The 144,179-nt window shown below is 44.9% G+C and overlaps 3 protein-coding genes across 4 annotated transcripts in view; 1 reads left to right on the top strand and 2 right to left on the bottom strand.

Annotated features, from left to right (window-relative positions):
• The first annotated feature begins 10,835 nt into the window (after nucleotides 1-10,835).
• LOC147884479 (heterogeneous nuclear ribonucleoprotein 1-like) lies at nucleotides 10,836-16,216 on the top strand. Of its 2 annotated transcripts, none has more exons than XM_087398373.1 (13): nucleotides 10,836-10,986; nucleotides 11,539-11,720; nucleotides 11,819-11,908; nucleotides 12,378-12,443; nucleotides 12,570-12,635; nucleotides 12,815-12,900; nucleotides 13,366-13,411; nucleotides 14,005-14,059; nucleotides 14,174-14,250; nucleotides 14,336-14,770; nucleotides 14,873-14,977; nucleotides 15,065-15,217; nucleotides 15,893-16,216. In XM_087398373.1, the coding sequence occupies exons 2-13, from the start codon at nucleotides 11,679-11,681 to the stop codon at nucleotides 15,992-15,994; spliced, it is 1,323 nt and encodes a 440-aa protein (XP_087254499.1). In that variant the 5' UTR covers nucleotides 10,836-10,986; nucleotides 11,539-11,678; the 3' UTR covers nucleotides 15,995-16,216. The 2 variants fall into 2 exon arrangements, with proteins under 2 accessions (XP_087254499.1, XP_087254500.1); XM_087398374.1 differs by lacking the exon at nucleotides 10,836-10,986 and adding an exon at nucleotides 10,998-11,232.
• Nucleotides 16,217-35,809: 19,593 nt separating this feature from the next.
• On the bottom strand, nucleotides 35,810-121,289 carry EMB2754 (Vacuolar sorting protein 39). The gene is made up of 12 exons (XM_087398378.1): nucleotides 120,745-121,289; nucleotides 120,445-120,656; nucleotides 120,230-120,361; nucleotides 108,667-108,828; nucleotides 108,383-108,495; nucleotides 80,976-81,402; nucleotides 80,456-80,794; nucleotides 80,042-80,269; nucleotides 37,899-38,141; nucleotides 37,160-37,657; nucleotides 36,962-37,060; nucleotides 35,810-36,841 (listed from the first exon to the last, which is right to left on the bottom strand). Exons 1-12 carry the CDS (start codon nucleotides 121,175-121,177, stop codon nucleotides 36,647-36,649), a joined length of 3,081 nt encoding a protein of 1,026 aa, XP_087254504.1. The 5' UTR covers nucleotides 121,178-121,289; the 3' UTR covers nucleotides 35,810-36,646.
• Nucleotides 121,290-141,913: 20,624 nt separating this feature from the next.
• Nucleotides 141,914-144,179, bottom strand: part of LOC147884477 (glycolipid transfer protein 1-like) — a 2,278-nt gene continuing 12 nt past the window's right edge. The window contains exons 1-6 of the mRNA XM_087399074.1: nucleotides 144,082-144,179; nucleotides 143,778-143,833; nucleotides 143,342-143,472; nucleotides 142,574-142,709; nucleotides 142,304-142,432; nucleotides 141,914-142,203 (exon numbers count right to left, since the gene is read on the bottom strand). The exon at nucleotides 144,082-144,179 is cut by the window's right edge and continues 12 nt beyond it. Coding sequence (XP_087255200.1) covers nucleotides 142,156-142,203; nucleotides 142,304-142,432; nucleotides 142,574-142,709; nucleotides 143,342-143,472; nucleotides 143,778-143,833; nucleotides 144,082-144,133 — 552 coding nt within the window. The 5' untranslated portion in view covers nucleotides 144,134-144,179 and the 3' untranslated portion in view covers nucleotides 141,914-142,155. The remainder of the gene's footprint in view (nucleotides 142,204-142,303; nucleotides 142,433-142,573; nucleotides 142,710-143,341; nucleotides 143,473-143,777; nucleotides 143,834-144,081) is intronic.

The following is a 144,179-nucleotide window of genomic DNA, read 5'->3' as shown; positions in this document are numbered from 1 at the left end:
CATTTACTCCAGTCCATAAGACTTGAAGCTCATCAATGAGAACATCGAACATAAAACCTGAAATATTATTTTTCATGCAATTTCACAACTAAAGCAAAATACTACATACATCTACACCACTTGTGAAATTTTTTGATGCTGACATGCATAAAGATCGCATTACGTGCAAGTACACATCATTTTTTTTTAAAGGAACTTGTTTTGGACCTGGTATTAAAAGTGAGAGCTTCAAAAAGAACTTCTTTGTTGCCAACCATGGTGGTAGATTGTAGTTCACAATCAACACAGGCCATGTGCTCCACACACTACGTAGATCTGAAAAATGGATTCACACCATCAATTGCAAGAGCTAATCGTACATTTCTTCTCTCTTGCAAATTCTAGCCATGTACTATCCACATGCTTCCACGTAATGAACCCACTGGATGCCTACATAAACCATCTTGGCTTCTTCCACCAACATGCCATTTTATGTTTTTGGCAATAAGAGACATCTATTAAAAAAATTCGATATTAGAGCATAGAAATGCATGTCAACATCTAATATCATAAGGTCAAATATAAGATCCACAATTTACATACCTGTATTGTCCAAGAACTCATGGAATCAAAGGAAAGTGCCGTAATATTTTTTAAGGAACCTTTGACTTGCCACTTAACTTCCATCGACTTTCATTGCACTTGGGACACACTTCCAAACTTGCATACTCCCCACGATATAAAATGCAATCGTTGACACAAGCATGGATATTATCATACTGTAAGCCCAACTCATGAATTTTACTTTTGGCCTCATATGATGATGAAGGAAGATAATTATTCCGTGGAAAAATATTATGTTCTAGAAGATAAAGGAGCTCACTAAAGCTAGTTTGTGACCATCCATGCACCACCTTTAAATTGTAGAGTAAAAGAGTAGTTGACAATGAGCTCACTTCGCATCCATCAAAAAGTGGATGCGAAGTGAGCTCATTGTCAACTACTCTTTTACTCTACAATAGCATGTATCCATCCTTTCTGAGTGCATGGATGCCTCCTCACAAACATCAAATGTATCTTGAAGCATGTCCTCGATTGCTATATCCTTATCTAGTCTATTTTTAACATTTGCATGCTGCATATATGTAAAACAAGTCCTTAGCCTTCAAAATGTAAAGAAAAAACTAATTGGAATAGACAGACGTGTATAAGCCAAAGAAACCTAGCATACCTTCTCATTTCCATCAACTAAATTATTTTTCCATGCCCCTCTCTTTAGTGAATGCTCTTCAATTCTTGCATAACTTAAAGTTGAGCATCCATGGCATGCCTTGCAAGGACAAGGATATACTGTAACACCTGTTTGGTGCATGTATTCTCTACATTCTGCTAAAAGCATTTCGATTACATCTGCTTTATCTTCCAATTCTTTTGTGAAAGCATTGTCCAACTCTTGTCTGAGATGTGCATAATGTAATCAAGACCAATATGATAATGTAACCTGAGAAGATCAAATAAAACATTGAAATACGTAGTATAATACATTCAGATGAGGTAAGAGTTATTCTCTAACACAAAAGGTAAAGTGGTTAATACACTTCAAATTCCAAATCAAAGTATATAGTCTTAAAATTAAATAAATTCATAAAATGTGAAAATTTATACTCCAGGCATAATGTCTTCATGAGCAACTATCTCAATAAAACATACACGTCCATCTTCTCTCCAAGACTACACACCCAGACTACATTCATTTGGCTATCATCATAGAGAGAGCTATTAATATACCCTGCTACATTTCCATCAAGAACATCACCCACAATGTAAGTGTTTTCTTCCTCCTCTATTGCATAAGTATGCATTCGAGGATAATATAAACATAATTGTTTCCATACTTCATGGTCATATCTTGCTCCTATGTAAGGAAACAAAGAAGTTCCCTATGAAATCTAAGAGAGGCTGAAAAGACCCAAGCCTACATCACTTAAAGATGATTGTGAGACCTTATACATTCTTCCATAATATTGAATAGGCCTGGTTATTGGAATTGGGAGTTTACCCTGCCAACCACCATTCTTTGAAGGATCAAAATCTCTAATTCTTTGAGCCTCTAAACTTGGTGGATAGTTCAAATTAAATGAAATTCTTTCCATTGTGTTCATTTCATGCTCTATATTTTTATAGAGCATGTAATAATTTCCCCAAGCCCACTGTAACAACAAGAAATAAAGTAGTTTAGATATTTTTAAGACTCCAATTTCTTTAGTATGCATAAATCAACTAATATAATATGAAAAGGCTTACTTTTTGGGTCTTACGGACTTCTTTCCAATCTTCAACGGGACCATATTTAATAAGATGTCTATTGATTTGATTATTGCACTTATTGCAAGGACATGCATACCAATAAAACTTAGTGTGCTCCATTTCTTTGTTGCACTTTCGTTTGATAAAATTCAACCAAATTTCTTGGCCGGGCATCTCCTAAGATGTAAAATCATTTTGTGAACGATATCTCATGGCTATTTTTTAAAAATCATGACTTTAATTTGAAACGATAAATAATGAATACATAATAAGTATAAAGAGATTAAGATTTCACTCACAGGATCCAACTCAAACAAATGATGACAGACCCATTGCCATTGTATTATGAGATGAATCTAGAACAAAATATAGATATCAAAGGAAATGAAAGAAATGAAAAACACTATATATAGTACAAGTCCATTCATTTTAAACAAAAAAATATGCAATTTAATAACCTGGATTAGCAACTAATTGGTTTTCGAGTGGAGCTTTAGTGAAAGTAGCTCCATGAGATGATCCCACAAAAATAAAAAATACATCAAAGGCCAAATAGACAATAAAGATCAAAGTCCATGCTTGGACTTGGACTACATGATCCTATAATACATAAATTAGTTATAGAAATTATATTTAAGAACTTACAGTATTTTTGAGATTGAAAGCATTAATAAAATGAAACAATTTCACTTATATTATGGACATATGGCTACTCTTCTTACCATTCAAAGAAGTTCGATGAGTTTGCGCTAGCGTAGGGGGAGAACTGGCAGTAGCTAATGCTCCTACACCAACAGGAGCCACAGGAGATGCTTTCTCTTGAGAGCACACCCCATAATTTCTTTTTATTCCTTTTGAACTATCCATTTTCTAAATCCATAAAGCTAATAGACACAACATATGCATGAATTAGCGCATATGAAGAATTTACATTAACAAACGTAAGAATTTACACCAACAAATGCATACTATGAATGCTAATCTGGACCATTGAATCCCACAATCATTCAATCAAGTGCATGCTCAAATAATTTCAAATGAGAAAAATTATAAATGGTATGATCATCTTTTCATCCATATTTATCAATGCAATTTAAAGCATAAGTGACATATTTATTTGCCAATTGAAGTGTGTCCATATTACAATAATGAAGTTTGAAATTATAAAAGACCACAAGGGACAACAATAAAAACAAGAGCTACCTAGAATCAATATGAGCCAAAATAGGGCACAACAAGGCCAGATACAAAACATGCGTACAATCTAGTGCCATGGTTGATAGACAGAAAACCAAAAAACACAGTTAGCATTAGGTTGGCTAGGATATACATCACATATAATCAAGGCTAATGAAGTAAATGGGCATTGGGTCGAACATATAATCAAGAAGGCTAATGAAGAAAAATGGAAAATGCATTTCTACATGCACAATAAATGAGAGAGCAATTACTCTTTTCATTACTTTACCTTTACTAGTACATAGAAGAGAAAAAGAACAAGGGAATTCTAGTTTTTAAGCACAAACAAACAAGAAAATAGAGCATTCAATATTAACATTGATTATGATAACTATGTGCTGAATCAATAAATGTAACATGTGATACTATTATAGACAAATATGTAAGAAGACAAAACATGGATAATATTTATGTTGCTACATTTGCATCAAAATATAACTACAACAAAGCCAAGAATCATTCTTAACATCGATTATGATAACTATATGTTGAATCAATAAATGTAACATGTGATACTATTATAGACAAATATGTAAGAAGATACGACATGGATAATATTTCTCTTGCTACATTTGCATCAAAATATGACTACACTCGAGGAAGAATTAAAAAAAGACCAAAGCCTAGAATCACAATATTCATAAAATTCAATCTAGGAAGGATCCCAAGGAGTTATTATTGTGAACAACTACTATTGGTGCTCTCCCTTCAAAAATGACAAAAACCAAGAACTTTAAATACATGGAACTTGGCAAGAAGCTTATGATTCCCAAAAGGAAAGTATTCTAAGAAATAGAAGTTTATACACATCCGGTTATAATGATGACTTCTTAGGGGAAGACAATAACATCGAAGAAATGAACATGAATGAGCACATAAATTGAGAGTAATCAACATATAGAAGAAAACTATTTCCCCAATTATAATATAAGTGAGAAGCATCTTCCGAATCAGTATTGGGTAGAAGCAATAGCCACTGCAAACTATTTCCTTAATTGGCTTCCTACAGAACCGATTCAGGGTATGACATCTTATCAAGCATTCATTGGACACAAGCCACACATTGGGCATCTTCGCATATTTGGTTGCACACCATATGCCCACATACATGATGATCATCGCAAGAAATTGGATGTGAAGTCACGCACTCATAGTTTCTCATGCCATCTCATGGTGGTCAAGGATAAATCTATGGCTAGGATCTCATGCTAGCAAGGGTTCCCAAGGGTGTGAGGTTCACAAAAATGGGATAGACAAAACACATATCACATGGCCTATATCATATGGTGACCAGAGGTGATTTACAAAGGTGATTTACAAAAGACAAAACATATGACATTCTTTTTGGAGTACTACTCCAAGCAGAGAACCTCAAAATTTGACCAAGTGATGATAAACAAAAATTCAAAAGCCAAAGTGCTCAAAAAGCATAGTCTTTATCTTGTACCACCAAGTTTGATTCTTCAGTTGGTGATGGAGTTCTTCCTTCAGCCAGATTTGCTTTGTTGTTAAAGTAGCCCTTCTTCACAAGAAATGCTTCATTCTCTTTAGAGTTGTTGTTCTTCATGGAATAACACATTCCCTTTTCCAATTGTAGCCAAAGGAACTTAATAAGCAAGATATATTTGAAGCATTTCCCTTGTGCACCAAATACTATGTGAAGATGAGATCCCAAGCTTCATGTGAAGTTTCAAAGCCATCAATGTGGTGAATGTATGAGTCACTTAATCCCAAAGCAATGATAGCAAGAGCCTTCTTGTCTTTGATCAACCAATTAGCTTTATCTTTTGTAGGCTTCTTTTCCTTTCCATTCACAACATTCCATATCCCCTTTTTTTAAAGCACAAACTTAGCTTTTGTTTGCCAAGTATGGAAACTAGTTCCATCAAACTTCTCTACTTGCTCAGGCTTAGTCATGTTTACAATTCAAGTACTCATCAATCATGGTCAAAGAGAATCACATAGTCATCATTCTAAATGCAAAGTATAAGGACACTCATGAGCTCCATGACTGGGTTCTACTACTCAAGTACAAGCAAAACAATGAAAATTTGCAGTAAATAATAGAAGCCCCAAACTTATGGTGATTGCTCAACACCCTTTGACCAAAATATGAAGAATTCTGCTAGCAGAGACCAAGGTAGATTGGAGGCCACAATTCGCATAGCTCGTAGCTCTATTCAAGGGGATTTTTATGCAGAAATAAAGGCCTTATACCAAAGAAGGTCCTCAACCAAGGAAGCATGCAATATTATGCCAAATCACCATAGCCAAGCTTAGTAAGTTTGACTGGTTTTTCATCTGTTTCTCCTCCAATACTTGACCAAACAGGCTCAAAATACACTAGCAGCTTTCTTGTAGCGTCACCCAACTCGTGCTCAGAAGAATTTGGAAATGAGTGACCATAGAGATGACATTACGCAATAAATCGGCGGACTATTTTCTTGTTGGCACAGGCGACGGAGGCACAATTTCGTGACAAGCTTCGAGCTGAAGGTGTGCCCTACAGAGATTGTTCTACAGCACAAAGGGCTTGGAGAATGGTGAAACGACAAGGGAGAACAAGCTCTCACAAATTTGGGGAAGAAATGGTAAAGATAGTAGAAGCTTGAAAAAGTCTAAGAATTCCTACTAGGGAGCATCTAATGCTAGGCTAAGCTAGATCTAGAACCTAAAGCTCTAATACCAAATGTAGAAACACGTGGGATAGAATAGATGCATCTTGGAAGAGGAGTGAGAGCACAAGATGTAACCAAAAATGTTGTTCACTATAGATTGTGAGAGAGGTGACTCTCTCTTATAGAAATGGGGAGAAGGTGGCCTAGATCAAAGGCACCTTCCCTACATCAGTGGCAATCAGCCCCTACATCAATGGGACTGGCCTAAATCAAAGGAACCTCCCATGTGGGGGCCTTTGGCTTACATCATCACTTAGGTCACACACTAGACACATCATAGCACTAGATGTGCCTCTACAACACACACACACACATATGTGACTCCCCTAGATGCACATGCACCATAGAGCAAGCCCTTGATCACACTTATCCCAACAACAGCACCTTCATGAGTCAGCTCAAGTATGTTGATAGTCTCCTGAAGAAGTTTCATATGGCAGATTGCAAGATTGCAGCCACTCCCATGGAACAGAGTTTGAAACTTACTAAAGATTCAGAAAAGCCTACAGTCAATGATAGGTACTACAGATAGCTCATCGGATCTCTTATATATCTGACTATCACACTGGCATATATTTGTTATGCAGTAAGCTCACTTGCACAGTTCATGGCAACAAATCCAAAACAGTCCCACTAGAATGCAGCCAAAAGAGTCTTGAGATACATCAGAGGTACAAGATAGTTTGGGATAGAATACAGAGGAAGTCATCCACAGTTGCATGGATACTATGACAGTGACTATGCCGGAGATCATGAGGCCAGGAGAGCGACACAGAGATATGCATTTTTCCTTGGTCAAGGTGCTATATCATGGTTGTGAAACAAACAACCAACTGTTTTTGAAGCAGAATATAGAGCACTCACTACACGTGTATGTGAGGCTATATGGCTCAGAAGACTATTGTCAGAAACATATTACTTTGATGAGTCAAAGACAACAACAATATTCTGTGATAATCAATCAGCTCAAGCATTGGCCAAGAATCTAGTATATCACTCTAGGACAAAGCACATTGATGTCAGAGAGCACTTCATTAGAGAAAGAGTATTACTTGGTGACATCACACTGCAGCATTATGATAGCAAAGAGAATGTTGCAGACATCTTTACCAAACCACTCGGTAAAGAGCTTTTTGAGAAACATTGATAAGCTCTTGGTTTGACGCAAAGGAAGGTCATTCCCATTAAAGGGGTGTGATGGAATTAATGTTCAGTCCTTCTTCGATTCCCCAGAATCATCATCTTGAGGGAAGGCCTACTTCATGATGTTGATCTTGAGGGAAGGTGTTGAGAGTTCATGCTCAACATCATGTGATAATATGTGCATAGCACCATCATGTGATCATATGTGCATAGCACTAACCCAATAGAGTGCTATAAAGGAAAGGGTTAGATGCCCTAATCCTAACCCTAGATGGGTTTGGATATATTTTATATTTTCAAGTAAATCTAGTGTACAGTTAGTCACATTTGTAGTGTGCTCTCTAGCTGTGCCCTTTCTCCTCATCTCTACTCTTCTCCTCTCCCCTCTTCATATTTTGTCAGAAGAAGCATCCAACGCACAAGACATCCTTGAATAATAGTCTTATTGATTAGATAAAGCACATAAAACACAAAAAGGTTGCCGAGTAAATAGTGCCTTAGTTTTTGCACATTGAATATCATTCCCAAAGTTTCTCACTCGGTGGTACTATAGTTGGACTCAGTAGGCATCAACAACCGACTAGCATAATATACTGGATAATCTAGCCGACCATCTAGCTGAGCCAAAATAAGGAGCATCTACATGCACATGGAAAATAGCATCCCACCTTGGTTGCCTTAAAATAGGAGTAACCATTGCTTCGATCTTAAGTTCATGGAAAACCACAGTCAACTCAATTGTTCATTTGAACTTGGCATCTTTCTTTGTCAATTCATACAATGGAGCTGCAATTTGCAAAATATGTGATAAAGCATCTATAGAAGCTGATAAACCCCATAAAAGAATGCAATTGAATCAAGCATTTGCTATATGGCTCAAATCTTACCTGGCTCAATTCACATACCATCTTGAGAAATGACATGATTGACCAATATTCCCACTTGGACACAAGAAAACACTTTTAGCCGTGTTCAGTGAAATACCCGCTTGTCTGCATCTCATGAAGACCTTTTCCAGATAACCGAGATCATCTTTGTCTAAAGAGTAATTACAAAAATCATCTAAGTAAATGGCAATGAACTCAGTGAGACAATCTCTGAAAGTTTCTACCATAAACTTTTGGAAGGTTGATGGGGCATTTCTTAATCCAAAGGGCATTACTCAGGTTGCATAAGCCCCCATTTGGTGATAAAGGATATTTTAGACAAATCTATTGGAGCCTTAGTGATTTGATTATAACCATTGTAACCATCCATAAATGAGTACATCTCATGTTCTGCAACTTAATCCAAGCTTCCAGTAGTGAAGGGTATTGGAAATGGACCAAGGATTGTCTGTGCATTTGACTTCCGATACATATACTTGGAGTTTACCATTTTTCTTAGGCACAAACACAATAGAAAATAGCCAATCATTGCGATTAATATAAAGATAAAACTAGCATGCAAAGTTGATCCAACTTGACTTTCACCTATTTAGCATGGTTGGGATTCATTCTATACCTCTATTTTGAAGTGGGTTGGCATCTGGCACCACCAAAGGTATCTTATGTTGACACTAATCAGGACGAACTCCTCGTAGATCAGTATAACTCTAGGCAAAACTATCCTTATACCTGACCAATAAATCTTCTCTAACCCTTAGTTACTCAAAAGAAAGATCGGCACTTACCTATCATCTGTTCTGAGATTCAGTTCTTGTGTTGGCTCTGGTACTAACTATTTAGTACCGAGTCTGGTAATAGTCACCAACATTTCAGCTAGCTCTTTTTCCCCTTCAATGTCTTTAATCAAGGTACTCACCAAGACACCTTTCTACTTAGTAATCTGCTCATCTTTCAGCTTTTGTTTGATGTCTGCAGCCACTTGGGAAATATCAATCTCACCCACAAGTAGGCTTTGTAGTTCCATCAATCGTGACTCAACATCCTAAGGAAATGGATATGTGACCTCCAAATTCTTTGGTCAAAAACTACTCGAAACCTTTCGTGGATTGGTAGGAATGCACACATCTTGACTATTTGTTTTAATTATCATCTCTTTTGAACCCCAATCATGGAGTACTTTTTCACTTTTAAGCTAAGGTTGTCCCAATAATATTGGATAGGCATGTTGCTCCATAGCAATCACAATAAATCTAACGGTATTATAGATTCCACCTATAGAAATAACATTCTGTAACATACCTTTTGGGTCAACCGGCCATTGCTCTGCCATATGTACTCGGAAAGATGATGGTTTTCAAGACTTAAACTTTAGTTTCTTAGCAATTTCTTTAGAAATGTTCACTCCAGGACCACCATCTACTATCACTCCCAGTATAGTTATTATCTCCTTACCATTTTTTCCTTGGTCCTCCTATTTGCGGCATGGTGGCTTACCATTTGGTGGCCAAGCATCAGTGATCATCATGTGGTTCGCTGACACTTGGCAATTTTTACCATTGAACCAAGATTCTGAGTCATCATGCCCAAACTTGGTACAAGTATTGCAATACTTAATTTTGCATTCCTCCTCTAAGTGTCCACCCCTAGAACACTTATTACCCAATTTCTCATTGCTGCTTGGTTTCCCTTGAATGCCCAATTCTTTTAAGGTGTTCTTCAGGTCAGTTTTGAGCTTACCTTTTTTTGTTAGCATCTCCTTAGTGTCATTGTCAGCATCTTTCTTCTTTGCCTTGTTCTTCAAGCCTTCACTCTTTTACAGTGACATCTCGGTCTAGCAATTCTTCATAAGTCCTAGTCGAATCGACTATCTCTAGCTTGCACAAATCTCCCCGAGTGCAGCCTATGAGAATAAACTAGGCTTGCATAGGCTTGTCATTTGGGACAGTGCTCAATTGATTGATAAGAGCTTGCATCCTAAGTACAAAGTCTTGGATGGGCTCTCCTTTGTTTTGCTTCAGCTCACTGAGCATCATTCAAACATCTTCCTCGTTGATTTCTTGCCTAAACCTTCACAACAATGCTTGAACCATATCTAAGCATTTTTTATTAAGGTACATAGGAAATAGTCCATGTGTTCCTTGTCTGTTGTGGCACCATCAATGTGGCAAACTCACAAGAAACTGTGCAGGTGACTATATGGATCTTCATCATAGTTGAGGGAATGTCAAAAGCCTTAGTAGAAGCCTACAATCAGAATGACTCAAACCTAAAGTTCCATTGTGATATTAGCTCCTAATATTGTTCATTAGCATAATGTTTAGATTGTTAATGTTTATTGCCTTGATTTTGATGTTGATTGCCAACTCTATTGTATCACATTGTTTCTTCTTGCATTCAAGTTACCAATTGCCTAGAATTCTATACTTATGACAATTTCCTATCTTTATAGGAGTATTGTATTGATTATGTGCTCTTGATGTTGATAATGACTTGATTAAGATTGTGAAGATTGACCATTATTGGTGAACTTTACTTAAGGTGTGGGTAGCCAGAAAATTCAGGCACACCCAAAATGCAACAAAAATTGAGACCCTAATGTGAAGAGGGAGCTAAAAGGGAAAGTAAGAGCAAGAAAACACTAAACCGTTTTGTGTGCCCTAGCTTTGTGTGTTGTCAAGAGACAAAGACAAAGAGGTAGACGGCCATCCATCCATCCATCCATCGTCCTTGAAGCCCTTCTCTCCTTCACTCAAGTAAGCACTTTGCTCGTTGCACAATCCCCTCTCCTCTTCCCTTCTTTCCTCGGTCGCTTTGGACACTCGAGGAAGTCGAAGCTGCTTTTGGGCGCTTTGCCCATCTCCAGAAGAGCCTTTTTTCTTGATCCGCTCTAGCTAGTTGCTCAACTTTGAGCTTCGTGATGAGTACCATTGGGAGGCTGTCTTGAGTTTCGACCAGCCGATTCTTTGTCGCCTTCTGCTAAGATGAGGCCGTGATTGAGGGTTTGTGAGTCGATTTAGTCCTTTGAGTCGAAAGTTGGTCCTAGATACCTTCCTGGATCGTCACTCGTTCTAGATTTAGATGCTAGTCTTATGGGAAGCCCTGCTGGGCTGTCATTCTGAGGCCGCCCGCAAATTTTTTGAGATGATAAAGCTACGAAACTATTTGTTTGCCAGAAGTAACTCTTTGCTCATGCACGCTTACCCCAATCATTTTGTTGGCGTGCCCAAGTTGTTTTTGCAAGGTGAGTTTCTGATGACAGAAGAGTCGAGAATTCAACCATATGAATGTAGAGCGTTTTTTTGCAGGGAGGAGAAGGAGGGCGTGAGGGTGAGGAATTGCAATCCAGAGTGTGTGAGAGTGAGGAAAGAGAGAGGAGTGGAAGCCCCGTGCTCTGAGGCACGCGTTGTCTTTCAAGCGCTCCCAATCGACTCCTTACCTAACTGCTATGGGTGATACTCGACTCGAGCTAGGGAACCGGAAGCTTGTGGTACGTCTTCTGATTTCTTGAATTCGATTGAATGCAGAGCTTTGCAAACGTCTATCACCTAAATTATGTCTGTTGACATCATATGCTTAAAAATTTAGGTACTCGGCATTCCGTGGGACATAAATACTGATGGGCTCAGGCAGTACATGAGCAAGTACGGCAGTCTTGATGATGTCGTGGTTATGAAGGTTAGTTTTTGCTTTTGTCCTTGGTTGTTCGCACCATTGTTTTCCCCGCACTAAGCGACATCTGGCAGCAGATCCTGCGTTGGATTCTGTGGCTGTATGAGTACTCTAATGTAGCTTGAATACTCAAATAAGAACTATGAGCAGGTTTATCTGCGTCACCAGAGTTTTTGCTGGCAGTGTATGGGAGTTTTTCTAATCTGAGCTAATTCGGAGTACTAACTGAGCGTTTAGTTGCTGCAAATGGGATTACTATTTTTGGAGAATCTGTAGATGATTTCTCTTGTTGCAAAGAAGAATTATTGTGTTGGGATATGAAAACTTCTTGGTAGTTTTATCAAGCTATTTCGTTCCCACTGTTTACTCAACAGTGGTGTGTCGTACATCAGCGCACATGTTTTGTTGCAATGTAGTTTAATGAAGATACAATGCTACTAGCAAGTCTAATATCTACTGTTTGGAGTCAATGCAGGAGCGGAAGAGCGGCCGCTCCCGTGGATTTGGATACGTGACGTTTTCTTCAACTGAAAGTTCAGAGGTTGCTTTTGAGTTCTGACGGCAATCCTCATTCTGGACCTTCCTTTTGTGCTAACTGATGTACACATTGTGATTCAGCTATTTCATCAGCTATTTTGTGCTAACTGATGTACACATTGTGATTCAGAAAGCCTTGGCTTCACAACATATTCTTAATGGACGGTTGCTAGAGGTCAAAGTTGCAACACCAAAGGTCTGATTTGACTTTTAGTTACACATGCTTCCTGAAGTTTGTCTAAGTGTACACAACTATCAACTCTTTATAGTTCTCATTAGTTTGGGGGCTTGTCTAAGTGCATACTTCGGTCACCTCCCAATGGTAGCCAGCTGGACTTGTATGCTGTTGTTCATTGATCATGGCCTCTTGTTCAGGAAGATATGAAAACCCCTTCAAAGAAGATTACACGGATTTTTGTTGCCAGGATTCCATCCAAAGTGTCCGAAGAGGCATTCAGAAGGTAATTCTAATTCATCTCTTTGTTATTATACTTATGTGCATGTAATTAGACAGCTTTGTGGTGTCATATGACCAGTGTGCTGGACATGTAATAATTGAGGTATTGGTTATTACATTCAATGTTGAATTGGCTTAGCTCGATGAAAGATCATTCTTAATGGCGTTTATATATTCTCTCTCTAGTTTATTGGACCTTCTAGCACTCTTTGTTTTTCAGGCCCTTCATGTCATTTTGCTTATGCTTGAGAATTTCATCTTGTCAAGAGCCCTTTGTCTGTGACTTTGCCTTACTTTCTCACTGTGGTTTTTCTCTGCGATGAGGGTGTTTTGGGCATGTCTTAAGATCCTCTCTTTTGGGTAAATGGTAGTGTTTGTGTGAAAACGGAGTTTTTTTTTCCAATCCTATTGTGCTTTTGGTGCTCGGTTTCTGAAATCTCACCTTCAACTCTGTCGTGGGGCCTTGCAGATATTTTGAGAAGTTTGGAATGATTACTGACATTTATATGCCGAAGGTGATTTTCCTCCCTCTTAATTTTAGTTTAGTGTATCATGCAATCGGGCTATAGTGCTTGTTTATATATTTGAAAGGGATGCATATCAGAGAAGGAAGGGTAGTAGATATTCTGATCAATTGGCTCTTTTAGCGTCCAAAGCCCAAAAACAGTGTCACAGTTTATAGGACTTCAAAAGCCACTGCAGAATACATTCAAAGAGTTGTTTGGCTGTAGAGGTCTACTTGGACCGCACTACAAAATTGTTCTCGTTAAGAGTAGATTGCTGTCAAATTGTATTTTTTTGGAATTGCATAGAAGATTTCCTTGTCCTTTACTGGCTTTTCCTTATGTTTGCAAGCATTATTTGAGCATGTGATTTATATATGGCAAGGGTTCTCAAGATTTGGTGTGCAAGCATCCAGAGACTAGTTTGCTAGCATTGATGCCTTTTTTGGATTTCTAGGCTTCGTAGTGGTTTATACGATGCATGTCACTTTGGTATGCATTCATCAGGTGCATGGTATATGAGAGGAAGAGTTTGGTCCGCCCCACCCCACCCTGCCCTTTTTTTTGGGGGGGGTTCTAAAGATCCTTATTTTTTTGGTGGTCAGGATCAAGGTGCAAAATCACATCGTGGCATAGGCTTCATTACTTATGAGAAGCCTGGTGAATATCTCCCATTAGTATTATTTTTCCAGATTTACACTAGAGTTTTGCTCAGAATTTTATCTTGACTGCTCATTTATAAAACTGAAGAAAGGTTTGCATTGTTTTCTTTAGAGTCAGTTGCCAAGGTCATGGCAGAAACTCATGAGATTGGAGGATCTACAGTTGCAGTTGATGAAGCTACTCCCAAAGTATGTTGATGATTGTTCGATGGAAGCCTCTGAACTGCTTCTTGGTGATAACTAGAGAAAGCCATAACGGAATGTGGTTTTGCAGGATGAAGGAGGCCAGTCCTCTAGCAAGGGTGATTACTCTGGAAAATATTTTGACAGTGAATACACAGGAGCTTATGGAGCATATAGCCCCTACATAGCTGCTACTGGTGGTGGTTCCCGCTTTGGACCATATGGCATGTCTTCTTTTGGAGCTTATGACTACACTGGATCTGGGCTTGCCAGCGAGTTTGGACCAACTGGGTTGGGCTCTGGATATGGAGGAAGCAGTTGGTCAGGTGCACTGCCTGGTGCTGGTCTGCCAGTTGGTGGCCCTGGTAATAGTCGGTCTGCTGGTTTTGGCCCAGGTGGTGCTCCTTCAGGTGCTGGTGTTGGAACTAAGGTTTTTGTGGGAAAGCTTCCATCAGAATGTACAAGTGATGATTTACGCCGATACTTTGGGAATTTTGGTCGCATTCTGGATGTCTACCTACCTAAGGTTAGCTGAATGCTGGATCCGACTTGTTGAAGATTGCAGGATCTGGTGTAGGAGTGTTTCAAGTTCATTAGAATACTAACTTTTGGGGGTGTACGATTGCAGGATTCAAAGAGAAAAGGCCACCGCGGTTTTGCTTTTGTAACTTTTGCTGATGAAGGTCCAGCCGACCGTGTATGTCGTAGACCACATGAACTTCTTGGACACCAGGTTGGTCTGCAAGGTCACGATATCACGATCTTAAGCTGCTATTGGCTTGCTTTGTTAAGTTAATTGGCTCCTCCATTTTTCGGACAGGTCGTTGTAGAGCGTGCGACACCTCCAGATGAGCCTGGGCAGGGGGATGGATACTCAGGGGGTGGATCAGGCATGTCTTTGTCTGGTGGAGGAGGTGCTGGTGCTGCATTTCCAGGAAGCAGCTATAGAAGTAGTCTTGACTACTATAGCACGGTATTCTCTTTGTTTTGGGTCCGTCTGGACCATTTAATCACTGCCTATTTGTCTGAAATTAAACTATGCTTAGAGAGGTTCGTACCATATATTGTATCCTTCATCCAAAGACATTACAAAAACCATTAAGTTCGGTAGTAGAATGGGTGGGGGGGGTGGTGGTGGTGGTGGTCTGAAGGTCTGTGAATGAGTCATGACTGACCTTAGCCCTTATGTTTGCAATGCAAGTTGGGAATGTGAGACTCTACAATGCTTTCTTAACTTGTCACCAGATCAGGTGGTGTATGTCCTTTAGTTTCTGTTTGAGCTTTTCTCCATGTTTAGAGCATGTGGGAGGCGTGTACTTGTGAGGTCGGGTGTATGCATGCATGGCAGGCAGGCAGGCATACCAGTAAGGTGGCTTTGTTGGCAGGTAGTCATAGGCGTGTGGGTGTATTTCTTGGGGTTGTATGCATCGTTCATAGAGAACCTTCAAGTTCTTGGTTCTATTTCAGACTGATCTGTGAAACTCTGGGAGTTTCCAGATTGGTGAGGATCAGATCTAGGTTGATTTTCCTTGGCTAAAATGACAATTGAGTACTTGAAAAAGCAAACTGTGCTTGTCAATTGATTCAACGTTTCATCTATCCTTGGTGAGCAGAGTAAATGGACTGAAGATTTGGTTGTTCTGTGCAGTGGGGGGGCCCTTACGGTGGAGGTGTTGGGCCAATGATGGCCAGTGATTCTCTTAGTGGTAGTAGGTCATCAAGGATGGACCTGCGGTACAGGCCTTACTGAATGCAAGATTGATGGAACAGCTGCATTCAAGTACTCTTTGAGACAAACACAAAGATTCATGTTTAGCAGTCAAGATGTTTAGATGTGGGAGGAGTGATTTTGAGAAAGGAATGTGAAAATTAGAGTTTGTCATGGATGAGCAAACTGAGGGTAGGTGGTGGTTATACATTTTGTGGACTTTAATTTGACCATCTAAAGTCTTGAAGAGTGTCTAATGGGTGATATCACAGCGTTTGATGGTTTGGTTGACATTTTTCCCTTGCATATCTGTTCATGTATCTTTGAGATCATCAAGAAAACGATGTGTTGATGTGTTTTTACAAGTTTCACAGGGGATTTAACGAGGTTTTGCATATTATATTATACTTTTGATGTTTGTTCTGGATTTTGGGTGGCGCTTGTAACAACTGACAGTTACATTTGTGCAAACATCATACAGTATTTTGTGGTTATCAGTCTGCTCCTTTCTTGCAAAGAAGCGTGTGAGGTGGATGTAGAGGTTTGTGTGCAGCACCTGTAAGTGCATCTGCATGCTTTTGTTCCACCCTCGTAATAACTTTCAGAAGCCAACCTAAACTCTCTCTCTCTCTCTTTCTCTCTCTCTCTCTCTCTCTCTCTCATGTGTATGTAAATGTGCATTTATATGTATGTCTACACAGTCTTGCTGCATGCGATGCACTGGATAGCTGTCTTCATTGTTTCACTCGACGAACAGGGAGGTTGAAAAGTCACACATAATTCTCAGTGAAAAGATCAGATTGGTCTTTTTTGAGAGCAACTTTATTCTACAAGAGAGCTTGATAATAATATTCTAATATGGTGGCAGGGCCATTAACTTTACAAGAGTTTTTTATTCCCTTGATCTGTGTTTGCAAGCCATGTGGCATATCCGTATAAGCATGAACTGAGACAGCAGTGATGTTGAATCCATGTCCATGTACTACCAGCTAAGCATGTAATTTTCATTCCTCACGAACAAGGAGACAATTTCCTCAAAATTTTCAAATTTATCTCACTTCCTGTTCTTGATACAGTTCATGACGAAATGTATAGGGTTTCTCATGCAAGCACAACTCTAACATATAATTATTCCTATAGAATGTGTAAACTTGGTGAATCACAATCAGCTACAAATTTGTCTCTCTCACACACCCACCGACTCAATTCATAGAGTAGAGAGGGTCTTTAATTGAATAGATTCTTCATGCTTGTGCGCCTTTACAGTTGGACCATTTATTGGCTATTTTCTGGCCTGACACTTGAACTTTAAAATGTGCAACAATGTTGCATCCTTTGGCCCTTAGTAGGGCTTGAGTGGTTACACCACCTTGTTATAATGTGTAAAGCTTTATCTCCATACCATTTTCACATGATAGAGATCAAAGATTGGTTGGCACATCTCATCATGATGTTTGTGGATGTGAGATTTGGAGGTGCATGAGTTGTAGCTCATTCTTGTTTGCCCTTGATTGTGCATATGGCCTAATGTCGACATGATTGTCAGATGTCTTAGACTTTCTACCAGATGATTTAGCAAGACAATGAGTCGAAACAAGGTTTTGGTGATCATTGAGAGTGGAATGTGTAGAGCATACCATTTATACAATTTCAATAAAAAGTTAATTGAGATTATCTTGCCACGCATGAAAATACAAGGGGAGCTATGTTAATGATAGATCAATGGAAAACCTAATGCTCTCATTGGTGCTAAGGGTTTTGTCACCGCGCTTGTGTAGAAGTCTACATTGGGGAACATGCAAGGTGCACTAGTTAGGTGAGTGGGCTATGGACCCCAAGTGGCCCATTCAAACACTAACCTTGTAAGGGAAAGTGTAATCTAAGTATTGTACAATTAGATGTCTTGTACATGCTCTTTTAACTCACCCCTCTCCTCTCCCCTCGATCATTGCCTCCATGGAACTTGAGCTCAAGGTGTGGAATTTTGTTTAATACTTGTTGGAAATCTTGCAAATGCCACAAGATGACATCCACATGCTAAGGCTTGATTACATTGTGTTAGTGGGTTACTCTCATTTGTGCCTCCAAAGCAAAGTTTGATGGACCCAATGATATCTTGTCACTCAATCTAGATTAGCATTAATAAAATCTTGGCATTGTCAAGGCAGTTGGCATTTATAAATTTTATCAAGTGCTTATACAAGTAATTCTCATGAAATCTACATCCATAGGGGGGATTAAGATGAAGCATATCTAAAATATGTCCTAAATTAGATGCTTTTTGACTATCCTAAAATAGAGGGTGTTATAAGTGAATGGTGATAAATTTTACAAAGGACTCCCTTCTCAAGTAGTGACGGAAATTTGTGGACAGCCATATTGCATGCTAAAAATCGTCCGATACATAAGGAATCATATTCTGACTTGAACTAAGAAGTTGTAGATCTATAGACAAGCTATAATTTTTCTTTTGGAAGCATATCGATTAGACATTTGTAGCCAAAGTTATACCTTCTATAAAACAGCTAAAAGTTGCTGTTTTGTTACAGCCAGTAAATTATTGCGTTCTCAAGTAGTGATGGAGTTTGTGGACAGCCATATTGCAAGTTGCATATCTTCCGATACATAATGAATCACATTCTACTTTGAACTGATAAGTTTCAGATCTTTGGACAAGCTATAATTTATATTTTGGAAGCGTATCAATCCGACATTTGTTATACTCTCTACAACATAGCTAAAAGTTGCTGTTGTTACAGGCAGTAAATTACAGCAATTAGCCAGTTTGCAGAAGTGAAGTGTAAACAATGAAACCTTCAAAGGATTTCTTATAAAGTGTTAGACATATTCCCAATGGGACATGAGTAGATTCCAATGGTAGGGGACCTTGAATGAGATCCCTCAAAGGCTCATAGAATGGCGTGAAGCAAAGAGGTAAGATGCATGAGCAGTTAAAGGTCAACGAGATCATAATTACATTTCATCATAAAGGAAATTTTCCTCATACTACAAAGAAATCACAAGGTCTTGATTCCTATGCTTAGGAATTTTTCTAAAGGAATCTTTCTAACAAAGGAAATTTTCCTAATTACTTTGTTCAATTAGTGCTTGCTACGTATAGGAAAATATAATCAACTTACAGGTCATAGCTCAATGCCAAGCAATTGCCTTACAATGTGGACTTCGAACAAGTGCCAGGTTTCAAGGCTAACCATTTCTGAATAGATGATCGTGGTCCCATATTGCAACTCTACAAGTTATCCATAGTCAATCCCCAGCAGTGGGAGACGCAACATAGTAAAGACGTAACCCTTGCTCACGGATTCATACTTGGAGGAAGCAAAGGCTCTACAAATGCTCTTTCCCACGAGGCTATACGAGTCCGTGTTCATAAAGAGGCTAACTGATAGAAATCTAGATGGCAAAGGTGTAATGCGAGCAAGTTTCTCAGAGCAAGCTAGCCGATCAAGGCTTTTCTCATGAACCCAAAGCTAAGCATACGTGCTAACCGAAATGGAAGTAATGATATCTTTCACTTCGACAAAGCCCTGAAAACTTTTGAATGCTTGGAATGTTAAAACGTCACACTAAAAGAGAGTTAAATGTTTGCTATACAGTACGTAGCTATTTACGTAGCTAACCGACGCCCTTACTGGCATATTGGACGATACTAGTAGGCTAGGCTCATCATGTAGATGAGATCACAGCTCATGTTGGAGTATTGCAACATATAATTTGGTCGGCCTCTATCTCAAAGGCTCCGCAGCCCATAGCACATGAATAGGCACCTGACAGTACGAGATAAAAGCTTTAGCACGAAGAAGCTTCCACAGCTCAATACAGTAAGCTAACGTGGTGACCATTTCCACTTGTCCCCTTCCTCACGATTCATGGGATCACATAAGAGAGATCTGACCAATTCAATTCCTTATATGAATAGAGATCCGACTTGCAGGCAACCCTAAGAGAGTTGAGGGAGTTCAGAGGGCACGTTATAGAGAATTCAGTGTATCTCCAGCTCAGTTGTAAGCCTGCAGGAAACACTTCCCAAAGGGCAGTCGTGCCATTGGAGTCGTTGACAGAGAAACACCTCCCAAAGACTCGTCACAATAATGCATGAGTTGCATAATGTACGGGCTGCATAAACACTATCCCTGCTGGTTGGCCATTATACCTAGATGAATCTAGGAACATTCCCAAACTCATCCTCTAAAAAGACAACATAGTGCAGTTTCAATCTTATGATAGTCACTCACAAGGTTGAAAACCATAAACTCCATCATGCATAGCAGGGACTAGCTACTATGACATCCCCACTGACGTCATCAGCTCCCAACAGTGGGTGTAGACCATAGTATAAAAATATGCTCTCACATATACAAATCCACACACCCACACATACTTGAGCATCCATTTATACAAAGTCTTCGTACTGAGTTTCTGTCGGCACTCCGGAGGTGAAGGGCAGACTCAGCCATGATGAAGGCTAGCACTAAAGGAGAAGGCTAATCAAAAGGTAGTCCAAAATCTCTTCATTCAAGCTACAACTGCTTGTGAAGTCTAAACATTTTCATTTTAGTCTCTCCCCAACGAGCATCTAAATCTAAATCTAGCTGATAGGGCAATGCACCATTTAAGATAGAAAGAATTATCACAATACCAGCAGGCCGCAACTTGGACGAAAACTTCACAAGGTGAAATTTGCATGGTTGGCCATTCCTCAAATTGTCTGCGCAACCTGTTCCATTCCTCAAATGGGGCACCATTACTACAAGAAGGTTCGTAAAGGACTAACATACATGTGTGTTCATTCAGGGTGCATGGCATTTCGGTGCAGCCTGGGAGCAAGAGTACCTAGAGCAAATCTCTCAAGCGCATAGATCTAGCGACCATGGTCTTTTTGCCAGAGGCATTTTTTGTCAGTGGGCATTATAGCCAGCAGAGGAATACAAGTACAAGGAAATGTAGACGCTCCAAATTGTATAAAAACAAAGAGATGTATCCCAGGTGCATCCTACAACTTTTGTCTCACCTTAGAAGAGCAGCAACGTTTTTCACCGATGCACGTCCTCGTGTTCCTTAGGTAGTATGTTGTGAAGGAGATCCTCACGACCCTTAGATGTTCAATAGCTGGAGGAGGCGCATGTCAAGAGTCAAGCTCAGCTAGAGCTAAAGAAGGCGTGGGCACCCAGCCTTGTGCACATTATCTGCACGCAGCTCCAAATAAGAAACCATAATACTGAAAAAGGAATAGCTTGTGGTAGAAGGAAGGAGAAGCCAGGAGTTTGGAGCGACAGCATGAAGAGTCAGCAAGCTGCAAGTCATTGCGAGGTATAGAGGATCCTTTCATGCAAAATGATGAACAGTGCAACCTTAGCCTAGAAAGAAACCTTGGAGAGACTCGGAATTCTCCTCTTCTGGGGCTGTCCCTCGAGTTGTGTGGAGCCTCTTGCTCTTCGTTCCTCCCTCGACCATCGTGTTGGAGCTCCCCAACTAGTTTGAGCTCCTCAAATTATTGTGTGAGGAGGAGTGGTGTATTCCCCAATGCAAATACAACGAGTTTCGTCCCCACTATTAATCATCGTCATGGTGGTCCAAAAGATACCTCTCTCTCATTCGTTAATAGTCCCCACTAAGGGATTTTACCCTTTAACATGGGACATGGTGGTCCAAGACATCAATAAGGCAAGGCACTACCCCTTATTACACTCCCAAGCAATGGTAGATAAGGGTAAAGTAAGAAATCCCATGTGTGTATTTTCTCATATAAAGTTCTAATATTTCCAATTGTAAGTCCATGTAGCTTATCACACTACAAAATCAAAGTGCTCTATTGGTGTAATATAACGGGTATTCCACTGTCACTTAGCTCACTCGGTACTTTAATTTTAAAAGAGCCCTTCTAGTATATATAACCCACTCCAAGAGCGTAAAGTGGCATCCATATCCCCTCAATGTCACTGTGGCCTATCAATTATAGACACACTCAAGGTTTACATAGGTACTCGGGGGGATGCGTTGTATGTTTGTGATTCCACAAAAAAAAAAAGTGTGGGTGGGGAAGAGGAGAGCTATGGTGACTTTGTAGCTGTAGGCATCTTGCTAGCTGGGGGGGGGACTTCCTTCCCTCCTTATAAATCAGGCTTGTTAACACCTCTCCTTCTTTTACTCAACATAATGGACAAATGCCCTCTGTAGTGCAAGTCACAACAAAGGGAAAAGCTTCCAATGAAAGTTGGCAAACCCCCAGCAAAATTGTCTCAGCTCAAAGGACTTTTTTGCCTTGTACATTGACGAGTGCATCTTTTAATGGGCGCACCCCTGCCAAGATTCTGGCATGGTTATTACTTGAGCTCAGTGACTGCTTTGTTCCCAAAAGATGAAGTTACTCTATTTAAGATCATGCTTTGGATCCTGAGGTTGACATGTAGTCCTGATTTACTTCTTGGTGTGAAGGAGTATGTACACATATGCAAATATGTCAATATGTTAGACATATTACAGATATGTACATATCTATAGTATGTACATATATGCAAATATGTAAATATGTTGGACAAAATCAAATGTTTGAATACACATACAGGGATTATGTGACCTGCACAAATGGAAGATTGTTTGGCATATCTCAAGAGATTGTAGCCTAATATACTGGCTCTCTAGGAGCATAATTAGTATGTTTTGAAGACCGAGCAGGCCATGATATTTTTTATGTGAACTCTTTTTTTGGGGTGAAACATGCCCTTTAGCCTGTTGTGGCTTTTAATGACCAAGAAGGCTACAGGAGTGCTGTGCAATGTCTTTTGAAGGAGAGACATTTGCATTTTCCTCAATCTATACTCCACAATCATCAAAGAGCTTTAGTTTGGAAGAATATGTTGCAATATCCTTGGAGGAAAATGCTAATCCACAGTAGCCAGGAGATACTACATCTGGTCATACACATATTCTTGCCTCTAAATGCGTGCAATGGACTCAACTACTCCTCCAATTTGGTCTTATTGACCCCTAGAAAGAGACAGGTGTCCATTCCTAGCTATACTTATAAGCATAATGTGCAATCTGCATATCAACCTAATTTAGATTGATGGTATATGCTTCATGCACATCAATATGATGCTTTCACTTGCAATATGTGGATTAATTATGCCTTTCTACATTCAAATCATGTCCTCTATCGTTGCCGCTATCTTTTGATGATTTACAGAATGATCGGTTGCTAGATAGAACATTACTTCTTATAAATAAAAGATATTTGTAGCATGAGGCATATACAGCTATGGTGCATCATGTTATTGCTCCTCTTTGGTCACAATGTCACATTGATGCTGATTATCAAGGATTTACTTTGCTACCCATATGCAACATGTGTAATTCGTGAGTATGGCAAGAATTACATGCGTAATCTTAGGGAGGCCAAGGCTAAAAGCACCTGTCAATAGTTGACAAAGATCAATCATTGCAGCAGGGATTTATCTCATGCTGAGGCTACTTGCTTACATCAAGAAAAACATTTCTACAATGTCATGACTATAAGGGACCTTGAGAAATGGGAATCCAAGGCCACGTAGAGAGTCTTCATTAATAAGGGATGCTCCTCTCAGGATGGCTTTAAAGGCTTGCATTATAAAATGCAAATTGCAAATCTTTGCAGGCTTAAAAATTTGAATTGTAAGTGGACCTTTTCGTGGGCACAAATTGCTAAGGCATGTGTTTGTCACTTTGCTAAGAAATTTGGGAAGGTTGATTCTCAATCCCATATTATGATGTCTGCACTATGCACCACAAGAGCTACTTCAAAATGTCACTCCAATTTTCAAGCTATGGAGGTTCCACTTCAGGATCACAAAGTGAAAAATGCTATTAGATATTGTGGGAAATGGAAAATCCTGGGTTGGGTTGTCTTACTGTGGGTTTTTTCTCCAATTTTGGGATGCCATTTCTATGGAAATTTTATTTATGTTTAATCATGCTTGGGAAACTCAAGAAATGCTAGCTCCTGGAATAAAGGGTTTGATCAAATTATTCTCCAAAAAACATATATGTGAGTGTTTTGTAGATTGGAGGCCCATTAAACTCATGCATGTCATCTATACGCTAGGGTAATTGTGACTTATAACAAGGGATTTTTACATGACAGTTTACACCCTACTCGATATGGTTTCATTCCTCATAGAGATATAGCAGATAATATTGCCAATGCGTATGTGGGGATTGAATATGCAAAATATATTGAGCAGGATATTATTTTATTGCAAATGGATATTGTAAAATCTTTTGATACTGTACAATGCGATTTCATCTCACAGACTATGAAATGCAGTAGGTCATTTATTGGTTGCATCAAGATACTAAAGGTGCAGGAATTCCGACAAGTGACAGTACGAATCAATGAAATTTTTCTTGTTCAGTATGGCAAAATTGCCCTCTTAATGCCTTGTTTTATGCCACAACTATTGATTCCATGCTTCAATACAATTTAGTAGCTATAGGTGCCTTACATGGCATGCAAGAAATCCACTGATTGTGCATGCATATGCTGATGATTCATTTTTATTGTCTCAGATCACTGAAAGGGATCTCTCATGCCTTATGAGTGCATTATCGTTATATGGTATGGCAGCTAATTTACAAATAAATTTTCAAAAGTCTAAGCTTCTTCCTCAGCATGAGAACTATTGGCATCATTTTTTATGACTGGGGGAGATAGCTTTACTCATAAAGCTTGTACATCATCTTGGTTACCTTGCAGGATGGATAGTGAATCATTGTAAGTAGATGGATTGGGTGCTTGAATAAGCTAATGAAGAAAGTGAAATATTGGCAATTGGTTACCGCCATTTTACATAGTTCAATGTAGTTGTATACATCCTATTTTATTTACCTTGGTGATGTTTGCTAAGTAGGTATCTCTTGTTTCATGTCTGATATCATGGAGCTTTTTTGGCAATCATCTTTTTAACGAAAAGCAATCAAGCTACTATTTGTGGATCACCTTTGCTCACATGGGGGCGTGAATATTCTCAATATTAATATCCATATTCTAGCTCACAAGGGAAAAATGATGCTTTACTTCATGCATGGTGATAAGCCTTGGGTCTAATGATGCGACATTTACTTTTGCGCTTGTCTATTGAAGCCTTTGATCACTAGCAACCTAGCCAATGGTATTTCCTTCTGGGTCACATTCATGGCAAGATCAAGGGATGCCCCTTTGTCCCTTGCTTACTTTTTGACTAGAGGCACATTCTCACTCACCTGAAATGTAAAAGAAAACACGATAACAACAATGATGCAGTGGAAGAAGGGGGAAGATTTAATCGCACAAATATACACACAAGAGAGAAGTTCTTCAAACACGAGTAGATATAGGCATGAACAGCTCTTCAAGCAATCTACAACTGCTTTGCAACGTCTCCTCTACACACCCACCAATGATGAATCATTAACTATATGGCTGGACAGCTATGCAACTATAATAGCTACACTATCATTATTAACAATACAATATTTGGTGTAGGACCACTGGCAATGACAATGCAACCATCACACCGATGTCAAGCCTAGGTGAGCTCACCATTTCAACACTGTGGTGGTCGATCATGTGGTGAGCTCACCATTTCAACACCTCCCCTCGAGCTCAACCCAAACTCCATCACACCTAGCATGCTCCGAGACTTTCGGTGCTTCTCTACACCTAATGACTTCATGATGTTACCCACCCACTCATCGAATGTGACATATGTCAAATCAATTTCTCTGGCAAGGACCTTCTTTCTCACATAATGATAATGCATTGTCCTTGCATGATATACTGGGTTATTAGCCAACTCAATGCTACTCATATTGTCACATACCACTAGTGTGATTGCCTTGGCAACATCTTCTCCCAAGTCATGTAGTAGCTTTATCAATGAAGCTACCTCACATGCACCCATTGCTACACCTCTGTACTCATCCTTAGTACTATACAATGCAAGTATCGGTTGCTTCTTACTGCTCCAAGTCACCATGCTACCAAAACCTGAATGCATAGCCACTGGTTGTCTTCTATCATATGGCCCAATCTGCATCGGTGTACCCAAATACCTCTATGGTTGTCTTCTATCATATGGCCCAATCTGCATCGGTGTACCCAAATACCTCTATGGTTGTACCACATGCATAAAACAGCCCATAATTTAGCATAGCCTTTGGATACAGCCTTTGGATACTATAGCATCCTCTATGCTTCATCCAAATGTGGCTTCCTCGATTGCTGCATAAACTGACTCAACAATCCTATACCATGACACATATCTGGCCTAGGCAAGGTAGCATATACATGGTTGGATTCTCCAACTCCTTTCCAACATCATGCCGTAACTTTAAATCCACTTCCATTGGTGTGGCAACACATCTGGCCTACATGCTATTGTCCCAAACTTCTTGACCATATCTAATATATATTGCCAATCTAGCATCCATATCCCACGAGGGATACAAATCACTTGAATTTCCAAGAAACACCTTAGCTCGCCAAGGTCCATATCAATTCCACATAGAGCATGTTCTTTGTGTGTGCTATCTCAATCGCATCACTTCCGGTAATAATCAGGTCATCCACATAGATGACTATCACCATCCTTCCTACATTTATCTTTTGTACATACAAGGAATGATTAGCTTCGGTAATGAAAAATCTTGCATCCGTCAAGAACTTCCTTGTCCTCTCTATCCAAGCTCTTGGTGCGTGTTTTAGCCCATACAAGCTCTCTTTAGCTTTGTGGTACATTTGGGTGCAGATATGCATTTGGCTGCTCCATAATGTGGTACATTTGGGTGCACATACCCTTCTAGCTGCTCCATATATATGTCCTCATGCAAGCCTCCATTCAAGAAAGCATTCTTGGCATCCCCATTTGTTGCAATTCCCATCCTTGTGATGCAGCCACAGTTATCACCTCTCACAGTAGTCATTGTCTGAATGTCTCCTTTTAATCAATGTCATATGTCTATGCATATCCTTTGGCAACAAGCCTTGCCTTATATCTGTTCATTGTACATCAACATGATGCTTCACCTTGTACACCCATTTACACCCAATGGGATTCTTCCCCTCTGGCAATGGCACTAGATCCCAAGTACCCTTCAGTCAAGTGCATCCATCTCTTCATCCATTACTAATTTCCATTCAACATGACCATGAGCCTCTCCATAATATGTAGGCTCATCCCTTTGCATTACTTTTGCCATGTATGCATAATGATGTGCTACATAATTTTCAAAGCCAAATCTCTGCATTGGATGCTTCACCGTGCTTGATCTACACCTACATCTCAGAGTCAATAATGCGAAGTCCCCCTTGTGCTTGGGGCAACATCACCATTTGCCAAGCAACCCCAATTCTAGTGTTCCTTGTACCATCTAAACCTACCCATAAGAAATTGCATTCAACGCACATGAGCTGACCCATGCAAGCTTTGTGAAAACACTAGTAGAAGGTGTCCTCGCCAAGAGGAATTGATTGACCACGAGGGCCCTACCTAGTATAGAAATTTTGTCCAAGCTCAAGTACGAAAGCTTGTGCCTCACACCCTCCAACTCTTGGGCAATTTGTTATTTTGTTGAAATATTAAAATGCTTACTTGAGAGCCTAAGTATCTGATTGTGTGCCCTCATGAAATCATTGGAGCTTGTGCCTCATAGTATCCAACACTTGGGCAAGCTATTGCTTTTCTGAAATATTAATGCTGACCTAACAACCTAAGTATCTCATTGTGTGCCCTCACGGAATCCATTGAAAGCCAAGTGCAACCCCCAATCTTGGATCTCTTGGACCTCGTCAATCGCTAGGACCCCAACTGATTTGGTCCAAGTGATCTTGGCCCTTGAAGCCAAATAGTAGGTCTCTAGGGCTCCTCATACCCCTCCAAGCTCTCCTCAGTTCCCTCCACATCGAGTGCAGTGCCATTTGCAAGCTCTAAGTCCAAAAGCGCCTCCACCTCCTAACAAATTGGGAGCCACATCCCAAAAGCGCCTCCGCCTCCTAGCAAATTGGAAGCCACATCCCAAAGAGGTCTACTGTTTAAGAGTGTAGAAAGTAGGCCAAAGCCTCTGTGACGAAGAGGACGAGGAAGAGAGTAAGGGGACAATCCTAACAAACTGAGCAAGAACGAGCAAAAGCCTCTCCAATATGACCACCTATGAGCATATGGTTGGCACTCCTTATTAAAGGTGAATCCTAAACTAAGGTTAGAGTGTAGTCTTATTGCACCATAGGGAACGTCAACCATTGGGAATGAAAGGGTTGTAGACCTTCTTGTTTCTCAACTCCCAAGTATATGTTTGGCCTTAAATCTTAAGTTATCATGGCCTTTAATCTTGTATCTTGGGAGGATAGAGACAACACACATAACACTTGGGCATTCTTGGAGCTAGTGTCTTCTTCTTGTTTGATCTTCTCCTGGATTGTGGTCTCCATGTAAAATGGCGCTAAGATTTCTTTTTTGCTTGACTTTAGGTATTCCTTGACCACCATCTCTCATGAGTCACAATTTGATTTTCTCACCATGTGCTCTTGCATGCACATCAAAATTGAATGCCTATAAAAATTTTGATTACGAACTTAGGGATTAAAAATACATAGTTCAAAAGTAAAAGTACCATACCCCAAAAAAAAAAAAAAGAGAATAAAGGTAAAAGTGCAATACCACATGAAAATGCTCTTGTATCCACATGAAGATTTTATACTTATGGAAATTTTAATTATGAACTTGGAGATAAAAAATAATACAAAACTAAAAGGTAAAAGTGAAATACCTAAAAAAGAAGAAGATGGTATTGAGCTTATTTTTCAAGAGCCATTTCTTCCATACTCAAGTGCAAAAAGGCACTAGCTCCAACATTAAGAAGAAATTCACGATTTCTTCATTTTTCTTTCCTCTAAAACAATAAAATATAGCATAACCCCATTGATGTATGGTGCCGCATTTGGTATTTCTAACATCACGGTGTAGAATATGTCTCATGTTTTGGCTCATGCATGCCAAAACCCCTGGAAAGTCTTTTGAAATGCCAAAACGAGCCCCCGAAGGCTCGAAAAAGGCCAAAAAGGCCCGCAGAAAAGCCACCCTTGATCCAACCAGTCAAGTCGCTTTCATTTGTACAGGTGGATCAACCTGTCAAATCACTTTCATTTGTACATCTGGCTTTTTTGCGAGCCTTTTTGGCCTTTTTCGAGCCTCCAAGAGCTAGGTCCAACCTGTAAATTTGCTTTCATTTGTACAGGTGGCTCTTTAGCGCGCGTCATTGGTCTTTTTTAAGCCTCCGGGGGCTCGTTTTCAACGTCACAAAAGTCTTTCCAAGGGTTTTGGCCCCCTCTAGACGCATCGGTGATGTAAAAAATACCAAATTTTGCACCGTATGTCAAATATAATAAAGTAGCTCAAGTGTCCTCATTGAATGCACTTTATTTCTCTATTTTTTCATCTTTTTTTGATTTATTCAATGTTACGTTGGCCCTTCTTTGAATAGTCGAGGGCTATTTTCCTTCTAGGCTAAAAGGCCCCCAAAATGAGCTCCCTTTTTTCCTAATGAAAGGACTTTCAACTCATTCATCTCATAAACCTCGCATGCTTTTCAAGGAGACAACTTCATTTCTTCAAGCAAAGATGTAGTGTACCCTTTTCTTTACCCCTTGATGAACCACCTCTTTCATTTTCCCTTTGGTTCTACTCACCTCCCAATTATATAGAATTACCGGTGTGAAATGCATGTTATCATAGCCTTTTTATGGGTCTTATGGCTTGCTTTGATCCCTTATCGTCACATTCAAGCAAGTCTCATGCCAAAGCTCAATCTTAAAAGCATGGACTTTGTAAAATCCGTTTTAAAGGTAAGTAGTTTTGCCTCTATTCATGAACACTCATACACTTAGCAACATATGTACAAGATTGATAAAAAGAGCCTATTTGATTAAATAACAACTGTATGCCAGCCTTGAAGCCTGCCTTCCACATAAAAAATGTATTGTTCTAACTTTCATTTTTGTTGTGATGGTGCCAGGTGAGTTGGCACACCTCTCCATCGGATTTGCAAGTGAGTCTTGGGCATGGTATTGTGAAAAAGGATATTGGCGACCTTGAAGGATACACTTGGGAGACTTATAATGAGAGATATATTACTCTTGACCTTATCATGCACACTTACATAAATGTATCTGTCGACAACTGGAAATTGAAATACCTTGTAATTTGTTGAATTTAGAAACTATGTTATGGTTTTTACCATGGGGAAATTTGATAAGGAGTTAATTCTCTGGGATTCTCAATTACAAATGCAGTTAGAATTTATTCTCTTGGTTTCTCGGTTAGAAATGCAGCTAGAGTAATCGGATGGATTTCTTTTTGCTCAGTGATTCTCTTTGCTGCACCCTTAGGCATTAACATAAATGTAAATATAGTCATGATGAAACAATGGTTGCCAGGGGCCTTTCAAATCTTTGACTAAGAATGTGGATTAGTGGAGATTTAGAGTCATTGACATAGTAGGTAACACACACACACACACACACACACACACACACAAACATGCAGGCGTGCACATACTTGCAATGCACACATGAAAAACACACACATGCATGCACGCACACGTGCGCACGCACACACACAGAGGAGGGGGGGGGGAGGGGGAGAGACACAAACTTATTCATAAATTGGCTTCCTTGGTTGCTTACAACTCAATGGGACATTCAACTATGTTCTGAACCAAGGAGCACTAACAATGCAAGCTTTTCCTTAGGCATAAGATTTATGATGTTGAAATTGGTTTTGTGCTTTCTCTTCACTCTAGTAGTCCTTTGGGAGACAATGTTGGGTACAAAGGATGTGGGATGGGAAAGAAGACACAACAGAAAAGGTTTGGTTGCATGATCATTCAATCCATTTTTAATGCCCTTCGTTGTTATACATAAGGCATTGGTAACCATAACTAAAAAACAATAGCTTCACAATGCTAAGAGTAGGTGACTATAATATCACTCTCAATTGTTACAGTGGCAGTTCAGAGTTTTGATCCACATTTTTGTTTCCACTTTTGAAGGTCAATATTTTCATAATAGTAAGGATTGCTGAGGGTTTGTGGAAGGTATTCTCTATGGTGGATGAGGGGTGAAAGGTGTCCCTTTATGTCATACTACAATCTTGTAGATCTCAAATTACGGAGTTGCCACACCCCACATCCCATGCTCCTCCATCCTCTAACACTTCAGTATGTCTTGTGCCAATGTAAACTACTAGCATGTCCATAATCCACAAAATCCTACATCGAATTGAAAAGATGCTCTTAGTTAGATTATTGCATTGAGTGGCCTATTTTAAGTCATAGAAGGCTTTCCTCAACTTGCATACTTTATTGTAACATAATAGAACCAATGGGTTGATTGAAATACACCTCTTCTAGTAAAATCCTTATTATGAAAGGACGTTTTGATATCCAACTAATGCACATGCCAACTAAAATGTGTATCTATAGCAGTAGCACACCAAATATTAATTCTTGAGGTGGGTCCAAAGGTCTCCTCATAATCTATGAGCATAGTCTTTTGCAACCAACCGTGCCTTGTATTAATCATCAATGGGCCTATTTTAAGTTATACAAGGCTTTCCTCAACTTGTATACTTTGTTGTGAACTAATGGGCTGATTGAAATACATCTCTTCTAGTATAAATCCTTATTAAGAAAGAATGTTTTGATATCCAACTAATGCACACGCTAACTAAAATGTGTATCTATAGCAATAACACCCCAAATATTCATTCTTAAGGTGGGTGCAAAGGTCTCCTCATAATCTATGAGCATAGCCTTTTGCAACCAACTATGCCTTGTATTGATCAATGGTACTATATGACTTCCCCCATTTCATTCAATTCCCTCTTACCAACAGGCAAATCCACTAACTCCCAAGTTTGAGTTTTTTTAATAGAGCCATACTCTGCTTGCATGGCTTGCATCCAATGCATATTCTCTTATGTATCCTCATAACTATCAGATTTATCCATACCAAGCATACTGCTCATCAGCTGTGTCAATGCATTGTGCTCCTTTTGCACCTCTTGAACTAGTCCTTATGCTACTAGAGATGAGAGTTGATAGCTTATTGTCCTATAGAGTTTGTATACGCCACCAAGGGACTCATTTGGTTTCTTGTACAATTGTTCTCTCTTCTTTGACAAGTTTTTCCATATCATCATGTGTTATATGTTACTCAAGTTGATGTAGACCTTGATCTAGAGCCCCCGACAACGCTTCAAATACTTATTATCCCTAACTAATCCATCCCTTGGAAAAGATTTCTTGTGCATCTTTTCCTAAATGCATTTTTCACATACATGTTTTGGAGGGGTCTCTAGTATAGGCATACGCAACACCATATCATGTGTTGTAAAAGATGCAAACTTCCATGGTTAATATGGCCAAATCTGAAATGCCATAGTTTTGCGTCTTTCATTGCAAATGTTATTGGTGCTACACAAGCGTTTCACTTGGTACTGAATTGGTCTAAACCATGATGTAAAGTGTCTGTAGTGACTATGTGGTAGTCTTTTTCTCTATTCTCTTACATCCAAAAAATGATTACAAACCATCTTTCATCAAAAGAGGAAATTGAAAGAATTTTTTTTTAAATCCTTAGAACAAAAAGAGCATCTAGAAGACATAAATGAGTCCCATCTACTGATGACAAAACAATCTTCCAACTCCCTTCATGGGATATGGACAATTGGTACACAAGACAATGTTGTGTCAGTAGGAGCACGTTGCAAATCAATAAACAAGTGCTTCTTAGAAGTAATGTGCTTGGCTGCATCACTATCAAAATACCAAACTAAATGTGAACTATCATTGACACTAGGTGAACTGGTCAGAAGCAGGTTAAGGTGGGCTCAAAAGCTGCATCTAAGACAATGGTTGCATAAAGGATATTATACACCTTTCCACCATCAAACATGTACAAGATGAAAATAACATAGCTATTAGAGATGTTAGTATCACTAAAGAGATGAGGTTTGACCTTGTTGCATGATATATTTTGATATTTTGAGATGAGGTTTCGAGTGGTGAGAAACTGGTAGTTACTAGTTAAAAGTGTACCACCTTAGCATGCTTATACCTAGAAATGACCATTCTTTAGTCATATACTTTGCCGAAGCATTATCCTTGTCAACATCTGAAGCATTAAAACTAAAATTGACATTTCGGCTTCCTTCTTCTTCTTTTTCCCAATTTTGTTCTACATTGATGCCCTGGCTTTTTACAATAATAGCTTATTTACTTAGTTAGCATCATTGTTTACCTTGTTACATGGTTGTTGTGAAGCAACCCTAGGCCACATACCACCTTTATGATTTCCATAATTCCTATTTTGGATAGCAAGTGTTTGATCAATGCTATGGAAAGAGAGAGATTTATTCTTCCTTGTCTGTTCCTTATGCAACAACAAACCCACAATCTCCTCAAACTAAAGATGTTAAACATTGTCCCTTAGAGACAAAGTGAGAGATATGTGGGAAGTGAGGTAGGACTCTAGTAATGACTGTGATTTCTATCGTTTTAGAGATAATCTCATCAATCTTCAAGAGTTACTAAGATCCTAGGTCAAGCCACATGCTCTAACATACTACGACCCTCATGCATATTCAATACTTCTTAAAGAAAGGAACCCTTGCCTCATTCTTTGCCTAATACATGGTTTGTAAGATATGTCATGGTCTGTAATAAATGCCATGGTCTTGCAAGACCGGATGTGTGAAATAATACACTCTTGATTGGCAAAGAAATCAAGTCAAGTGCATCAACATCATAGGCATCCCTTCTGCTTTGATTAGTTGTGATGGTTGTAACTAATGTATGTGTCGATCCAACCACTATTGCAGCCAATATTGCTAGCTAGGGCATTTAGACAACATTCGCAAGACGAGGCTCATCCCCTTTTACTAGTCCACATAAACCTTCAAGAACCAATACCATGAAACTCCATAAAGAGTGATGGTGCCATGAGGGTTTCCTTCTTGGGACAAAGCTCCACCCCAAACATATTGTTATTTTGAGCAATTGTCAAAGATATGCACAAATTGCCAATTCTTGGCTAAACACTGACTGTACCTGTTGCAAAGAACTATCCCCCTCCTAACAAGGGCAAACAAAGCAAGCAAAGGAGAGCAAAACCCCAAATTTCCCATTGCAAGTGCCAACTTTATACAACTCTTTCTAAGTGCTTTTACCTCCAAAGTGCTCAACAAGCCCCAAAATGAAATAAAACACTTTTAGAAAATTCAAAACAATGTTTGCCAATGGGAATCCATGAATTATAGAAAAATAGAATCTGAGAATCGAAGAAACACTACCAAATCTATGCCAATCCCTATCTAGGAGAATATGGAACAAAATTTGATTCACTCCAAGCCAATCCCATCCAATTTAGATCCAAGTCGATTTGGGTAATCGAGGGCAAACCGAGCAATCCAACCCAATTCGGGCAAATCCAAAACCCAAAATCTAAACAAATCTAGGCAAATCTAAAAGAAAACTTTGAGCAAATCCAAAAAGTAGAGTTCACGTAAAGTCAAATTCAAGGAGCAAAATACTAATACACACTAGGTTGAGTTGATAAAATTTGTCCCAAATGTGACCGAGTATGGCTAATTTTGAAACAAATGGACCTCCCTTATTGAGAATTAAATTTGCCAAGCTAGAACAGAGATAATGGCTACAACTATTGAAAACTAGGCACAAATTGAATCAACGAAGTTGGAATGCTAAAATCACATGTGTGTCGAGACAACATCTTGCATATTCTCAAAGAGTAGGGCAACCACCATACAATAGCGACGATTGCTCCAAAGTAGAGTACGGTGTCAAAACAATAGACACTGGTCGAAACAAAGTAGAATAACAACAAAAACCTTTGTTTCAAAGTCAAATTGATGAAACATAGCTCGGAATGAATTGAATTGGTCTTGGAAAAGCTCCCTAAATGCCCGAATAAAGGCGAGCCTACCAAAAACAAGTGCCAACCTCATGAAACAAGGCCACCTAGCTAGTTTTCTTGTTATAAAATCAATCAAGGGCAAGAATAGTGCACGCAAGTGTGGGAGGGCAAGGAGCAACTTAATGTGAACAAGATTGTGCACATTTGGCATAAAGAAGAGAGATAGATTAAATATAAGAGGATCTCCACATGACAAAACCTTGAAAAACCCAACTCTACCATAAAGTAGGTTTGAAAGGATAGACAACCTATTAAGTCAACCAATGCTCGCTTCAATATGCTTCGTCACAAACATTCATGGGAGACGTCAATCGTTTTCCTCAATGCCCTCTACTTCAATCACTATAAGGTACACTGGCACTCTGCTTTCCACATACAAATGTTATTCCACTTAGACCACTTCAATACACTTTACATTCATGTATGCATTCAATAATCGTAGTGTGTTTACAATGCTAGGTTACAAATGCTACCCTTGGAAGGAAATAAGTCCTTGAGTATCACACCTTGTAATCACATCGAACTACTCTTTGGCCTTGGCAACATCAAAGTTGCAAGCTTAAAATGAGCAAGAGGAAGTTGCAATGTGGCACATTGGTGCTTGTAAGTTGAAGGAGGGTCGTCCTTGATTGCAAGTTTGTCAATTAGATTCCAACAGCGTTGTTGGCATTGAAGAGACCAATTGTGCATCTATGCACTACCAATCTTGTCAAAAATATTGTGCACATGTTGGGGTTCCATCAACTCTTAGATGAAAGGAATAAAGACACCATAAATTTTATCGACTGCTGTTACAATCACTTCCATAGGTGGAAAATGCATTAAACACATATAGGCCACCTTCATTGCAAATTTAGCATAAAGCTCACATGCCTCGGTCCATCAGTTTTGGAATTTCAACATGACACACTTTATTCTTGCCTTAGTCGCTTCATTTGAAGCAATCCTTTGGTTGCAAGGTTTGGGAAAGGGACATGATTTTCCCTCCCCTTTCCCCTTCATAGAATGGTTTGCATGTTGCTAGTTGTTTTGTGAAGGGGAATGGTGTCTTGAATGTGTTTTGGCTTATTCATCATGGCCATTGGTCAATCTTGCTTCCATTTGTTCACAATATGTAATTTTGAGGTATTGAAAGCCATTGAATCTTTGTAATACTCCACGCTATCAATTGCTGCACAAAGCTACATCCAAGAATTTCTTCGCAAAAATAAAGTGCTTTCCACGAGGTTTCATTCTGTTCTGATATGGTACAAAAATTTGACTCAAAGTTGAAAGAGTACCGACTTTGAAAATCCAAAATACTTTTTCGAGTACATGGGTACTGATTGGCCAGACAAGTATGTCCCCATACTCTTGAAAAATCCTCAAGACAGGCAAATAATAAGATATTAACAGCCACACATAACTGACAAAAAGACCGGAGGACATCAAACCGCCTGACCACACTTTCAGTTGGGAGCATAGAAAAACTCCTGCTGTAACCTTCTGTACAACTTCGACATTACCAAGCTGCATGACTCTACAGTCAATAGATATTGATAACCGGTGGCACCTGGTCCTGTTCGCCTTTTCTTCCGTGTAACAGACAAAGTGCACGAGTGTTCCACTTGGATAGACAGCAAATACACTATTACCAGCAATTATCAAGCTGCATGACTCTCAATTGGTCAATAGATATTTATAGCTAGTGGTAATGTAGTCCTGTTAGCCTTTTGGTCCTTGTAACAGACAAAATGCACTAGTATTCCACTTGGATAGACAGCAAATACACTATTACCAATCCTCTTACGGCATATGGAGCATGTATGCTCACTTGTGACTTTTACAACACGGTTCCGGCGATGCTGAAGTTCATTCTGAATCTGTTTCAACCACACAACAATTCTAGCATCATAATCTAAATCTAAATATTTGCCTAAAGAAACTTTAATATATCACTCTTTACAAGAGACTGTACACAATTGGCCATGCGTATTAAAAACCTGTAAGTTTTCACTATGCCGAAGACTCCTTATGACAGATAAATTGCGCCTTGCCTCACTTGACTTGCGCAGCAATGGCTCCAGGAAGGGATATAATTGCTAGCAGATCAACCAAAACAACAGACCAGCGTGACTGTCAGACAAACATGCAAGCAAGTAGGCAGATGGATTGCACTGGTAAAGTGGAAAGGCATATACCTGTAGTTTGGTTTCTGATGGGAGCAGTCGGAGAGCATGAGCAGCATCTATGCGATCCCATCTACAGCTCAGTAAATTCAGTGCTTCATCAAGCATTACTTCTTCAATCATTGGAGTACTTCTTTCCATTATATCTTCCCCATCACTCTTACCACTTTCTGTAGTGCTCTCATTACTGCTCAAATTCTGCCTATTCTCATTCACTCCTTCAATCTGAGCTATTTTCCTTGCCACATGTCCTTTAGATCTATGCGCAGTGCCAACCTTCTGGCTGGGGATTTTTTTTGGAAAGTTTAAACCTGTAATAGAACTATCATATTCCCGAACAGCTGCCGAAGGGTTCAAATAGACTTGCAGCAGTGTCAAATAAATATTCAAAGCTGTTTTATCAAAGGGTTTCTTCGTGGCTATAGCAGAATCTTTTACATCTTGTAAGCTTTTTGTGGATGCAAGAAACACACGGTCACAATACTTGAGAGCCAAATCGGGTTCATGAAGCTGCATGCCAAGTCCAAAATCAGGGTTCTAGATTGTCAAATATTACCATGGCATGAAGAATGTATATTTAAAAAATCAAATTACCACAGAATAAATTTGAGTCTTCTAGGATACTTAGCAGTCTGAAAGGTAAATGCTAATTAGCACTATGTATTTTCTTGAAAAGCATATCCTTAAGGCAATCTTCTATTCAGCTGCATACAATGGGAGTACAAAAGGGAGCAATTTTTGTGATGGGCACCTTGTGCACATAGAGGGTAAGAGCAAGCTGATGCTGACCCATTCGCCCAAGGATAATTGCTCTCTCTTCATGTAAACCATAGGTAGGAAGGCGCTTCAGTATAGTTTCACAGCTATATGATGTAGAATTTTCCAAAGCCGACAAAAGCTTTGCTCGGACTTCTGTATGTTGACCTTCATCCCACATTTCCTGAGCTTGCAACTCAGTTCGTTCTTCAATTACTTTCTCAAGGTAGAGGTGCACCTAGTTGAAATGAAAACATATCTGAGAGCAGAATTGATGTGTTGACAAAGTAGAATTAGAAATATAGCATGGCTTTGATAGTAAAAATGACACGCATCATTGAGCACCAATTAAATTAGATCCAGAATGCAGTCCATCTCTAGGTTGGCAAGTCTTGTTACTTGATCATTGTGATCATTTCAGGCTTACCATCAGTCCAACTCACATCTTCTAGCCCACTTGTGTTATTGTAATATTTAAAAACCAGCCAGTTGTTGGGATACCTTAACTGTTCCAGACCAGAACTTACCTCCACATACCAGCCCCTCAATAAAACTGTACACAGCCTTAAAGTCATAGTACATACTCACAACCAGACTACATGCTGACTAGGACAACCAAACTTCCAAGCCTGACTAGACTACCAGAAAAGCTAGGGCTTGATGTCATCACATTAAACCTGCAGGGTAGAGAAAATCAAACCACCCCATTATGGCTCTGTAATTGGCTGCATGGCACCCACAAAACAGTATAATACAACAAACCACTATAAAAAAGAGAAGTGAGCTCAAGACAATGGTATTGTCCTTTTCCATCGGTTTGTTCTTCTTCCCTCAAAACCGTTAAAAGGTAGAGCAGCTTTACAAATTACCACTCAATAGCTTATTGCTCCACTTTATGATCAATTCTCTGAGACTGAGTGGGCACTTCCTAAACTAGACTCCCACTTGTACAAAATTATATTTATGATTGTGAGTAATTATCAACACACAGTAGCACTTCAGTGATCACCTATTTCTGGCGCACTTACCTCTCAAGCCACCTCTTGAGCTGTTTGTTTGCTCTCGCCTGCCCACATGCAAGAGATTACCTGTCTCTTCCCTTTAAGTTACTCGCAGCTGGGAGGCAAAATGCAGCTGGATTTCGAAAGATTCTAGAATCTCTTGGTTAATCCCAATGCTGACTACACTTGGAAATCTCAACCAAGACAACAAAAACTTCGATAGAAAAAAGGAAGAAACAAAGCAGGAAATAAGAAGTGTGAGAAAGAACGAAAGAAAGAAAGAAAGTTTATTAACATCTACGAAAGACCAAAGCGTTTATGAGACCAAAAAAAACCTAGATAAAATAAAAGCTAAGGGTGGGACCACAAAACGGGCACCCCAACCCGAGGGTGATGTCTGTGACGAGAAAAAGTAACACATCGCACTAGAGAGAAACCCAAAAGGTGGAGAAAATAACAAGTAGAATCCCTAGCCACCTATCAATCGGTCAAACGTCCATCCCAATGGCTAGACCTGTGTATTCTGTCTGTGGTACCAACTTTACTGAACGACTGAGAAAGAAAAGGAGCTCATCTGACAGTGGCTCGGGATTGGGTGAGGGCTGGCGTCTAGGACAAAAGTCAGTGATAAATCCCTACTGATGCTCGGCCTGTCCAGGTCCATCCCTTCTCCTCTGTAGTCTCTATGGCGTGGCACCCTCTCTGACAAGTGCTATCATATCTCCATCATATCTCCAACAGTCTATCTCCCCATATCAAACAAAGAGGATATGTCTACGATCCTCACGTGAGTGTCCACCAGGGGTCGGGTCCATCGTGTTGTGTCCACTAGCTCTGTGTTGCGTCTAGTCCCTTGTTGTCCTTGGCTTGGATCACCGAAGAAAAAAACATTGATCATGCTCTGACTGTACTCAAGTGGTCCCTCATGTGCTCTCCTCTGTGCTCGTATAAGCTAGTTTCTGTGTCTCTGGGCCTCAAGAAGAAAAATAGCCACACGCTACTGATCTAGATGTGTCAAGAACCCTTTGAGTGGGCCAAAACCGCTATTGCAAGGATAGTGGTGCCGTGCATGAATCCCATGGTATACAAGGCATCTAAATGCATAGTGATCCTCTGTCTTGGTCCCCTGCATATCATTAAAGTGTGGATCCGTCTCTTACATGGGATCCCTCTGCCTGCCCTCTCTAAACCCATAGCCTATGTGAAGCTACCTGAAACTGACTTGCCAAAGATGAATCTGGATGTAGCCCAATGGTTCTTCTCTGAGATCCGTAAGCAACGATCTCTATAAAAGCTGAGTTTCGCCAAAAGATCAATAGGTGCTAACTAGGTCCTATACATGTGGAGCTGCAAGAGATCCTCTTTGATGACTTGGTTCACCTCCTAACAGGTGAGGGGAATGGATGGAGCCTCAAGGATATACTGAAATGGTGGCAATTCTGTCCATTTGTAGTCTACAGTCTGCAAACCATCTGCGTGTCCAAGCATACCAGCTCCTCCAATCCCCCTTCGCCTCCAATGCCCTAGATGAAATCAAGTCTAGCCATGGCAGTCTGCTCATCCGGATGTCGTGGTACCAAAGTCCTTGACCCTATGAGGTAAGTGACCACCTAAAAGACTGCATCACGTTGTAGAGAGGTAGCCCCAAACTTTGCTTGTATGATTTGATGCAAGACCGATGGCTTGTTGCAAATCATTCCAATGAGAAGCCAAACCTTAAGTTTCTCTATGTGGGACTAAAACTGTCTCTGATAAGTTTGTTCCCCAGAAGGACTACCGTATATCCCCGCCGCTAGACGGACTAGTGAGTCAAAAGAGACTTGGTTCTACAATCCTAAAAATCCGAGTTGGTTCTACAATCCTAAAAATCTGACTTGGTTCTAGCTAGTGCATATCTAACGTGTGCTTTGGTCACTCAAGACTAGCTCAGGAAGCCTAGGGAGGCTTAGGGCTACGGCAAGTGATTCTCGGATTGAGTAGCAAGGGCACTAAAGAATTATGGTTTCCCACTAATTCACGCGTACTGAGATCAAGCCTACATAAGGAGCCTAGGGGTTCAACTGTCTAAAAGCAAGTGGGAGCGAGTCAAGTTCCTCCTTGATGGTCTGACTCTTGATCATGTACTAACGTACACCTACTATCTAGCGTATACCTAGATGAATCCAGGAACATTCCCAAACTCATCCTCTAAAAACACAACATAGTGCAGTTTCAATCTCATGATAGTCACTCACAAGGTTGAAAACCATAAACTCCATCATGCATAGCAGGGACTAGCTACTATGACATCCCCACTGACGTCATCAGCGCCCAACAGTGGGTGTAGACCATAGTATAAAAATATGCTCTCACACATACAAATCCACACACCCACACATACTTGAGCATACATTTATACACAGTCTTCGTACTGAGTTTCTGTCGGCACTCCGGAGGTGAAGGGCAGACTCAGCCATGATGAAGGCTAGCACTAAAGGAGAAGGCTAATCAAAAGGTAGTCCAAAACGTACACCTACTATCTAGCGTAACCCAGTTTCAAGGCCCTTTGGGTACCACTTGGTCATATGGGACGCTAGGCTAGTTAGGAACTAGTTGGATGATGTGCTAGCAACTCAGCTCTTGACTCGGAGGGAATGTCCCAAATCCAAGAGTCCTTCACTTGCGGACGTCACAGTTGGGTGGTGAGCAAGCCTATCCTTTCTAAGTGTTTCTATGATTGTTTCTTTGTGCATGTTTGTAGATCCATATTTTGAGGCCTTGTCATTTGATATCAAAGCCAGATCTTGAAAGACAAATGTCTCTAGGGGAAGTTGTTAGTCAGGGTTTTCTCCAAGTATGTACAAATTTGCAAATTGCAGATCTCCTACAAGCGCATGTGAATATGTCTATTAGATTTGGCAGGAAATTCGTTTTTGACAAAGGAAGGTAGATTTAGTTAAAGATTACCCTGATTGTGAGGAGAGGATGAACAAGAGACTGAAGTCTGCCAAGATTTGTGGGGAAGCGGTGCATCAGCTTGGAATTTTCAGGACATTTGATTTAGGACTGCACGAAAGAAGTCGACTTTTGCCTTAGGGAGTCACTTTTCAGATTTTGGAGGAAAACAGGTAGAGAGGGAAGATCTAGGGTTAGGTGCCTATTTTCAAGGCTAGCACCTCAGCTTGGAGATGCTCGTCTACCTCAGATTTTGTAGATCGCCAGGGCTAGGCTAAACTAGTAAAGCAACTCCAAGAAAGTGCCAAATTTGACAAAAGTCAGGCTAAGAAAAGCAAATATCGATTTGTTTGGGCCAAAGTCAGCCAGGAAAAAAGCAGCCAAACCCAAATTATGGTGCAGCTAGATTTTGGGCTTATAAACAAGCTGGGCACTTGTTCTAGAGCCAATTATATGCTCTAAAGTCAGCTGCCTAGCTGTTTTTCGGTCGCCTTTGCAGTTGTACAGCCTGGCCATGTCCTCAAACTTGTTGATTTTGCTCCTAGTACAGCCTGATTTGCTGTTCTAGCAGTCGCCCATTTGGTACCATGCTGGACTTTGCAGTTTTCCATCCCTTGCAAGCCCAAAAATCGGATTTGAGATTTCGCCTAATATGCACAAGAACTAGTCGCCTTGTATCCCAAGCAGATTTCCAGCTTTGAAACAGATTTTCACTGCTCCAAAATGGACCATTTCAGCCTTCCCTCTACCAAAACCCTTGGGTTAGACAATTTGCAGACACTAGCCACAGCTGATCAGAATCGACACGACCCCACAGGATCTAACCTTATCACTGACCTAGAATCTCGTCCTCAATACAACCAGAATCAAAGCTTCTTTGAATTTTCCTTCAATTGCTCCAAGGCTCTTTTCACAACAACACTTGCTCCATCATGCTCACCCTTTCCATGTCCAAAGCCAAAGAAATTCCATGTCATCTTCAGGTTAGTTAAGGAAGGATACCTTGCAACAAAGAAAGCAGGCCGTCTCACTTTAAACTGGAAAGCTGCACCATCTGACCAAACCCAATGCTGCTTTAGTACTAAATCTTTTCCTTCCAACCAATTGTGATGTAGCATAAAACAATGCTAAACAAACAGAGTATCATGTACCTTGTTAGTAGATATGTAGAAATGGATGGCTTTTTGAACCTCGCCTCTTATCCAAACATATGTTATTTGAACAAGAATAGTGATTTGGTCTGAATGCCAGTATCCTCCCGACCACCCCCAAGCACGTGGGCTACAACTCGACTCATCCATAGGCCCATATCTAACCCAGGCGTGCCATACCACCTGAGCCCGTCCAGGGGACCTTCGATACACCACCTATGATCCGCCATGTAGATGGCCAGAGTCCCGACCTGGGTCCAAGCCCCATCCATCAGTTGAGGAGCGCTCAACTGATCTACACAATAGCACTGGCCCTCCCTCTATATAGAAGGAAACCCCCTATAGATAGCACAATGCTATGAATAGCTCCCTCCATATAAAGCGAGCACTATATATGAATCAATCTCTATATATAGCAATCTCGACTAAAAATAGCCATCCAGCCCTATGCTATCCCATAACCCACGTTCACCTGCTATCCAACCCTAGGTACACCATGCACATGACATACTCCCCTTCCTCTAAGAACTCACTCCTGGGTTCACTAGAAAGCCCGAAACTCTCAGTGAAGATGAGTCAATGCCAATAACTATACTCTATCAGTTTGAGTGTGCTATACTTTCCATGAGATTCAAATCAAAGAGAATCTAAGGCCAAAGCCACAATCTTCGATAACCAAACCAAGGAAAGTAAAACTCTCAATCTAAACAAGGTTACGTATCATCGAGTAAAACTCTCAATCTAAACAAGGTTACGTATCAAGGAAAGTAAAACTCTCAATCTAAACAAGGTTACGTATCATTGATAACCAAACCAAGGAAATTAACGCCTGAATCCACAGAGTTAGTTCCGTTGACATATCTGTACACAAGCATGGTAAAATCCGTACCTCAAGGTAAATGATTCTATCAACCTTATCTATTGAGTTCTAACTAGGAATTCGCGAAAAAATATTCATCATGGTGAATATCCTTGAACTCAAAAATCTTAGGTTGAGATAGAGCAATCATTGTTCAAACAATCCCATCAATTGAGCCCCTCGAGATCAAATTTTGGGTTGCAATTTCTATCAACCCTAATGTCCTCAATTAACAGAATACCCTTGTAATTCAAATTCTTGGGTTGAAATACATGACAGACTTTCCATCGCAGAACAATTAGGTATCCATTCATAACTCATGATGGAAGAATCTTCATGGAAGTATCAATGGGCAAAATTCTGACCATAGATATGGTCCCCTGATCTATCCTCGGAATGCCCTTACATGAGGATAATTAGTAAAAATTCAGTTGGCTATATCCAGTCAATGGTACTGTTCTAGACATGTATATAGTCAACCATGATAGGAATAACATCCTATGTGATCCAAAGACTACGGAAATATACAATCCGAGATCTCTTAAAATAAGATCCACTATCGGATATCCTGTATAAACTTGTGCACGATAAACCGCTCCTATCATACGATCATCCAGTTCTTAGGATCTCTTATCAGGAACACCAGGTTCCAAACAAGGCATTGATAGACCATCATCAGAAGAGATGTGGTAACCCTCCCTGAGATTGAATCTAGACTATGGAGCTCCAGGGTTGAACCCAAAAAATACATGGCCTCTCTCAGGGTAAAGAATTTTAGTCAGCCCTCGTCAAAAATCTGATCAAGTTACCCCCAATTCAATTCAGCCTACTTGTACTTCACCCTAGAGGTCCTTGGGTATTGTTTCACGCTAGATTATACCACCACATCAAAGAATCTTAAGTGTAACATACCTTAGTGTCCCATACCACCAAAGTATACTGCAAATAAAAACTCAGTGGACAATATGAGTAAATCAGGTAGCCAATCCCTCTTCAACTCAGATGATCCCAGATTGAGTCAAGGTGGCAAATCCGTTCTCAATCCTTTTCTTAATGTAATTATATCACCCCCTTGTGTTACAATACCCCAACCAATAAGGTCAAAGAAGAAAACCCAGTAGGTAGTATCCCTAAAAACTCTTGAATCCTGACTATCCACCATGACCTCGGCTAAAAGAGTGAGAATCAAAATGACCCCGCCTTTGGACATGATTCAAAGAAGGTATCCAACAAGACTCATCCTGGTCTAATCAATAAGAACCTTCATACGTCCAAACAGTAACTCGAAGAAACTCACAATCACATTGAGATCAAAACTTCAAATAGAATCCAAACAGGAATCTATGCACCAGGATTCGAGAAAGGGAAATCCAATTGCTTTTGTTAAATCCGGTCTAATATGTAACAAATACTCGAGCACCATCAATGCACCATGTATCTAAAAAACTTCAAGATATATGCAAGAAAGGTATAATTTGAAAAAAACCATCAAATTATAGATGCCACTAGTTACAAATCAAACCCAAATTAACCAAAACTTGGTCAATTTAATAACAAGGCAGTTTACAATTCATACAAAATTGGGAAACATCTTGAACCAAACGTGGTTCAAAAGATCCAGTTAAGCCAAAAATAATTGAGTGTCAGTCAAAACTGAGGATTTCAACCTCTTCATCGCTTCTCAATAGCTCGAAAGCGGTATAAAGACTCTAAAACAAGCTGTCTACATTTAGAACAGCACGAGCCTTCTTCAATATGTTTCTGGTACTGAGGGGTTTTATAGTAGTGAAGAGCTGCCCAGAGTTCATCCATCAAGAAATCCATCTCTTGTGGCAGGTCATGAGGTCTACGAGGATTAATCTCCGATGTAGCCTCATCCTCCATCTCAATAAAACAGTAATCCAACGTAGGTGTCTCATTACTTTGATGTCCTTCCATGGCTGGAAAATATCTCGCACGGGAGAGGGACTAGAAGAAAAACAGCTGCGTCCAAACACGTGCTCTTCACACTAGCAAAAGAGAATCTGGTGCTGCGTTGAATCAAGGAAGAAGGTGGGTAGAGGACAGCAAGAAAGATGGCGGAATCTGATAGGCTGATCTCAGATGGAAAGAGGGTGGGAAATTCGCCTTCATGCGCTGAAGTGCTGAAGTGAGAGAGAGAGAGAGAGAGAGAGAGAGAGAGAGGAATCCCGGGTATATAAATAGCCAGGAAGGGCCATCAAAAGCTAGGCGAATTTAGGGTGGGTGCTTGATTTAGAGCAAGTGCTTTCCTTGCTAGAGAAAAACAAAAAAGCAACCTGCTTTTTAACCAAAAAACAGTCTCGCTTTTAATAGATCCTGTCCCGCTTTTCTCCAGCCAGCCAAAAATAGCCAAAACGCGCTAAAATCAGACCATACGCTCCTTCCCAAAGCCAAGCGCCTGCCCCAATCATATCGCCCCTATCTCTGATGCCCGAATCTCCTAGACAAGCTGCTCTCCGGCTTATGAACACCCTCTCTTTCCTCCTCCTTCTCAACTGCAGCAAATCTAGGTCTCTAGGGTAGGAATCTCATACTTGAGAACCTAGAGGGAATTCTTTCCCTAACCAGCCCACTCTTCCCCACACAGCCAATCACATCAACAACCCAAGCGTGGGAAGTTATAGGTCACAAACAACACATACTCATATCTCTTGCTGAAACATCAAGTCTTCTCATCGCCTACCCTTCTCAGGGAATCTCGATTTGACAAGGGGTGATGACCAAGGAATATGACTGTTTGTTCACCAAGGTCGCTTTCTAGGAACTTTTGAAGGATCAGGATGCAAGATTTGAAGGGGCTGCTTTGAATGATCACTCATTGGTTCAAAAGATCTAAGCACTTGAGGCTTCCATCATGATGATGACGAATTCCTTCCCCCCTATGCTCTCACTCGTGTTGATACTAAGGCTTCTGTGTTGGGCCCGAATATTACTATAGACCCTTATTCTAGAGACCAAAAAGGTAGGACCAAAAAGATTGTGGACATTTGGCTACATAAATGACAGGTGCACTTTTACTTCACCCCTACTTTATGACAAGAAAGTTCAGCTTACACTAGGTTATCTGTTAGGTAAAGCCCTTCTTTGGTGGAAAGAATTGCGGCCACAACCCACAAATTGGCCTGAATTAAAGAAACCTTCATATGAAATTCTTGGAGGAAGACTATGATATTGTGGGCAAGTTTAAGGCTTTTGATATGGCCAAACAAAATCTTACTTTTGAAATTACCTATAGAGACTTGCATACACGGGGAACAAAGATGGATCTTGTTGGGCAAGTTTCAGCTTAGCTTTTGATATGGCCAAATAAAATCTTACTTTTGAAATTACCTATAGAGACTTGCAGACACGGGGAACAAAGATGGATCTTGTCACTTTGTTGGGATTCTTTGTAGATGGGTTACTTAATCCTTGTAAGCTTCAAATTAAGAATAATAAAAGTACCACTTTGTAGGAGGCCATAACTTGTGCATGCATATATGTTGACACTATGACCTCAGCAAAAGTGACCACTGGGAAGGAAAAAAGAAAGTTCTTCTAGCAGCCGTCTAGCACCGGGGAGGGACAATCTTAGGACAGCCCTTCCAAGAAGAAGGAGAATTAGACGAAAAGCGATAAAGACGGATTTGTTAGAAATCGACCAACAGAGGGTACGCACAACGGAAGACTGATAGAATTGCCCAAGAGTTCACATAGTGTGGTGTGGGGTGTGGAATCACAAACTTCTTAAACTTATGTTTATAGCATAGGTGTGCAAACTCATCAATAGACAATGAACCAGTCAGATAGAGAAACCACCGAAATAATATATTTCCGTCCAAAGCTATGGACACAATACAAAAGAGATAGATCCAGAGTCCCACCAAGGTGTGGTTCTCTGATCATACCACAAGGTACTCCTCCTATCTGTTGGCTATCTCTAGACTCGAGCACGCGTGCTCCACCTCGAACGTAAGTAGACTTTCTATCTAGATCCCTTCCACCCTGCTGCCTTTGCACCAGCCTAGGTGGGCAGCACCCTCAGCTAAGTCTGCAGCTACTGTATGCTCTCTTCTCCTCCAGTGATGAGGCCCAAGACAAGCTCCCTGCTGCTCCTTTCTGATGGGGCTTTTCTGCTGCTCCAAGTGATGAGTAATGGAAGCCCAAGTGCCCCCTTTTATAGGCCCAAAGGGCCCTGAGAAATGGCCGACCCAGCCGGGAGATGAACCCCGACCCCCTCTGGCTGACTTGGTTGGCTGGCCCAACCCTAACCAGCCGACCTGCAGGTCGGCCTGGTTGGCTGGCTCCATTTCCTCTATAAGGGCCTTCCTTGGCCCCTTCTGTGCTGCTGCCAGAGACCCTATTGCAGGCCATACACCTGCCCACAGACCCCTGCCATGCTGCACCATCATTCAGGGCCTGTTTACAGGCCATGTGCCTACCCACTACCCTGCTGTACCATCTCGCCATCAAGGCGCCTGCTACCTGGAGCATCCCTGCCATGTTGTTGCTCTTCAATCGCCTCTTTGCCAGGCCATATCCACGGCTTGATGCCCCCACCATCTTTCCTGCACAAAGTCGCCATCTGATGCAGCTTTGGAGCTCCAGGTATATGTCCAGAAGTGCTGCCCACATGACAGCCTTGATGCTGTCCATGTAGCAGCCCCTTATCCTCTTTTTATGTGAGGTAATGCCCATGTGGCAGCCCCCTCTCCATGTTCTTTCCTCTAGGCATGCTGACCACATGGCATCCAAACAGATCCCCATGTGGCAGCTCTTGCCCTAGGTCTCCCTCCCCCATGCTCTCCTCATATGGGAGCTTACAGATGGGGAGGTGACCTGTCCAACAAGCTTCCTATGCACATTATGTCTGAAGAAAGACAGGCGTTGCTTCATATGTGAGGAACGTGGACATACCAAGTCAGAATGTCCAAAGAGGAAGGGTTTCACACAAAGGACAAGGAAAAAGTGGAGACCGGGACAAGGACATAGTCAAAAGCTGCCAACTAGACTTTTATGGTAGGTATTTCTCTAAATGTTATCACTCGCCCTAATTTTTGTAATTGCACTTTTGATTCTACATTGTTTGGACCCCATGACCTTTTCTGAGAAGTGAGGGATAAATAGGTACATGTTCTCTTTGATCCGGGCAGCACTCACAATTTTGTTAATTACAAACTTGTGTAGAAACTGGAGCTGTCCACAACACATCGTGGTCACACCTATAATGTGCAACTTCCTACAGGGAAGCAGTTTTTGGATCGCAAGGTCGATGAGCTTGTAATCCAAATTCAAGACTCATGTGCTATGTCATGCACTTGGATCATGTAGACTTGTTACGAGGGATAAAGTAGTTTAAAACCCATAATGTCCAGATTGATTGGAAGGCTCATAGAGTTTCTTTTTTGAATAAGGGCATGGAACTATATATACAATGTGGTGATGTTAATCCATCTCAAGGACTTAATTGTAGCAACGATCCAACTACGAAATATATTGAAAACACATTCTTATGAAATATATTGAATACACCTTATGATGTGTTCCAATGTGTATTGATTCCACTTTCTTCATTTGTTGTTTCTGTACATGCAAAGAATGACTTAAGTGTGTTTGAACGCAGTGAATTAAAGAAGCTGTTGAGTGAATTTCATGATGTATTTCCAGACGAACTACCGGCAAATTTACCTTGAGAACACGGAAGTAGATCATTGCATAGGTTTAGTCCTTGGCGCTCAGCCTATTAGTATTCCACCTTATAGGTAGAGCCAATTAGAGGAGGACTTGGCTAAGCAACTTTGGGACGACCTGAAGATGATGTATCTATGTCTCAATGAATCACCCTGGGGTGCACCTGTTTTATTAAGAAAGAAAAAGGATAATACATGGAGAATGCATGTGGATTATAGAAGATTGAATAAAGTGATTGTAAGAAATGACCCAACAGAGGGTACGCACAGCGGATGACTGATAGTAATGCCCGGAGCTCACACAGTGTGCGTGTGGGGTGTGGAATCACAAACTTCTTAACTTGTGTGCATAGATGTGCAAGCCAGTAAATAGACAATGCTCAGAGACAAATATAGAAGCAACTCTTTATACTTCCGTCCGTCCACAAAGTAGGACAGGATACAATCCCAAAAGGTCCTTCTACTACAAGCCTGACACTTCTAGATCTCTTAGCCCGCGTGCTCCACCTCGAGCATATGTAGACTCTCTGTCTAGATCCTTTCCACCTTGCTGTCCGGAAGCCAGCCTAGGTGGGCAGCACCTTGAGCTCAGTCTGCAGCCCTATGTCAGCCTCCTTCTCCTCCTGTGTGTAGGTCCAAGGGTGCGCCTGTGGCTGCTGCTGTCTGCTCCCTAACTGCAGCTTCAAGTGATGATGAATGAGGGCTGGAGGCCCTCCTTTTATAGGCCCCCCAGGGCCCCAAGGGGCTGAGAACTCCACCGATTCAGGCCCCTAGATCTGGCTGACCTGGTTGGTTCTTCCTGCCCCTCTTGGCCGACTTTTCTGGCCCCTCCTGGGCCGACTTTACTGCCCTATATAAGGGCTGTTGCTGGACTCTTTTGGGCTGCTGCCTGGCCCCAAGGGCAGCCCCCATTGGGCCCTACCCTTGGGCACATATATGGCTAGGTGGCTGGCCCACCATAGCCTTCACCTCTGCCCCTTCTGTCCTGCTGGTTCTGCCCTCTGCCAGGCTCCCTCCAGCCACGTGTGCAGCGCCATACTGATCCGTACTGCTGCTGAGGTCAGCCGCCATGTGTCGCCATCATGCAGCCACTCCTCACCTCTATCTGGAGCTCCAAATTGCCACTGACCTGCTCCTGGACCTTCTCTAGATGTGCTGCCCACATGACAGCCATGATGCTGTCCATGTGGCAGCCCCTTTCTCTCTTTTTCTGTGGGGTACTGCCCTAGATCTCCCTCCCCCATCTCCTCATATGGGGGCTTACAAATGGGGAGGTGACCATTCCAACAGTGACAATTAAGAATAAGTATCCTCTCCTTTCATTAAGATTGATTTGTGTACTGTTTATCACCAGATAAACATCTATGTGAAACATATAGAAAGAATAGCCTTCCAGACTAGGTATGGGCGTTACGAGTTCCTCGTATCACCTATTGGATTCACCAATGCTCTAGCAACCTTCCAGCAAATGATGAATGACTTGTTCCGCGAATATTGGAGTAAGTTTATATTGTGTTCTTTTGGATTGACCAATGCTCCAGCAAATGATGAATGTCTTGTTCTGCGAATATTTGTGCAAGTCTGTGGTTGTGTTCTTTGATGACATCTTGGTTCACAACAAGACATTAGAGAACCATATTGGTCACCTCAGGATTGTCTTGATTTTGTTGAGAGAGAATAAATTGTCTGCTAAGATGAGTAAATGTGACTTCTTTATGAAAGAAATCATTTACTTAGGACATATGATTTCAAGGGATGGGGCTAGCATTGATCTAGATCATTCAAACAAATTAGGATTGACCGATACCACAGACTGTGAAACAACTTCGTTCTTTCCTAGGCTTTACTGTCTTCTTAAGAAAATATGTACGTGATTATTCTAAAATCACAGTTCACCTTACCAACATATTGAAAGGTCGTGGATGTAGGTCCAATCAGCCTATCACTTGGAATGAAGATTTGAACAAGGCTTTGACATGTTGAAAACTTGTGTCAAGAAAGCCCCTGTTCTAGCTTTGCCCGATCATACCAGGCCTTATGTTTTGGAGGCCGATGCGAGTGATTATGCAATTGGGGAAGCATTATTGCAAGAGGGTAGACCAATTGCTTTTGAGAGTGAAAGGCTAGATGACACTCAATATCGTTGGCCGATACTAGAAAAAGAACTTTATGCAATAGTATATGCCCTCAAGGTTTGGAGACACTAGGTTTGTCGTATTGACTGACCATTGTTTCATGCTCGCACAAAGCACATTGAGGTTCATTATCATTATGTCAAAGAGAAGTTGCATGCAGGGGAGATCAATATGATCTATGTGTCAACACATGATAATGTTGCAGACATCTTCACCAAAGCACTTCCACATGAGAAGTTTGAGGCATTTCGCAGTGCCCTAAACTTATCTCCTTTTGGTGATTGATCACTTCCTTGTATATCATCACATTGGCACTACAGGGGGGTGTTAGAATTATTGGCATATTCTAGGCAGTGACCAATGTAATCCATAGATGAGTTAGGGGCACTTTTCCCTCACTAGAGGTTTTTCACCCTAACCACAATTAGTGGGTTAGTGTGGTTTTGTCACTTCTCCTCACTTGTATTTCTTAATCTTATCTATCCAAGTTCTACGTTTTGCTCTCTGCTCTCTTGCTTCTTGCTCCCAACTTCAACACAGCCCACTCTCACGCGTCCCCACACAGCCAATCACATGAACAACCCAAGCGTGGGATGTTATAGGTCAGAAACAATCCATCCTCATATCTCTTGCTGAAAGCATAAAGTCTTCTTATCGCCTACCCTTCTCAGGGAATCTCGATTTCCAAACACGTGGCAACCGAGAGAAAGCACACAGCCTATGGACGTCTATTTCTTTCACAACTCTCCTAATCATGAGCACGCATCATTAGCCAACGATTCAGCCCATACATGAGCAGAAATTCATATTTGCAAGAGCAATCTCAAAAAGCGTACCTGGACAATCTATTTGCATACCTCGCGTTGAATTCAATTGTGATGAGATGGCTCTGATACCAAATGACACGCCCCTGCAAGATCTGACCCTATCACTAACCTAGAATCTCGTCCTCAATCCAACCAAAATCATAGCGTAGGCGCCTCGATCCTCCCAACCACCCCCGAGCACGTGGGCTACAACTCAACTCATCCATAGGCCCGTATCTAACCCAGGCGCCCCATACCACTTGAGCCCATCCAAAGGACCCTCGATACACCACCAATGATCCGCCATGTAGATGGCCTGGGTCCAAGCCCCATCCATCAGTTGAGGAACGCTCAACTAAACTCTACAATAGCACTGGCCCTCCCTCTATATAGAAGGAAACCCAAGATAGAACAATGCTATGAATAGCTCCCTCCACATAAAGCGAGCACTATAAATGAATCAATCTCTATATATAGCAATCTCGGCTAAAAATAGCCATCCAACCCTATGCTATCCTGTAGCCCACATTCACCTGCTATCCAACCCTGGGTACACCATGCACATGACACTTTTCATGGGAGAGGTTCAATTATACATGGATGCCAAATGTTCCCATATACTCTTGGCCACTGTCATGTGCTTCACACAATTAATCACCTGAGGAGTACAATTAAGAAAAATGAACGACCTTACCCTTGTATTGACACAGTCCCAAAGCTGAGATAGGGTCTCGACCTCCTTGTGCTCCACGATGCATCTGGCCTGGCAACACCTATCAAAACGAAATCTGCCACGTCATATGATTGTAACATAGACTCCATAATCACCCGCCAGACGCTGTAATTCAGCCCATCCAACTGCCGATCAGCCGGGAACGTGGGCAACACTAGAATTCGTCTTGTTCTCTGCCATCTCAAACAAAGTCGCCATGTGAGAGAGAGAGCTGAATTGAAAGAGGTGGTGGATAGGATAGAAGGGAACATAAGGTGGAAGAGAGGAGAGGCCTGGAATGAGATCTGGAGTGGTGGGCTGATGTGGAACATCATAGAGATGGTGTGCATACGTGTGCCAAACTCTCATGTCGGTGAGGGGTGATGGAGACCTACGCTCAAGGAATCTCCGCCAAAAATCCTTCGAGTTGTTGTGTAAGATGTTCAGCAGCTCCTCCTCATTTCAACGAAGAAATGCCTGCTTCTTCCGACGTACAAGACGTCGGTACTTGCATACCGTGTCTAGTGTGTTCGAGAGGTGACATCTGGTTTCAAGTCGGAGCTGTCGGCGATAAGCCTTGCACTCAACATCGTACCAATTGTTACAAAGTACAGAACCAAGAGGTGGTCTTCTAGTGGACTGTGTGGTGTGGGGAAAGATTTGAAGGGCAGCCTCATGGAGTGGGCGACTAATCAGGGCAGCATGGTCCTCTATGAGTGGTATGTGATCGATGTAGGTTAGGAGTCTGTTTAGGCGTCTAGAGTAGGCCGGTGAGAGGCTGTGATCAAAGTGTATGTCGTGGTAGGTGTCGTGCTTCCTATGTGGTGTGTGTGGTGTGGCTAAGCGTGGGGTGGCGATAGTGAAGAATAGGTATGTGTGATCAGCTCCTGGAGGGAGTGGTGCTACGGTGAAGTCAGTGATACATGAAGTGAAGGTAGGGGATCCCATGATGTAATGTACTACACTAGTGCCCCCCCGTGTGTGTCATGTGCACGGATCGGTATCTGACGTGTACTAGGTACACAGAACTAGCTCAGGTTAGCCTGGGGAGGCTTAGAGCTAGGCAGGCTTGATTCTCGGGTTGAGTGGCAAGGGTACGAACTATTTATAGGTCTTCGCTATTTTTGGCGCCGGGGCCCGAGTCTATAAAAGAGGCCCAGGGGGTTCAGTTCTCAGTGTGCAGTTGGGAGCAAGTCTCGTTCCCAGGTGCTAGGTCTAATCCTGGATTGTGTCGCGGACGCGCGCCTGCATCTTAGCGTAGCCCAAGGCCCAGTGACAGATCCAGGGCTTCATAGCGCCACCTGGTGGTATGGGACACCAGGCTGGTTGGGATCTGATTGGGAGTTCGTGCCAGTAGCTCAGCTCGTGGCTCGGGGGGACATCTTCTGATTCGGGTTCACATCCCGTAGATGTCACGGTTGGGTGGTGAGCAGCCTGCTCAGTTCTGATGTTGTGTGTGGTTATTTTGCAGATCAGGGGTTTCAGGAGTGCTGGGATGTGTCAGTTGGTATCAGAGCCAACTCCTGAGGTAGGAACTTCTGATGCGAGAAATTTGACGGATTTCTCTTCCAGGTATGCCCTAAAATTCGAGATTACCTGCTGCGTTTTTGCTGTCTACCTGGGGTAGAAGGGGTGAAGAAATATCTGGAAAAGGAAGAAGAAGAGGAGTGAAATAGAATCGAAATTTCTGAAGGCTACAGAGAGAAGTTTTGAGGGAAGAGAAGGAGAGCAGAAAGGAAGGAGAGTAGGGCAGGAAATATACAGCCAGGGAGTAGGGGATGCGGAGCGTAGGAAGGGGCGTTGAAGGCGAGGCAGTGTGGCGGGACAGCCTGTGTAAAAGGCTGTCCCCAGCCAGCGTAGCGGGCTGTCCACAGCCTGCGCAACAGGCTGCGAGCAGCCTGCGCTGAAGCAGGGTGCTTTTTCCGAAAAAAGCACCCCTCCAAAGTTGGAGGGGCTCAGGTGCTTTTTCCGAAAAAAGCACCCCTCCAAAGCTGGAGGGGCTTAGCCTTCTTTGGAAGCCTAGCTTCCAAATCAGGCAGCCCTGCACCCTATATAGGTGGGGGCTGGGTGCTAGGCAACCCACAAGCAGCCCAAGATTCGAGACGTTACCTCGAAATCTGTGCCAGCCAGCCTCGCCCTTCAGCAGCGCCCTGTTCGAACAGTTTCCCTGCATCCGCCCTGCCTGCAATAGCCCTGCGCAACTCCCGAAGCTGCCGTACCAGCCGTACAGCCCCAGCGACAGCCGTACAGTCTGTACGGACTGTCCTGCCTGTTTCGAACCAGCTGCTGTACCGAACAGCAGCTGCGCCAGCTTCTGCAGCCACCGTACGGACTGCGTCAGCAGCCATACAGGCCACGTCAGCAGTCCGTACAGCCCCTATTGTCGACTGCGCATCCGGTTTGCAGATTCGGGGAGGCACCAGGACTCGTGGTCTTCCAGATTCCAGCATTTTTTTCTGTCAGATTTATCTGGGACGGTTTTCTTCTACTCCATCTCCCTCCGTGCTCCGTTTCAGTTATTTATTTCTCTCCGTTTGTAATCAAATCAGATTCAGCCATGTCTGATGCTCCGAATCCCGAGTTCGCTATGGGGGAGCAGGAATTAGACTACACTCCAGTGGGAGAGGATGATCAGGGTCTCTATGACGACCTGATCACTAAGAAAGCCTTCAGTGAGTTCACGACTGCTCTGATGGTAAATTTGAGCAGGTCAACGCTAATCAATCGGGGTTGACACAGCAACTCCAAGGGATACAAGCTACTTTGACTCTTCTGGCTAGCACGGTTCAGGCACTCACGCATGTGGATGCCATGGCCTCCGTGCTAGGCCCGAATATCACTCCGGATCCCTTTCCAGGTGACCAGAAATCAAGAACAAAGGAGGTAGTTGACACTTGGTTGCACAAGTGGCAAGTACACTTCCAATTTCACCCCTATCCAGATGAGAAAAAGATTCAGCTAGCAGCAGGGTTTATGTCAGGTAAAGCCTTGCTTTGGTGGAAAGAACTTCAGCCTAAGCCTGACACTTGGACAGAATTTGAGGGTATCTTCAGGAAGGAGTTCCTGAAGAAGGAAGATGACTATGATATCGTCGGCAAGCTCAAAGCCCTCGATATGTCAAAATTGAATTTAACTTTTGAAGTTTATCTTCAGAGATTTAGGGATCTGCAAACCAGGGCCACCAAAATGGATCCTGTAACCTTGTTAGGTTTTTTCGTGGATGGTTTGCCAGACTCCTATAAGTTACAGATTAAGAATAACAAGTGCACAACATTGCAGGAGGCCATGACATATGCGCGCATATATGATGATACCATGGCCGGTACCAAGGCAGCCACAGTTACCGAGACCAGCGGAAAGAACAAACGCAAGTTCTTTCAGCATGCGACTGGTATTGGGGAGACGAAGTCTACGGAGAACGCCTCCAGGAAAAGCTTAACTCCTGCGAAGAATGGTAAGGCCCGTTTCCTTCACACTCTCAGGCTCAAGAAAGAGGGCCGGTGTTTTTATTGCGAGGAGCGGGGCCACACGAAGAATGAGTGTCCTAAGCGGAAGAACCAAAAATTGGTGCTAGGACCGAAGCTCCAGGCAGGTCCACGAACCGCAGCCAAGGGAGCCAACCAGGTTACGATGACAGGTATTTCAGTAAATGTCATTACCTGCCCCCTTTCTTGTAATTGTACCTTTAATACTTCGTTGTTTGGTTCCCATGATCTTTTCCGAGTTTATGGAGAAGTTAGGGACCAACAGGTTCACATTCTCTTTGATCCGGGCAGCTCTCACAATTTTGTTAATTACAAATTTGTGCAGAAGATGGGGCTGTCCACAGTACCTAGCGACCACACCTACGAGGTGCAGCTTCCAGCCGGGAAGCAGTTTTGGGATCGCAAGGTCGAAGCGCTTCCCATCCGGATTCAAGCCTACACGGGAGCTCTCACATGTTATGTTATGCATCTAGAGCATGTAGACTTGCTGATCGGGATAGAGTGGTTTAAAACCCACAATATCCAGATCGGATGGACGGAGCATACGCTTTCTTTTGTAGACAAAGGCACCCAATTTTGTATTCAGTGTGATAAGATTACCCCTTCTCAGGGGCCTATTGTATCTGCGATGCAGCTTCGGAATATATTGAACACTTCTCATTATGATGTCTATCAGTGTGTTTTGATTCCACTTTCTTCATTTGTTGTTTCGGTGATTAACAAAAATGAATTAAGTGTGTTTGAACACCGAGAATTGAGAACGTTGTTAGTTAATTTTAAGGACGTATTCCCAGCTCAACTGCCGGAAGGATTACCTCCAGAAAGGGCAGTAGATCATCGCATAGACTTAGTCCCAGGGGCTCAACCTATCAGTGTACCACCGTATAGGATGAGCCAGGTAGAGGAGGATGAGTTAGCTATCCAGCTTCAGGATTACCTAAATATGGGCTATATCCGCCCAAGTAAATCTCCTTGGGGTGCACCTGTCCTCTTAAGAAAGAAGAAGGATTCTTCCTGGAGGATGTGTATAGATTATAAACGACTAAATAAAGTTACAATTAAGAACCGCTATCCTTTACCTCGTTCTGATGATTTGATAGACTGTTTGGCCGGAGCGAAGTATTTCACTAAGATTGATTTGCGTACGGGTTATCACCAAATCCGTATCTATGCTAAACACATAGATAGGACCGCATTCCGGACTAGGTATGGTCATTACGAGTTCCTCGTATTACCTTTTGGTTTGACCAATGCTCCTGCTACTTTTCAGCAGATGATGAACGATTTGTTCAGAGATTATCTGGGCAAATTTGTTGTAGTGTTCTTAGATGATATCTTGGTATATAGTAAAACGCTTGAGGATCATATAGGACACCTTCAGGTTGTCTTACTTGTTCTAAGACAGCATAAGCTTTATGCCAAGATGAGTAAATGTGACTTCTTTATGAAGGAGATCATTTACTTAGGACACAAGATTTCTTCTGAAGGTATTAGCATTGATCTGGATCGTATCCAGAAGGTTTTAGAATGGCCTATCCCTCAGACTGTGAAACAACTTCGTTCTTTCCTAGGATTTACGGTATTTCTTCGGAAGTCAGTCCGTGATTATTCACAAATCACGGTACCCTTGACCAACATATTGAAAGGTCGTGGACGCAGGTCTACTCAGCCGATCCCTTGGAATGATGCAATGAACAAGGCTTTTGAAACCTTGAAGTTATCTATCAAGGAAGCACCCGTTCTTGCATTACCCGATCCTACCCGGCCTTATGTTTTAGAGGCGATGCGAGTGATTATGCGATTGGGGCAGCTCTATTCCAAGAGGGCAGACCTGTAGTTTTTGAGAGTAAGAAGCTAGACGACACTCAGTATCGTTGGCCCACACTTGAGAAGGAACTTTATGCAGTAGTGTATGCTCTCAAGGTTTGGAGACACTACTTGTATGGTTCAAAGTTCCTTGTATTGACTGATCACCGGTCAATTAAGTATATGTGTGATGGATCAGACTTGAGAGGAAGGAAAGCCAGATGGGCAGAGTTAATGCAGGATTTTGATTTCGAAATACGTTATCGTAAGGGTTCGTTGAATAGTGTGGCGGATGCCTTAAGTCCAGTTAAGTTTGTAAATGCTTTGTCATTTACGGAAATATCCTCAGACCTATTTCAATCCTTGAGAGGGCTATACGCAACTGATAGTCATTTCAGTTCTTATTGGCAGAGAGTCCAGGATGGGAATTCCATGGTTGACCAGGACTCAGGGATTGTGCCACCTAGGATACAGGCGGCGGGAGGTCAGTGGATGATTATGAACGGCTTGCTGTTCCGGAATGAAAAGATTTGTGTGCCTGATGTTCTGGACCTTAAATCCAAGATTCTCTGGGAGTGTCATGATGCTCCTAGTGCGGGACATCCAGGTATACATAGGACTCTGTCTCTTGTGAAGCATACCTTTTATTGGCCTAAGATGCGTGCATTTATAGAGAACTATGTGGTAGGTTGCCGAGTTTGTCAGGTTACTAAGGCTGAACGCCTTAGGAGCGCGGGCTTATTACAGCCATTACAGATTCCAGGTAATAAATGGGAAAGTATTTCCATGGATTTTATTACTGGTTTACCTCGAACGCGCAAGGGTCATGACTCTATTTGGGTCATAGTCGACCGTTTGACAAAAATGGCTAGATTCTTACCTACAAGAACAACTATTTCAGCTGTTCAGTTGGCTCACGAGTTTGTGGACCACTTGTTCAAGCTGTATGGTTTGCCATCTGACATAGTCAGTGACAGGGACTCAAAGTTTACAAGTAACTTCTGGACACTTGTATTTGAGAAGTTGGAAACTACTCTAAGTATGAGTTCCTCGGATCATGCACAATCCGATGGCAGTACAGAAAAGGTCAACCAGTTGGTTGAAGACATGCTTCGGGCATATGTATCTAAGAGACAGTCTTCGTGGGAAGATTATCTACCCATGATTGAATTTGCTTACAACAGTGCAAAGCATTCTAGTACAGCTTATAGTCCTTTTATGCTTATGTACGGGTTTCAACCTAAGTCACCAGTTATGGTTGGATTAAAAGGGATTCAAAATGATGCTGCTAAGAACTTCTTGCAAGACATGCAGGAAATGTTGCAGTTTGCCAAGGAGTCTATTAGAAGTGCCCAAGATCGGGACAGGTTTTATGCTAATAGACATCGTTCACCTAGAGAGTTCTCTGAAGGAACGATGGTATTTTTGAGAATTCCTCAGGAATCCAAGAGCCTAAGTACTGGTTTGGTTCCGAAATTATCCCCCAGATACTGTGGCCCATTCAAGGTCATTAAAAGAATTGGACCAGTTGCATATCGACTAGAATTGCCTCCTGATGTTAAAGTACATCCAGTCTTTCATGTCAGTAGACTGAAAGAAGTATTGGGTGCAGATGATCAAATTGTTTCTCCTCATGAGATTATAGAAGTTACAGATTTAACTTTTATTCCTCACGAACCTGAATCTATTCTTGAATTCCGTGAAAGACAGATTCGAAATCGTACTATCACGGAATACAAGATTAAGTGGAAGGATCGTGTTGAGGAGGATGCAACATGGGAGACATTACAAAACCTCCAAAGAACATTTCCCGATTTCTTAGCGAACTCAGGAGTGAGTTCTTAGAGGAGGGGGAGTATGTCATGTGCACGGATCGGTATCTGACGTGTACTAGGTACACAGAACTAGCTCAGGTTAGCCTGGGGAGGCTTAGAGCTAGGCAGGCTTGATTCTCGGGTTGAGTGGCAAGGGTACGAACTATTTATAGGTCTTCGCTATTTTTGGCGCCGGGGCCCGAGTCTATAAAAGAGGCCCAGGGGATTCAGTTCTCAGTGTGCAGTTGGGAGCAAGTCTCGTTCCCAGGTGCTAGGTCTGATCCTGGATTGGTCGCGGACGCGCGACTGCATCTTAGCGTAGCCCAAGGCCCAGTGGCAGATCCAGGGCTTCATAGCGCCACCTGGTGGTATGGGACACCAGGCTGGTTGGGATCTGATTGGGAGTTCGTGCCAGTAGCTCAGCTCGTGGCTCGGGGGGACATCTTCTGATTCGGGTTCACATCCCGTAGATGTCACGGTTGGGTGGTGAGCAGCCTGCTCAGTTCTGATGTTGTGTGTGGTTATTTTGCAGATCAGGGGTTTCAGGAGTGCTGGGATGTGTCAGTGTGGGAAGCAAGTAAAACCACCTGAGGAGGGCCATAGGTCAAGCCTGTTGTAGATGATATGGTGTAACAGGCCCTTGTCGGTCCGATGAGGTCCTGGTCATACCTACTCTGTCTAGGTCCATGTCTAGTAGCATGATAGAGTCGTCTCGAAAGTCCTGGAGTGGTGCCTGGCATTGAAGTTCCCAACAAGGAGAACTTCCCCGCGGGCTGAAAGGTCTGGGATATCCTGATGTAAGGGTGCATATGGCGATGTCTCACCCTCCTCTCGTGCCACTCTGCCGAAGTGGGACGTGTCTAGCGGGAAGTAGCATATGGCTATGAAAATGTCACAGGTGTCTGTACGTCGGATCCGGATCCACATGAATCGGGAGTGTGCGTCCTTCCTCTCAATGGAGATGGCTCCAACGAGGGAAGACATGTACAATACTGTGACCTCGCCTGATCCTCGGACTCCTCTTGTATCCCTCGTCTCATCCCTTAAGGCTGACTCCCATGTGTAGCCACTTACTATCGGTAGTGGACGCTCTGGGCTCTGGTGTGTCTCCGTGTAAAAGACTATGTCTCGTCCTGTATAAGACTCTGAGAAGTTTCCTCGGTCTGATCATAAGGTACCAATACAGTTCAAAATGGTGCAGTCTAGGGTCTCGAAAACCTCAGTCTCATAGGCCCCGTTCCCCTAGGGGGTACGGGTGGGAGCCCGACGGGTACCGGTCAACAACCTACCATCTCGGACCAGGCCCATTTTTCCTCCTTGCAGGCAACATCCCGCTGCTGCCCAAGAACTCGTCGCTCCTCAATCTGTAGTGTTATGAAATCCTCGTCCATGGACAGGGTGGGATGCTCTTGTTGTTGGAATCGGAGTCCTAGTGTGTGTGGTCCTAGTATGCGTGGTCCTAGAGTCCTAGGAGTGTCCTATAGGTGTGTGAGTGTGAAGAGTCTTGAGGCCACTTATGCCACCTCATCTGGTAGATGTGATTCCTCACCTAAATTATAGGATCTAGATTCTCTTGTGTGTGACCTCATCTATGAGGTGTCTCTATGGGAATATAAGGCTTGCCTAGCCTATAAAAGAGGCTATGTACTTGCTGTGAAGATATCAATCAACATCAGCTATTGTGCCTCAGCTCTTGTCTCCAATCATGTGTCTCTCACCCTCTCCCATTTTCAACAGTTGGTATCAGAGCCACCTTGAAGCGTTCTGCCCATTCCTCTCCTCGTAAGCTCCTCTTGTAGCTACTCGTGATTTCCTCCTCTCCTTAAGGTGATGAGCGTCATCAACGAGGAGCTGCGCTGCCACACCTACGCCCCCTCGTTGCCACACATGCACTGCCACACCTGCACTGCCACGCCAGATCTGAGTTGGCCTCCCTCGCAATCTGCTCATGCCTTGCTGCTGCCGCCTCTCCGCTATTTTCCCTAGCGCCGTACGTGGGAAGGCTGTGGGGTCCGAACCCACGCGCGCTTGTGCGCCATTCTGCCCACCATACTGCCTGCGGAGCTTCTACCTACTCGAGCCTGCTGAGTGCCCGTACACCCACGCTGCTTCTAGTTGCCCACGCAACTTCTTCTACTGCCCACGTAGCTAGACCTACGACAGCTCCGGTCTTGTAACAAGGCGATGACTTGGCGGCGTCTCGTATGTATCGGCGACTGACGACCTGAGGCCGTGGCCATCAACTTGCACGTCAACGCAGCGGAAGCGTGGTGGGCCCATAAAACTCACGATCTGTTGTCCATGATTCGGCTCATTGATTCCTTGCTGCCTCCCTGTCTCTTGAGGATGCCTTGATGCAATAGCAGCCCAGCAATTCAGTCGTCATTTTGACTGACACAAGTCCTGTTCGTGACTAATTTACTGCCCGAAACCCTCATTTTCGCTCCTTTACAATTTATGCTCAACTTCTCCAATTTTTTTGGGTGTTTTCATGATGTGAGGGTTCCCAACCGTTGAACGAGAACTCTTCTGTCAGAAATTTAGAAAAGCCCCAATTTTTTGTAAACCCTAATTTTGCAGCAACCCTAACCCTAAAATTTAAGGCTTTTCTGTTCTCTGTCTTCCTTTGGCATAATTGAAGCTTCTACCATGTAAAATTTGGGCCTCTTTTGAAATCTGAGTAAACATTGTAAGGGATTTAGAGACTAGCTGTAATAACAGCTAAGACCTTCCCACCAATCGATAGCATAAAAAACTCCTCGTTCATCGAGAAATTCTCAGGGAGCAATTTCCCAACTTGGCGAACAAAACTCCGGCTTCTTCTTATGCGAGAAGGCATATAGAATATCACCAATGGCAAGGGGCCAAAACCCCAAGGTGATGATGCTAGAATCAGTTGGTGGGAGAACCAAAATGATAAAGCAATGGCTATCATTGGCCTAGCTTTAGCTGACAACCTTATCCACCATGTGGATTTTGATAAGACAGCAAACGACGTTTGGGAAAAGTTAGAGAATTTGTTTGGAAATAAGATCAATAATTCCAAAGTATTTCTCAAACAAAAACTCTTCAAGCTCGAGATGAAGGAAACTGAAACCCTCAATGAACACTTGAGCAATCTTGGGTTAATTCTCCAACAATTATCTGCCATCCGAGCCATTGTTGAAGATGATGATCAAGTTGCTGTACTTCTCTCCATTATTGAAGACATTTCCAAGTACAATGAGATCCTTGCTGTCCTAAGAGTCAGCCGCAAAGTTCAAAGCTTGCCGAAATCTGCCTCAGTCTTCTTTTTCGCTCCTGCGAGCCCTCCCTCCCTCGCCATAGCCTCTACCTCCCTACTCCCTTCGCCCGCCTCGCCTGCGACCTCGCCTCGCCCTCCTCGCCCGCCCTCGCCTCGCCTTGCGCCCTCCCCTCGCCTCGCCTTGCGCCCTCCCCTCACCTCGCCTGCGCCCTCGCCTCGCCCGCCTCACCCGCCCTCGCCTCGCCTCGCCTCGCCTCGCCCCGCCCTCACCTCGCCCGCCTCACCTGCGCCCTCGCCTCGCCTGCACCCCCCCGCCTTGCGCCCCCCTCGTCCTTCGCCACCGCCCCTCCCTTCACCCCGCCACGCCCTCGCCTCGACCCTCCGCCCTCCGCTCTTTCCATGCCCTTGCCTCCGCACTCGCCTTCGCCCCTCGCCCCCGCCTTCGCCTCGCCCTCACATTAGCCTTCGCTCCCGCCTTCGCCCACGCCTCTCTTCGCCTTCGCCCTTGCCCTCGCCACGCTCTCGCCTCGCTCGCCGATTCCTCATCCACACCCAGGCTCCACCCTCGTCTAACTTTCCCCTTTTGGTGGCAGCCTCTTCCTCATCGGAGTTCTGGCAGTTTGTCTTGGCGATATGGCGGCTCCCTGCCCGGAACGGGAGGCCCAGCCGGACCCCCTCTCCAGAAGCCTACCACATGATCTTGACAGAGCAACAATGGGTACAACAGGTTGCCAATGACTTTGCCCATACTTCGGTCTATGGCAGAGTCATTGGACACTCCCCCTCCAGACCAGCCATCACGGATTGGCTTCAATCCACGCTTATGCTAGAGGATAGCCACATCGAGGAGGTGGCTCTTATGGGAAGGGGCATCTTCTGGCTTAAACTCTCCACTACGAAAGCTGCGAGCAACCTAATTGCTGGTTCCCCCACATCGATGGATGGAAAGATCATCATGATAGTCCCTTCGTACCGAGAATTCAGCGCAGCGGACTTTGATGCTCGATTCCGCATATCTCGCCACCCAGTGACGCTAGTATTTCCAGGCCTTGCTGCTGAGTTGCGGCCGATAGTCAGGGACCTGGGTTCCCACTTTGGCTGGGTGATGCATGACACTTTTGTCGACGCGGTCACTGTGGCAGGAGCTCCCAGAGTCCGTGTGGCCGTGGCAGATCCTGCGTCCCTCCCTGCAGTGATTGAGATTGTGACAGATGCGGGCAGCATTACTCAGAGCATGGTAGTCACAGGACAGCTTGGCCAGTGCATGAGGTGTCATGGCTTTGGGCACTTGGCTGCTGCTTGTCCGCACTTCTCCAGCTCCTCTCGGCCCCCCCCACCCCCCCCGCAGCCCCCTCCCCCTCCCTCCAGGCAGCCACGTCAGGAAGAGCAGAGGCAGTCGGAGTCCGGTCCAGAGGTGGCTGGTGGCTGGACCGAGGTCAGAAGGAAAAGAGGAAAGAATAAGAAGCCTTCTGACAAAGGCAAGGAGGCAGAGGTTACCCAGCCGACAGCAGCGCCTCAGAGACCTGACAGGCAGCCGCCCCAGGGTCCAGGGAGAGCTTCTTCTTCGGCTGTAGCCTGCCCTCCGCAGCCTCAGGTCCCCCTCTCTCCCGATCCCCTGCTCCCCCCCACCCAGCCCCAGCCCCAGCCCCAGCCCTAGCCCCTACCCCAGCCGCAGTCCCCTTCTTCTGACCCGCAGCACCAACCCCCGCCTCTTCCTCTTCAGCCCCAGTCCCATCCCTCCTTCCCCGCCTCTCTCAGCTCTTCCGCAGTGTCAGCTTCACCGGTGGTTTCTCAGCCGCGTGAAGCCCCCACTCTCCCACCTCCGCCCCCCCCGCTAGTTGCTTCCGTGGAGTCGGTGTCGCCTACTCCACAGCCTCCTCCTTCTCCCTCACCCCAGGTAGGACACCCCGAGACTGCACCACCCCTGGAGCAGCCTTCCTTGTCAGCTAGCCCGGCCCCCTCAGTTGCAGATTCTGGCGGGCCTCAGCTCCAGGAGAGAGAGCTTCCTCGCGACTTCTACAGATCCGGTCCCTGGGATTACTTGGATGTGGCCGACCTCGGGACCTTCCCAGCTTGCCTCGACATCAGTATCTTCCTGCTCCGTAAAGGGGCGGATGGGAAGATCGCAGCCTTGGCCCCATAGGATGGTCCCAGCTTTGCCTTCACTTTTCTCAGCGACGGCACCAAGATTTGGACATATGACTCGGTCTCGGAGGCTCTCAGAGAGCACACGCACGCTCAGATCTGCTCCTGGATAGGCCCGACGAGTGGACAGCTTCTCGAGACTCAGTGGTCCGAGGGTGACGTGCGCCTGCGGTGGCGATGCGCCGCCAAGCGTTTCAGACTGATTGTGATCCTCAGGCCCCCTCTATCGTGGCCCCTTCCCCATGATGTCAGAGCATGGACACCACAGAAACTTCGCGCCTTTTACGGGATGACTACTTCAGAGATCTCGAGTTGGCTCGAGAAAGCGTTTGTCCATGGCACCAAAAGGCCTCAAATAGTTTTGAAGAACGGGCAGGATGACCCCGCCTCCCCCTCCAAACCCTCACAGAAGCGTCATTGACTTCATTCCGAACTACGAGCCTCTTCCTCGACCTCGGCAGCGAGCAGACAGTTGTTCGCAACCCACCAGTCCTCATCATGAGCTTACACCTTGTCTCCTGGAACGTGAACGGGTTTCATTCTTCTAGCACCCGTGGTCCTAGGAGGCTCATCTTGAGACAGGAACTTCAACCAACAGTGATTGGTCGATTGGATATACTCCTGCTCCAGGAGCATAAGCTTTCAGTGGCTCATACCCGTAGCTGCGGGAAGATCCTCCCTGGACGCTCGCACACTTATTGAGAGCCCTTGATCGGTGCACAGGGGAGGAGTGGCGGTGTTTGCACTTCCATTTGCGAGTCGGTTGCCCAGGTAGTTTTTGGCCATGGTACGTTGATCCCAGGCCGTGCACTTTGGGTTGGCCTAGAGTTGGAGGGCTCCAAAATAGAAATCCTCAACATCTATGCACCCACAGACCTCCGACGCAGAGCCACCTTCTGGAGGACACTCACAGAGATTCTACCAGACATGGATTCGTGGATTGTTGGAGGTGACTTCAACAATTTGGAGACTTTGGAGGACCAGCAGGGCAGAGGACCAGAGTTTACAGGTATAGCTCAGGCAGAGCAGTCCGCTTGGGACTCCTTTCTCTTCGCGACAGGAGGTAGGGACAACTGGAGAGACCCGTCCTTCCGCCGATGGCACGGGAGCTTGGACTTCTCATGGGGCTTCCGCAGGGAAGGGGGCAGACTTCTGGAGAGATTGGACAGATTTTATATCAGTGATTGGGCCATCAGCAGAGGTGGTCAGGTGGGTGTAGTGCCAGGGACGACACTCTCCGACCACGCGGCAGTGCTCTTATCACTAGACTCGGCAGCTCAGTCCCTTCCTCCCCGTTCGTGCAGGATTCCTGATTCCATCTTCTCTAGGGAGGAGGTGCGCTCGGTAGCCTTTGGGACAAAGATTGGGGCGGATGCGTGGATCTGGTAGAGTCGGTGGCGCAGGCTCTGCAGGAGTCCAGCCAGATTTGCCAGCTCGCAGCCCTTCAGATTCGCCAGGAGTGGTGGGGCAGAGAGAGAGCTCTTCTTAGGGACCTCACCTCCATTCAGCGACTCCAGCAGGCAGCTTCGGGTTCGGAGGAGCTTCAGAGCCAGGCCCTTCGAGCCAGAGCCCTTCTTGAGGAGACTCTCCAGCGTCGCTCAGAGTTTTCTTATCATGCCTCTCTCTCTTACTGGGCTCGGAAGGGCGACCGGATGAGCAAAGAGTTCTTCAGGACGCATGGCCAGAGGGCAGCAGAGGCGACCAGCTCCGGAGTCTTAGGACAACGGAGGGGCACATCATTACGGACCAGGAAGAGGTCTTGGGGTTGACTACCGACTTCTACAAGACTCTTTTCCAGCAGGAGCAGCTTGCCCCCCGCACTAGACGTTCCCGCGAGGAGGTGTGGAGGCACATTCCAACCCTTGTTCAGCCCAGCATGCAGGCGACGCTGATGGCACCATTCACCACTGTCGAGATGCAGGAGGCCTTGATGGCCATCGACGAACAGAAATGCCCTGGGGAGGATGGGCTTTCTAGAGCTTTCTTCACCTCTTTCTAGGATCAGATCCATCAGCCCCTCCTAGCAGCCCTCCAGAGGATTTTCAGCAGCGGTCATATGCCAGAGAGCCTCTCTTCGGGATTGATTTGCCTCATCCCGAAGGGAGGAGATCGACAAGAGATCCGTCAGTGGCGCCCGATCACTCTCCTCACCACTGCCTATAAAATCCTTGCCAAGATAATCAGCGCCAGAGTTCGGCCACTACTTCCTGACCTCATTCATGACACTCAGACAGGCTTTGTCCAAGATCGCAGCATGTTGGATAATATTTTCACCTTCTCAGAGGCGACGGAGTGGGCTCAGCACAGCGGGTTGCACTTAGCCATCCTACTTCTCGACTTTGAGAAGGCCTACGATCGAGTGGACTGGTCGTTCCTGGAGGGTACCTTGGAGAGACTTGGATTCCCAGTAGGATGGATTCAAGGTATCTCAGCGTTATACAGGACAACTTCCAGCAAGGTCATCATCGACGGCAGGATGGGAGAGCGATTTCGATTGGAGAGATCTGTGCGTCAGGGTTGCCCCCTCGCTCCTTACCTGTTTCTCTTTTTCGCCGAGGCAATGACATACTATCTTCGGGCGAGGTCGACAGGGATCCGGGGTGTTCGCCTTTCCATCACGGAGGACTCGGAGTATGCAGATGACACAGTGCTGTATGTTCAGGATGATGAGATGATGCTGGAGAGGGTGAGGCTGGCCTTAGAGGTCTTCTACTCGACAGCCGGAGCGAAAATCAGCTGGAACAAATCAGTTGGTTTTCTCACAAACCCTGGGGCATGCTCACATTGGGGGAGGTTTTTGGGCTTCAGATGATCCCGTGGGGGCAGACTACTAGATATCTCGGCTTTCAGGCCGGCCTGGACATCACGCCAACTCAGCAGTTTCTCCCAATGCTAGATTCCATACGACAGAAGCTGGCTTTCTGGAGCACTGCTAAGCTCTCTTGCAGGTCGTGCTCTTGTAGTCAACCAGGTTCTCCTGGCCACGGCCTGGTATGTAGCCTCTTGTTGGTGCTTCTCGAGATCCTGCGTGGCACGGCTCAGGAGGTTGGTCTGGAATTTCCTGTGGTCTGGGGGGGATGGTCTCAGAGATACCAGAGCCAGGGTAGCCTGGCAGACAGTCATTCTTCCGCAGGCTGAGGGTGGCTTGGGGGTCATTGATCTGGAGCTTCAGAGTCAGGCCCTACTGGGCAAGTTAGTTATCCGCGGTTTGACCCCGGGGGGCAAACGTGGAAGATGTTACTTCAGCAGGGGATCAGTTCTTGCATCCCGCACCGAGGTGGAGAGTGGCTACTGTCCTCCGGTGGATCTTCACCTCTGCACCGCTTACTCACCCCCGCTCCCCGCTCATTCGTAGCCTTCTCACGGTTTGGAGGCGACTCCGTCTCAATCTCCTCCAGTCCCCTCCTAGCAGCCAGGAGGAGATCGACCGCCAGCCGCTCATATGGAACGATCAGGTCAGAGATACCTTGGGCCTTCAGCTGGGGGAGAGGTCACATATCTTGTGGGACGGCTAGATGCGGGGGCCAGCCCGATCCCTTCGAGTTTGGAGGGACACTTACAGACATTTGGAGACCGCTGCTCTAGCAGCCGCAACCGGAGGTGTCCGTGGAGCTCAGCGAGACACACAGAGATAGATGGAGCGATTCCTGCCGCTTGGTTGGTTCCACCCTAGACTCAGATCCTCATGCCTGGTGATGCCCGTTGGCTTGGACAGTTCACCCCCCGTGGCATCCCACTGGTGGTTGCAGGCCGGCTGGACGACACCTCTGTATCCTTCTTCACAGTTTTGGGGGATGGCCAACTCAGGAGAGAGGGTGTGCTCATCGACCCCCTTCTCTCGTGGCAGAGGGTTCGTGTCGTAGGCCTCATGGGGAAGGTTTGGCGGATCGATCCTAGTATAGAGCAGGATCAGCTGCAGTTATGGCGCCTCTGGCTTTGGGAGGGGCGGGCCCTGTCAGAGCTTGATTGGGACCGAGGTGAGTGGAGATGGCCAGAGGTTGTGGCAAGCCAGGGGCCGACCCCTTTCTTCGCTTACAGCACGAAACTAGGCAGGAGAGTTCTCGGGAGGATGCAGAGTCGACCGCCCACCCAGTGGCCCAGTTGGTATTCTCAGGGTATTTCCAGGCTATTTTTGCAGGCCTTTTGGAAGGCCTTGTGGGAGAGCTGGCGGCCGCGGAAGATTTCCTACTTCCTTTGGCTACTCGCCCACAAGGGTCTTCCAGTGGGGAGCTGGTTGCGGCAAATTGGTCAGGATGGACTTTGTCAGATTTGTCATGAGGACGAGGAGTCACCAAAGCACTGCCTATGGAGCTGCACTCGCGCCCAGGACGTGTGGAGGTGGGCCTTCGGGATCCTTACTCGCGCTGCTCCGGAGTTAGGTTTGATCACCTGGGACGCGTTCTGCTGGTGCAGCACCACACCTGGCTATCATTAGTTGTTCGAGGCAGGTCCGCAGGACCCTATGTTCCTTATCACACAGGGGACTTGGGGGCCGCTTGAGGGCATCCCGCAGCACTTGGCAGAGGCGGACACAGGATCTCAGGTGAGGCAGCCAGTCTGGGAGATTATTAGCAGCATCGTCGGATGGCACATTTGGACTTCGCGCTGCGCGCAGATCCTCGGTCGTACCTCTCTTTCGACTGCCCAGGTCATGGCCGACATCTGGAGCGAGATTATCCACACGCTCAGAGGCCAGTGGGACCAGATCCAAGGGGATTCCCGGGCTGGCCGGGAGAAGCGGAGACGCTTCCTCCGAGTTTGGGATACGCAGGGCCTCTTCTTCGAGCATACTTCTCAGGGCCTTCAGTGGCGCTACTCACCGCCTCTCTGGCTGTTTATCCACACCCGCCTGATCCCTCCGTGAGAGAGAGCTTTTTGTTTCCACTTAGGGCTGCGTCCGATTTGTGAACGCAGCCCCGTCAGCTGCAAAACTGACTTTTATGTATCTTGTTTTTCGAAGTAATATAATCAGCACTGTTTTTTTTTTTTTTTAAAGAGTCAGCCGCAATATGAGCTTTAAGGATATGGTATCTCATCTCATTGATGAGGACCGTAGGCTTACAAAGAAAGCAGAATCTTCCTTCGAATCTAGCAAAGCATTCTTTCTCAAGAATAAGCCCAAGAAGAACGGAAAACCTCTTAAATGTAATTACTGTCAGAAACTTGGCCATCCAGAGGATCGTTGCTTCAAAAAAATGGCAAAGGTACAAGCCAAAGAACATGCCAATCTGGTTGCGGAGCAGAGCGAGGACGAAGACGATGAAGCTACACCTTCTGGACCTGAGGAACAAGCCTGCACTGCTGCTATTTCTGGTCTATCCCTATGAGGTGATAGATGAAGAGTGGGCTTTCTAGAGTCATGTGTGTTAGGTACTCTGCCTTGGGTAGTCCCCCTAAAATGATGTAATAATTTGTCATTTTGTGTGCCTTGTCCTATAAAAGGCTCCACTTATTTCCATGTACCCAGTTAGGAGACGGGGGGTTGTTATGTCTTTCCTTTATCAGGCCTGGCCGAGTTCCAGGATGTTGGTGTACTCCCTAGACCTATGTGTTGGTCATGCATCCATGCTCAGATTTGAGTCTCTGATCACGTTAACACCTAAGCCATGAGAGTGCTTGGTTCAACCTCTGAATTATGCTCAGCTGTTAGCCTCTGAGATTGCCTGAGATGCACAGTCTGGATGATGTCATAGTCTCTCACCCTAGCTCCGAAGGGGGATTTGTTGGAATCGGAGTCCTAGTGTGTGTGGTCCTAGTGTGCATGGTCCTAGAGTCCTAGGAGTGTCCTATAGGTGTGTGTGTGAAGAGTCTTGAGGCCACTTGTGCCACCTCATGTGGTAGATGTGATTCCTCACCTAGATCATAGGATCTAGATTCTCTTGTGTGTGACCTCATCTATGAGGTGTCTGAAAATAGCATGCTATTTTTTTTTCCGAAAAAACAGTGCTGATTATATTACTTCGAAAAAACAAGATACATGAGGTCAGTTTTGCAGCTGACAAGGCTGCGTTCACAAATCGGACGCAGCCCTAAATGGAAACAAAAAACTCTCTCACGGAGGGATCAGCCAGAGAGGTGGTGAATAGCGCCACTGAAGGCCCTAAGAAGTATGCTCGAAGAAGAGGCCCTGCGTATCCCAATCTCGGAGGAAACGTCTCCGCTTCTCCCGGCCAGCCCGGGAATCTCCTTGTATCTGGTCCCACTAGCCTCTCAATGTGTGTATAATCTCACTCCAGATGTCGGCCATGACCTGGGCAGTCGAAAGAGAGGTACCACCGAGGATCTGCACGCATCGCGAGGTCCAAATGTGCCATCCAGCGATGCTGCTAATTATCTCCCAAACAAGCTGCCTCTCCTGTGTCCGCCTCTGCCAAGTACGGCGGGATGCCCTCAAGCGGCCCCCAAGTCCCCTGTGTGATAAGAAACATGGGGTCCTGCGGGCCTGCCTCAAACAACTGATGATAGCCAGGTGTGGTGTTGCACCAGCAAAACGCGCCCCAGGTGATCAAACCTAACTCCGGTGCTGCACGAGTAAGGATCCCTAAGGTCCACCTCCACACTTCCTGGGCGCGAGTGCAGCTCCACAGGCAGTGTTTTGCTGACTCCTCGTCCTCATGACAAATCTGACAAAGTCCATCCTCACCAATCTGCCGCAACCAGCTCCCCACTGGAAGACCCTTGTGGGCGAGTAGCCAAAGGAAGTAGGAAATCTTCCGCGGCCGCCAGCTCTCCCACAAGGCCTTCCAGAAGGCCTGCAAAAATAACCTGGAGATACCCTGAGCATACCAACTGGACCGCTGGGTGGGCGGGCGGCTCTGCATCCTCCCGAGAACTCTCCTGCCCAATGTCGTGCTGTAAGCGAAGAAAGGGGTCGGCCCCTGGCCTGTCACAACCTCTGGCCATCTCCACTCACCTGGGTCCCAATCAAGCTCTGACAGGGCCCGCCCCTCCCAAAGCCAAAGTAGCCATAACTGCAGCTGATCCTGCTCTATACTAGGATCGATCCGCCAAACCTTCCCCACGAGGCCTATGACCCGAACCCTCTGCCACGAGAGAAGGGGGTCGATGAGCACACCCTCTCTCCTGAGTCGGCCGTCCCCCAAAACCGCGAAGAAGGAAACAGAGGTGTCGTCCATCCGGCCTGCAACCACCAGTGGGATGCCACGGGGGGTGAACTGTCCAAGCCAGCGGTCATCACCAGGCATGAGGATCTGAATCTCAGGTGGAACCAACCAACCGGCGGGAATCGCTCTGTCTATCTTTGTGCGTCTCGCCTGAGCTCCACGGACACCTCCGATTGCGGCTGCTAGAGCAACGGTCTCCAAGTGTCTGTAAGTGTCCCTCCAAACTCGAAGGGACCGGGCTGGCCCCCGCATCGAACCGTCCCACAGGATATGTGACCTCTCCCCAACTGAAGGCCCAAGGTATCTCTGACCTGATCGTTCCAAATGAGCGGCTAGCAGTCGATCTCCTCCTGACTGTTAGGAGGGGACTGGAGGAGATTGAGACGGAGTCACCTCCAAACCGTGAGAAGGCTACGAATGAGCGGGGAGCGGGGGTGAGTAAGCGGTGCAGAGGTGAAGATCCACCGGAGGGACGGTAGCCACTCTCCACCTCGGGCGGGACGCAAGAACTGATCCCCTGCTGAAGTAACAACTTCCACGTTTGCCCCCCCGGGGTCAAACCGCGGATAACTAACTTGCCCAGCAAGGCCTGACTCTGAAGCTCCGGATCAATGACCCCCAAGCCACCCTCAGCCTGCGGAAGAATGACTGTCTGCCAGGCTACCCTGGCTCTGGTATCTCTGAGACCATCCCCCCCAGACCACAGGAAATTCCGGACCATCCTCCTGAGCTGTGCCACGCTGGATCTCGAGAAACACCAACAAGAGGCCACATACCAGGCCGTGGCCAGGAGAACCTAGTTGACTACAAGAGCACGACCTGCAAGAGAGAGCTTAGCAGTGCTCCAGGAAGCCAGCTTCCGTCGAATGGAGTCTAGCACCGGGAGAAACTGCTGAGCTGGCGTGATGTCCAGGCCGACCTGAAAGCCGAGATATCTAGCTGTCTGCCCCCGCGGGATCCATCTGAAACCCAAAAACCTCCCCCACTGTGAGCATGCCCCAGGGTTTGTGAGAAAACCAACTGATTTGTTCCAGTTGATTTTCGCATCGGCTGTCGAGCAGAAGACCTCTAAGGCCAGCCTCACCCTCTCCAGCATCATCTCATCATCCTGAACATACAGCGCTGTGTCATCTGCATACTCCGAGTCCAGGAGCTTCGTGTCCTCCCTGTAGGAAGGCGAACACCCCGGATCCTGATCGACCTCGTCTGAAGATAGTATGTCATCGCCTCGACGAAAAAGAGAAACAGGTAAGGAGCAAGGGGACAACCCTGACGCACTGATCTCTCCAATCGAAATCGCGCTCCCATCCTGCCGCCGATGATGACCCTGCTGGAAGCTGTCCTGTATAACGCTGAGATACCCTGAATCCATCCTACTGGGAATCCCAGTCTCTCCAAGGTGCCCTCCAACAAGGACCAGTCCACTCGATCGTAGGCCTTCTCAAAGTCGAGAAGTAGGATGGCTAAGTGCGACCCGCTGTGCTGAGCCCACTCCGTCGTCTCTGAGAAGGTGAAGACATTATCCAGGATACAGCGATCCTGGACAAAGCCTGTCTGAGTGTCATGAATGAGGTCAGGAAGTAGTGGCCGAACTCTGGCACTGATCATCTTGGCAAGGATCTTGTAGGCAGTGGTGAGGAGAGTGATCGGGCGCCACTGACGGATCTCCTGTCGGTCTCCTCCCTTCGGAATGACGCAAATCAATCCCGAAGAGAGGCTCTCTGGCATGTGTCCGCTGCTGAAAATCCTCTAGAGGGCTGCTAGGAGGGACTGATGGATCTGATCCCAGAAAGAGGTGAAGAAAGCACGAGAGAGCCCATCCTCGCCAGGGCATTTCTGCCCATCAATGGCCATCAAGGCCTCCTGCATCTCAGCAGTGGTGAACGGTGCCATCAACGTCGTCTGCATGCTGGGCTGAACAAGGGCTGGAATGTGCCTTCACACCTCCTCGCGGGAACGTCTAGTACGGGGAGCAAGCTGCTCCTGCTGGAAAAGAGTCCTGTAGAAGTCGGTAGCCAACCCCAAGACCTCTTCCGGAACAGTAACGATGTGCCCCTCCACTGTCCTAAGACTCCGGAGCTGGTCACCTACTGCCCTCTGGCCATGCATCCTAAAGAACTCTTTGCTCATCCGGTCGCCCTTCCGAGCCCAGAAGGAGAGGGAGGCGTGATAAGAAAACTCTGAGCGACGTTGGAGAGTCTCCTCAAGAAGGGCTCTGGCTCAAAGGGCCTGGATTCGAAGCTCCTCCGAGCCCGGAGCTTGCCTGCTGGAGTCGCTGAATGGAGGCGAGGTCCCTACGAAGAGCTCTCTCTCTGCCCCACCACTCCTGGCGAACCTGAAGGGCTGCGAACTGGCAAATCTGGCTGGACTCCTGCAATGCCTGCGCCACCGACTCTACCAGATCCACGCACTCGCCCCAATCTCTGTCCCAAAGGCTACCGATACTACTGCGCACCTCCTCCCTAGAGAAGATGGAATCAGGAATCCTTCACGAACGGGGAGGAAGGGACTGAGCTGCCGACTCTAGTGATAAGAGCACTGGCGCGTGGTCGAAGAGTGTCGTCCCTGGCACTACATCCACCTGACCACCTCTGCTGATGGCCCAATCACTGACATAAAATCTGTCCAGTCTCTCCAGGAGTTTGCCTCCTTCCCTGAGAAGCCCCACGAGAAGTCAAAGCTCCCGTGCCATCGGCGGAAGGACGGGTCTCTCCAGCTGTCCCTACCTCCTGTCGCGAAGATAAAGGAGTCCCAAGCGGACTGCTCTGCCTGAGCTATACCTGTAAACTCTGGTCCTCTGCCCTGCTGGTCCTCCAAGGTCTCCAGATTGTTGAAGTCACCTCCAACAATCCACGAATCCATGTCTGGGAGAATCTCTGTGAGTGTCCTCCAGAAGGTGGCTCTGCATCGGAGGTCTGTGGGTGCATAGATGTTGAGAATTCCTATTTTGGAGCCCTCCAACTCTAGGCCAACCCAAAGTGCACGGCCTGGGATCGACGTACCATGGCCAAAAACTCCCTGGGCAAACGACTCACAAACGGAAGTACAGACACCGCCACTCCTCCCCTGTGCACCGATCGAGGGCTCCCAATAAGTGTGAGAGCATCTAGGGAGGATCTTCCCGCAGCTACGGGAATGAGCCACTGAAAGCTTATGCTCCTGGAGCAGAAGTATATCCAAGCGACCAATCACTGCTGGCTGAAGTTCCTGTCTCAAGATGAGCTTCCTAGGACCACGGGTGCCAGAAGAATGAAACCCGTTCACGTTTCAGGAGACAAGGTGTAAGCTCATGATGAGGACTGGTAGGCTGCGAACAACTGTCTGCTCCCGGCTGAGGTCGATGAAGAGGCTGAAATTTCGGAATGAAGGCGCTGACGCTTTTGTGAGGGTTTGGAGGGGGAGGCGGGGTCATCCTGCCCGTTCTTCAAAACTTTTAGCAAAGGCGTGAGGCCTTTGGTGCCATGGACAAACGCTTTCTCGAGCCAACTCGAGATCTCTGAGGTAGTCATCCCGTAGAAGGCGCGAAGTTTCTGAGGAGTCCACGCTCTGACATCCTAGGGGAGGGGCCACGACAGAGGGGGCCTGAGGATCACAATCAGTCTGAAACGCTTGGCGGCGCAACGCCACCGCAGGCGCACGTCACCCTCGGACCACTTAGTCTCAAGAAGCTGTCCACCCGACGGGCCTATCCAGGAGCAAATCTGAGCGTGCGTCTGCTCTCTGAGAGCCTCCCAGACCAAGTCGTCTGTCCAAATCTCGGTGCCATCGCTGAGAAAGGTGAAAGCAAAGCTGGGGCCGTCCCTCGGAGCCAAGGCTGCGATCTTCCCATCCGTCCCTTTACAGAGCACGAAGATACTGATGTCGAGGCAAGCTGGGAAGGTCCCGAGGTCGGCCACATCCAAGTAATCCCAGGGATCGGATCTGTAGAAGTCACGAGGAAGCTCTCTCTCCTGGAGCTGAGGTCCGTCAGAGTCTGCAACTGAGGGGATCGGGCTAGCAGACAAGGAAGACTGCTCCAGGGGTGGTGCAATCTCGGGATGCCCTGCCTGGGGTGGGGAAGGGGAAGGAGGCTGAGGGGTAGGCAACTCACACTCCACGAAAGCGACTAGCGGGGGGTGGAGGAGGGGGGGTGGGGGCTGCCCGCGGCTGAGGAAGCACCGGTGCAGCTGACACTGCGGAAGAGCTGAGAGGGACGGGGGAGGAGGGCTGGGGCTGGGGCTGGGGCTGGAGAGGAAGAGGAGGGGGCTGAAGAGAGAGAGGCGGGGGCTGATGCTGCGGGTCGGGAAGAGGGGGCTGTGGCTGTGGTAGGGCCTGGGGCTGCGTGGAAGGGAGCTAGGGATCGGAAGAGGGGGACCTGAGGCTGCGGAGGGCGGGCTACAGACGAAGAAGAAGCTCTCCCTGGACCCTGGGGCGGCTGCCTGTCATGTCTCTTAGGCGCTGCTGCAGGTTGGGTAACCTCTGCCTCCTTACCTCTGTCAAAAGTCTTCTTATTCTTTCCTCTTTTCCTTCTGACCTCGGTCCAGCCGCTAGCCACCTCTGGACCGGACTCCGGCTGCCTCTGCTCTTCCTGACGTGGCTGCCCGGAGGGAGGGGGAGGGGGCTGAGGGGGGGGGGCGGGGGGGGCCGAGAGGAGCTGGAGAAGCGTGGACAAGCAGCAGCCAGGTGCCCAAAGCCGTGACACCTCAGGCACTGGCCTGGCTGTCCTGTGACTACCATGCTCTGAGTAATGCTGCCAGCATCTATCACGATCTCAATCACTGCAGGGAGGGACGCAAGGTCTGCCACAGCCACACGGACTCTAGGAGCTCCTGCCGCAGCAACCACGTCGACGAAAGTGTCATGCATCACCCAGCCAAAGTGGAAACCCACGTCCCTGACTATCGGCCGCAACTCAGCAGCGAGGCCTGGAAAAAGTAGCATCACTGGGTGGCGAGGTATGCGGAAACGAGCATCAAAGTCCGTTGCGCTGAATCCTCGGTACCAAGGGACTATCATGATGATCTTTCCATCCACAGATGTGGGGGAACCAGCAATCAAGTTGCTCGCAGCTTTCGCAGTGGAGAGTTTAAGCCAGAAGATGCCCCTTCCCATAAGGGCCACCTCCTCGATGTGGCTGTCCTCTAGCATAAGAGTGGATTGGAGCCAATCCCTGATGGCTGGTCTGGAGGGAGAGTGTCCAATGACTCTGCCATAGATGGAAGTGAGGGCAAAGTCATTGGCAACCTGTTGTACCCGAGACGACTGTTGCTCTGTCAATATCACGCGGTAGGCATTTGGAGAGGGAGGGTCTGACTGGGCCTCCGGTTCCGGGCAAGGAGCCGCCATACTGCCAAGACAAACTGCGAGACCTCCGATGAAGAAGAGGCTGCCACCAAAAAAGGGGGGGGGGGGGATAGACGAGGGATGGAGCCTGGGTGTGACGGAGGAGGATAAGGCGAGGCGGAGGGCGGAAGGCGGGGACGGAGGTCGAAGGCGAGGGAGAAGGGCGGCGGCGGAGGCGAGGGCGGAGGGGCAAGGGGCGAGGGCGAGGGGCGAGAGCGGAGGGCAGAGGGGCGAGGAGCGAGGGCGGAGGGGCGAGGGCGGAGGGGCGAGGGGCGAGGGACGAGGGCGGAGGGGCGGAGGGGCGAGGGCGGAGGGACGAGGGGCGGAGGGGCGAGGACGGAGGGGCGAGGGGCGAGGGCGGAGGGCGGAGGTGTGGTGGCGAGGGGCGAGGGGCGAGGGGCGAGGCGAGGGCGTGGAGGGGTGTGAGGCGAGGGCGAGGGGGGGCGAGGGCGAGGGCGAGTGGCGCGAGGCGAGGGCGTAGGTGAGGCCGAGGGAGGTAGGGAGGTAGAGGCTACGGAAGGAGGGAGGAGGGCTCGCAGGAGGAGCCTTTTTGGCGATTACAAGTACATTGTAAATAGCATGCTATTTAGAATATAATCCTTGTAATTAGGATTGGTGATTGGATCTTATACATGCAAGCAGAGGGCTCATTCTACAACGATTCCTGAAAAAGTAGCTTCCTGCCAAATGCACCCCTGCACTAGGATACATTGTGACACACTAAGCTCATCATCGATTGCATAATGTATAGCATTAGTTCCCAAATCAGGATATATTTTGCCCCATTGTAAGCCCTAGTCCAGGGATGAGTCATGCACGAGCTACATAGGTCCATTCCTAGCCCTTAGGTCAGTCCAAGTTAGGTCTACGTGTAGGTTAGTAGGCAGGCCAAATGGCCAACTTGGGTACCCCCTAGTCAAAAAGTATATATGTTTGTACATATTGATCCCAATCTTTGGCACCAAAGGTTCAGTCATCTTCACTGTAGGACCATGCAGTTGCTAGAGAGCATAAACATGGTCAATGAATCCCAACAGTAAGAGTGGGATTCATGCAAAAGTTGTCTTTGTGGGAAACAACATAGAGACTTATTCCTAGGAAGAGTCAAGAGACCATTACAGCTAGAGCACAGGGGCATTCAATCCCATTGGATTCATAGAGCATGCAATGGCTTCATCTCAAATGTTTCATTCAACTTCAAGCACAAGCTATGGTTGCCCCTATTAAGAATTAGACAAAATAACCTTTCAGGGGGGGAAGCTAGCCACACCCCACCTCAGTCCCATATGGGCCAACTACAAACATAGATTCTACAAATTATCCACAATGCCTTGGATGTGGGCAAATGGAATTCTCCGATTTGAAAGGTACAAAGGATAAGATGCCAAAGCAAGTAGATTTAAAAGATTTTATGGGCTAGTCAATGGTGGTCCAATAGACACCATTGGTAGCCCTCAATGCCCCTCTCCAAAAGCCATTAAGAGAAGCCAGCATGGAAAACTATTATGTTGCTTGAGTCTCCCCTAGAGACAATTAAAGAAATTGGGTAAAAAGGGAGCCATGTGTTCAGAGTTTATTAGTCAGGGAGAGTTACTAGTTGCTTCTAAAGAACTTTATGCAAAAGTCGGCAATAAGCCTTAAGGGTGAAATATACAAGATTTTTACACAAAAGTTATGCGTCGAATCACTTTCCCATAGTAAGCTTAGAAACCACTTCTTATTGGTGTGTGACGTCAATATGCCTTGATGATGAGCCAAAGCAAATCTGCTTATACTTGTGCTTCTCAGGACAAGCAACTACCTTCTCCCATTAGGACTTTTCCCTTACTTTGCACGTTCTACCTACCTCTTGGATGAGAGTTATATGTCGTGCTTTCAAAATTGTAAATTCAAGAATGCCAGAATCATACCAACTCATTTTGGAGACTTTCCGATAAATTACGTTTGTCAGTCATCATCAAATGCTCTAGATACATCGCCTGTAGACCAGGGAACTTCTCCTTCAGATATGTATTGACAATGTCTGCTGGCAGAGGTGGATCCATTGAGGAAAATAACTGCATGGCTTGCTCAGGGCAAGTTTTTAAAAGCCAAGTTGATGATTCTAAAATGAGAAATGGATTCTGCCCTCCCAGCTTCTGTTAAGCACAAGATAAACGACAACCTGAATCAGTGTCTGAATAACTAATACAACGGAGCTGTAAAGGGCAACCAACTTCTGCTCTAGTTCTGTCACACTCACATCTTTGGTGCAAAGAAGCCTACGCCACCACTCTATATACTTTTAAACACACAAATGCGAGTAGGAAGAAGCAATGGCAAACCTTGAGGTAATCAATAATTGCTTGCGAGCTGACTTCTGGAATTGTCTCTGCTGGCGCAGACATAGTTTCCCTCGCTACAGCGAGCTGATTCAAAAGATCCAGGACCTTGCGATGTAGCTCGTTGTACTTGTATAACTGCAGCAATTCCATGAAATGAGAACCAGATAGCATTATCTCCTCACAAGAATCCACATCACAGTAATTGGGTCCTGTCAACAGACGGAGTGCTGCGGCTGACTGGTGTGAAAATATTTGTGCTTGAACAAGTGCAGTATCCAGTATGGTAGCAAGCTCCCTAGCTCCATAATCTCTTTGTTCCTGTGTTCCACTGTCACTATACTGTAAACGCAAGCATCACATCAAAACATATTGCTGAAAGTCTGAGAATAGCCAAAGATTTTGCAGAACGTTAAAAACCAAAGGAACTGTAATTTTGAAGGGACTGTTGCTATCTTCCTCGAAACAAGAAAGCACAAAAAGCTTCACTACACTGTTACTGGTCAAGACAGATTTAAAGAACCTTTGGGGTAGATTTTGGCCTTTTAGAGTCTCCAGTTGCACCATTGCTATTAACCATTGCGGCAACAGCTGCATCTGTGTCTTCTTCCTCAGCTTTCCCAATGATTGCAGCTCTTTTGGTCAATAAAAACCCTGCAAGAGCATTCATAGCTGCCATATTCTCTTTCTCCTGAAGACGCTCTTTGTTTGCCTCTCCAGCAAGTTCTTCCAGATCAGCAGAATTTTGAGAAATATCCTCCAAAGCATCACTCTGCTCAGATCCCGCAAAAGATGGCTGCAAAAGTGCTCCAGATGCACTGTTGCTACAAAACTTTGGCAGTCTTATTGAAGGGAATAGAGATAACACTGCAATCAGGTCCAGGGAAGAAGCTGCAAAGTGTTGCATAGCCTTTGTATATTCCTTCTGTTCAAAGAGAGACTGGCCATACCTTAAAAACAAGCAAGGAAAACATCAAATCAAATTATCATTGTAACTACTTGATACTTAATAGTCAATGACTCGACTATATTTCTGAGGCCAATCAAGCTAAAATAATCTGGGAAAGAAAGCAACCTCCAATAGTTATCGAAATTGTGCATGTGCAAAAGTGTGCATCCAAAGATTTTAAGTTAATTAACACTAAGAAAAATCAATCACATTGAACTGAACAATTTTAATAACAAAATAAGCTCAGATCCACACAAAGAGAGAGAGTGTGTGTGTGTAGGATAAGAAAGTAGAGAAACAGCCGCACCACATAAGATGTGAACAAGAATAACCACTCTTTAGAGAAAAATAGCAGCACTGCATGGTGTGCGAATGACAATAACCCCCTCCAAAAGATAAACTCTATAGTATTTCCGTATTTCAATGATGCATGGCTTTGATTACAATAGCAATCTCAAAAGTTCAGATGGAACCAATGAGTCTAGAAACTCCTAAACATGTATATCCTTGAAATAGAAGAAAAAAGTAGAACCAATTGAAAAGTAAGTATATATCTAGTCTCTAGATGAATCCAAGAACATGCCCAAACTCATCCTCTAAAAATACAACACATAATGCATTTTTTATCTCACGATAGTCACTCATAAGATTGAAAACCATAAACCCCATCGCATATGGCAGGGACTAGCTACTATGACATCACCACTGACCTTATCAGCACACAACCATGGGTGTAGACCATAGTATAAAGATCATACAATACAAATCCGCACATCCACATATACTTGAGCATCCATGTACACAACGGCCTTCGTACTAAGTTTATGTCAGCACTCCGGAGGTGAAGGGAAAACTCAGCTGTGACAAAGGCTAGCACTAAAGGAGAAGGCTAATCAGAAAGTAGTCCACATTTCTCTTCATTCAAGCTATAACACCTTGTGAAGAATACTAGTCTCTCCCAAACGAGCATCCAAACAAAAAATTGCTTAGACCATCTAGCTGATAGGGCAATGCATCACTTAAGATAGAAAGAATTTATCGCAATATCAACAGGCCGCAATATGGACGAAAGCTTCACAAAGTGAAATTTGCATGTCCGCTAATACGGGGGAAGCATACATCTAGATGAATCCAGGAATATGCCCAAGCGCAGACGCAGTTTCTGGATGCCCTTTCCTCTATGCTTCAGGGTGCTTTCCGCCAGATAGGACAGGAGTTCAGCCAACAGCTTACCACAACCATGGCTATGCAGGATACGGCTCTTGTCCAGATGGGACAGCAGATTGGTCAGCAGATCACATCTGCCATTGTTATGCAGGATAAGGGTAAGCAGCCCGCACCCCAGCACGGGGACCATTCAGACAGTCAGGATGTTGTCTGCTCCACGCAGGGGTTTTATGGCAGATGCCCGTTGTGCCTATGAGCATCATTCTTCTAGACCATTGCATGTACCCCAGCTTGGGGATTATCTGGACATAGATGATGCATTTTCTGTGCCACAGAGCACCTTCTTGCAGAATGTCAGGCCATCTTCTTGCAGCTATGCAGGCCGAGCCGGCTCTTTTGGGATGACCCGTTGGTGTGCATCAGGCTAGTGCTCCTTTCATCGCACCAACGAGTATGCCTGGAGTTGGCTTGGGTTTATATGGCAGCCCACACCCCTGGGAGAGAGGTCAGTCCTCTTCTCAGCCCTTTGGTATGCCATCATTCCGGAGAGATGCATTTGGCAGAGAGACCCAACCCGGAGTTCATGCACCTATCGCTCCACAAACGAGCACATATAACCAGACGCAGCCAGTGCATCGAATGGCAGCAGCTTCTACGTAGTAGGGGGTTGGTGGTGGGCAACAAGCCACTTTTGATGACATGTTGGCAGATTCTTTGCATTCATACAAGGCCCTACCTGAGGCCATCAAACTTGAGATGCCCTTCTTTGATTATGTGAACCTCAAGCGTGATGATGCCCGCACTTCTGGAGGCTACACACACAAGAATTATGCAGCCAAGGATATGAAAGACAAACTCACAGTGCATAAGTTTGAAGGGGACGCTCGCACTCCCAATGAGTTGGAGGAGCGGCTCACGAAGCTGAAAGACTATTTCCGCTTCTACCCCAAGTCTGAGGAGGAGCGCATCATTTTGCCAAGTATGCATATGCAAGACTATGCCCACACATGGTGGCGATACATGAGGGATTCGCCTCAGAAACCAACCACTTGGAGGGGTTTCAAAGAATTGATGGCCACTACATTTGTATCTCCACTTGTATTGGATCAATACTTGGCTGAATTTTATGCCTTGTCACAGACCGGTACAGTCCAAGAGTACTTGCAACGTTTTTGGAGGCTTTCCCTCTTTGTGCAAGATGTATCTGAAAAGGGAAAGCTGCTGCATTTCATCCATGGGTTAAGTTCTTATCTCGCTGCAGATGTGAAGGCACATAACCCTCAAACAATTGAGAGGGCAGCTCAGCTTGCAGAAGTATTCGAGCCTAAATATGCTGGCAAGCACAGAAATGCCATGGGCAGCTCGCATGCTATGGGGCATGACACTGAGTCGAAGCCTAAGTTTGCTGAGTGGACTGACAAGAAATCTGCAGCAGCACCATTTCCTCACTTTCCTACTGTCTCGGGTAGTAAGATGCCGTATGCCAGGCCTTACAGGTATCCTGATGCCAAGCCTGGAGGGAAGCCTACTGCTGGAAATGAGCAGGCTGAGATAAAACAGCATACACAGGCAATAATGGACAGCAGAAAGAAGGCCAACTTATGTTTTAAATGTGGCAAGAAATGGAGCACAGGAATGTGTGCAAGATGCACAACAGTGGTACTGCCAAGCTCAGCATGATCATTGACCTCTCAGATGACGAGGATTTGTTTGATGCCCCAGGTTCTTTGGATACGTCTCAGGATGAGATGGCAAATACACATGATGCAGATGAGGCTCCTGACACTGGAGCCACGAAGGGCACTGACTTTCCTTTTGATCCTGGTGGTGCTAATGCGCATGACACGCATGCTTCACATTCGTATGAGATTCTGCCCACTGGTGGCATGAGAGGCCGTAGGCCAACACTCTTTTCTGTGGAGCACCACGATGCGATACCTTTTTATGCACATGAAGATGCAAGTGGTAATGCTCCTATGAACGAGGATGAGTTTTATTGGGATGCCCAACCAACACTTTATACTATTTCCATGCATGCCCTGATGGGTGCCGAAAGTGTTGATACTATCAGATTAACAGGGATGATTAACGGCAAGATTGTGCATGTGTTGGTGGACAGCAGTAGCACCCACAGTTTTGTTAACAGCAAGACCTTACAGAGGGTGGGAGTGATTGCTACTGAGATAGACCATGGGCTGAGAGTAGAAGTGGCCAATGGACAGCATATGATCAGTAGATCTTGTTGCCAAGATGCAAGGATTAAATTCTCTGATGACTATACATTTGCAGGTGATCTCTTGGCACTTGATATGGGCCCAATAGATGTTGTCCTAGGCTGTGATTGGTTGCAATCACTGGGCAAAATTAGCATGGATTTCAATGCCTTAACACTCAGCTTTGTCCACAGGGATGGATCAGTTACATTGCATGGTATTGCAGCTCCTAAATTGCAGGTCATTTCAGCAAGGCAGTTAACCAGAGAGCTCAAGAGGGGCAGCGCCATATATGCATTAAATGTGTCAGTAACTAAAGAGGATGGCACTTCCGTGTTGATGATATGCAGAGATTGCTCTCAGAGTTTGCAAATGTGTTTGCTGATTTGCCATCACAGTTGCCTCCAAGAAGAGATGTAGATCATGCCATAGTCCTGGAACCTGGCAGTAAGCCAATCAATAAGGCCCCATACCAACTCTCTAAGGTAGAACGGGAAGAAGTGGCAATTCAAGTGAGGGACTTACTTCAAAAGAGTTTCATCACACATAGCACTTCTCCTTTTGCATCCCCCGTGCTCCTGGTGAAAAAGAAGGATGGTTCTTACCATATGTGCATTGACTACAGAGACTTGAATAAGGTCACCATCAAAAACAGGTTTCCCATCCCCAAGATAGATGACCTGTTGGATGAACTCAAGGGTGCTCAGTTTTTCACTAAGATTGATTTGAGGTCCAGCTATCATCAGATTAGAATAAAAACTGAGGATGAGCACAAGACACCTTTCGCATGGAGAGGGGACTGTATGAGTTCAAGGTGATGCCTTTTGGATTGACCAATGCACCAGCTACCTTCCAGGCACTCATGAACAAGATTTTGCAGCCTCTCCTTTTCAAATATGTGCTGGTATTTTTTGATGACAGCCTCATTTACAGCAAGGATAAGCAAGAGCACATCAGACATGTCAAGCAAGTGCTGGAAATTTTGAGGTTGCATCAGCTTTATGCTAAAGCCAGCAAATGCACTTTTATGGCACAAAAGGTTGAGTATCTTGGTCACATTGTGAGCAAGGATGGCATTCGAGTGGATCCTGCAAAGGTGAAATGCATTGAGGATTGGCCGCAGCCACGCAACCCTACTCAGTTGAGGGGATTTCTAGGTCTTGCTTCCTTCTACAGGCGCTATATTCGCAAGTTTGCCAAGAGGGCAGCCCCTCTGACTGACCTTTTGAAGAAGGATGCTTTTATGCCGTCTACAGATGCACAGCGCAGCTTCGAAGACCTGAAATTCGCCCTCACTCATGCTCCTGTGTTGGTATGCCCTGATTTTTCACGTACTTTCGTTGTGGAGGCAGATGCCAGTGGCAAAGGATTAGGGGCTGTGCTAAGATAGGAACACGGGGTAATTGCTTTTGAAAGCAGGAAATTGGATGCCAAGGAACTAGATTATCATGTGCATGATCAGGAAATGTTGGCTATCCTCCATGCTTTCGAAAAATGGCACCACTACCTGTATGGTATCAAAATCAAGGTTAAGACAGATCATAGGACACTCAGGTATTTCCTTACGCAGCCCAACTTGTCAATGAAGCAAAAGAGGTGGCTGGCTAAGGTTCAGTCTTATGATTTCAACATCGAGTACAGGAAAGGGAAAGAAAACGTGGTTGCAGATGCCTTATCCCATATGTGGGCTTGCAGTTTGTTTGCCATTTCTACCATCTACAAGGAGTGGCATAACATGGCTAGACTGCATTACAAACATTGGCCTGACTGCATTCTCCCCAGATGTTGGGTGTCTACTTTTATAGGCTTGCATAGCCTTTGGCATCACTCCCCTAGGCATCATAGCTCCAACAACTAGCTGCTCTATGTCATTTGTATCGTGACATTCAGCATAGGACATCGCTGCCAAATCTAACAGCTGAATATGTAAGGTACAACCACCATCATATATATCCCGGCCATTTAAGGTGCTTCGTGCTTGCAGTGCACTAGCCTGTGAGGCAAAATGCATTTCAGCTTGGAGCCCACCTGAAACTTGATGCATAACAATCTTCTCAATAAGCCCAAAAGGCGAAAATACCTGATGCAACACATCCAATGTAATGGGGTACAACAGATGATGGATGGTGATCAAAAGGATTCCCTTGGGCTGTGAATCTTCCTCCTGTTGAAGCTGCCCTAAGCTTCCTGCATACTGCTCAAAGCCCTGCATAAGCTGCCCAAAAGTCGAGACACGTTGCCCCATGTTCCCTCCAACAGGCATGTGGCTGTTCCATAGTGTGTGACCAAGCTTTGTTTCTGTCCCACTGCGCCAAATGCATGCACATGTGCTCAATTCCTGCCTGTCTCAAAGCTCGAAATGTGATGGAGAGGCTCGGAAGAAGGGTTGTCGAAGAAGTCCAAATGAGCCCAAATAGGGCTGTGGAAAGCCCCTAAAAGAGGCTGGAATTCTGAGTTTTTGCCTTTTTTTTTTTTTTGGGGGGGGGGGGGGGGTTCCCTAAGTCACCTAGGACAGTTAGTACTGCAATAACCTAAGACTCCTAAGGCAGTTAGGACTGTTGGTTAGTCTAACCTAACCAACCCATGAGGTACTCAACCCTAGTTAGTTTGACCCAACCTAACTAGACCAAACTAACTAAACCTAAACTAACCTAGCTAGACCTAACTGACCTAACCCGACCAACCTAACCCTAGCTAACTTAACCTAGGAAAATATACGGGACATTGTGGAGGGACTATATAAGTCCCCATCCACCACTCATTGCGTACTTTGGGATGTGACATTTAAACCCATCTAAGCTCCTCCTTCCTTCCTGCTACTTGCTGCCTACCAATGTGGCCCTATTGGCTGAGAAAGCGCATGTGGACAAAACACTGGCTGAGATTCGGAAACAAGGTGGGAGGTACAAGAAGAATGGAGGAAGGAGAAAGTCAAGAAAGAAGAATGGGAGAAGGAGAGAGCAAAATGGGAAAATGAGAAAACCAAGCTACAAGACCAAGTACACACATTGGGGACTGAGCTACAACAAATGAAGGGCAAGCAAATAACATCAGATCATAGTCACAATGAAACGTGTTTCATTGGTAACGAAACGTTTTGAAACTTGCAACATGTTTCAAACGTTTCATTACCAATGAAACGTGGAGTACCTTTACTTGTACTAACCTAAATCAAAGAGATTAATATTTCAGTAAACTTTAGTTAAAAGTTTGAAATTTAAACTTTGTAATCTAGATTCTAGTCTCTATATTACTAATTTTAAAAGTTCATAGCTCACTCTCTAATTTAAATTATCTCTAGTCTTCTGTAAAAACTAGTTAGTAGCAACTTACAGGCTAGAGTACTTACAAAATCATTGGGCATTATAGGCATTGTATTAAGGCATTTTGTGATTTTTAAGCTTAGTTTGCATAGTTTCAGCATACTATTTGTTGCGGGGCATAAAATTTGCATTTTTTAAGACCCAAATATACAAACTGAATTTTCGAAACTCCCCTTGTTTTTTTGAAACGTTTCAAAACATTTTGAAACATTTCACGTTTCTAAGTATTGAAACGTTTCTTTGAACTCTGCATCAGATGGAGGCCTCAGGCAGCAAAGTTATGGATGAGCTCAAAGCAGAAAATGCAGCTCTTAAGAAAGAGATGGAGGCCATGCAGACTACCATGAATGGTAAGAATGCTGAGTTTGCACAACAGCTCAACAAGGGGAAAGAAGTGATGCTTAAATGGACAGAAGTTGTTAAAAAGGGATCAGCAGCTCCCAAAAAAGAGCTCATTTCTGAGACACTAGAAGAAGAGAAAAGACGGGCCGCTAAAGCAATGAATGTCCTAGTTAGAGGTTTCACAGTGGGAGATACCCCAATGGCAGATGCTCAAGCCCTATTTGCCAAGAATGGAGTCAACCTTACAGGTGAGGCAGCTTGAAGGGTAGGGAAGATGGAGATGAAACTCCGGGCTGCAATCGATAGGTCCAACCTCATGAGCATGCGAGCATCCTTGAAGGGAACCAAAATCTACTTGGATAATGACCTCACCCTTCTACAGCAGGAACATAGAAGGGAAGGCATGACACAGGTAATGGCAGCAAGGGAAGCAGGGAAATGGGCTGCCTACAGGGATGGCAAAGTGATTATTCGAGAAAGAGCTGACAGAGGGGATAAGGGAGAAGGGGAGAAGGAAGAGGGGGAACTATGACGGTGTTAGAACCGGGAGGGGAGTGCACAAAATGGTATGGCTGTATGGAACTGTAATGGTACCCTTTGGCCCAACCCAGGTGGCTTCTCGGAGACATACACAGGCAGAAACATCATCTTCTACACTGAGACACATGAGAGCCCAGAGAGAGAGCTGCCCACAGTGACAGACACATTTGGGAGTCAGCTCATAGGAGAGAACTGAGGAGAGATAGTGGAGTACGAGGTTTTGGAGGTGTAGTTGTGTAGCTGTCCTTTTCAAAACACACTTGAGACCACTCATATCTGTGGTACGAAGAGAGGAACTTGCACATCACATGTGGATACGAGTACAGCTACTAGATGCGCGACCAATCTTCATTGCACTATGCTATTTCCCTCCAGATGTCATCATATGCCCATGATGTCACTACAAAGAGACACAGTCCTTATGAGACGATACATGATGAGCATAAAGTTCTCCAGACAGGGAGACACTCTCCTTCTTGGGGATTTCAATGCAAGGACGAGGGATAGGCAAGTGGGCTTACTTCACTTCACATATGAGAGAGACCCCCACATGATGCCAGAGCTAGATGCAGCAGAGCTTGGGATTTGGAGATTTTCTACAGATACTTCACATGTGACAACATACGGGCGACACATGCTTGAGTTGGGAGCTGTCCACGACCTCATCATCTACAATGTCCTTCAGAGATGGCCATCATCAGGTAGATTCACATGCTTCCCACATAGTCACTCATAAGATTGAAAACCATAAACTCCATCACGCATAGCAGGGACTAGCTACTATGACATCCCCACTGACGTCATCAGTGCCCAACAGTGGGTGCAGACCATAGTATAAAAATATGCTCTCACACATACAAATCCACACACCCACACATACTTGAGCATCCTTTTATACAAAGTCTTCGTACTGAGTTTCTGTCGGCACTCCGGAGTTGAAGGGCAAACTCAGCCATGACGAAGGCTAGCACTAAAGGAGAAGGCTAATCAAAAAGTAGTCCAAATCTCTTCATTCAAGCTACAACTGCTTGTGAAGTCTAAGCAATTTCATTTTAGTCTCTCCAAAACGAGCATTTAAATCTAGCTGTCTCTCCCAAACGAGCATCTAAATCTAGCTGATAGGGCAACGCACCATTTAAGATAGAAAAAATTATCGCAATACCAGCAGGCCGCAACTTGGACGAAAACTTCACAAGGTGAAATTTGCATGTCCGCTAATACGGCAGAAGCATATACCTAGATAAATCCAAGAACATTCCCAAACTCATCCAGTACAAACACAAGATAGTGCAGTTTCAATCTCACGATAGTCACTCATAAGATTGAAAACCATAAACTCCATCACGCATAGCATGGACTAGCTACTATGACATCCCCACTTATGTCATCAACGCCCAACAGTGGGTGTAGACCATAGTATAAAAATATGCTCTCACACACACAAATCCACACACCCACACATACTTGAGCATCCTTTTATACAAAGTCTTCGTACTGAGTTTCTGTCGGCACTCCGGAGGTGAAGGGAAAACTCAGCCATGACGAAGGCTAGCACTAAAGGAGAAGGCTAATCAAAAAGTAGTCCAAATCTCTTCATTCAAGCTACAACTGCTTGTGAAGTCTAAACGATTTCATTTTAGTCTCTCCCAAACAAGCTTCTAAATCTAGCTGATAGGGCAACGCACATATGTTTAACCTTGCAGTTTGTCACCGCTTCCCACCAACATGGAGCACCACCACTATCGTACCGATACACAAAGCAGGAGACCTCATGGACACCTGAAACTATCGCACCCTCATGATTGGCCACACATTGGCCAAGATCTATGGATCGGTACTAGAGAGGGAGATCGGCAATCATACAGAGGCATAGGGCCAGTGAGCACTAGGGCAGGCAAGATTCAAGAGGCAACACTCTACTCTAGACCACATTTTCACTCAGAGGGTTGTCATTGAGGAGGCGAGGTTCAAAAATCAGAAAGCCTACACATGTCTCGTAGACTTTCATAAGGCTTTCAACACTATCCCACAATCCCGCATGATCACGAGACTACAAGAGATGCAAATTCCAAAGATGTTGATCTGGGGTGTGATGAGCCTATATGAGTCAATCAGAGATAGGGTCCACACTCCAGGTGGTCTATCGGATTGGGTCGAGAGCACCATTGGGGTGAAGCAGGGCTGTCCTCTCTCACCGACTCTCTTTGGACTCTACATCGACGAGATCACATCTTTCATAGATCGCCTAGGGGGTGAGGGTTCATTACTAGGTGATCTCCTCATACAGATATTGTTATATGATGAGCCTTATATCCTCTTTGACGGAGGCGCTGCAAAGAGATCTGGAGGCATTAGAGGTGTTTTGCAAATAGAGACCTGACGTTCAACCTTGGGAAAACTAAGGTTATGATCTTCAACACCTCACAAGTAGTGATTCGCCGACTTAGTTTCACCTATCGTGGCGAGCCAATGGAGATTGTGCAGTCGTACACATAGAGTCTGGGACTTACCCACCGGAGACTTCCGAGGTTGACCCTAGAGCCATCCAAACGACTAGCAGAGAGCGGGGCAGACACATGGTATGCACGCATATCCACTTGGTTTACTAGGCACGGTATCCGGATCGACAGGCTTCCCCGCTTTCAGTATAGCATGGATGCGCCTCCTGAGTCGATCCCGCGAGATGAGATCAACCATATCACACAGTTAGACCTCCTCCATCTTCATACATCTCGGACTTTGGGGAAGGACCAGCAGCTCCCCACCAAGACCCAATTTTATCAGGACCACTTCTTGAGAGTATCAGAGGAGGAATTCATCATCAAACCCCAGTATCTCGAGACATAGGAGTCTCCCATGCACTGAGGATTGCCATTGGTCAGATGCAGATTTCATCCCATCAGCTAAGGGTCGAGGCAGGGAGAGCAATAGGTATACCCAAAGAGCAAAGGGTCTGCACGCAATGTACATTGGGGGCGATTGAGACAGAGGAGCATTTTCTTTGTGTTCACCCAGCCTACTACGAGATCCGGGGGTGCTACCACTATCTCTACCGGGAGGGGAGTGGCTTCGGCCCTTTGTCACGACTTATCCATTTCCATGACCAGGTCTATATCGGGCTTTATCTGATGGAGATGCGTCGGCACAGGGAGATTCTTCTATTGTAAATAGAGGATAGAATCGATCTAGCTCAAACAACACTCAAAGAGACAAAGCGAGAGATAGTACAAAAGTCAGATATATTCCTCCACAATAGTGGGCAGACAAAAGCTCAAAGATGACCATAGAGGACAGCAAGGCTGCTGTCAACAAGAACTGAGTATTCTCCTCTCCCCACGCGCTTGCCCGGTGCAAGGCAGGTCAGTGCTGGTGATGGAGAATCAAGGAGGAATGGGGGGCTTTAAATAGGAGAGCCTGGAGCCCTCAAACTGACCGACCAGGCCAGTCTGTTTCAGCCGACTGAACCGACCTGGTCAGGGCCCCTTTTGGCTGGTCTGGCCTATAAATAGGCCCCCTCTGAGAGGCTTTTGGGCTGCTGATGCCAGGCCCCCACGTGTGCTGTATGCTGCTCTAGCCTCTCCCGTGTCTGCTAGCGCATTCTTCCACGTAGGCTGTTGGCGCAGTCCTCCACACAGCCAGGTAACCTCAGCCCTTTTCCCCCTACAGTCTCCTGCCCCCTTGTCCCCTCCAATCGGGGGCTCACAAGTGGGGCAATGACATTTCTAACACCCCCTCTCAATGACACAACTGTGGGCCAATCCCCATGCGTCGAATGAGGTGTTCCATCTGCTCCCTGGGAAGCGCCTTCGTGAAGACATCTGACATGTCGTTGGTGGTCGGGCAATACATGACTTCTTCGTCGATGAGTTCTCGAACAAAGTGGTAGTGGACCTCGATGTGCTTCGTCCGTGCGTGAAACACAGGGTTGTTGTCGATCGCTATGCAACTCTGGTTATCGCACATAACCACCGTCGCATCTTCTTGGGCCACATTCATGTCCTCCAAGATCCACCTGAGCCACAGTGCTTCGCATGCCACTATACAATCAGCCCTATACTCCAACTCTATAGATGAAAGGGCGATAGTAGGTTGTTTCTTACTCGGCCATGACACAACTCCTGATGAGAGTAAGAAACAGTATCCAGAGGTCGACGATCTCCGGGTATCAATATCACCTGCCCAGGTACTCTTCAAGTACCTTAGTACCCTCATACCTGCGTCCCAATGGGCCTTCTTGATGGAATATGGAAGCAAGAACTAGAACTAGAAACTGGAAATGAAATAACAAGACTGAAAGACTAGAAATACCTTGAGAAGAGTGTAGACAAGACACAAGCTAGACTGATAGATTACAATGATGTGACCCATTGAATATATGGGCCAAAGTACAAGACATAAAGCAAGAGTGCTTATGGGATAATTGTAGAAGTGCCACATGGCACACACTCAAGACATAAAGACTAGACTTAGACTTAGACTTAGACTTAGACAAATGTAGACTAGGAAATAGTACACTTAGTGTGCACTTATCTCCAACACCCTCCTTAAGTGGACACTAGGAGTAAGACAGAAAGACAAGACTAGAAGACAGACATAAAGACTGATAGGCTAAGAGACAAGATAGAAAACATGACAGACAAAAGATCCTGAGACACCCCTCCTCAAGTGATATCCTCATATGGGTCCACAAGGGTAGGGACAAGATGGATCTAAAACACAGTCAGATTGATAGACAAATAGACAGACAGACAAGACTAGATAGACAGAAGACTGACTGTAGACAAATAGAAAGACCAAGACACTAGAACCCCTTGACCTACATCATCGGTGGTCAAGGTGGTAGACAAAACATAGAAGTAATCAGAAAGCCCACTTCTCATCATGTGAGGAAGGAACAGCAGGATCAGCTGATGGAGATGTTGCAGCAACATGGGCTGAGGTGGATACAGGAGCTGATGTAGAGGTTTTGGAGTAGCAGTCCCTCTCCCGGTGATTATCACGGCCACAAATGGTGCAGGGATGAGCCTTGAAACAGTCCTTCTCCACATGATTAGTTTTGCCACAATGGGTGCAAGGCTTTCTTACCTTAGAACTTCCTTTCTTTGCTAAAAATGCAGTGTCAGTTACCTTTCGTTGTTGAGTTCTTTCTTCCTCTTGGAGAGCATTGATGATACCCTCAAGAGAAGGATTATTATGATACTTGAAGGTAGTGACAAGAGTAGCATAGGAGTCAGGTAAGCTTTTGAGAAGCACAGCAATAGCAATATCTTCGGAGATGGGAGACTTGACTGACGCAAGCTGAACCATAAGACTGCGAAGATAATTGACATGAGAGGCTATAGTAGCTCCTTCCTGCATATGTAGATCAAAGAATGAGATCATAAGTGCAATCTTAGAGTTTTTAGATCGGGCTCCAAAAAGAGTGTCCAAAATGATCCATGCTTGAGGAGCAGACTGTATGTCGGAGATGTGATGAATGTAATCATCTCCAAGGCCGAGCAATATGATAGCATAGGCTTTGTCATTCTTGGCAGCAACAACTTGCTCAGATGGACCTTCGGGAGCATCACGGTGAACAATGTCCCAAAGGCCTTCTTTCATAAGATGGCACTTGATTTTGATCTGCCAAGTATGAAAGTTGGACCCATTGAATTTGTCGATAGATATGAGAGAATGAGAGGAAGATGCCATGTGGGAAGGTCTTACCTCTTGCTAGGATGCAAGGGCAGTGTCTATTCCCTTACAATATTGCAGAAAATAAATGAGAGGAAGAGATCCCAGAAGCCGGTTCTCTCACCACTTTGTCAGGGCCATAGCATATGACAGCCCATCGAAGTAGGAGGAACCAGCAGTTTGCAGATATGAGGATTAAAAAGGACTGCTCAGCAAACTGAAAGAGACAATGTACAGTACCTTAGCAAGAACTGAATGCAGAACTGAATGCAGGTTGGGCAGAGATAAAAAAGCTTCAGCTCCTCCTTTATTTCGAACAGAAAAGGTACGGGCAGCAGCTTCAGAAAGTCGTGGGCAGCTCCTTCAGCTCACGAAATCAGGGCAGAAATGGCAGGCAGATCTGCAGCAGTAGAGGCCACCTGAACTGGTACAATAGGTGCAGGTACAGCACTGTACAACTGGTGCAGGTACGTACGGACGACGTCGAAGTACAGACGGCGTACGGTCACAGCGGAGTACGGACGCCTGTACGGACGGCGCTGATCTGTCAGGAGCGGGTGCAGATGTGACAGCAGGTTCGCACAGATCTGGAGCTCAGATCTGGCAGAAATGATGCGCAGATCTGGCGCAGATCTGGAGCAGAAACACACAGATCTGTCGCGTAGATCTGGAGCGCAATGGCGGGGCAGAAAGAGGGGAAAATGTGAAGAGGGAGCGCAGATCTTGAGCGGGAGAGAGATCTGAGAAAAGGCAGACTGAGGGGAGAGAAGAGGAAGAAGAGGGATCAACCTAGCTCTGATACCATGATGGAATATGGAAGCAAGAACTAGAACTAGAAACTGGAAATGAAATAACAAGACTGAAAGACTAGAAATACCTTGAGAAGAGTGTAGACAAGACACAAGCTAGACTGATAGATTACAATGATGTGACCCATTGAATATATGGGCCAAAGTACAAGACATAAAGCAAGAGTGCTTATGGGATAATTGTAGAAGTGCCACATGGCACACACTCAAGACATAAAGACTAGACTTAGACTTAGACTTAGACTTAGACAAATGTAGACTAGGAAATAGTACACTTAGTGTGCACTTATCTCCAACACTTCTTGGGTGTGGCGGAGAACTGACAAAGCAATCCAATTACGTAGGAAATATCCGGTCAGTATTTGTGAGGTAAAGCAAACTCCCCACCACACTCAGCTTCAGACCAGTTTCCATGGGAGTCACTGATGCTTTGCAATTTTCCATCTAAAAGCATTTGAGCAGTTCCCTGCAATATTTATCCTGTGAAATAAAGATACAGCTCTTTCCCTGCTTCACCTCAATCCCAAGGAAGTAATGAGGTATGTCTAAGTCAATCATCTCGAACTCCTCCATGAGAAGTATCTTGACTTGAGCAATCTTCTTCGTATGATCCCCTGTAATGATGAGGTCATCCACATAAAATCAATACCACACAAATCCCCCTAAAGATTTGCCACTGATGGACTCTGCTAAAGCCTGATCTTCTGAAAGAAAACATCTATCCGCTAGTACTAAGCTCTAGGGGCCTGTTTCAGCCCATATAAGGCCTTCTTTAGTTTGCAGACTTTTGATGGGGATCTTGGAATCTGAAATCTTGGTGGCTGTGCTACACATACCTCCTCCTCAAGGGTACCATTCCAAAATGCAGACTTGACGTCCATCTAAAAAATAGGCCAACTGTGATGAGCAACCAAGGCAATGACTGTCCGATTAGTCACCATCCTAGCTGTAAGGACGAAGGTCACGTCAAAGTCAAGTCCTTCTAACTTCACCACCAATCTCGCTTTGTACTTGTCCAAGCTCCCATCTGACTTGAACTTAAGCTTGTACACCCATTTAGTCCCAATGACCTTCCCCTGGTTGGTTTGGGCACTAACTCCATCTTTGCCTGCATGGCTTCCATCTTTGCCTGCATGGCTTCCCGCAATTCTGGAATACTGTCGACATTGGGCCGCAGATGTTGGCATGAACCAACTCGAGCAACTTCTTGGCCCATGATGAGGCGTCCTGTGGGAATTTGTCCCTGTGTTGCTTGCCCTCAAAGCAAGCCTTGCAAACACAAACATTGCCTACAATCGGTGGAAGTCCATCCACCATCTTTGTCTTCTGTATCTCGGCGAGATTGCCACAGTTGACGTGACCGAACCGCTCATGCCACAATTTGGATCTGCCATGGTCCCCGTGCACCAACAGAGCCTTGAGTCGATATAACCCATGCTCCTCGACTCTTTGAGCCACCACCTTTCCATTTGCCTTGGATGTGATAGTAACTTTGCCGTTGTCGAATAAGACCGACATATTGTGCTTGTCCATCTAACTGACTAACGATAGGTTCTTGCACAAGGTCGGTACATACAATACACCGGAAATCAGCTTCTCGTTTCCTGCAGTCGTGATGAATGGAATACTACCAACACCCTTCACAAGGCATGTCCGGTTATCCCCCACAGTGACCTTGGAATCGGGATGCGTACCTTCCATGGTTTTGAACCACTCCTTCTTGTTGGACATCTGCTTTGAAGCTCCAATATCCACGTATCAACCTTCCTTCCCTTCACAGATTGCATAAGCGGAGTAGTACTTAGTAATGATGAAGAGAGCGCCGATCGTGACATTTGCTGATTCGGTCTTTGGCTCCTCCTTGGACTTGGACTCCTTTCTCTTGAGATCCGCCTTCTTCTTGTGGCACTCTTTGGCAGAATGACCAAGCTTCTCACAGTAGAAGCACTTCATCTGCCTCTTTTTCTCTGCATCCTCGGTCTTGCTGTTGTTCTTGGGAGTCTTTGAGCTTACCCTTGCCGGGCTTGTCCCTTGCCACGAGAGACTTCTCGTCTGATTGAGTAAATAGCTTTTCTCGAGCCTCTTCCTGCAATAGTAAAGGATCAAGCTCCTCGAAGGTGAGAGGCTTGGTCCTCTCTCCTGCAGTGACCGTAGTCACGAAACTCTTGAAACTGCGAGGTAGCTTGTGTAATGTCAGCAATGCTAGATGACTTGAGTCTACCTTTTGACCAACTGCCGCGAGCTGGTCCCTTACCACCTTGACTTTTGTCAGGTGGTCATGAACATTGTCCGCCTCATTCATGTCCAGATTGTACAGTTGATGTTTAAGAGTCAGAATATGAGATGTGTTGTCTGTTTCATACAGATCCTTCAGAATAGCCCACGCCTCTACAGACGTCTCGACCATCTGGATGTGCAAAAGAACAGAGTCCGCCGTGGTCCCAATGATTAATGCTAGGGAGTGGGCATCTCTGTCGTCCCAATTCTCAAGCTCTTCTCCATCTGCTGGAATGAGAATCTTCCCCTTGCTGTCCAGCATATCTTCCGGCTTTGCCTCTACCCCTGTTTTCAACTTCCACAACTTCCGAGCCCGGATTTTCACCTTCCAGATTGGGTAGTTCGACCCATCTAGCTCCCCTGACTCAACGACGTTCGGGATGGTGAATGAGAGAAATCTGGAGGAGGAGGAAGGAAGAGAAGGGGCTGAAGAGGCAACAGTAGAATCCTTATCCTCCATTCTTGCTGTAATGGCGAACAGCAAACTGAAAAATGAATTTGCAGTAGAGAACTTCACTACGCAGCAAACCTGAGTGTCGATTGGAGTCGCCTACTTACTGAGGTACTCCGTTCTAGAGTTGTAAACCTTGCTTTGATACCATGTTGGAAATAAGGATAGAATCACTCACACCTCACACTCCCGCAAACAACACTCCGATATATTCCTCCACAATACGTTCTAGAGCTGTAAACCTTGCTTTGATACCATGTTGGAAATAAGGATAGAATCACTCACACCTCACACTCCCGCAAACAACACTCCGATATATTCCTCCACAATAGTGGGCAGACAAAAGCTCAAAGATGAGCACAGAGGACAGCAAGGCTGCTGTCAAACAAGAACTGAGTATTCTCCTCTCCATGCGCGCTTGCCCGATGCAAGGCAGGTCAGTGCTGGTGATGGAGAATCAAGGAGGAGCTTTATATAGGAGAGCCTGGAGCCCTCAAACTGACTGACCAGGCCAGTCTGTTTTAGCCGACTGAACCGACCTGGTCAGGGCCCCTTTTGGGGCTGAATCTGGGCCTATAAATAGGCTCTAAGTGCCTTTTGGACTGCTGATGCCAGGCCCCCAAGTGTGCTGTATGCCGCTAGCCTCTCCCGTGTCTGCTGGCGCATTCTTCCACGTAGGTTGCTGGCACAGTCCTCCACACAGCCAGGTAACCTCAGCCCTTTTCACCCTACAGTCTCCTGCCCCCGATCAGAGGCTCACAGGTGGGGTAGTGACATTTCTAACAGTTTCTGCGACAGATCAGAGAGCAGCAGGGGATGGCCAGACCACCACAGGATATAGAGGATGACCGGGCACAGCGACATGTCACAAACTTCTATACATTTGAGTCAGCCTCAGGACACGGTGGAGTCAAGGAGGAGGAGCTAGCCGACACGAGAGCAGTCTGGATGAGCAGCCGGCACAGTACCACCAAGAGAGGGGCGCAAAGACCACATGTGCGACACAGAGTCCCCAGAGTACACTCTATTGAGGTCTGACCTATCACAACTTTCCTCGGGGGGGGACCAACAAAGATGAGGGGTCACTCTAGACATAGCTCAGAGAGTCCATAGAGCGAGGAGACCGCGTCCCCCACCGCAGCGCGAGACAGCTTGATAGACACAGATACGAGACATCTTCGTAGCCCACCAGAGAGCCATCACTATACCAGGCTTCAATTTTTGGTTCTATTCTGAGTCCCAGTGCCGAGACTGACTTCTTTTTCAGTTTGTTCCTGATACTGGATAGATTGAATTGGCCCACTATGTAATTGCAGTTGACTATTTCTATTCATGATTATGACTTTGTTAGCATAGATTAGTACTCAGCAAGGGTCCTAGCATGCCCTTTGCTTCAGCTCACTGAAGCTTGTATGAGTTCGCTTTTCTGTGTACTTTGTCCCATAGGCTCGCGAGGCCTCCTGTGGGCAAATAGAAACAGGGGGATGGAAAAAGATGCCAAGGGAGAGTAGAATATGCCAACTATGTGATCAAGGTATGGTTGAAACAGAAGAACACATGGTAATGATATGCCCTCACTATGCACACATTAGGGAAGAGTTCAATCACCTCCTTGAGGGACATAACAAACTGGCTGATTTGCTGCATAAAGGGTCACCTTCAGCTTTAGGAACATTTGTGTATCTTCAAGCATAGGAATCCACCTGAATCCTAGAAGGTGGTTTCTCTTTCCACCCTCCCATCTTCGGGAGGAGCTTTCATGTACTTGTGATATTGTATTGCTCAGGTCCCATAGGCCGGTTTTGGTCTTCAGAGGACGATAATATATTCTTCTTCTTCTTCTTCTTCTCTCTCTCTCTCACAGTACAAGAGTCTTAGTGAACCCTTTGCTTCAGCCCTCAATGGCTTGTATGAGGTACTTCTTGGATTCGCACGTTGTCTCATAGGCCCACGAGGCCTCTTGCAGACGTTGATATATCTTTCTTTGTTTCTTTCTTTTCTCTCTCTCTCTCTCATGTTTCATAGACTTTCGTAAGGCTTTCGACATTGTCCCACGATCCCGCATGATTAGGAGACTACAAGAGATGCAGATTCCAGAGTCATTGATCTAGGGTGTGATGAGCCTATATGAGTCAGTCAAAGGTAGGGCATTCTATCGGATTGGGTCAAGAGCACCATTGAGGTGAAGCAGGGCTGCCCTCTCTCACCTACTCTCTTTGGACTCTACATCGATGAGATCAAATCTTTCATAGATCGCCTAGGGGGCGAGGGTTCATTACTAGGTGCTCCTCATACTGATCTTGCTATATGCTAATGATACAACCCCAAAGAAACCTGGAGGCATTAGAGGTGTTTTGCAGAGAGAGAGACCTAACAGTCAACCTTGGGAAAACTAACGTTATGATCTTCAACACCTCATGAGCAGTGATTCATCAACTTAGTTTCACCTATCGTGGCGAGCCAGTGGAGATGGTACAGTCGTACACATATTTGGGAGCAGTCTTCACAGGACCCATCTTCACGATGACCCGTGAAGCCCAGCCACGACTCTAGCTAGACTAGAGCGACAGTGCTTCCAGGAGCACTTCCAGGATCCACCGACGAAGGGTTGGCTTTTTGACACACTGGTGCGACCGACTGCCATGTATGCAGCACTGTTCTAGGGATGCGATCTTCCGAAGACGATGGGATCCAAGATGATCCGATGTAAGCCCTCAGTCCCACATGAGATAGTACAGGCAGAGTTCGCCATGACACCTCTCCAGGTTGATGCCATCTTTCACACAGTGGCTTTCATCCACAGAGTCTAGGACTTACCCCACTGGAGACTTCCAAGGTTGGCCCTAGAGTCATCCAAACGACTAGCACAGAGCAGGCCAGACACATGGTATGCACACATATCCACTTGGTTTACCAAGCACGGTATCCAGATGGACAAGCTTCCCCCTTTCAGTATAGCATGGATGTGCCTCCTAAGTCGATCCCACGAGATGAGTCGTATCATACGGTTAGACCTCCTCCAGCTACATCCTGGACTTGGGGGGAGGACTAGCAGCTCCCTACCAAGATGGAGTTTTATCGCGACCACTTCCTCAGAGTATCAAAGGAGGGATTCATCATCAGACCCCAGTATCTCAAGGACAGAGGAGTCTCCCATGCACTGAGGATTGCCATTAGTCAGATGCGGGTTTCGTCCCATCAGCTGAGGATCGAGGCAGGGAGAGCAACAGGTATACCCAGAGAAAGAAAGAAAGAAAGAAAGTTTATTAAAGTCTTCGGAAGACCGATGGGTCTATGAGACTATGAAAATCCTGATACAACGAGCTGTGGTAGTGGAGCTACTAAACGAGCGTCCATACCAATGCAAAATCCAAAATGCCAAAAATGCAGAATGGCAGTACTAAGTCCTAAGTACAACATAGTGATGTCGGTGGTCGACTATATATCTATCTCAGCATCATCATCAATATCATCATCATTGCCAGCAACAGCAAGATATCAGGATGGATGAGGCAGTGGAGGCATGAAGTCAGCAATAGAGTGCTGTCGGCCACTCAGAGGTGCGGTCCTGGCGCGTCCCTTGGTCGTAGCTCTGCGTCTAACCAGGGCTACTGTGACCCCCGTCGGTCGAGCTCCAACTCTAAACAAGGAGGGGATGTCTCCAAGTGTGATCTGTGTGTCAACCCTCTGTCTGAGCTGTCGGGTCACGGGTTCGAGGTCACGGTCATGTCGAGGCCTCGTCTCGTTGGGGTCCATGTGATCTAGCTGAAAGAACTCCGTGATAGAGCTCTGAGAGGGATCAACCGAGGAAGAAGTCTGCTCCTGTCTCCATGCTCGGAGTATCCTCTCGCGGTGTCTAAGTGCCTCATGAATGAAACCTGCCAAACACTGCTGGTCTCGGTAGGAGAGGAAATGGGCTAAAATCCCATAACTATCTCTGAAGAGGCAGTGGAAACATCCTCGGATCTCATAGTACACAAGACACCTGAAGATGAAATGCTCCTCTGTCTCAACCTCCTGTATGTCACATAGTGTACATATGCGCCGCTCCCTGGGTAGTCGCTCTGCTCTGCCGCTCTCGATGCGAAGTCTGTGTGAAGAGACCCGGAACTGCCCAAGAGAGATCCTCATCGAGTGGGGTAGGTGAATCTATGTGTATCCTGGTGGGTCAATGAAACCCTCCGCTGTGATATGTAAGAAGTGATCTCTGTACAAGCTAAGCTTCACTGGGAGTTCACTCGGTTCCAACCAGGTCCGAAAAGTGTGTAGCTGTAGTAGATCCTCACGGATAACCTGGTTGACCTCGTGTGATAAGAGGGGAGAGAACGGAGCATCCATGCTATACTGGAAGGGAGGTAGTCTATCCATGTGGAGCCCCAGTCGCTCAAACCATCTCTCTGTACGTGCATACTAGCACCTCTGATCTCCTCTTGCTACAAGTGCCATAGAAGAGGATAAAGCTATCCATGGTAGCCTGCTACGCCCCGAGGTATAATCCCCATATTCTCTAACTCGGTACAGATATGTGATGACCTGAAATGCAGCATCTAGCTGTAAAGGGGGTGACCCAAACTCAGCCTGAATGATCTGGTGAGGAACGGATGACTTACCACGAATCATTCGTGATAGCATGAGAACCTGTAGCCGCTCCACACGAGCCCACTCTGTATCCGACAAGTCTGGCTCCCAACAAGGACTGCCGTACATCCCCGCTGGGCAGGCCAAGGAGTCAAAAAGCAACCCCTTAGTGCGTGGATCTTGAAAGTGTGAGCGGAAGCACTGCCTCTCTAGCCTGGCCAATGAGGCATACCCTCTACTCAAGCGTGCCTGCATCGCGGGTCTCATAGTGAAGCTCGGTCTGGAGAAGATAACCCCAAGATAAGTATATGATGAAACTATCTCAACAGATGACCCCGCAAATGTGAACTGCTCCAGACGCATGATGGCTCGAGATGTATTGAAGATCATGACCTTGGTTTTACCCAGGTTGACCTTCAAATCGTGAGACTCATAAAAGGACTGTAGTGCGTCTAGGTGTCTCTGAAGCCTCTCTGCTAAGGAAGACAAGAGAGCCACGTCATCTGCATAGAGCAAAATCTGGATCAGCGTGCCAGCAAGAGAGCAACCTACACCCCCCTGTGTCTGCATCACTGTCTCAAGCTCGTCAATGTAGAGGCCAAACAAGGTAGGCGACAAAGGACACCCTTGTTTGATCCCGATGGTACTCATGATCTCGTCTATCCACCCGGATCCTACCCGAACTCTGCCAGAAACTCTCTCATAAAGTGCCATGACAGCCCAAATGATCTCCATGTCATAACCCAAGTCCTGTAGGCGCCGTATGAGGCGGGCTCTCGGGACCGTGTCAAATGCCTTGCGAAAATCCACAAAGCAACAATAAACCCTCTGCTTCCGTGATCTCGCCTCCTCGATGATACATCTGAGCGTCAGAATGTGGTCCATGGTTCCACGATCACGCCGGAATCCGGCCTGTCCTGCTGCTCTGAGTCCTCGACACTCTGCAAGTCTGCTAACCTCGGAGTCAAGTACTGATGCATAAATCTTGGACATGACATGTCCAATCATAATGGTCCTTTAGTTCTCCAAACTCATGGGATCCCCTGCCTTGTGGATAGGTGAGATAGTGTTAATGGTCCAAGTGTGTGGAAATCCCAAACAAACCGCTTCATTAAAAAGCTTTGCTAAGATCGGGGCTAGGAGGTTAATCCCATATGCAATGAACTCAGTATATAGTCCCTCATGATCCTTCGCTCGGCCATTATGCAGTTTCATTACGGCATCCTTTACCCCTCCTCTAGTGAAGAGGGTGCAGGATGTGGGACGAGGCATGTGTGAGAGGCTAGGGACTGGCTGATTTGGGATGTCAAAGTGTGCGTGCATAATCAAACCAGATCTGGGTGTCAGTGAGTGGCGGAGGGGACCGTCCTAGAAATCTCCGCCAGAAGTCCTTAGAGTTGTTACTAAACAAAATGTTCAGTAGCTCCTCCTCGTTTCGATGAACGAAGTCTAGTTTCCTCCTTCGTACCAGTCTACGGTATTCACGTAGCGTATCTGGTGCGCTCGGAAGACTGTTTTTTGTTTCGAATATGAGTTGACGGCGTAAGGCCTTACACTCATCATCGTACCAACTATTACAGGGTACGGTTCCAGGGGGTGGTGGGCAGGTGGAGCGGGTGGTGTGGGGAAAGGCGTGAATGGCAGCCTCGTGTAGTGAGCGGGTGACAAGGGCAACACAATCCTCTAAAAGGGATATGAAGTCAATATAAGCGAGAAGTATGTACAGACGGCCAGAGTAAGAAGGTGAGTGATCCCAATCAAAGCGTATATCGTGGTAGGTGGAGTAAGCACTGAGTGAGGTGGAAGGTGCTGTGCGAAGGGAGGTGGAGATGTGAAAGAAAAGGTATGTGTGATCAGCCCCTGGGGAGAGAGGTGCTACAGTGAAGTCAGTAATGCAAGATGTGAAGACAGGGGATCCCATGATGTAATCAATAACACTAGAGCCCCCCCCATGTGGAAAGCATGTGAAACCACCTGAAGCGGGCCATCCGTCAAGACCATTATAGATAATGAGATCATGTATTCTGCCCAGGTCTAATAGGGCCTGCCCATAGGATGAAAGTGGACCTCGCTTGTCAGCCGAAACCCGTAGCATACTTGCCTCCTCAAGGTCAACATCTGCCAGTAGAGTGGAATCATCTCTGAAATCAAGAAGTGGTACCTGACGGGTCCTTGTCCTCGCGTTGAAGTCCCCCACTAGAAGGACTTCTCCGTGGCTAGAAGAGTCAACGATGGACTGATAAAGGGCAGCAAATGGGGATGTCTCATCATCACCTCGAATATCTCTGGCAAAGTGGAAGGTCTCCGGGGGGAAGTAGCAAACTGCGACAAACAAATCCTGGCTAAAAAGAAAAAAAAGGAGGGAGGGAGGGAGGTGGGTGGTGGCTGAGTGAAGGGGTAGCGGGGAGCGAAAAGGGGGGGTGCGGTTAGCTGCAGCAGCGCCCAAGGAGGGCTGAGCGGGGGGTAGCGGCCCGGGGGGGGGGGGGGGGCGGGGGGCTTAGCGGGGGGGCTGAGCAAGGGTGGCGGAGGGGTAGCGGAGGGCTGAGCCGGGGGGGGGAGCAGAGGGCTGAGCGGGGGGTAGCGGAGGGCTGAGCGAGGGTAGCGGGGGGTAGCGGGAGGGCTGAGCGAGGGTAGTGGAGGGCTGAGCGGGAGGTAGCGGGGGGGCTGAGCGGGGGGGCTGAGCGAGGGCTGAGCGGGGGGGGCTGAGAGCGGGGGGCTAGAGCTAGAGCGGGGGGGCTGAGCAGAGGGGTAGCGGAGAGGGGTAGCGGGGGCTGAGCAGCGGGTCTGCACGCTATGTACGCTCAGGGAGGTTGACACAAAGGAGCATTTTCTTTGTGTTTGCCCACCCTACAAGATCCGGGGGCGCTACCACTGTCTCTATCGTGAGGGGAGTGGTTTTGGCCCTCTGTCACGACTAATCCATTTCCATGACCAAGTCTGTATTGGACTTTATATCTGATGGAGATGCATCGACAAAGGGAGACACTTCTGCGACAAATCTGAGAACAGCAAGGGATGGCCACACCACCACAGGATATAGAGGATGACCGGGCACAGCGACGCGTCACAGACTTCTATACATTTGAGTCAGCCCAGGACACAGTGGAGTGGAGGAGGAGGAGCTAGCCAACATGAGAGCAACCTGGATGAGCAGCCGGCACAATACCACCGAGAGGGGCATAGAGACCACATGTGCGACAGAGAGTCCCCAGAGCACTCTCTATTGAGGTCTAACCTATCACCGCTTTCCCCAGGGGGGACCGACAGAGACAATGGGTCACTCTGGACATAGCTTAGAGAGTCCTTAGAGTGAGAAGACCGTGTCCCCCACCGTATCGCGAGACAGCTCGACATACACAGATACGAGACATCTTCGCAACCCACCAGAGAGCCATCACTGTACCACGCTTTCGTTTCTAATGCTGATCTGAGTCCCAGTGCCGATACTGACTTGTTTTTCAGTTTGTTCCTAATACTAGATAGGTTGAGCTGGCCCACTATGTAGTTGCAGTTGACTATTTCCATTCAAGATTATGACTTTGTTAGCATAGATTAGTACACAGCAAGGATCCTAGCGTGCCCTTTGCTTCAGCCCACTGAGGCTTGTATGAGTTTGCTTTTCAGTGTACTTTGTCCCATAGGCCCGAGAGGCCTCCCGTGGACGTCTCTCTCTCTCTCTCTCTCTCTCTCTCTCTCTCTCTCTCCGCACCTCATGAGCCCATTTGAGGCAATGTACAGATGCAAGGTTGGAATGCCCTCTTCAAAGGCATGGCTGTGAAAAAGCAGCAAGACGGAATGATTTGGAAAGGATGGATGCCATTCTGCAATTGGCTAAAAGGAATATGCAAGATGCCCAAGCCAAGCTGAAGAAGTATGCGGATGAACATAGGAGATATTTATCTTTCAAATAGGGGGATTATGTGCACTTGCGTCTCCATAAGATCCGTTATGCAAAATTCCTTAATAAAATTAAAGGGTGCACAATGCGTGAGTCATGAAATTCCTTATTTAAATTAAAGAGTGCACAGCAACAATATACCTAGATGAATCCACGAACATTTCCAAACACATCCTCTAAAAACACAACATAGTGCAGTTTCAATCTCATGACAGTCACTCATAAGGTTGAAAACCATAAACTCCATCACGCATAGCATGGACTAGCTACTATGACATCCCCACTGACCTCATCAGTGCCCAACAGTGGGTGTAGATCATAGTATAAACATATGCTCTCACACTCACAAATCCACACACCCACACATACTTGAGCATCCATTTATACAAAGGTCTTTGTACTGAGTTTCTGTCGGCACTCCGGAGGTGAAGGGGAGACTCAGCCATGACGAAGGCTAGCACTAAAGGAGAAGGCTAATCAAAAAGTAGTCCAAAATCTCTTCATTCAAGCTACAACGGCTTGTGAAGTCTAAACGATTTCATTTAGTCTCTCCCAAACAAGCATCTAAATATCCTAGAAATATAGGAAGAAGGCTCCTCCTTAGACATTGTGTTGGTTAATTGTAGAACCTATCACCCGTGTTGCCTAAACCTCGAGTGGCATCTGTATTAACCAAACCTGTCAGATAGTCTCTAGCAATTGATTGTACATGCTATCACATAGCTTGATTCTGGGGAGTCTCCTACCAAGTTTCTCTAGTGCGAGCAAGGCGAAAATATCATCCAACATAGTCGTGCCTACAATATCCCTATGACCTCATCGCCGTATGGCCTAATCCTCGACACAAAATATGTCGAGACTCTCATGCAGGCCATTTTGTCTTTAAAACCCAAAGGAGAAGTTTTGGCTCCCTTAGGTATGGACAAGCTTGAATCCTGTCAAATCCTGTCAATCTATGTCCCTTATGGAAAGGATACCTAGTCCCAACTACCCCACTCTAAAGGGAGAATTTCATGAAGATTGCACCACCACACTTGTCCTCTGTGAACTCTAGGTGTTGAAGTCTCATCGTTCACAAACTAAGAGTCCCAACTCGCAATTTCCACCTTAAAGGCCCCAATTCTGATATCTCCTACTCAAAGTACCTCATCCCTGATGAGCTGGCCCTAGTCAGATATCTTTGGACCAAGGGCTGGCACAATCAATATGCAATAGCCTTTGGTATGGCCAGAGGCCAAGGACTAAATAGAGCGAGTCGGTTGCCTCTCATACACATCATTGCTGCTGAAAGAATATGCTCCTTAAAAAACAACATGCCAATGATACCTCTTACAAATCCCTTTAGGGGCTCTTTGCAATGACTCAATCCATATGGTTGCAACCTGGATTACATGTGGAAGGCATGCACTTTGTAGCTCACCATGATCCAGCTCACCATGGTCCGGCTCAACAAGGGAGGGAAGGATGGGGGGGCTGAGAAAGAAAGAAGGTAACAGAAGAAAAGCTCCTCGAGAGGTTCTTACAAATGCATAGCAATGCCTGCAACTGTATGTCAATATATTGAGTATGAAAGCATACTTTTAAATGTTTTGGTAATCTGCTATTTTCCCCCCATTTATGGTTCAATATTTCATCCCAATTGCAATTATGTCATGATGCCAAGACTCAAATATCTGCAGTACAGATTTGAAACAAAAGCTACAAGCTAACCGTTTATGAATGTCATCTTCCTTGGTAGCTCTAAGAGCAGCATCCTTTGGTGGTAGCAGCTTGCACAAGGCTAGAGCTTCATCAAAACTAAGAGATGCAGCTAGCTGCACAATCTGCAATCATTTCAACAGCCAAATTAAAAGATGATGTCATGCATAAGGTACACTCCTGCTGCATCAGAATCACATACTTCTTTTTGGGATGCCTATCATATCCTGTTTGCATGTAGCTGATGGTCAGAAAACATAAATTTCAAAATCTGATTACAGGTCTTGACAGATCACCTGAACGGCCAAAGGCACCAACAAAAGAGCATAAACTGCAGTATCAGATGCTGCAATCACTTGGGGCCCACTTGGAACGAAGTGGCCACCTGAAGGAAGCACATGCATCTCTCTCAATGGGAGCATTTGCACTAAACTGTATGGAGACTGCAAGTATCTAACCTGTTGCCATTTCAAAAACAACTCTCAAATGAAACACCTTAAAACAAGAACATACAAAACCTTTAAATAAAAACATCTCTCTCTCTCTCTCTCTCTTTCTTTCTTTCTCTCTCTCCAGACAGACAGACAGACAGACTCAGATTCGAGACATTTTCACCGCCCTATATAAGGGCAGGGTGCTGCCCACTGCAGCCCCTCCCTTCCCTGCAACACCTGTACTGGTGCCAGGCCATCTTGCAGGCCCTTTAACCTGCTCATATACCTCGCCCAAGACCCCTCCTTGTAGGTGACTTTCCTCTGGAATACCACGCCATGTCTGCTGCTTCAGATCAGCCTCTTCCAGGCCAGATCTTGCTTCTAAATACATCACCCTCTGCTCCTGATAACCAGCTCCATCTGTCGCAGCCATTTACTCTATTTGATGTGAGGTGCTGCCTAGGTGGCAGCCCCCTCTCTTCTTTTTCTCTTCGGCACATCCTGCCCTAGGTCAAGTGGTCATGCACCGAATCTCCTTCATCCATATCCAAGTTGTAGAGCTGATTCTGAAGAAGCAAGATCCAGGATGTGTCATCTAACTTGTACAAATCCTTCAGAATGGCCCACGGCCCCACACCTCTACTAACGTGTCGGTCATCTAGATGTGAGGAAGCACAGAGTCCACCGTAGTCCCTATGATCAATGTCAGGGCATGGGCATCTCTTCCTTCTCAAGCTTCGAGCTCCTCTCAATCTACTGGTATGAGTATCCCCCCCTTGTTGTCCACCATATCCTTCAGCTTCACCTCCACTCCCGTTGTCAGTTTCCACAGCTTCCGAGCCACTAAATGACTCCGGATATTCACCTTCCAGATAAGGTAATTTGTCCCATCCAATTTCCCAGACTCTCCAAAGTTAGGGGTGGTAAAAGAAAGAAATTTGGGAGAGGAGGAAGGGAGAGAAAGGGCTGAAGAGGCTTCTGATATCGACATCTCTGCTGCTAAACCACACAGCAAAGTTGAACAAACTCAACCTTCCGGAGACCAAAACTCAATACGCGCCTGACTGAACCTGAGTCACCCCTTCTCGCAAGGGCACTATCCTCCAATCGTGAAAGTTAAATCTTAAGACTTCTGAATCAGGGTCGTCCTTCACCAAGGTCCTTGCCTTCAGGCTCTCACACTTGTGAGCCTCCTACTTGGGCTCTGATACCATGTTAGAAATCGACCAACAGAGGGTACACACAGCGGAAGACTAATAGAATAGCCCAAAAGCTCACACAGTGTGTGTGGGGAGTGGAATCACAAACTTCTTAAACTTATGTGCATCAAATAGATGTGCGGACTCATCAATAGACAATGATCCAGCTAGATATAGAAGCTAACAAAAGAATATATATTTCCGTCCAAAAATATGGACACAATACAAAGAGAGATAGATCCAAAGTCCCACTAGAGCGTGGTCCTTTGATCTTACCACGTACTTCCAGATATCTCTAGACTTGAGCCCACGTGCACCACCTCGAGCATATGTCGACTCTCCCTCCAGTTCACAACACCTTGCTGCACTAGAAGACAGCCAAGATCCAGCCCCTAGGGAGCCAGTCTGCAGCACACCTTCAACTCTCCTTCACCTCCAAGATGACACCCAAGGGAATGCCTTCAGGCTGCTCCTGTCTGCTCCTCTTTCTGCTGAACTGTTTTATGATGTTATAGGCCCAAGTGCCTCCTTTTATAGGCCCAAAGGGCCCCTTGAAGTGGCCGACAGGAGCAGGCCTTCTGGCCGACTCAGTCTACCCCTAAAACCGCCCCCACATGCCCTTTATTTGGGGCTGTGGGCTGTGTGCCCCTTGCCTTTAAGTGGGGGCCCAGCCCCCTTGCTTTGTGTGCCAGCCCCCTCCCAATCCCCTCTAAGCATGGGGCTGTGGGCTGGCCTGTGTGACCGACCAGCTTCCTGGCCCTATATAAGGGCAGGGTGCTGCCCACTGCAGCCCCTTCCCTGCAACACCTGTACTGCTGCCAGGCCATCTTGCAGGCCCTTTAACCTGCTCATATACCTCATCCAAGACCCCTCCTTGTAGGCGACTTTCCTCTGGAATACCACGCCATGTCTACTGCTTCAGATCAGCCTCTTCCAGGCTTACTTCTGAATACATCGCCATCTGCTCCTGATAACCAGCTCCATCTGTCGCAACGATGTTGGTCCCTCCAGGTACCTTACTCTCTTTGATGTGAGGTGCTGCCCATGTGAAAGCCCCCTCTCTTCCTTTTCTCTTGGGCACATCCTGCCCTAGGTCTCCCTCCCCCACACTCTCCTCATATGGGGTCTTACAGATGGGGAGGTGACGTTTCCAACACGATCTTCATTGTTGCGGTGTGCTATTTCCCCCCAGATACATCATCCTATGCACGTGAGGTCTCGACAGAGGGACACAGCCCAGAGGAGATGATATATGATGACATCACAGAGTTCTCCCTGTAGGGAGATACCCTCCTTCTTGGTGACCTCAACGCACGCACAGGAATTAGACAGATGGGCTTACTAGACTTCGCATCTGATTCCCTCATAGTAGCAGAGATAGATGCAACAGAGCTTGAGATAGTGAGACACTCAACAGATGCACATGTAATAGGGTATGGGTGACATTTATTAGAGCTAGGGGCCGTCCATGAACTGAATATATAACGGCATCCAAAGATGGCCATCGTTTGGTGAGCTCACTTATTTCACACATGGCGGGGGGACAAGTACGGATGCATGACTATACATCCTCCCCCACTCGATGCTAACCACTTGTACGTAGCCTTTTGCATTTCTACTACCATGCCAGGAGTCACAGGGAGAGCGCCCCCCCCAGCCTATTGGTGTCCAAATCCACTTTGAATATGTGGCAGTCACAGGGAGAGCGCCCCCCCCCAGCCCACTGGTGTCCACATCCACCTTGATTGTGCTCTTGATCCAGTCTACGTGAGCCACCTAGCTCAGGAGCTTCTAGCCCTACTTGGAGATGATGTAGATTCACCCGCCCCTCAGTTATCTCAGTGGTGCAGGACACTGCTACTAGATCTTTTCATGGATCCGCAGCACATGTCCCAGCCGGGAAGATGCCTCAAAACCCTTGGTTTGATGACAAGTGCAGAGAGATGAGATCTCACCTCACACAGGAGCAAGCCCTAGGCCATCTGACAACAGCTGAGGCGCAGCGGATCTTTCAACGACTAACATGTCAGAAGAGGTGGGCCTTCCTCACACACAGGATGGATGAGGTAATCCGATCGTTTTGAGAAGGAGATCCTACCATTGGGGGGGCTTCTATCTTAGGGGAAGCCGCCTATCCCCATCACAGACCCAGATGTTTTACATACATGTGCGAGCTCACTTTAAGATGTCCTGATGCAGACCCCACATGATATGTCCTCTCTGCCCAGGCTCACTACTTGTCACTTGCTTACTGCACACAATGCACAAGCTGCACTTGGTCGGCTCCATAACCGGAGAGCCCATAACATGAGGAACTACAGATTGAGCATTTCGCGCATGGACAAGAGGTCTCGGCTCCGGTTTTAGCGCAACTGTTCAACCACGTTGTATGCTACAGCTTCCCACCCCCTTGGAGCACTACCACCATTGTACCAATACACAAAGTAGAGAACCCCATGGACACTGGGAACTACCGCACTCTTATGATTGGCCACACTTAGGCCAAGATTTACAGGTCGGTACAAGAGAGGGAGATCAGCGGTACACAGAGGCACATGGGCAACAGGCTCTAGGACAGGCTCTAGGACAAGCAGGATTCCGAAGACAACACTCCACCCTAGATCACAACTTCACCCTACATGCTAGCATTGAGGAGGCGGGGTCAAGATGCCATAAAGTCTACACTTGCTTTGTAGACTTCCGAAAGGCCTTCGACACTGTCCCACAATCTCGCATGATCAAGAGACTCCCAAGACATGCACATTCCAAAGGTCATGATATGGTGGGCGAAGAGTTCGTGCCCCAAGAGGCCTGTCAAATTGGGTTTAGAGCACCATCGGTGTGATGTAGGGATGCCTTCTTTCACCAACTCTCTTTGGGCTCTACATTGATGAGATCGCATCCTTCATTGACCACCTAGGAGGCGATTGATCACTACTGGCTGATCTGATGATACAGATACTGCTATATGCGGATGACGTAGTTCTCATATCCACATTTGGATGCCCTGGAGGTGTTTTGTACAGAGAGAGACTTGACAGTCAACCTTGGGAAAACCAAGGTTATGATCTTCAACACCTCACTTGTAGTGCTCCACCGACTTAGCTTCACTTATTGAGGTGGGCCACTGGAGATAGTGGGAGCAATCTTTACAAGGCAAGTGTTCACAATGACCCATGCAACTAGGGCACAACTCACACGAGGATAGGGAGCTTTAGCCCAACTGGAGATACAATGCTTTCAAGCACACTTTCAATATCTGCCGCGAAGGGTTGGCTTTTCGACACCCATGTGAGGCCGACTACCATGTACGCAATACCCTTTTGAGAGAGTGATCTATCAATGACAAAGTGGAGGAGATTTGAGTGGCTACAGGTGATTATGGAGACTATGATGATTCGACGTAAGACCTCACTTACCCATCAGATAGTATAGGCAGATTTCGCCATGACCCCTCTCTAGGTTGATGCCATTTTGAAGACGGTAACATTCCTTCACAAAGTTTGGGCCCTACCCCACTGGAGACTACCGAGGTTGGCTAGAGTCATCCAGATGGCTAGCAGAGAGCAGGGTCAACACAACATGCTATGCATGCATATCCACATGGTTTGCCAGGCATGGTATTCAGACGAACTGACTTCCCCCTTTCAGTACAGTGGATTCGTTGCTTGAGTTGATGCCACATGATGCAAACGGCGTTCGGGAAATCCAAGGGGCAGTGAATAGATAACAACCATCAAATACTCAACTTGCAGTCATTTAGAAAAATATCCAAAACACACAAAGCAATTCCAACACCAATATTGAGGACCTAGATTAGACACCAGTTTTTGGTATTTCTTTATCATTTATTCAAAAGGCATCCAAATATAAGAAAAGCACTGTCATGCATCAGTCCAAAATCAGCCAACTGAATACTCCGTTCACAGCAATTCCGTCCTGCTATGCATCTGCTTCAGTCTCAGACAGGCATCCCAGTCAAGTGCAATATCCCATGGCAGCCTTTCTTCCAATCCTGGCTAATAGTTCTAACCTGGTAGCTCTGATACCCTTAATGGGACTCCTGGCAGGAGAGAGATCAGCCAAGTCTGTCCTGGCAGCTTTGATACCTTTCAAGCGAGTCCTAGCAGGACAAAGACCAGTAAAACAACCAACCTTGGCTGTTCCTGGCACACAGAAAGGCTAGTTGTAACAAGGCAATAGGATATGAAGATTCTGAGGCAGTAGGAGAGCTTCTGAGAAGCAATCAACGGATCTGAAAGCTCTGGGAACCTTGGAACAGGCGAAATCAGCAGAAGCAGCCCTGGACAAGAGGACAACAGCAAATCGTCTTGCCTCTGGCACTCCTCTGATCCCTAGCAGTCCAATCTTGATGGGAAATTGAACCTGGTAGCTATTTAGCACGCTGGAAGCCCGCTGGAAGCAATTCGCCTAGTTCTGGAAACCCTGGAAGACCTCTGGCAGGTGCAAAACAGCTGGGCGATCTGTTTGGAAACCCTGGAATAGCCCAGATAGGTGCGAATTTGATAGGCGACTGGCCTGGTGGGCTTCTGGCAAATTGTGAATCAGCAAATAGGCTCTATCAGGGCTCTGGCAGGGTGCAAAACAGCGAAACAGCCCCCTAGAAGATGCGAAACAGAAAAACAACCAGCCTAGAAGCCTGAAACAGATCTGGAAAGTGCGAAACACAAGGACGGCTGTCCTGGTGGGCAGCTGGAAAGATGCGAATAAGCAATGTCTCCCGGAATGGCCCTGGCAAGATGTGAATTTGCAGAACAGCTCCTTGAAGATGTGATTTTGCAAGTTGGGACCTGGCAGGGCTCCTGGCTAGTGGCAAACAGCGAGATGGGCTCCTGAAAGGTGTGTGGGCAGCTAAGCAGGAAAAACGAGATTCTATAATGAGATGGAGCTGGACCAACCCTTGCTTAGCCCCCAATCCACTTGAGCCAAGAATAGCTGCCCTGCAAGTCACTTATCCTTTGCCTTGGCCCAAGAATTAATTGCATTGAAGTGTCCTTTACAATTTTTATCCGTTTTAGGCTAGGTCAGTCACCGTAGATTCCTAAACATTAGAAATTCACACCCCAAGACACGTGATGAGATTAACTGTATCATACAGTTAGATCTCCTCCAGCTCCATACATCTCGGACTTTTGGGGAGGGACTAGGAGTTCCCCACCAAGATCCAATTCTATCATGACCACTTCATGAGAGCATTGGAGGATGGACTCATCATCAGACCCCAGTACCTTGAGGATAGAGGAGTCTGTCACAGGGGCGTGATTCTAATTATTACCCAAGCCCTAGAGCGGTAAAAAGGCTAACCTAGTGCATTAATTCCTAGGGCCAAGAGGGTTAGAGAGGGGTAAAATCCCTTTTGCTAAAAATAGCTCCAAGAGCCGCGTTTGGCTAGTTGGCTTGGAAAGCAAGCATAAAAGTCAAAATTTGCTTTCAGGGCTGATTACTAGACCACAAAAAGACAGCGAGAGGCAAGTCATAGGCTGGGAAAGTGCTTCAGGGCTATTCTATCACATCCCCTTGCTGATTTTCGACTAAGACAGTCTTTGGGCTGTTGGTGGGCTGCCAGGGCTGCCAGAAGCTCAAAAACGAAATTCATTTTTGTGTCAAGAGCCTCCAGATCAGTTCAATTTTGCTGCATACCTGCTGTCCGCGCCTTCTAGAGCCCTCAGAACTGAATCGCACTTCTGCCGCACCATCAGTTTCGCCATTTCTCAGGGCTATTTTGAGCTCCCAAGCAAGCCGATTTGCTTCCAGACTAGGCAAGATCCTAAGTCGTTGTCAGAGGCCTTCCGGGTCTGTCAGATTTGCTGATTATCAATTTCGCCACCTCCAGGGTTCTCAAACAGGTTATTTGCAGAATTCACATCTACTCTAAGCACTTTGGAGCCTCCAAAAGTGGGCAAATTCTCTGTAGGAGGTTGCCAAGGTGCCAAAAAGCTTCCAGTTCAATTCGCCTACCAAGATTGGACTGCCAAGAGACAGAGGGGTGCCAGGAAGAGATCATTTTGCTGCATTTTTTCCTCTCCAAAAGTGTTGCTGATGATTTCGCCTGCAAGGCTTGTGTCCTTGTTGGTTTCTACCTAGCTGGCCTGGTTCAATACGGTTTGGTTGAGCCAGAGGTTGCCAGATACTAGGTATTTTGGTTGTTGGATGCCCTACTCTTGCCTGAGATTGCCCACAAGCTTTCGCTAGGATGGCCATGGAATTTGCATTGAGTTTTGATGCCTTTGCACCAGTCGCAGTAAGGCTGCTTGAAAATTCAGTTGATTGATCTCTCGAGCGTTGTGCAAAAGTCGAGGCTTTGCTATATTTTGATCTCATGGAATATAATTAAAGAAATACCATAAGGGGTGCCAACGATTTTGTGGCCCTCGGCCAATCTAGTGTTTGGTGCGGACTAGGGGCATTCTAGCTCTTGGATTGTGTGTTGGAAGTTTATTTGTTTGCTGTCTTGAATTTTTCCAAGCGGTTGTAATGAAGTGATTTGCTCATTATTTTGGATTTACTACCCTTCGGAGAACCTGAAGACTGATGACAGAGTCTCGCATGCACTAAGGATTGCCATTGGATAGATGCGGGCCTCATCACATCAACTGAGGGTTGAGCCATGGAGAGCGGCAGGCATACCCCGAGATAAGCGAATCTACAAACTATGCACGCTAGACAGAGGAGCATTTCTTATGTCTACCCAACCTACTATGAGATTCGAGGACAATACCACTGCCTCTTTCAAGAGGGACACGGATTTGGCCCACTCTCACGGCTGATCCATTTCCAAGACCACGTCTGCATTGGGCTCTATTTGATTGAGATGTGATGACACAGAGAGACACTATTGCGACAGATCAGAGAACAGCAAGAGATGACCGCGCCGCAAGATGTTGTGGCAGACTGGCTCCAAGACATAGGAGTGGAGGAGGAGCTAGCTGACATGAGGGCACTATGGATCAGCGGGGAGAGACGACACGACACTGCCATGCAAGGGACAGTAGTAGGAGATGACGGCGCCACAGGATGTTGCGGCAAACCGAGCGCAACGACATGTCAAAAACTTTGATGCATTTGAGTCAGCACCAAGACATGGTGAAGTGAAGGAGGAGCTAGCTGACACGAGGACAATATGGATCGCCATGCGAGGGACGCAAAGGCTGCACTCGATGTAGAGACCTAGACACGTGTGTGCACATTTTTCTTAATAGGAAAAAGTATCACATGTCCAAATTTGATCCCGTCTAAAGCAGTGGCTCCAGCTCGACTAGTCCTATCTACTGAGATGATCCACCGCCATAACAAATCGGTCGGTGTCCATCATAAATACATATACATGTTACACCATTGGCGTATACTATATAATAAGGTTTAAATGTCTACTAATCACGGATTATTGATTTCTCGTCGTGACACTCAAGGCTCATTCATTTGGCAACATGCCAAGTGTCAAATTCTAATCTACTTTCCTAATTACATGCCACTAGGGGCAACTCTGGAGTCTTCGAAGCACTTCGTCATACGAATGATCTCCGAAGCGCTCGCCTAGCTCCATATTGCTTTGATTCTTCAATCCTTCTTAGTACCTGCAATCATTAGCTAAAGCGCACAACCATGGCACCCATTAATGGTCAGCCCTTTGCATGCAAATAATGATCTGTGGACTAATTCTAGTCACTGTGGGCGTCCCTACCAAGCAAACATGTGAACAAAACATAGAACACAATTCTGAGTCAACCAGGTCGTAATTAAGGGGCTTTACCATCAGTCAAAGCGCCTTAATTATGGCCATAGAGCTGCAGCCAAATATAAGAAAGAGGTTGTCTATTGCTGCTTCGCAAGCTTCAAAAAAGCATTCGATATAGTCCCATGTACGAAATTATGGGAAGGATGGAAAAACTTCTAATCCCTCTTGAACTTAGAGAGGCAACATATTGACTCTATGAGAAAGTTTTAGCAGAGCTGGCACAGCCACTGGTAGACGGATCATGTTCCAAGAAAAAAGCTGTCATAAGCAGCGATATAGGGGTTAAGCAAGGATGTCCCCTCTCACCAACACTTTTTGGCCTCTTTATTGATGACTTAGAAGAGAGGATGAAAAGACATAGCAGGGAGGGTGTGCAGATTGTAGGATATGCTTTAATAATGCTTAATATGCAGATGATGTGGCATTCTTTGCAAAGAGCAAGGAGAACTTGCGAGCACATTTAGATGCATCAAGAGAATTTTTCAGACACTCAGGAATGCAGGTCAACATAGATAAGACAAAAATAATGGTAATTGGGACACATAACAAACAGGTGGATGCCGCCTTCAAAGGAGAACCCCTAGAAACAGTCAACACATATAGGTATCTTGGGCTGTATTTCACTGACAACTACAAATGGAATGCATGTGTGGAAAGGAGAATACTAGGACGTCTGAAAGCATTATATAGCTTCCAAAATAAATGCAGAAAATCATATCTGTGGAATTGTGAAATGAGGAAATTTCTATAAACTATGCTTGTGCAGACAGTAATCCTTTATGGTTGCCCAACCTACCTGGACTATCAAGGATATACTTGGAAAGGATAGAAACGGTGCACAAATGTTTCCTAATAGGGAAATTAGGGTAAAGCACCGATACCCTACCCCATCCTACTGTATAATACCTGTAGAAGGGGAAGCAATGTATCAATTCATGGAACAGGAAATTAACTCAATCGACAGCTATGGAATGCAAAAATACCTTCGGGAAGACATATCAATATCTAAAAGGTGTCTAATCTGCAAAATCTGAACTAGCTCACATGATCTAGAGGTGGAGATGGGAAGGTGTGCAAGACCCAGAATCCCCAAAGAACAAAGGATCTGCATAATTTGCCCCACAGGGGAGGTAGAGAATGAGCAGCATGTACTACACACACATCAGAGATTGTTATGGGGACAGCTTTAAAAATCTGATGGAGCGGCCAGCAAAAAGAACTAGGGCGCTACATAAAAGATGTCTTAAAACATCGCGACAATACTAGAGCTAGCCTACAAGCTAGCTCAACACGTACTCACTACTTAGCAATTTTGTAATATCTAATTTCACTAGATGTAAGGGATCTCTATTAGTTAATAGTGATCGCCAGTCCCATAGATCTTGAAGGGTCTCATGCGGACTTTAATAGAATCATCTCAGATCTAATTTCATGGATGTTACGGATCACTATTAGTTAATAGTGATCGCCAGTCCCATAGATCTTAAAGTGTCTCACGCGGACTTTGATAGAATCATATCATATCATATCATCATCTCTCTCTCTCTCTCTCTCTCTCTCTCATATCATATCATATCCTCTCTCTCTCTCTCTCTCTCAACAAAACAAAACCCAAGGAAGTTCTTCCAAAAATTGCATGGTAATAAACCTCATGAGAGGAAAGCAACATGGGAAGACATGATACAGTTCGTCAAGACCACTACGGAAGGGAGGGAGAAGAGAAAATGAATCATGAGTTTTCCATCAAAGCAGCAAGCAACATAGACCTCAGGAGAGGCAAGCAACATGGAAGATATGATACATTTCATCAAAGACCTCCATGAAAGGGAGGGAGAAGAGAAAATAAATCATGACTATTCCATCAAAGCAGCAAGCAACATCATAACAGAGGAGGACGTAGGGAAATGGAAAAGCTCCAAATACACAAGGGCTACTAGCAGAGATGCTCACATAGGGAGGAGAGAAGACAAAGAAAATGCTCACAAGACTTATAAACATGACCCTAGAGGAAAGGTTTCCTTCAGAATGGCAACTTCGCAGAATTGTACCGATCCACAAGGGAGGAGATCAGCAAGGTGGCAAAAAACTATGGCACCATCATGGTGAGCAGCCTAATGGCCAAGCTGTATGGCACTATCCTTGAGCAAAAAATCAGCAAATGAACGGAGATACGGATCAAGGCACCATCCCAGGCAAGGTTTCATCCCAAACACTCGATAGTAGACCATTTGGTTGCCATAAGGGCTGCATCGGAAGGAACCAATCATAAAAAAGAAGCTGTCTTTTCTTGCTTTGTAGATTTCAAGAAAGCCTTTGACACTATTACACGCAAAAGCTATGGGAAAGACTGAAAAAGCTGCAAGTTTCTCACGAACTTCAAGAGGCTACATACCGTTTATAGGAGAGAGTTTTAGCCGAGCTAGGTCTCTCATCTTAGAGAATTCGTAAAAATAAACCACAAAATACTTGCCTCGATAAATCGAGAGAGTCGAGCAAGGGCATAAGGTGGGTTGATTACTACAAGGCTGGGAACTTCAGACCATGTGATTCCACCAGGATGTGTTAACTTGCCATTTTGATCTATGAATACGCCCACATTGTCCTGCCCAGGACAAGATAGAGTCAATCCTCCTCCTGTCAACTGAATACAAAAACAAGGCTGGAGGTAGCTGTTTCTTTGCCAACCTTGCCCAAAAGAAGCTCCCCATTTAGAAGTGGAACAACTAAAGGCGAAGCAATTCGACCACAGGGAAACAACTCGATTGTGACTCCAGTCGTGGTATTCAAAATAACATATTCACGCCGAATCCCGAGACACAAAGAATCTCCACACCACGCCATGGACCTCACGATGTCTGGTGCCGCAAGCTCTTTCACTTCGGAAAATTCTCGACCTCCTGTTCAGAAAATAATGAAAAGATGCAAGTCAAAGGGAAACAATTTAGTCCTGTGTGAACTTCGGGCGACATTACGTTTCTGACGTACCATCATATTGAAAGATGATCAATCGTTTTTGCTTCGCTGCACACAGAAGGCCCTGCTTTTCATCCAAGGCATACAAGGACGCGCCTTTTGTAGTCGAGAGGTAAGACACAACGTCGAATCCGGGAATATTATGGACTACGACAGCGTCCGAGAGCGTAATAAGCAGGTTTTTAGACTGCCATAAATCCATGCAGGAGACGGGCTTCTTAGAGAAGCCAATGAGAGTGTCCTGAAGAGTAAAAGCGTCGGATTTGCGGATGGGATCCCATGGAAGGGGATCATCATCGTCATCCGGAGGCAAACTAGGGGAGTAGATGCGGAGGGAGCCATCGATGCAGCTAATCAAGAGGCGGGAACCGGAGAGGGCAACACTCTCGATCTTGACGGGGCAAGACTTGACGAGGTCCTTGACATCGTAAGCGTTGTGCACCATTGGAGCTTCCAAATGAGCAGCAGCAACCACAACTGTAGAGCAACTTATAGCACTGAAACAACACACACAGTCTCTCTCTCTCCAAACACTCACACGCACGTTGCCAAGATGTCACACAGCCAAGCGCGTTTAACGGGTGTGTGCCAGTCCTGAGCATGAATGTAACCCCAAGCCCAATATGGCTCACCAGATACTACCCGACAGCTACCATGGCCCAAATCCCATCTTTTGTATTTCTTAGTTTCTGTATTTTTCGTATAGCACTCAGCAAGGGCCTAGTGAGCCCTTTGCCTCGACCTTGTATAAGTGGTTGTGCCTTGTCTCATAGGCACGTAAGGCCTCCTAAAGACAAAAATATGACAGCGTCGGGCCCAAGAAGGAAGTGCATAAAGCAAGTTGAGTATGGCTGTATGTAATTGCAATGGTACCCTTTGGCCTTGGGGGCACTCTTGGCACTTATGGGGGGGGAGGGGAAGGAAAGAACCCAAAAAAAGAATCCGTTTGTGAATTTCCACATGTAATTTTTAAAAAAATTAGTTTAAATTATGTGTTTCAAATGGCCATTTCTTACAAAAATTACCTTTTAATAGCCAAGTGCCATTTTAAAAATCTCTTTTGCATCCAAAACCACTTACTTTACCACTATACTAGGACGCAATGCCCACATGCACTTGTGCACTATTGTTAGCACTGGCTCATAGAGACAAGGCTTTCGGAATTGTTTTGGGACCAAGTTGTGTACAAATGCGTATTACATTCCATATAATTTTTTGTTTTCCTGGGAAATGTATGGACTAGAGTTTTCATTAACTTTAGTGTGGTTAACTTTGGATGTCAAGTTTGCATGGTTCATTGGCTTTAGTATGGTTAACGTTGGGATGTCGAGTTTGAATGGTTGCTTGCATATGCCTCAACTAGCATTTTCCTCCGCTTTGGTCCATCAATGAACCGCTCTTATATTACTAGGACCTTTCTCGGGGTGAGTCAATCAAGAGGCAAGGCTAAAAGAGATGCAAAGCTAAAAGCCAACCTAGAGACAAGGCAAGCATGCAACGAGGGTCAAGGAAAGAGTCCAAGGATCTAGGAAGTGAGGTACAAAGCCATTGAAAGAGAGGCGTGTGAAGAGCAAGCTAAGTGTGCTCTATGTATGAGGAATTGTCTACATGGTAATACAATTTAGATGCTAAGTTCTAGTACTTAGTATCCTTAGATTAACCTCTTTCAATTGATCCGGACAACTTTATCAATGGCCAATCTTTAACATGTTGATTGGCCTAATATCACTAAGTAGAGTTCCACAAATTTTTGCTTGTCAAGTCCTCTATCCTTGTCCTCATTTGAGCGTGTGGGCTTCTTTTGAGCAAGGTAGTGTAAGCTTTGAAGTAAGTGTAGCTAATTATATACACACTTAATATACTTAAGAGATGCTCTCTCTCTCTCTCTCTCTCTCTCTCTCTCTCTCTCTCTCTCTCTCTCTCTCTCTCTCTCCACAATGGCCTTCAGAGATGGCCATCATCTGAGAGATTCACATGCTCCATACCCCCCCCCCACTTGGAGCCGACCACTCATATCTGGCCTTCGATGTTCTTGCTACTACACAAGTCACATAGGGACAGTTCCTACCGCTATATGTACCCAGATCCACTTTGGCCGTGCCCTTGATCCAGTGTATGTATGTCGCTTAGCCAGAGAGCTTTCCGCCTTACTGGAGGGTGATTTAGACCTCGCCCACACCTCAGCCACCCTTGTCACAGTGATACAGTATGTTGCCACTAGATCCTTTCCTACGACTCGATCTTCATAGTTATGAGATGGGAAGATGCCTCAAAACCCCTAGTTTGATGATGAGTGGAAAAAGATGCGAGCCCACCTCACACGGGAGCGAGAGCCTTGGGTCAATTGACATCACATGAGGCACACAGGATCTTTCAGTGGTTGACGTGCCACAAGAGACGAGCCTTCCTCACATAGGATGGATGAAATCATCAGATCATTTCACGGGGGAGACCTGACCATTGGGTGGGGATTCTTTTCGGAGGGGAAGCCACCCATCCCCATCATTGATCCGAGTGTGTGGCACACTTAGCATGCTCCCTATATGATGTCCCAAGGCAGACACCGCCAGACATGCCCTCTATGCCCAAGCTCACTACTTGCCATCTATTCACTATGTAGAATGAGCGCGCTCCACTTCGCTGGCTCCACGATCAAAAAGCATAGGATCACGAAGGCCTTCGAACAGAGCACTTTGCACATGGGTAGGAGGTTCTAGCACCAATCCTTGCACATATGTTTAACCTTGCAGTTTGTCACGATTTCCCACCAACATGGAGCACCACCACTATCGTACCAATACACAAAGCAGGAGACCTCATGGACACCGGGAACGATTTACCTCCTAATACAGATATTGTTATATGCTGATAATATAGTCCTTATATCCTCTTCGGCGAAAGGGTTGCAGAGAGATCTAGAGGCATTAGAGGTGTTTTGCACAAAGAGAGATCTGACGGTCAACCTTGGGAAAACTAAGCTTATCATCTTCAACACCTCACGAGCATTGACTCGCCGACTTACTTTCACCTATTGTGGTGAGCCAGTGGAGATTGTGTAGTCGTACACATATTTGGGAGTAGTCTTCACAAGACCCATCTTCATGATGAAACATGCAACCCAGGCATGGCTCACACAAGGGCGTACTGCTTTGGCTAGACTAGAGCGACAGTGTTTCCAGGCGCACTTCTAGGATCCACCGACGAAGGGCCAGCTTTTTGACACACTGGTGCGACTGGCTGTCATGTATGCAGCACCTTTCAGGGGGTGTGATCTTTCAAGGGCAGGCTGGAGGAGCTTCGAGCGGCTACAGGTCACGATGGGATATAAGGTGATTTGATGTAAGCCCTCAGTTCCACATGAGATAGTACAAGCAGAGTCGCCATGACACCTCTCCAAGTTGATGCCATCTTTCAGACAGTGACTTTCATCCATAGAGTCTGGGACTTACCCCACTAGAGGCTTCCGAGGTTGGCCCTAGAGTCATCCCAACGACTCGCATAAAGCGGGGCAAACACATGGTATGCACGCATATCTAATCCTTTCCTAGACCACCATTCAAGGTCATAGAAACTAAATCATCATCTTTCACTACATGGTCATCGAGCTATGTATGGGGAACTATATAGAGCAGCCAACATGTGCCTAAGCTTCAATTGTGTCACATTTTTGCATTTCTCCTTGCCTAATACCTCCCCCACTATCCTTGCATGCACAATGTAGCCCAGTTGTATTGATGCCAATTCTCAATAGGAAAAATTAAAGAATAATTTGCTTTAGATATGTAATCATACTTAATAAGAAACAATACCATTTCTAGAAATTATAGAAATTGTTTCTACCTCATTAGACTTCTACAATTCTTAATCATATAATACAACCTGTTTGTTTGCGTCATACTAAATTTTGCCACCATCTGCTGTGTTGAGAGCTTGATTTCTATTCGTTGTGTTGGATTCTGCAGCAAATAGGTGTCTTGATAGTGGGTCGACCTTATAGGTGCCTAGGTCCACTCACATGATTTGCTCCTCATGGCATAAATACATGTTGTCCATGCACCAATCATGTCCAATCATGTACGATTTTGGACATTCGCAAGAAGGGCCTGCCTAGGATGACTTCATATCTGGGTTGTTGGGTATTCCATAACCACAAATCGAACGGGGTATGTGAAGCCAAACACCTTAATGGTTAAAACCCATGAGAACTCCTAGGGGTTTAGTAGTTCCGCCTTTAGCTAGCTTCACTATAGAGCTTGAGTACTACTCATGATAAAGGTTGCATTTCCACTTCTTGTTAGGCAATGTCATAATGTAATCATCACGAGCCTTTGTTGGGTTCTTTCTCCCTTTTCTAGAGCCATGCTTCCAATGAAGACTGTAAGAGAAAAATACAAAAATTTATATAAGTACTACGTGCATTCACATTAATTTTCATGTTTTGGATACTACCATATCATTAGGTTTTAGGTAGGTGAGGATGTGAGTCCTTAGGCTTGCACTGGTTTATTTACCTCTGGTTTTGGGGGCATACTAGGATCATCCAAGGAAGGGGCCCATCCGGATGTAGAGGAGGTGGAAAGAGTGGTTGTGTCCTCATTTGAATCGTCTTGGATAAGCACTTGATTTGTTCCTTTTCCCACCCTAGTGACCTTCTTATGCTTGGGCTATGGGGACTAGTGTGCCTCGGGAATTTGAGACATGGAAGTCCTGTACTTTCTTCCTTGCTTCTTCATCTCCTTGCCTAGGGCCTTTGCCTACATCCTCATGATGACCTTCAAGGGCACCGCTGATACTTGATCTTGTTTAATGCTTAGCAAATTGATGCTAGCGCTCTTGAGTGGGGTGGTCAAAGTTGCTAGCCTCCTTAAGGGACAATCCTTAAATAAATGCTCCACTCCACATCCAACGCACAAGGGAGAGGGACTTGTTTTGGACAGGACCATTGGGGTGAGATCCCTATAAGGGTATTCCTTTAAAAAGTGTGGCCCTTGGCATTTAAAGCATGATACATGAGGGTTCATAGAACATCCTTGGGAATAATGAAAATATTAATAGCCAGTGTGTTCCCTATCCTGACAACAAGTACCTCATTTCATGGTTCCTCTTTGGACTAAAAAAGTCCATTCACAAACATATGAAAAAAGTCAGTAGTAGCTATGTACATTTCAGCGATGCTCATGAAGCAATTAACATCAGGGATGGCATGATCAATTGTGATAGCGACAGTGATGACTATAAATAAAGTCATCATAACAACAAATATTCCAAGAAGGGAAGCACTCACACAAAGGATCACACCATTGAGGTCTACTATGCACACTATTATAGATGAGGGAACCACGACACCTCTCAATGTTGATTTCCAAAGGTCCTTCCCCAAACGATCTACCAATCAAGGCCCCAACTAGCCTTGAGTGCCCAACCTGATGAATGCATAAGAAGCCCCTCTAGCCAATCCAACACAATATAGGGCACAACATGCTCCATTACTACCACCCATACTAGGTCTCAACCGCCCCCACCTTGTATAACTCCAATCAACCAAGTATTGGTAGAGGAATTGTACATAGTGATTGGGAAGGGCCTGAGCATGATCATGGCCATTCCAACTATCATCCTTATGAGGAAGGAAGTGGCATCATAAGTCACTACCTTTTACATGAGGATCATCATGTCCTGGTATATCAAACAATACTTGTGGCCTCGAGTGCTTGTCTTGCTCTGAGGTGGGGGCACTCATTTGAGGAGTGATTGCCATTGCATACCCCCCAACAAACACTGTCTCTTCTTAAGAATACGTGGGGGTTATTCAATGATTCCTTAGAGGTTCCAACCTTCCACAGTTGGCCTAGCTGATTCAATAGATTAGAGGATTAGAGGCCAACTCACCCATATCTAAACCCTTAGATTCTTTATCCTCCTTCTTGGTAGGCTCTGTATTAGAAGACCTTATCGATTGCGATACCTCAGACGGAGTTGTAGTTTTGTCCTTGGTGTCCTTATCCATCATGTTGTCACTTATATAGAGGGCTACCTGGTAGCAAAGTTCGAAAGAAGTTGGGTTCATAACCATTAAATGGTCATGCAACTTTGGGTCTGCCAATCCAACGAGGAAGTGTGGCAACAGTTGCTCGTTGCTCATCTTCTCATGCGGTTCACAGTGGGAATTAAGGTGTTTGATCCTAGCAATGTAGTCTCGAATGGACTCATTCTCATTTTGTTTCACCTCATATAATTGATTGATTGGGTTCCACTTGTGACCACTAGGAGGGAACCCTATGATGAAGGCTTTCCACAATGCCCCTAGTTGACTTTCTCCTCAGGGTTGAGGGCCCTATACCATTGGCCTACCTTGCCATCTAGGCTGAGGTCAAATGTGTTAACCATTTCCAGATCTTTGGGAGCACCAAATGCGTTGCATATTTGCTTAAATTGCTCCACATAGGAGACCAGATCTCCTTCCCCAAGAAATTTAGTTATCACCTTGGAGATGGCTATGGGTTGACTCCTAGATGGATTGGTGTTCCTTGCTAGAAATACAAGTATAGATAGGGGTAGAGCGGTCTCCCTTCCTAGTGCATCCATTAGGATGCGCATCGCCTCATCTGATAGCACTGTTTGGGCCTTGCCCTAGTAGTGGGATCTATTGGTTCATTGGTGCCATCGTTGGGACTGTGAAGCCTACTCCTTTGAACATTGGGGTTGTGAACTAATTGTAACCTGCTCCCTCAGCTTTTGTGCATAGGGGGGTTGTGTATGACCTACACTACCTACCACAACTAAAAAACATCACAAAACAAAAACTTTTGGCACACAAATGAGTGATTTCTCCAATCTTCATTTTCAAGTGTTTTTAGTTGGATTTGACACTACAACTAGATTAGCAATCATTTTAGCTACCTTGTTGTATAAACAAACATCAAGAAATAATAAAAAACAAGCTCAAATGCATGAAAATAGCTTTATGGGTAGAAAGTTGCAAAGTAAGCTTTTCTACTCTAAAATCACTCTTTCTTCACTCTTTTCCACTTCAAATCCACTTTTAATCTCAAATAACAAAGCCTAAGGTCATGCGCAATGGGCTTTTTATGAGAGGAAGCTAAACAAATGCAAAAGCATACCTTGTATCTCCCTGGCAGAGTGCCAAAGATGTGTTGTTTGGCAGAGACACATGTGTCATGGGGATGCTAGAGGTGTGTTGACGGAGCTCCTCACTCCTGTGCTACTCCTTCTGGGAGCCTTGCATTGTGAATCCTTCACTCATGTCACTAAAGTGCCTACTAGATCATTGCAATGGGGTTTCCACTTAGAAGGAGGTGAGAAAGATAGAGAGGAGGGGGAGGGAAGAAGGGAAGGGGATGGAGAAGGAGATGAAGGTGAAGGAGAATTGTGGCAAACACCAAAGGAAAACAAAGAGAGCAAGCAAACCTCAATCTTAGCACATGAGCAAGAAGAGAGCTTGAATTTCTCAAAGGTTGCACACAATAATGAAGACCAAAGTCAACTAGTTGTTGGCCTTTTCTACAAGTCACCTTTTGAAGGGAGGGCCAACCCTATTCCTTGTACTACTCTCTCTGTCTCTCTCTGTCTCTCTGTCTCTCTCTCTCTCTTTTGTTACAACCACTTGGGCCGAACCCAAGGCATATGTTGATTCTTACAACCTTCCCTCTATCTTCAAATGGCTCTTGTGTTACCATGTATGGGATCCAAATGACTCTTGTGTTATCCTTGCCAATTTAGGCAATCCCATTGACTGCCTCGATCCTAAGCCATTTGTGGCTCAAAACCTGTAGGGTTTGGATAGGTCTGATTTGTCAACATGCTCAATGGCTGTTAACACAACACAACCTAGTATGATGACTTCCAATAAAATCATTAGTACCATACAAAAATCAGACACAATAGTTCCAAAAGTAGCTTCTATAAATCCATAAGGCTAGAACTTGTTTGGGAGCCTTATAAGTGAGAGAGAGGGAGCTACTTGGTTAGGGAGTGAAGGAATAGATATAGAAGGAAAAGGGGCCAATGCTAGTCATAGTGGAACTATTAGATTAACAATCTTTTCTAAAGGGATGAGAGTCACTCAAGGCTATTTGTTAATTTTGAGTTGCATGTGAAATTGGGGGAAAGAGAGAGAGAGATGGAAAAGAGAGGCAAACTTCTTTTGCAAAAGACCAGCACGATCGTTGAAATAACAACCACTGTGTTGGTTGCAACCACTATGCTTACTGTATACTACTATTATGCTAGTTAATTTTCATTTGCATCTTATGAAATTTGGGGGGGAGAGAGAGAGAGAGAGAGAGAGAGAGAGGGAGGCAATATTCTTTTGCAAGAGATCAGCAAGGTGGTTGAAATGTCAACCACCGGGCTAGTTGCAGACATTGTGCTGACTGAACATTGTGAGATCATTTTTAAGTAACGTTGAGCAATTTTTTTAGCACATTTTCACTTTTTAGCATAGTCTATTACTTTTAGCACTTTCTTCCACTTGTTGGCACTTTTCGTCACTTTCTCTTACTTTCTAAGCAATCTAGTAGCACATATTGAGTACTCACTTGTGCTTTCACTTTCTAAGCAATCCAATAGCACTTCTTTAGTACATTTTGAGCACATTTTAACACTTTTAAAAGCTCTTATCTTATGAAATTAGAGAGAGAGAGAGAGAGAGAGAGAGAGAGAGAGAGAGAGAGAGAGTATATTATTTGTAAGCGACTATCATGATGGTTGAAATAATAACGGTCACCATCATGCTGTGTTGAAGCCACTATGCTGTGTCAAAACCATTGTGCCGTGTTGAAATAATAACCACCACCATGTTGTGTTGAAACCAATGTGCTCATCGCAACTTGTAGACACCATGTTGATGCATAGGTTTTCAATGTATTCTTTATAATTTGTTGGATGAGTAGATGGACTTGTACCTGAGATTTAAGGGTGAGAACCTTGACATAAGGATTAGGTAGAGGATCTTTGAGCATTTCAAACCATGGAATGTCAAGAGTCTCCAAGCAATAATGTTAATTGCTACAATATACACATAGACTTTGAACTAGCTTGATAAGCTTTGAGCGAACTAAGATGTGGTCATATTGGAGTACTGTTTCATGGAGATACATGCACATGCCTTGTAGGTGAATTCTTGTCCATCATCGGCAACTTTGATCCTCATCATGTGCAAGGGAAATCAAGTTTAACACACTAAGTTATGTGTGTGAGCTAGTGATTTGTTCAAAGGGAGATTCTGAGTGGCACCACATTGACTACATTTATGGAAAATGTCCACGGTGTGGTGTGAAGCAAAAGAGATTTGTTTAACCAAATGAATTTAGGAAAGATAACCTATCATTTTAAAATGGAGAATATTTGAAAAGGTTGACGTTATAGGATTAGACAAGAAGAGATGGCTATTATCATACAAGGCAACTCCACCACAGGAACTTAACCATCGCGACATAGTAAATTCCATCCCAAAATATGTGCTTTATATTTCACAACCCCTTAGTACTTGACAACCAAACTCAAGATGTACCATGCTAGTTTCCAATTATCTATGTGATTGATTTTGCTAAAAATCACTCTTCTCAAGAACAAGAGGACATATAAAATGCACATTTGTGTAACAAGCATTTGAAAATTTTGGTGCATATCCTTTATAGCCACCTACAAAATTCTATGATTGATACTAGACTCTCAAGAGTTCAGGAAAGTGCGATGCACATACCATTTCTACATTTTGGATGATAGAAAACATGAGACTTTGTTTGTCCAGTATGATTTTCTGTTGCATCAGGATTGGTTAACCCAAGATGCTAAGTAAGGAAATAATAAAACAACATTGGGTGTGGTTAGATGGTGCTTCCTCTTAATTTAAATCAGCCCATGAATTCTACTTTGTTGCAAGGTTTACATCCCCACGGATCTAAACATACTATGGAATTTCTTTGGATCCAAGCATGGTAAGGGGGAACATAATGAATGTGGCACCGTTATTAAGTGAGCTTCTTATTGACATCAGTGAAAATTCCCTCAAGATAAGTTGTAGAATGCCCATGATGTAGCAACATGGCTTGCATCTAACCTCTACATAGGGGCATAACTAATATATAATAAATAGAGCCTCAATAATAACTTAGTGAGCAAGAGTGTTCCACAAGGTGAAGGTGGATGAAAGTAAAAGGGAGGAGCATATATGAGTGTGATACCATTGATGGTATGCAAAGTTTGCACATCATATGGGGATTTTCAAACAACCAACTTTTTCTTACCTGCTTTTGCAATCATGCATCATGGGAGATATGAGAAGTATGAGGACATTGCAACTATGAAACAATGGACGCTATGCCATATTTACCCTCTACAAGATGCTATGTTGAAGAGACAAAAAGTGGACTATAGATTGGGGAAGAATTGATGATCTCATTGATTCACTTAGGTTTGTAGTTCTCAGTGTAGCAAACCAAACATAAGGTGAAGGAAGAATTTCAGGATCATTGGGGATAGACTTATGAGAAGTGGAAATTAGGGTTTGGAGGTATTTCATACCAAAAGACATCCAAGAAAGGCAAAAAATACAAACTCTCAGATAAGAAGCCTTTGATGTTCATCTATTCTCATCTAGTTAGAGCTATTAAGTTTTAAATGAAATTGTGGCTATAGGAAAGAAGGGCAAAAGGGTGTTGGAGATGGATGTAGACACTCATGAGAACCATCATGGAATGTCTTGCAAGCATTAAAAACTAAGCTAGCCAGCTGTTAACTGACCAAAAACCATTGATTTAGGTGCCAAAATAATTATGGCAGTTGCCCCATACTCTTGTGTGAAAGTTCCATCACACTCCAATGTCCTAGGCTATAAGAAAGGAGACCCAGTCCATTGCTAAATCTCTACCCTTAAGAGAGTCACCCTCTTGTTTCACCTCTTGCTCTACCATTGTCTCCATCCTCTTAGTCCACCAAGTACTCTGCCTCACCTCCAGGTTATCCATTTCTTGTTCCTAGCTCTCAACAAAGTGGTGGAATCTCTCTCCCATGATTAGAGAGTGATAAATATGATGCAAGACCTTTCATGAATAGGCAGTCTACCCAACTTAGTCTAGGTAAACTATGTGTTTAAGTCCCCCATTAGTGAAGGATTTTTGTATGTCTATTGGGTCACATGCCCACATTGGCCAGACCATGGAAACCATATTGTTGGGTTTTTTATGACTTGATCGTAATCGTAATTAGAAGAAAAGTTGAGTAGCTTACTAGTTGAGCAGAGCTTTTTTGTCTTGAAAGAAAATTTGAGTACCTCACTAGTTGAGCAAAGCTTTTTGTTTTGAAAGAAAAGGTAAGCAACTCAAGCACTTTTTGAGCTCTTTCTTGTATCAAAAGTACACTTTTTATTAATACAAACTTATTAATGTATACACACACTTTTCTATTCATGACCAGTGTTGAGAGTAAAGCACTACCTCCTTAGAAGTATTGCTATACTTTCACATGTAATGTTTTTAGAAAGTTAATTGAGTTGGGCTTCTACAAAGCTTTTTCTTTTAATATAGCCCTTACCACACTATATAATTGAGTTAGGATTCGAGGTTGCCTTAAGGGACACCATATACTATTGCAAAGTGTTGGCAATGCCATTTGATTATGAATATTGGCAAGTCAGTAGCGCTAGGATTGTGCCTTGTAGCCAAATAGGCCCAAGATGGTTCTAAAATAATGAGGAAAGAGAGTGGTATAAAAGGAATAGGGTTGGCCCTCCCTTCAAAAGGTGACATGTATAAAAGGCCAAGTGGTTGACTTTGGTCTTCATTGTTGGATGCACAAGTTTGGAATACAAGATCCCTCTTCTCTTCCAAGGTGCTTTTGGGTGTTCTCTGTTTCCTTTGTAATGCCTTTGTGTTTGCCACTCCATCCCCATTCATTGTCCTCTTCTCCTCCCCTTTTCTGTCTCTTCTCACATCTCCCCTTTCCCTCTTTCTCTATGGAAACACAATGCAACAATTTGGGAGCCTCTTGAGTGACACTTGTGGATGGCTCATGCTTTGCATTGCTCTCACAAGGAGTAGCTTGTATTGGATGCTCCATTGGCATTCCTCTAAGATCCCCACGACATGTGAGTCACCGTCGAGACTACACATCTTTGGTGCTGGTGCCGAGGAGTTCAAGGTATGCTTTTGCATTGCACTTGATTTCTCTTGTTCATCTACCCATTGCTCATTGCTTGAAGCTTAACTAGGATCATTGATAGTGGAGTTGTAAGGGAGGATTAAGTGGAGAAGTGTGAGTTTTGGAAGGAAAAAGAAGAAGCTGTCATTTTTTGTAGGAAAGCATTTTGGATCATTTAGAGCTTGTTGTTGATGTTTTTTAGTGTTTTGAATTGATAGGAAGATAGTTTTGAGGATTGTTAAGGGATGTGTGATAGCAAACTCCAACAAAAACACCCAAAAGTGATGCTTGAAGTCATTTTGGAAGGAGAAACTGTCACTTTTGCAAAACACCCCATTTGCCATTCAAATGTTGTTCTTTTTTTGTTGTTTTTTGCATTGAGTAGCTAGACTCGGTAGTTTAGCATATCCCTATTACAAAAAAACCTGAACAAAAACTTCAAAATAATAAAAAATCATCAAAAACCAATTGACAAAACTACGAGTTCTATCCCGCCGACCCATTGCCATAGTGGTATTCCACTGATTTATCACCTTAGTCCCTATCCCACCGTATCCTTTTGCTTGGTGCTATAGCCATAACCCTCCGACTAGTATCATCCCGTTGAGCTGCTATCCCGCTAAGTAGTTGCTTTAGCTCTATCCCTTTGGGTCAGTGCTTTAACTCTACCTCGTCGAGTCAGTGCCTTAGCTCTATCCCACCAGGTCGATGCCTTAGCTCTATCTTGCTAGGCCGGTGCTTTAACTCTATCTCGCCAAATCGGTGCTTTTATTCTATCCTATCGGATTGGTGCTATAGGCCTCTATCCCCCTGTCTAGAGGGATAGCTCTAGGAACACAAAAATTAAAAAAAAAAAGGAATATAAGTGTAATCTAGCACGTGAAAGTAGGGACCTTGAGCATCGGGAAATGATAAAATTTGCATGCAAATTGCATTGAAGTAAACCCCATTTTGCAAAAAATTGATGGGGTGTTGCCCATGCACCCCGCTAGGATGCTGTCCTTGGACCTACCTTGTTGTGGCGTAGGGAAGCCACAAGGGGCTACCACCCCTCGACCCCACATCAAGGCAGAGTCAACCTAGAATTGGGGCATCAACGCGCAGACTAGCACATGCACTCGAGATCAAGAAGAATCCTAGAAGTTGACCCAGAGCATGAAGATAGTGCCTCAAACAATGTCTTGTCTAACTACGTGCCAAGTTCTAAAAGTGTTTAGTTATGATCCTCAATACTTAGTGCCCACTCAGTACATGGACCATCCCAAGCTGAGTTGTCCAGCTCTAAAGATTCAATGAGCTTTGATGAAGAGATGGGTGAAAATCCCAACCTTAGAGCATGTGTAGCTCTAAACTCTAGTTCAGTGGGTCCTCTATCACCTACTCCTTCCATAGCATCTCGAATACAAGACTCATTTGTAAACATGCTAGGAAGGTTTGGGCTGAGTGACCCACTTGCCGCAGAAATGGTCAACCCATTCATTAGGCAAACTAGGGCAATGACACCGACCCAACCACCAATATCATAAGCAATACTCCAAGGACCAAGTCCCACAATACCTACTAGCAACAATCAACCCCCATCATACCAATTCTTTGATGATAAATAGTCCTATGGGGATGGATTTGGACCTAGATTCTCACAAGGGTCCCAAATGCTAGAACAAAAGGGGCAAAGGAGTAACTCAAAGGCTCACAATTAAGACCCTCCACCTAGGAAGCCCCAATGATTCCTCCTTGGCAACAAAACCTTGGAGATATTCCCTACCCAACAACTACCCCTAACAGGCCTATGCTTGCAAGAACATACCAGGACCTCCATTCCATCCTGTTAGGACCAACCTAACCCAAGTCACAATGCAAATGCCTAGTGGGTCTAGATCCTCCCATCCCAACCTTGTGCCATCAAATCCATGGAACCCTTCATTAGGACCACCAATGTACAGGACAAGGCCCACCATTCCACAACCTCCTCTTGTATATCACAAATGGTCCTTATAGACGAAGCTATGAGAATCCTAGTGCAAGCACTAGGAAGGGGGGCTGCAATGCCACCTCCAGCCTTTCTAGGAATGGATACCAACCCCTCAAGGGCTGCAATGCCACCTCCAACCTTTCTAGGAATGGATACCAACCCCTCAAGGAGCAAGCCTATCACAATATCCAAGCTAATCACCAAGTTTGTAGGAGAAGGAGACCCAGTCTCCCAGGTTGAGAGATTTGAACAAATCCGTGAGACCTTTGGTGATATCGAGAATCTATACAAGGTCAATGCTTTTGGCTTGAGTCTTGATGGCAAGGCTAGACAATGGATCAGATCCTTAAACCCAGAGGAGAAAAAAAATTGGGACATGTTGAGAGTAAATCTTTCATTATGGGGTTTGCCCCCAATGGTCCCACCAAGTGGAGCCCAATTAATCAGCTTGATGAGGTGAAGAAGAAGGAGATTGAGCCCTTAAGAGACTAGATCACCGGGATTAAGCATTTGAACTTGTGATGTGAACCTCACAAGAGGATGAGTGATGCATAACTTCTACCATGCTTCCTCATAGGGCTAGGAATGCTAAGCTGCATGATCATTTGCTTGCTATGAAGCCCACCTCGTTCAAGCTATGCAGTAAGACAGCAATACGCCTATGGGATAACATGAGGGAGAAGCCCCAAAAGGATAAATCCTTAGGTTCCTATGATATGTCCCAAATAGCAATGGTTTCAACCTCAAAAGCAACTAAGGATGCAATCATGATGCCCAAAATGCTAAACGTGGAAGAGTTGGCCACATATCTATTAAACAAGTTGAGCCAACTATGGAAGATAGAAGCACTAAAAGATGCTCCTAGCAACCCCCATCTATTTCCACAAAGAGATAACATATGGTGTGGGGTATGAAATGGAAACCATCCCACTAATGAGTGCCCTCATCTTAGAGCCAAGCCAACACTCTATTGTGCCCATTGTGTTTGTTGGGAAAATCATGACACATCCCAATGTTGGTATCCTTGGGTGATTCTGCAACCCATGTATCAATAAAGGCCACATCTAACATTGTCTATGCTGCCCAATCCTTCCAATCAAGCACAATTGGCAATACAAGGAGCCACATCAGCTAATCAAGGGAAATTTAGGGCTCAAAATATTCCATTACCCTTGTTAGTATTGGGACTCCCACCACCATCACCACCACCACCACCATGAATATACTCCCCTAAATCAAGTATTGGTGGAAGAGCTACCTAGTGATTGGGGAGACCCCAACCTCTATTTAGTGGAAACAACTATCCCCAATATGGTGACAATGTAAATTGGTCCAACATTATAAGCCACTACATTATACAAGATGACCAATACATTCCAGTCTACCAAGCGACACCGATTTCTCAAACAATGGGACATAGGAACAACTTGACCAAGACACAATCCATTTAATGCTATATGCGTCAAGGGCCATACCCAGCCAATGGGTGTACATACAAGGGGCAATCTAATAAGCCGATCACATGTGCACCAGTGTCTAATACACCACCACCATTGTGCACTAGGTTTGGTGTGGACCATCTTTTTAAGGATTTCTCAATGAGAAGGCCATCTAAGTCCACAAGCCTTAACTTGTTAAGCGTTTAGAGAGGCCAAGTGTCATCAGTATCCTTGAATGTAATCATGAGGTTGCAAGCTAAAGCCCTTAATAAAGAGCTTTGCAAACAAGCCAAAAGGGATAAAGCTAGCACGTCACATCCTAGGGAGGCAACTGAATCAGGATGAGTAAGCAGCAAGGGTGCAACAAAGATTGGTAAGGGACATAATAAGGTCATTATCCAAGATGGGTCGGATGAAGACACATCCTCCCTCGCAACATCATCTTCCTTTGATGGTACTTTCTCAAACGGTAGCAACAATAAACACTTGCATGAGGCAAATGAGGGAACGATAAGGGCCTCAACCCATGGCCAATCCACAACACCTAAGGATCACGGTGAGTATTCCAACCCATGGGTGGGCAAACAATGTCTCACCAAGGAGCAGAAATTGGTATGCAAGTGCCAAGAGGAATGTGAGCAGAGGCTCAAGGCAAGCAAGAGTGATGATACAATTTATCCAAGATGTGAGATAGCCACTCAAGCCTCAAAAGCCTTGCAAATAATGGACTAGATCCATAGGAACCTGCGGTGATAAAAGATACTAAAGCCCTTCACAACACGTTGCTACCATGGAAGAAGCTCCTCACAAGTAAAGGTCTGGGGCTAGTCAAGACACATCAACCCCTTGGTATCCCAAGGCACTCCTCCACATATAGAACAATAAGTGATCCTACACCAACAACTCTACAGGATAAGTTTGATTGTAGGGTGAATCTGATGACCAAAAAATAGGGTCTGGATGAGTTTCTTGTGATCCTCAAAGATTTGTTTTCACTTTCATTTACTAACCCCACTCTTCATTAGCTAACTCTAACTCTCCATCCTCTTTTTAATTGTCCTTATTTTTATTCTTTTTTATTCTTTACCCTACTACCTGCTTAACCATTTGAGCCTTCCAATTTCATATAAGTTTTAACTTAGAGGACTTTCCTAGAACCCAAAATGCAATAAACCTCTTTAGGCATAGTCCTCATTTTAGGGATTTGTATAGTGTATTATCAGACTCCTCTCAATTTAATGACTCAAAAAAAGCCCTCAATGAAATATAATCCATAAAATAGATTTAAAAAGAACTTCAAAGTAGAGAAGCAAGGAAAATGTCATGAAAAACATAGGACTTATAAACATGGCAAGTCAAAGATTTAATCTAATGAGAATCCTATAAAAGTTCAACTCAAATCAAATATGGGACTTAAGGAGGAGAAAGAGAATACACTATACTTACTCTGCTAGCCCTAACACCACTAGAATCTTACATCAATCCCTACTAACACCTTCCCCCTACTAAATTAAACCTTATATTTTTCTCTTCTTCCTCTCTCTTTAAAAGGTCACAAGTACTCACCATCCACCCAACGTCTAACCATTGCAATCAATCAAGCCATGCCATGCTAATTATAGTGGAATTCAATGTTACTAGAGGCAATATTCATCTTTCCAGCAACAATTTTGCCACAAAGAATGTAGTGAAGACCTATGAAGCACTACAAATGGCAAAAATTCACATGGGTTCTCACTAGGAATGATCTTCACCAACAACAAACCAACAACCATGACCTTTGCACGATCTAGGGGACTGGATTGAGAATAGGAAGGGGGGCATGTTAACTACATTAGTTGGCAATGTCATTTGATGGTGAATATTGGCAAGTAAATAGAGCTAGGATTGTGCCTTGGAATGAGGAAAGAGAGTGGCATAAAGTGGCCCTCCCTTTAAAAGGTGACATGTATAAAAGGCCACTTTTGTCTTCATTGTTGGATGCATGAGTTTGCAATACAACCTCCCTCTTCTCTTCTAAGAGTGTTTTTGGGTGTTCTCTTGTTTCCTTTGTGTTTGCCACTCCATCCCCATTCATTGTCCTCTTCTCCTCTTCTCCCTCCTCTGATCTCCCCTTTCCCTCTTTCTCTTGTGGAAACACATTGCAAAATCTGAGAGTGACTTGAGTGACACTGGCAGACGGCTCGTGCTTTGCATTTCTCTCACAAGGAGTAGCTTGGAGTGGAGGCTCCATCTGCATTCCTTCAAGATCCCCACAACAGGTGAGTCACTGTCGAGACTACACACAAAGTCAATATAGCAATAGTCTCGAATCCATTTTCTCAAGTCCTTTACTAATTTTCTCTTAGATGCATGCATTTTTTGGTCACAAGATGTACTACTTCTTAGATAGGTTTAGTGGTTATAATCAGATTTTGATGGCACCTAAAGATAAAGAGAAGACAATTTTTAAATCAACAACAACTGGGGAGCATTTCTTGGTCTTAAAAATGCCCTAGAAACTTTTTTACATACTAGAATTTCAGTGTCTTTGGTGATAAGAATCAACCTAAAGCATTTACGTGTCTCTCATTGCTATCGATTAGGTCAGTATTAGTCCATTATAGTATACTTTTTGTGTTAAGATGGTATGCTCTTAAGAGCAGTTGATATGGCTAGTGTGGTGGTCATTCGATTGGCAAACAAAGCCTAGCACTCATTTAAAAACTTGATATTTATATGATTTTTGAAAATTTTAAATATAGTTCTAGTTAAATTTTAGGATTGCGTTTAATTTAAGGGCTTGCTAGTTTCAAGCATCATTGTGGTTGACGTGGGCTACTCCACCCACACTATAATTTTAGCTATCATGGTGATCACGTGCAGTGCCATAGTTTCACATCACCAACCAGCATGACAGTCATAGTAGATGCATGGGTTGGTAGGGCCATGATAGTGGTCCAGCAAGCACAGTGGTTGGCATGGCCTTATGCCCTCCACCAATAATCCTATCCATGGCTTCAAAGATGCACAAGCAATGCCACATGAAAGCACCAGCATGGCGATTGCGGTCCATATAGCATGCTATCATTTCACAATAGATCTGGGCAATGTTGGTGCAAGAAAGAAGTCTACAATGAGATGGTGATTGGTAATTTTTTTGTGTGGTACGAATTGGGATCATTCCTTTCATTCTGCCAAAAAAATACGGTGATCATGCATGCTACTCCATGTCATCGTGACTCACCGATCGATCTTGTAATCCCAAGGTGGTTCCATGATTGGCTACACCCAATCGCCCATTGACTTGTAAGCACCTTTGTAGTATATTTTGACATCTGAGCCAAGATAATTAGAGATTCATGTCTCCTTATCTCAATACCAAGAAAATAATGAAGCCTTCATTAAAAATTCAAAGGTGAGATTTGCCTTTATGTGCTTGAAAGAAGTTGCTCACATGAACTTTAATTAGTAAATCATCAACATATAAAATAATGATAGCAATACTTTCATGAATTCTCTTTCTTACTTGTGCTCCTATCTTTACTTTTATTTCCTATAGTTTAATACATATTTGCAATTTATGACCAACGCTAAGGGTTTTAATTTATCGGGGTGGGCACAAGTGTCACAAAAATTACAATCAAATGCAAGCTCATGGACAAGTTGCAAGGGTGATGAGTTGGAAGTATTGGAGTAATGGTTTGGCAAATATCTTTGTAACATTATTTTTGTCAAATGTCGTATTTTCGTGTTTCCAACTAGTACTCTCTCTCTCTCTCTCATGAAATGATCTTTGAGATCAAAATGCTTTGTTCTTTAGATCTTTGACTGCATCAAAATGCTTCATTCGTTAGACTAAGTAAGATACTAGATTCTTTGCTAGTGCTTGAGCTCACTAATTTTAATAGCATATTGTTATTGGTTTTGTCTCATAAAAATAATCTAATTTTAATAAGCCTTCTCAACTAGGTATCTTCACATGCTCTTGTTATCAAATGTCTATATCTTGCTTCTATTGATGAGAAACAATTGGTTGGTTGTCTGATAATTATGAAACTATCCCTTTAGCAAGAAAATGCATAGTCTAGTGTTGGTCCTCTTGTATTTGGACCACTTTACATAATCACTATCACAATAACCTCGTAAGTCTATGAGCTAAAGTTGGGACAGGTTTTGAGCATGTCTAGGAAAAGGTTTGATTTTGTTTTAAGAGCTAGCTTTGCTGTGTACTAGGCACTTACACCCACCAGACATCTCATGGAGAACTCACTTAGGTTAACAATCAGCTAGCAAAGATATTAACATAAACAACGATAACATAAATATACAGAAAACCCAAAAAGGAAAAAAAAAAAAAAAGCACTTTCCATCAAAGATGGATGATCTCATAAGGGTGTATGATGTTGGTTAAGGAAATAAGCCAAATGAAAGGCACTAAGTCCATGAAAAGATGCTGAAAACGGACATGGGGATAGGAAAAAAACTCACATTAATAACAGACTAAGCATTATAAGAATGTTCCCCAAGCAGTCATGACATAACAAATGAGTAACAAATACGTCCCATATTGATGAAGGAAACATGAAAGATGCATAGAACGACATAATAGTCATGGTGAGCAACCTACTGGCCACACTTCTAGAGTAGTAATAGGGGACGTGGGTAGAAACCAATGGTACAACATGCTATTTAAGGAAAAGTCAGAAGCATGAATGGCTACATTCACAACATATGGGAGTATTGAGTACATGGCTCAGATTCACATTAAAAAATTACTTCAAGCAGTGAAATTAAGGACCATCCTTGCCCCATCCCTATATAGCTGGTTTATTGATGCAATAGAGGAGTGACTATAGACAGATAGTTGGGTGAATGTATGAAATCAAAGGCTACACTGCCTCTCACCACCATATACATATGGTGTGGTTCTATTGATGAGAGATGAAAGACACTTGGATGCCCTACTTAAGCAGCATGCAAGTTAACAATGCGGCCAAAACAAAAACTTGATGATTCACTACTCAAGGTGAATACAAATACTTGGGTCTAGAAATCAACAGGGGAATGAAAGCGCTCTTTTAAGGTCTTTAAAGCCCACATGCAGACAGCCATGCACCACAGCACACATGCATAAGCACACTGTGATCATAAGCGCACTGAGCTGGCAAACATTTGTACCAGCAGATCTATTCAAAATATTGCGCCAAGGGAATTGCAACTAGTCTCTACTGCAGCAGTCCATCAAAGCGCTCTTTTAAGGTCTAGAAATCAACAGGGGAATGAAAGCACTCTTTTAAGGTCTAGAAATCAACAGGGGAATGAAAGCACTCTTTTAAGGTCTTTAAAGCCCACATGCAGACAGCCATGCACCACAGCACACATGCATAAGCACACTGTGATCATAAGCGCACTTAGCTGGCAAACATTTGTACCAGCAGATCTATTCAAAATATTGCGCCAAGGGAATTGCAACTAGTCTCTACTGCAGCAGTCCATCAAAACAAGTTAAGTAATATTTTTTAGACAATTTGTTTTCCATCATCTACAGATCACTTTAACAAGTACTTTTCTACAGTTAAACCAATTTACTGGAAGGTCTTCATCCTGCCTACGTGCTCTATGGACAATCTTTGCATTTGAATCCATGGGAAGCAAGAGTGCGTGAGTTACAGAATTAACAGATAGATGGAAGAGAACACGAATCTTTGCTAGATAACATGAAAGATTTCTTGATGTGTATTCTACAGACACAATTTGCATTTCACATGCAATGAGAAGCTCCCCTGTAACTATCCAAACAGTCTGCCAGCTCACTCCATACTTCTTGTGTTTGCAAGTTACATGATACATGATGGAATCCAAATTCCAAATTCAAGATACATAGTAGCTTCGCTCCAGATCATCAAATCCTACACTCTTCTGCAGTACAAAAATTTCAATCAATCATACCAGGTGTCATTGAACTTGAATCAAGCCATGTTAAAGAAGAGGACAGTGACTACAGAAGATCCATGCTCACCAGAAACACGTGGGTCTCCTGCAAAAGAGGTGAAAAGGAAGTGACAAAGCTTTTCATGTCCAGTTTCGAGTCTCCCTCCCCAAGCATAGCCACGAATTTAGTTCTGTCAGGGATAAGTCTTAGGGCCACCTGCAAAATACTCACAATCCACATCAAAGTTATTTCTCATACCAGAGAGAAAAAGAAGAACTTCAGACCAAATAATGACTTGCAAGTCAATAAGACTTTTCAGCATGCTCAGTACATTTTTATATATGAAGATATACTTACTGTAAAAGCACTACTTGCAATCCAGCCATGCCATTTCTTTAGTGTCCCATTATATGCAAGTGTGGCAGCCTGATTCATTGTCCATTCTGGATGGTCCTGTAAAGTTTGGAATAGTACTACGAAAAATTCCATGAACCTGTTAAGCTCCTTTTATAAGGATCAGAAACCTCTCTCTCTCTCTCTCTCTCTCTCTCTCTCTCTCTCTCTCATTTTTCCTCGAAATAGAAGCAGACAGATGCAACTTTCAAGGAATAAAGGACTTGCAAATTATGCCCAACGGATAAAATAGAAGATAGCATGATGATAATGAAATACAGTCCATTTGGAGGCCTACGAAGGTCAGTGTTAAAAGAGGGGAAGGCCAGATTGGGCCTGATTTGGTCTCCGTGATGAAGTGCAAGTGGTCAAGCTCAATGTCTATCTATCCTTCAATGATACAATCTCTTCATTTCCTGCTAGTGAGTCTGGTGATGCTTTGTGGAGCACAGTCTGTCATCCCAACACATGGAGGAGACTTCAGAGGAATCAGAAAAGATGTCACCGTATCCTTATTCTAGTTCTCGTAGGGATGTTTCCCTAGGTCCTGGGCATGCACAAGCTCATAATGTACCTCCACAAGATCTAGAGGCTAGTTCATGGTTCAAAAGGACCGTGTAAGAGTACAATTCTTCCAACCGTGCATGAAACAGCATTCTTCATTTAGAGGCAAAAGTAAAGAAAAATCGCACATATTTGTGCGTGTTTACAAGTAAAGCAAAATTGTGATACCTTGTCAGCCATATCAAACCACTGGTGCAGCTAGAGAAATTCCTCGCTGTTTTTTCTTCTATTTCTTTACGTACGATGTCATACAGCAGGCAATAGACTGATGTATCAGCCCTGTAGCGAGCATCCAGACGCTGGCACATTCCCAAAACAAATCTTCGTCAACTAGTTGAACAGAATCTGTGCCTTGCTAGTGACAAGGGGATGACTAAAATTGGCATTCATGAAGGGCTGTTTGGTTATATTGTTGGAAAAGATAACGCAATAAACATCATCTGCCTCTTTACAACGTGAAAAATCTTAAAACGCCGTCTTCAAATCATCTGGAAGCAGGAAGGTTAGTCTTTCGCTGGCATTCAACAGGATGACACAGCTTCGCTAATTGACAGTCATGCGTAAAGCACTAGAATAGAACTAAAGCATTCGGACAATATCTTACCATTATGTTCTCTCTAATATCAGATTTCACCACCGCCATTGCCAACCCAAACTTATCTGCATTATAACGATTATTATTTAGAAAAGGGTTGTTATCTCGTTTTTACAGCCAAAGAAAATTACAACTGAACTGCAGATGATATGCTGTCTAACCCAATTTCACATTGAAACATCCTTGCATAGAGAATCTCTGAAAGTCTCGAGGGTCCAGCAGCAAATGAAAAACCAGCTTCCAAATAAAAGGTGAAACATGAGGAACAGCAAACATATCTACCTACATTGGGAGAAGGATGTAACGAGCTTACCGATGAGAGGAAGCAGAATACGGCAAACGTCAAGGAAACGCTTAGTCAACATGTTCGAGGAGCTAATGTAACGAGAGGGTGGCTTCCAATGCGGAGGC

This window comes from Dipteris shenzhenensis, chromosome 27 (assembly GCF_047967505.1).
Source record: "Dipteris shenzhenensis isolate YYH24624 ecotype China chromosome 27, Dip_SZ_1.0, whole genome shotgun sequence".
Taxonomy (NCBI): domain Eukaryota; kingdom Viridiplantae; phylum Streptophyta; class Polypodiopsida; order Gleicheniales; family Dipteridaceae; genus Dipteris; species Dipteris shenzhenensis.
The sequence above is the reverse complement of the archived record's forward strand: the minus strand, read 5'-3'. Positions and strand labels throughout refer to the sequence as shown.

Coding starts and splice junctions, on each gene's coding strand:
- LOC147884479 (XM_087398373.1), top strand. CDS start 11,679: ATGGGTGATACTCGACTCGAGCTAGGGAACCGGAAGCTTGTG. Junction 14,978..15,064: donor ATGAACTTCTTGGACACCAG/GTTGGTCTGCAA, acceptor TTTTTCGGACAG/GTCGTTGTAGAGCGTGCGAC. Junction 15,218..15,892: donor GTCTTGACTACTATAGCACG/GTATTCTCTTTG, acceptor TGTTCTGTGCAG/TGGGGGGGCCCTTACGGTGG.
- EMB2754 (XM_087398378.1), bottom strand. CDS start 121,177: ATGGTGCACAACGCTTACGATGTCAAGGACCTCGTCAAGTCTTGCCCC. Junction 108,829..120,229: donor GACTCTCTCGATTTATCGAG/GCAAGTATTTTG, acceptor AAATGGCAACAG/GTTAGATACTTGCAGTCTCC. Junction 36,842..36,961: donor GGCATAGTGAAAACTTACAG/GTTTTTAATACG, acceptor TGGTTGAAACAG/ATTCAGAATGAACTTCAGCA.